Source organism: Vicia villosa, linkage group LG1 (assembly GCF_029867415.1).
Source record: "Vicia villosa cultivar HV-30 ecotype Madison, WI linkage group LG1, Vvil1.0, whole genome shotgun sequence".
Lineage (NCBI taxonomy): Eukaryota > Viridiplantae > Streptophyta > Magnoliopsida > Fabales > Fabaceae > Vicia > Vicia villosa.
Window position 1 is genome coordinate 19,244,165 of NC_081180.1, and position 144,179 is coordinate 19,388,343.

At 34.9% G+C, this 144,179-nt stretch overlaps 9 protein-coding genes and 1 long non-coding RNA gene across 13 annotated transcripts in view; 6 read left to right on the forward strand and 4 right to left on the reverse strand.

Moving 5' to 3' along the window:
• LOC131630333 (ABC transporter B family member 11-like) overlaps positions 1-1,568 on the forward strand; it is a 5,233-nt gene extending 3,665 nt beyond the window's left edge. Inside the window, exons 9-12 of the mRNA XM_058901126.1 lie at positions 1-139; positions 219-482; positions 588-881; positions 1,021-1,568. The exon at positions 1-139 is cut by the window's left edge and continues 128 nt beyond it. Coding sequence (XP_058757109.1) covers positions 1-139; positions 219-482; positions 588-881; positions 1,021-1,374 — 1,051 coding nt within the window. The 3' untranslated portion in view covers positions 1,375-1,568. The remainder of the gene's footprint in view (positions 140-218; positions 483-587; positions 882-1,020) is intronic.
• A 5,026-nt stretch (positions 1,569-6,594) lies between these two features.
• LOC131630343 (ABC transporter B family member 11-like) lies at positions 6,595-12,113 on the reverse strand. The gene is made up of 12 exons (XM_058901134.1): positions 11,640-12,113; positions 11,499-11,553; positions 11,224-11,399; positions 10,925-11,146; positions 10,592-10,830; positions 9,987-10,512; positions 9,570-9,843; positions 8,599-9,485; positions 8,239-8,505; positions 7,897-8,160; positions 7,503-7,796; positions 6,595-7,388 (listed from the first exon to the last, which is right to left on the reverse strand). The coding sequence occupies exons 1-12, from the start codon at positions 12,075-12,077 to the stop codon at positions 7,029-7,031; spliced, it is 4,002 nt and encodes a 1,333-aa protein (XP_058757117.1). The 5' UTR covers positions 12,078-12,113; the 3' UTR covers positions 6,595-7,028.
• Positions 12,114-17,027: 4,914 nt separating this feature from the next.
• Positions 17,028-22,776, reverse strand: LOC131630353 (ABC transporter B family member 11-like). Of its 4 annotated transcripts, none has more exons than XM_058901149.1 (13): positions 22,627-22,776; positions 22,016-22,373; positions 21,838-21,892; positions 21,581-21,756; positions 21,277-21,498; positions 20,957-21,195; positions 20,342-20,867; positions 19,989-20,262; positions 18,991-19,874; positions 18,634-18,900; positions 18,281-18,544; positions 17,889-18,182; positions 17,028-17,799 (listed from the first exon to the last, which is right to left on the reverse strand). In XM_058901149.1, exons 2-13 carry the CDS (start codon positions 22,307-22,309, stop codon positions 17,440-17,442), a joined length of 3,855 nt encoding a protein of 1,284 aa, XP_058757132.1. In that variant the 5' UTR covers positions 22,310-22,373; positions 22,627-22,776; the 3' UTR covers positions 17,028-17,439. The 4 variants fall into 4 exon arrangements, with proteins under 4 accessions (XP_058757132.1, XP_058757136.1, XP_058757142.1 ...); XM_058901153.1 differs by having other exon boundaries at positions 22,528-22,629; XM_058901159.1 differs by lacking the exon at positions 22,627-22,776 and adding an exon at positions 22,516-22,602.
• A 20,293-nt stretch (positions 22,777-43,069) lies between these two features.
• On the reverse strand, positions 43,070-54,185 carry LOC131630377 (uncharacterized). The gene is made up of 2 exons (XR_009292316.1): positions 53,418-54,185; positions 43,070-52,868 (listed from the first exon to the last, which is right to left on the reverse strand). It is a non-coding gene; the product is annotated as an uncharacterized LOC131630377 (long non-coding RNA).
• A 9,523-nt stretch (positions 54,186-63,708) lies between these two features.
• Positions 63,709-68,577, forward strand: LOC131630384 (uncharacterized). The gene is made up of 17 exons (XM_058901172.1): positions 63,709-64,187; positions 64,550-64,644; positions 64,826-64,945; positions 65,023-65,112; positions 65,214-65,329; positions 65,654-65,753; positions 65,851-65,922; positions 66,004-66,051; positions 66,147-66,224; positions 66,306-66,425; positions 66,573-66,678; positions 66,883-67,046; positions 67,255-67,389; positions 67,508-67,638; positions 67,747-67,809; positions 67,894-67,972; positions 68,078-68,577. Exons 1-17 carry the CDS (start codon positions 63,890-63,892, stop codon positions 68,138-68,140), a joined length of 1,878 nt encoding a protein of 625 aa, XP_058757155.1. The 5' UTR covers positions 63,709-63,889; the 3' UTR covers positions 68,141-68,577.
• A 4,727-nt stretch (positions 68,578-73,304) lies between these two features.
• On the reverse strand, positions 73,305-75,391 carry LOC131602104 (uncharacterized). Its single transcript, XM_058874112.1, has 6 exons — positions 75,273-75,391; positions 75,086-75,176; positions 74,608-74,747; positions 74,174-74,536; positions 74,001-74,063; positions 73,305-73,902 (listed from the first exon to the last, which is right to left on the reverse strand). Exons 1-6 carry the CDS (start codon positions 75,336-75,338, stop codon positions 73,663-73,665), a joined length of 963 nt encoding a protein of 320 aa, XP_058730095.1. The 5' UTR covers positions 75,339-75,391; the 3' UTR covers positions 73,305-73,662.
• Positions 75,392-81,760: 6,369 nt separating this feature from the next.
• On the forward strand, positions 81,761-83,382 carry LOC131658016 (L10-interacting MYB domain-containing protein-like). The gene is made up of 2 exons (XM_058927371.1): positions 81,761-82,084; positions 82,781-83,382. Exons 1-2 carry the CDS (start codon positions 81,761-81,763, stop codon positions 83,333-83,335), a joined length of 879 nt encoding a protein of 292 aa, XP_058783354.1. The 3' UTR covers positions 83,336-83,382.
• Positions 83,383-83,636: 254 nt separating this feature from the next.
• On the forward strand, positions 83,637-84,994 carry LOC131602111 (protein ALP1-like). The gene is made up of 3 exons (XM_058874122.1): positions 83,637-84,063; positions 84,166-84,397; positions 84,476-84,994. The coding sequence occupies exons 1-3, from the start codon at positions 83,641-83,643 to the stop codon at positions 84,961-84,963; spliced, it is 1,143 nt and encodes a 380-aa protein (XP_058730105.1). The 5' UTR covers positions 83,637-83,640; the 3' UTR covers positions 84,964-84,994.
• A 3,673-nt stretch (positions 84,995-88,667) lies between these two features.
• On the forward strand, positions 88,668-93,193 carry LOC131630393 (uncharacterized). The gene is made up of 4 exons (XM_058901178.1): positions 88,668-88,797; positions 89,076-89,431; positions 90,788-92,696; positions 92,884-93,193. The coding sequence occupies exons 2-3, from the start codon at positions 89,079-89,081 to the stop codon at positions 92,682-92,684; spliced, it is 2,250 nt and encodes a 749-aa protein (XP_058757161.1). The 5' UTR covers positions 88,668-88,797; positions 89,076-89,078; the 3' UTR covers positions 92,685-92,696; positions 92,884-93,193.
• An 826-nt stretch (positions 93,194-94,019) lies between these two features.
• Positions 94,020-95,681, forward strand: LOC131630403 (late embryogenesis abundant protein D-29-like). Its single transcript, XM_058901186.1, has one exon. The coding sequence runs from the start codon at positions 94,118-94,120 to the stop codon at positions 95,456-95,458; it is 1,341 nt and encodes a 446-aa protein (XP_058757169.1). The 5' UTR covers positions 94,020-94,117; the 3' UTR covers positions 95,459-95,681.
• The last annotated feature ends 48,498 nt before the right edge of the window (positions 95,682-144,179 follow it).

A 144,179-nucleotide genomic window follows, 5' to 3' on the forward strand; every position in this document is an offset into this window, starting at 1 on the left:
AGGCATAAGGCGGGGGATAGTAAGCGGATTTGGTTTCGGAGTATCATTCTTCGTGTTGTATGCAGTTTATGCAACCAGTTTTTATGCTGGAGCGCGTCTGGTTGAGGATGGAAAATCTTCATTCTCAGATGTTTTCCGAGTAAGTTACTCTCCTAAATTGATATTATAAGAACTAAATTTTTCTAGCATTGAATTATTTCATGCTTCATGATTTGCAGGTCTTTTTTGCTTTAAGCATGGCAGCTATAGGACTTTCTCAATCCGGGTCGTTGGTACCTGATTCAACTAAGGCCAAAAGTGCAGCTGCTTCCATATTCGCTATTCTTGATAGGAAATCACTCATAGATCCAAGTGATGAATCAGGAATGACATTGGAAGAAGTCAAGGGAGAAATTGAATTTAAGCATGTCAGTTTCAAGTATCCTACTAGACCCGATATTCAAATATTCAGAGATCTTTGCTTGAACATTCATAGTGGCAAGGTAATTTCCAATTTTTCCATATCCAATAGATTACTCTAAATTGTTCTCTCTAAAGGAGGAACAAACAAACAACTAACAAATTGACTATCTTGATGTAAAAAACAGACAGTTGCGCTGGTCGGAGAAAGTGGAAGCGGAAAATCAACAGTGATCTCATTGATACAAAGATTCTATGATCCAGATTCAGGTCACATTACACTTGATGGAAAAGAAATCCAAAATCTGCAAGTGAAATGGCTAAGACAACAAATGGGACTAGTTAGCCAAGAGCCTGTTTTGTTTAATGACACTATCAGAGCCAATATTGCATATGGAAAAGGCGGAGATGCATCCGAGGCAGAGATCATAGCTGCAGCAGAATCGGCAAATGCACACAACTTCATTAGTAGTTTGCAGAAGGTACAACGCATTTCCATTTTTTAAGAGCCAATTTATATAATCATATTGAAACATCACTAAATGTTATACGTAATGTATCAATGATCGCATGAGTACAGAATCTAGTACGTGGTAACTAAAAAACATATAATGCATGCAGGGTTATGACACGATAGTAGGCGAGAGAGGAATTCAGTTATCAGGGGGACAGAAGCAGCGTGTGGCAATAGCGAGAGCTATAGTGAAAAATCCAAAAATACTATTACTAGATGAAGCAACAAGTGCACTTGATGCTGAATCTGAGAAGGTGGTTCAAGATGCACTTGACCGCGTTATGGTGGAGCGAACGACAATAATAGTTGCTCACAGGTTATCGACAATTAAGGGTGCAGATTTAATAGCAGTAGTTAAGAATGGAGTGATAGCCGAGAAAGGAAAACATGAAACATTGCTACATAAGGGTGGTGACTATGCTTCTTTAGTAGCATTACACACAAGTGCTTCTACATCTTAAGACCATAATTTTGTTTTATCTAATATACATAGATGTTTGTGATTTAGTCCTTCTCCATGAATTGATTAGTTAAGTTTAAATACCAAGTTCTCTGATAATGGCTTTATTTATATGTAATTGTAATGATTTTACTTTTTCTTGAAATTGAATAAGTGATAAAGAAGGTTTTTCATGTCAAATTCTTTGTACATTGCTGATGGAAAATTAACACACCATAATAAACCAATACGCGGCCGATATAAATTTTTTTAAATTTGTAAGAATATATGAGGATAACAACAAATATATGACAACAAATAGAATAAATAAAGGCACTATAGAACACCGATATTTTAACGTGGAAAACTCTTAAAGTGAGAGTAAAAAACCATGGGTCGTCCAGATTAAATTTAGGGCTACAACTCTCATGAAGACACCAAAGACTAATTCGGCGTTTTCTGCCAATACGTGTATTGCAGCCCCATACGCGTATGACAGCCCCATATGCTGCCCCATACGCGTATGGACGTCCAAAATCACCCCAAAAAAAAAGCCCAAAATACGTGTTTAAATGGAAGAAATCTAATTTTCTTAATCTGTCTGGCATTGAGAAGGAAAAATATCATCTTGGAGCAAGACAAACATGCTAAGACCAACGAGAAGCACCAAATTCAACGGATTCCTCAATATAAGTTTCCTTCTTTGTGATAATTTTGTAATGTTTATCACTTTTATTATGTATTTTATTCTTATTACTATGAGTAGATAAACCCCCCAATGTTAGGGGGTGTCCCTGTTATTGAATTGGTTGGTTTTCTCTTAATTGAATCTTGTAATGACTTATATTTTATCATGTAATGATTTCATCTCATCATGCATTTTATCCAATCACTTTTGATTTTTATTACTTTACATGGCCTCTTGAAAATACTCTAGTTCACCCTCATCATTCAAGGTCACATACTGCTCAGAATTATACCTTGTAGAAGGTTGTGTCTACCTGTTAGACCTCGTAAGTTGAATTTGAGATCATTTCGGAGCTTCACCAATGATAGAGGATCGAATATTAGTCGTGTATTCTCATTGATATGGACCAAATTGAATGTATCCATAATAATCCTCAACAATTGTTTCCCTAATAATCATGTCAAAATTGAGTAATTATTTACAATAAACTATAATAATATCCTTTATGTACTTACATAAACTAATACATCTGCATATTGGAAATAGGAGGTGAACAAATGTTAAGACTATACCTAAAGTCGTCAAAAAGTTGTAGCGGAAGATTTTTCGAGAAGCTACACTACTACAAAAAAACACATAACACCTCGGACGCGAAATGCATTTAACCTCGGCTAAAGAAGCAAAGCAACGAAGAGTGTCATGAAAAGTTGCCACTTAACACCTCAGTGATTTAAAAACCGAGGGGTAAAGTTATAGGCACATGGGTTCGAACCCCAGCATCAATACTTTTATTATTTTCAAAACTAGCGTATCTTATCTCTCGGTTTATCTAGAAAACCAAGGGGTAAGATAATTGTTTTAAAAAACGAAAAATTGTTACATTGTTTATCTAGAATACTACATTGTTTACACAGAATATTAAAATTAAAATTAAATTCCCTAGAGATCTAGATAAAAATCAAATTTCATGAAGATCTATATTTTAGATATTCGAATTATTGAATCTTGAGGAAGATCAAATGTTGGGTTCAAGATTATTCCTTACGGATCTTGCATGCATTTGTTTCTGATGAAAAAAAAGTATGGTTAAATATGTTGTTGGTCCCTATAAATATCTCAACTGTGACTTTTTTAGTCCCTATAAAAAAATATTTACTTTTAGTTCCTATAAAATTACTTTTGCATCCAGTTTTAGTTCTTCTACAGGGACTAAAACTGCGTGCAAAAGTAATTTTATAGGGATTAAAAGTCATTGTGGATAATTTTATAGGGACTGAAAATATATTTAACCCAAAAAAATAAGATAATTAAAATTAATATTCAAATATATGATTTTTAGCTTAAATAAATATTTAAGAAAATAAATCTTGAACCTAGATAATCTGCTGCTCTTGCAATTCATTATAGAGAACTTTTCCAAGCGTCTTTAGGTTTCAAGCGTTTCATGTTTCATTTAGGTTAGAAATGTTAATATTCAACATGCTTTTATAATGGATGTCTCTTAGGTTTTACGCGAATAATTAATGATACAGTCTTGAGCATTGATAATCATTAAATGGACGATAAATATTTGATTAAGGCCGCTGAAAATCTTCAAAAAAAAAAAGCTTAACATATCCCTCGGTTCAAATCAAAAATCTGGGTGAATAAGCTTTTTTTTGTATTACACTGTTTACACCGAATATTAAAATACATTGTTTACAACAAATCTTCGGTGATATCCAAATTTTGTTGCATACCCTTTGTTCCCAAAAAAAAATCCATAACTTTCCAACTTCTGATAAGTTATTTGTTCCCACTATGAGAACTTTTATTTTATGCACTTGCAATCCATTCTAGAGACCTGTTTTCCAAGTTCTTGAGTGTTTCTAAATCAACCAATTTCATAGCAAATCCACCCAAAAAGATTTTTTAGTAGCAACACATGAAATGGACGGTGGTAAATATTTTCTCTCTTTGGGTCGGCTACATATAAGTTAGTATTATGGTAAAATCAGTTTATCGAGAGTTTTTATAGTAAAATCTAAATATTATACCCCTCAATTTTATAAGAAAACCGAGGTAAATTATCTTCTTATTTTAACTAGGGTTAAATATACAAAACCCCCTGTAATGTTAACGAGTTTTGATTTTATCTCTTGTAAAAGACTTTTTTAATCCCCCACTAACTTATCTAGATTCCCTTACTAAACCCCCCAAATGCCACTTGTTCATTCAGACTCACCATTTTTTTAATTTTTATGTCTACGTGGAATATAAGGGAATAACACATGTCATTTTGTTTGATTTATTTAATGTACCTTGTTCATTCAAATTAATTCATTTTATCTACCCCTTGTAAACATTAGGGTTACTTTTCACAATACCAACACTAATTGCGAAGGACAAGAAACTTGCGACGGAGGAGCAACGCAACTCAGGTAATCTCTGCTCAAGGAACGACGGGGGTTACATCATTTGTGGTGAAAGAAAACGAGTCCGGCGACATTGAAACATAGCATGTCTGAGGTAAGTCATCTATAACCTTCCTCTTCTTCGTCCTCCTTGGTTTATCTTTTTAGGTTTTTTATCTAAAATTTTATACACAAGAAATGCAACACTTTAACATTACTTTTTACCATAGGGTGGATTTATAAGGTTAAACCAAAATGAGATGATTTATAGAGGGGGAGTTGATTCGACTGTGTCTGAGTTACACATCGAGAACTAGACATTGGAGAGTGTTGATAAGTTAGTGAATAGGCAGGGGTATAAGAAAGGGAGTTGTAGGTTATGGACAGAGGTTTTAGAAATTGATGAGGGTTTTATTCAGATAAGAAAAGATGATGATGCGTACGATTTAGCATCATATTTTTGTGCAACGAGTACTAACTGCAAAGAAGAAGAAACTTGCGACGGAGGAATAACATAACATAGGAAACGAGCTCGACGACATTGAAACATAGGATGTTTGAGGTAAGTCATCTATAACTTTCCTCTTCTTCGTCATCCTTGGTTTTTATTTTTAGGTTTTTTTATCTAAAACTTTATACACAGGAAATGCAACACTATAACGTTACTTTTTACCATGGGGTGGATTTATAAGGTTAAACCAAAATGAGATAATTTATAGAGGGGAAGTTGATTCGACTATGTCTAGGTTACACATTGAGAACTGGATAATGGAGAGTGTTGATAAGTTAGTGAATAGGTGGGGTATAAGAAAGAGAGTTATAGGTTATGGACAGAAGTTTTGGAAATTGATGGAGCTTTTATTCAGATAAGAAAAGATGATGATGCATACGATTTAGCATCATATTTTTGTGCAACAAGTATTCATGGAGATATCTTTGTGGAACATGATGTTGAAAACATGGAACTTGGAGTAAGGGAACATAATGACTGATATGGAAGACTTAGCAGATGAGGTGGTTGAAAGTTTAGATGATAGTGAAGATGACAGAGTACTACTCTTTTAGATGGATTTGAGAGAATTGATGTAACATTTCCAATAAGGGAAGAAGGGGTAATTGTTGGACTTTTGGGTGGGCCTAATAAGAAATGTGATAAAGATGCTTATTATAGTGATGAATTGGACTCTACAGATCTAGATGATTCTTGTAATGAGAAATGGCTTAAATTTAATTCTCTTGTTGACTTTAGGGAGGCAATACATGAGTGGTCAGTTCTAAATGGAAGGGAAATTACATTTGTGAAAAATGAAAATTATAGGGTAAGGGTAGAGTGCAAGGCTAAATGTGGGTTTTTAGTGTTATGTTCTAAAGTGGACCACAGGCAAACTTTTTCTATAAAAACACTAGTAGATACCCACACTTGTGCAAGGGTTTTAACAAAAGATCTGCAAACTCAAAATGGATGGCTAAATCTGTGGTCAAGAGAATGCAAACATGTGAAACCGTTAGAATTAGGGATATTATGTAAGACATTATTGTTCTGTAGGTATTATTGTTGCAAGAGCATGGAAGACTAAATTTATAACAAAGAAGATAGTTGAAGGTGATGCTGATAAGCAGTATGCTGCTATATGGAGGTATGCAGCTGAGGATCTTTTTTAGATATTTGGGAGTTTTTAATTTTGAAAGTCTATTTTAAAACTAAAATATATTTGACTAAAATATAGTTAAATTAGTTTTGTGTTTAATTTTAAAACAATTTCTTACTATCTTTTTTTATAAAAAAATGTTTACATGTTTTAATTTTAACACAAAAATATCATTACAAAACTACTCATATTATTATCAGTTAGATAGATAAATAAATATTTTTGTTGGTAATAAAAGTGAAAATATTACACAAACAAAAAATTAAGTTATTAATATTTTTAAAATATATATATCCCATAAAAATTAATTGTTTAAAAAAATATAATTATATTAGGGGTCATTTAAGTTATTTTATTGTAAAAAGTTGATCCCTTAAATTTTTTTTTTTAACAATTTGATCATTTAAGGTAATAAATGTGTGCAAAGTTACCATTTTCTTACCTTTTTTTTTTCATTCTTTGATTAAACCAATCATCTAAAATACATAAAGTTGCAATAAAATACATATATTAACATTCAAATACATAAAGTAGCATTAAAAAAAATATAAAAGACAGATCCTAATTTAACACAAAAAAAAACTTAAAGGACCAAGTTATAAAAAAAAAACTTAAAATGACCAATTTATTACAATATAAAATAACTTAAAGAATCCCTAAAGTATTTATGCCTAAAATAAATAAATGATAAATATCTTATACTACAAATTCATAAATTAACGTAATGTGCCTGAACTTAAAATTTCTGACTCCGTCCTGACCTTGCTGCCATCACATGTACCAAGTTAGTTGGTATCTTCTTCCTCATTCAGGCTCTATAAATTCATAACACATACTTATAACTTAACTGATCATGTTCATTATCCTACACACAAAAGAAACCATTATAGGGACCAAAAAAGTCCAAACATCTTATTTTGCAACCCTTAACCGAGGCCAATGGGATCTAAGATGAAGAAGCACCTCTATGTGTGTGCAATGCCACTAATGAAGCATAGTCACCACCCTTATGTAGCAATGTTTCATGTTTTCCTTTCTCTGCTATCACACCATTCTTAACTACTGCTATTAAATCTGCACCCTTAATCGTCGATAACCTGTGAGCAACTATTATTGTCGTTCGCTCCACCATAACGCGGTCAAGTGCATCTTGAACCACCTTCTCAGACTCAGCATCAAGTGCACTTGTTGCTTCATCTAGTAATAGTATTTTTGGATTCTTCACTATAGCTCTCGCAATTGCCACACGCTGCTTCTGTCCCCCAGATAACTGAACTCCTCTCTCTCCTACTATCGTGTCGTAACCCTGCATGCATTATATGTTTTTAGTTACTATGTACTAGATTCCATACTCATGTGATCATTGATACATTGTGTATAATTTAAATATATGAATACAAGAAATACTAAAGCGTTGTACCTTCTGCAAACTACTAATGAAGTTGTGAGCATTTGCCGATTCTGCTGCAGCTATGATCTCTGCCTCGGATGCATCTCCGCCTTTTCCATATGCAATATTGGCTCTGATAGTGTCATTAAACAAAACAGGCTCTTGGCTTACTAGTCCCATTTGTTGTCTTAGCCATTTCACTTGCAGATTTTGGATTTCTTTTCCATCAAGTGTAATGTGACCTGAATCTGGATCATAAAATCTTTGTATCAATGAGATCACGGTTGATTTTCCACTTCCACTTTCTCCAACCAGCGCAACTGTCTGTTTTTTGTATCAATAAGATCATTCTATTAGTTGTTATTTCTATTATGAAAAACAATTTAGAGTAGTTTACTTGATAAGACGCGAAACTAGATACTACCTTGCCGCTATGAATGTTCAAGCAAAGATCTGTGAATATTTGAATATCGGGTCTAGTAGGATACTTGAAACTGACATGCTTAAACTCAATTTCTCCTTTGACTTCTTCCAATGTGATTCCTGATTCATCACTTGGATCTATGAGTGATTTCCTATCAAGAATAGCAAATATGGAAGCAGCTGCACTTTTGGCCTTAGTTGAATCAGGTACCAACGACCCAGATTGAGAAAGTCCAATAGCTGCCATGCTTAAAGCAAAAAAGACCTGCAAATCATGAAGCATGAAATAACTCAATGCTAGAAAAATTAATTCTAATAATGCCAATTTAGGAGAGTAACTTACGCGAAAAACATCTGAGAATGAAGATTTTCCATCCTCAACGAGACGCGCTCCAGCATAAAAACTGCATGCATATACTGCATACAACACCAAGAATGATACTCCGAAACCAAATCCGCTTACTATCCCTCGCCTTATGCCCGTCTTAATTGGTCCCTCACATTTTTGCTTATATAATTCCATCACCTTCTCTTCAGAACAGAAAGATGCAACTGTTCTTATGCTTCCTACTGCATCATTAGCCACTTGACTCGCTTCCTCGTACAATTTCTGTTCGTTGAAAACAATATCAGTATTCACAATTTAACAACATAAAGCTAAGTCAAAAATATTTCAAGAGATCATGCTTGTATTATAACAAACCTTCGCATCTGTGCTGAACCCTTTCAAGAACTTCACTTGCAAAAATCCATTTAGTCCTAGGAGAGGCACCAAAGCAAGGATTATAAGAGCAAGCTGCCAGCTAGCTACAAAAGCAATTACCAAGCCGGCAATAGCTGTAGCAATATTTTCAACCAGTAAACCAAGTGCATCGCCAACCAAAGCTCGAATCGAAGCTGCATCAGTAGAAAGCCTTGCTCCAATTGCTCCACTTGAATGCTCGGCTTTATCAAACCAACTTACTTCCATGTGAACTACCTTCTCAAAACACATTTTCCTGAGCCTTTTGATCAACTTACCTCCAGCAATGCCAAAAAAGTAGAATCGACATGGAAAAATGAATAACGACGCAACACCGAGCCCAACAAATATTAATGCCCAAACTTTTGAATCGTGACGAAGTTCGTCATGTGGCTCGTAGAAAATACTTATCATTTTGGAAAGTAAGAGGCCGAAAGTCGGTAATATTGCACCATGCAGAATTGCAGCTATAGTCCCCATAAGTAAGACAGGAATCTCGGGTTTGTTTAAATAGGCCAGGCGATAAAGTGGCACTTCCGGTGGTGAAGAAATCGTTGAAAGAGGAGCCTGAGGTCCACCTTCGGCAGTTTCTGGAAAGCCAACTATTGCGGTGGGCACACCAAATGACGCTGAGAATGAGTGACGACCGCTGTTACCATCTCCAGATGACAGTTGGCTTATAGATCTTGACAATAAAGATCTTTGACTCGGTCGTCTTTCAGATAGCACTATACTGTTTGACTTGCTTGTGTCATTTTCAACATTCTGTTCTGACCCTTTCATTTCTTGCAGCCTAATGAGCTGGCTATAGGCTCCATCAGGAACCCTTGTGAGCTGAGCATGTGAACCTGATCAATTGAAAAATAGAAAAATGCAGTAAGGTATATTTAGATTTATATATTACACCATAAAATGTATTCATATATGTATACCTCTTTCAATTATTTTTCCTTGATGAATAACAGCAATGGTATCAGCATTCTTTATGGTACTTAAGCGGTGAGCTACAATAACAGTTGTTCGGTTCACCATTATTCTGTCCAACGCCTCTTGTACAATTCTCTCAGATTCGGCATCAAGGGCACTTGTAGCTTCATCAAGAAGTAAGATTCTTGGATCTTTCAAAATTGCTCTCGCAATTGCAACTCTTTGCTTTTGACCACCCGAGAGCTGAGTTCCATGTTCACCAACCATTGTGTCTAGTCCCTAAGATCATTATCCATAGCCAAACTCAATGATTAAATAAAAAATAACGCGCACAATATGAAGGAGCAGAATATTTCAAACTGTCAAACAGAATTTACTATGCAGTTTCTACATTTAAATAAAGATTTGAGAATTCAGTTCACCTGAGGAAGTTTATCTATAAATTTGGCAGCATTAGCAAGTTCTGCGGCAGCTCTGATTTCTTCATCGGTGGCGCCATCCTTTCCATAGGCAATATTCTCTTTAATGCTACAAGTAAAGAGAACCGGTTCCTGGCTGACTAGGCCTATTTTCTGTCTGATCCATTTTAGTTGAAATTCTTTAAGGTTGATACCATCAATGAGAACTTCGCCAGCCTGTGGATCATAAAATCTCTCAACCAAACTGACAACTGTGGATTTTCCACTTCCACTTTGCCCTACCAAAGCTACAGTAGTCCCACTTGGTATTGTAAGAGAAAATCCATCGAATATCAGTTCATCCGGTCTTGTAGGATAACTAAAGCAAACCTCCCTAAGCTCAATGTCTCCCCGAATGTCATCAAGCTTTCTCCCGGTTGTGTCGTAAGCATCAATTTCCGGCTTCCTTTTAATCGTCTCAAACATCTTAAATGCTGCAGCTTGTCCTGAAGCAAATGCACTCAAGCTTGGTGATGCCTGCCCCAGAGACCTGGAATATATACTCCCTCAGTAACAAAATATAAACAAAAAATTTAAGCTGGAGTGAAGAAAAGGAACACAAAACTTACAGGGATCCGGTCAATACAGCAAAAATTACAGTCACAACCTCCCCTCCTGTATAACCTTTCTCTATTACCATTTTCCCTCCAAACCATACTGCCAAACCATAGCTGGCAATAAAAACAAAGTAGAGTGAACCAAATCCCAAACCAGAAGCTAGTGCCTCTTTTACTACACTTGTGTAAGCATCAAGTAAAGACTGATCATATTTAGCTATGGCTTGTTTCTCTCCGGTGAAAGACGCAACCTAAAATGGAAAAATGGAAGTCATTTACATAAGCTGAAATAAACAAAAATATAATAACTAAAGGTAAAGGAGTTGTTTCAAAAAGTCTGCATACAGTTCGAATAGAACCTATTGTCTGCTCTACTACAGTTGCTGCTTTGGAATAAGCTTCTTGTCCAGTTGATGATGCTTTCGCAATAACCATGCTCATCATAGCACCAGACAAAACAAGAAGTGGAATACAAGACATCATCACAAGAGTCAAAAGCCACCCCTTGATGAATGCTATCACAAAACCTCCAAAGAATGTAGCCATCAGCTGTAGAAACTGTCCCACCTGAAATCAAAAGGGGGAACAAAATGATGATGACGACGATGATGATTTATGACTTTTATATGGTGGTTGATTAGTACCTTCTCCCCCATGGCATCTTGAATTAGAACAGTATCACCCGACATTCTTCCGACAACCTCTCCAGTATTAGTTTCCTTATCAAAGAAACTCACATCTTGTCTCAAAATAGTTTGGAGGTATAAGCCTCTGATTCTTGCCGCCTGTCTCTCACCAGTGATCATCCAGCAAGTCAATTCTGAGATACATATCAAAAAGTGTTTTTTTTTTTTTGTCATAATGATCCAAACTAATTATAATAGATTCTAAGAACTGATGCATAAACTAACATACTTACGCAAAAAAGACGCAACGAACGTCCCCACGCCTAAGTATACGAATTTCAAGGACACCTGAGTACAGTTGTTTTCATAAGCTCTCTCAAACATGCTCGTGTTAGAAGGGATTATTACTAGTAAGGAGGGATGGTGATTGTTACCTTGGAAACTTGATCAACAACTTCTTTAGTGCTTGAAGATCCTCCAAATGCATTGATCATATTTCCAAATATCAATGTCATTAAAGGCATAGAGATTCCATTCCCAATAGCACCAACAGTCCCAACAAACATCAACAAATGATCCAAAGAATCAGCAAATGAGAAAAGCTTGTACAATGGAACTGTATTAGTGGTTTCATCTTTAGCTTTTCTCTTCTCTGAATCTTGCTTGCTTCCAGATTCCACTACTTGCTGATTACTTGCAACATCTGCATCCATTTCCTTGGAACTAAAAGGTGAAGATAGAAAAGTAGCCGTAGCAAGAATGAATGAATGAATGAATGAAGAAACAAAAACAATTGCTAGTTGAAAAATGGTTGTGAGTGGAGCATGTATTGTTGTTAGGATCTTATATAGTAGAGAATTTGGAAACTGCATATGAAATTTTCTTGAAGCTCAAGTTGAATTGTATTCTAGTCATAATAACTATTTGTTTACTTTTAGTTGTTTGGTCCAAATTACTTAGTTATGTTGTGTTTGAAATTATGATTATTTTTTTTAATAGGCTTGAAATTATGATTATTAAATTAATTTAATAAATAAAGCTATCCACTTCATTGAATTTTAACCTTTTTTCACTTATATTATTATTAGTCATAGATCAGTGTGGCATTCTAGAAACAAGGCCAGATTCGAGAATATTTTCATTCACTGGAAAAATTGCATTTCTTTAGTCTCTGCTAGAGCTAAAATGGTTGGAAACATGACTACAAAAAAGGCAAACAATGACATTAGTAGCTTTTCCTTGCTGAAGAAGTTTGACATCAATCTGCATCCATAAGAATGTTATTGAGGTTTTATGGAGTCCTCCCATAGGTGATTGGATCAAGTGTAATATCGATGGGGTGGCTGCCGGGTCTCCCATGCTCACGGCAAGTGGTGGTATTTTTCGCGACTCCCATGCTAACCATATTCTTAGTTTCAATGTGTTCAATGGTGATGGTTCCCCTGTGATGGCAGAATTCTTAGCTGCCATAATTGCCATTGAGAAATCTATCCAAATGAAGTGGTCTAAGCTTTGGTTGGAGACGGATTGTGTTCTCCTTGTCAAGGCTTTTCTAATTCTAACCTTGCCGTGGAAGATAAACGTGTAGGGCTTTTTCTTTGTCCATTGATTTTAGAATCACGCACCTTTTCCGTGAAGCCAATTTTTGTGCGGATCAATTAGCTAATATCGGCTTAAAGAGCAAAAGTTCTTCCTGGTTTAATTTTGATCACAATGACATTAATTTGGATTACTTATTAGACAAGGCGGGTACCCCTAAAATTAGGGTTGTTTCGTAAGAGGTTTTGGTTTGGTCCCCTCTTGTGTATCTTGTAATCCTTTTCTTTTTTGTTTATTTATATATTCTCCTTTTGGATTAAAAAAGTGTGGCATTCTAGATAAATTCTTATATTTTATTATAAAAAAATGTACTATTCATTTTAATTTAAAATATAATAATATCTATCTAAAATTTAAGAGAAATGTGCGTGATTTAGTAGATGAAAGCTTGGTTCCTATAACAATGTGCTCCTCTCAAACACGTTAGAGAGAATTTGATATATGGCTTGACTTACACTATTATTTTTAATTCTTACTCTTTTTCTTCTTTTTTATAAATATTAAATTGGATTATTGATAATTCCTTTAAAATAAGTATTAAAAATTAGAGCAAGTATATTCCACTTTCTATTTGCCTAATTGACTTAAATTGTGTAGCAAATTAAAAATTTATTAATTTTGATATATTTTAGCTTATACTTTGTTATTTTTAATTAAATTATATTGATTAAATAAAAAAATACTGATAGCACTTATTACATATCCACTAGATATATCTCTTGATGTCCAATTTTATAAGAACTAGAAAATGCTAACATAAGTTAATAAATTATTTATAAATGTGCATTTAATTTTTTGAAATTTTAATTATGACTTTATTATATTTAAATTTTTTAATTATAGTGTCTTTAACATATACTCTTAAAGCACATGTTAGTATGATCCTAAAATATTTTATTTAAAATAAAAATTATGAATTAAAATTAATTTAAACTTAATATAAATTAAAATTAAAAATAAAAATAATTATATAATCAACAATTTAAATTCAAAATAATCAATTATTAATAAAAAATAAATTAAAAAATATATATTTCAAATGAAAAATATTTAGAATATCCAAAAAAACAATTAAAATAAAAAAATAAAATAGAAAAAATTTTAAAAATAATATTTAAATATTAAGGTTGGAAGTTAGATTTTTAATTTGGAAAAACAATTACCTAAAATTACAAAAAATCTGAAACATGCACAATGAATATACTATGAACCTGAATAAAAAAATTGTATATATTACTAATAAATTAATGAAATTTTTTGTAAATTATCTATGTTCCTATATAAGATTTTTTTAATAAAAAAAAAATCTTTTTTTTAAGACCATTTTCAAGAGTTTATGAAAGCTGAAAAGTGGAGTGAATTGGTTACTTAGCAGTCACGTTGAAAAATAGGGATGGCCACCGAATACGAATATTACTATAGAGTAGATTATTCTTAATTGATTTGAAATCAATGAAGTAGAATCTAATGATAGATTGGTCCATTACATTTTGATTTTCATCTCTCATCTTTTTACCTATGTGATCAACTAATTTCCCGGAAACATCATATCCAGATTCATACATGCATCATACACAGTATTCTCAACCACCGACACATCACTTTTGACTTCTCAAACGACTTTCCTAACGCATTTCAAATTTATAGATAAAAAACAAAATAGATATTTCTTTTGCTTGGTTTGAAGAAAATTGGCAGAGAGAGATAAAAACGATTCAGACCCACAAGTTTTCTATTTCTCTTCTATCATGCGAAGAATGAAAGGAAAACTGTTTGGGAATGGTTATTTAATTTACTAGCGCATCTTCTAGAAAGTTTGATACTACTTTTAAAATTTAAAGATGTATCTCCAAACACATCTCAATCACATATGTCTCTGAATTAGACTTTAAGCCTATGTAAAAAAAATAACGAAAATGTATTTTCTTGTATATTGTGCAAATGCATTTGTTATTTAATCAAGAAGTATGTCAGACTCTTCTCCTTCCTCATTTAAAAAACAAACACTATATTGAAACCTCTTAAATTTCTCCAACTCTCTCAACTCACATAATTTCAAATCATTCAACCAACTTCAAAGCTTCTTCTATCAACATCAAGTCGATCAAAGAGCTCACTCAACACCGAACTAAACTCACAATTTTGTAAGTTTTTTATTTTTCTAAATTTTTTTATTTTCTATATACATTTGTAGAAATTGAACACTAAGTTATTTAATAGGTAGTTTATACATGTTATTTAATGAGAAACTTCTTTGATAGGTAATTTTAATTGTAATTTGGTTCCTAAGGAAACAGATGTTGGACACAATATTGTGACAACTGGTCCAACGTGATAAACCAGTATGACAATAATGAATAAAGTCTTAGCTTATACAAGATGATGAAGCGGAAAGGAAATAAAGAGGACGCATGAGATTGGTAACTCAGTTCGGCTCAAACAACACCTACGTTTGGAGGGCACTCTACTCAAGAAAGGAAATCCACTATTTCGAATTAGTACACTTAGTCTTCTATGAACAACAACCCCATGTTGCTCAATGCCTCTTTCTAGTCCTAGTGACTATCTATTTATGACTCCTTATAGAACTATTTCACTCCCAATAGCCAGAAGGACAAATAGACTTAATCGGAATTCTCCCAATTCAAGGCCACTTTCCTAATACTACCCGTGAAGTTTCGTTCTAATCTCCCCCTAAATATGAGAACTCCTCTCACCTTCTCTCAATCACTAACCCCCAGTGATCAGCTTCAATATTGAATGTTGAATATTATAATTCAACTAAGACAGACCAACAAATATGCCAAATTACTGAAACATAGAGTGGTGTACAACAAATTTCTACCCTAACCCTTATGATGACATTAGCGTGAAATACAAAAAAAACGTTATTCTCAAGCTTATAGACTTAGGATCTTAGAACAAAGTTTTACAACTCAACTATCAAACCTAACCACATGTCTTAAGATATGAAAGGAGGTGCTAGAGTGGTGCACAAAGATAACACAAACGAAAACTCTAAAGATAAACCTTACTACAAGGAATATGAGAAATCTACATGCCACCCCCTTTTTTATACTTGGTACCCCTCATATTTTTTTAATCCAATTTTATCCTTGTTGAAAAATGTTGAGATACAAAAAAATTTCTGTATGCACTATCAAATTTCCGGTACATCATATCGGAAATTTTAGTTATAAGGAAATTAAGGTACATCATATCGGAAATTTTAGTTAATTTGAAACTTCCAGTATACCGGAAATTTCAAATGTATGATATCACAATTTTATTTTTTTTGCAAAAAATACCGGAAATTTCGAAAAATTCGGTAATTTTTCAAAATTTCTGGTACGTCATACCGCAAATTTTAGTTAATTTGAAATTTCCGGTACGTACCATTTTTTTTTTTGCAAAAAATATCGGAAATTTCGAAAAATTCGGTAATTTTTTCAAAATTTTCGATTTTTTTTGTAATTTCCGGTCAAAACTCACAATTTTTTTTAAAAATCCGGTATTTTTTAGAAATTTCCGATAGAAACGTATATTTTCTGAAAATTAATAACTTTAGGCAAGGGTGTAATGGTAAAAGTATAGCTCTGGGGAGTGATATGCTTAATTTTAGGGGTGGCATGTAGATTTCTCAAGGAATACTCACAACTTGCACACCTCAAACGTGAGGTTTGAGACTTCTTATATAGCAATGTCTTTTGGAATTTTCTTCTTTGGATATCTGATTTGACTTAGTCTAGAAAATAGATGTTTTTGTTGAATGTGATCTTCTCCATAATTCTTTCCAACAATAAGATATGATTTGTTATATTTCAAATTCAAATTGTAGAGAGCATGTGGTATTATGATGCAATGGATATTAGTGAAATGGTTCTATTGAAAGATGATTTAGGAACCAATAGAATGAAAAATATTTGTGAATGGGCGTATAGATTTGTGAATGGACATTTATACTTTATCCATCCACAGTCACAACCTAAAATAATTGAAGAACCAATCCTTTGCGTTGAATAGAATGTTCTAAGTTCCAACTATTCCCTCCTCTTGTTTTTTCTAAGTACAAATTCAACTGTCTCAAAATTTTGGTTGTTTGACATTGAAGCACCGATGGAAATCCTTGACATTGAAGCACTATTTTGAAGAAGATGAATGTGGAACATTAGAAAACACAGAACAACACGATTTGCTTCTGAACGAAGATAATTATATGTTTATAAAACATTTGTTGATTCATTATTTTGACTTCTCTCATGTTGTCATGTCACATCATCACAACTTTACCTTTTTTCCCAACATTTAACAAAAAGAATTAATTTGACTAAGAAAATAGTTTTTAAGAGACTAATATGTAACGTTTATTAGATAAGAGACTAAAGTAAAACCTTAAATTAAATTAAAGAACTTCGTGACCGATTAAATCTTATATTTAAATCTTATATTTATCGTAGTTTGTAAGTAACCTAACTGGGATATACCTAGTTTAGTTGGTATCCACTTCTTCATTCACACACACTATAAATTCATGGCTCTTATACTCATAGCCACACACACAAATGAAACCATGATAGGGACAAAAAAAGTCCAAGCATCTTATTTTACAACAACCATTGATGCCAAAGGATGTATCTAAGATGAAGAAGCGCCTCTATGTGTGTATAATGCTACTAAAGAAGCATAGTCACCAGCCTTATGTAGCAATTTTTCATGTTTTCCTTTCTCTGCTATCACACCATTTTTAACTACTGCTATTAAATCTGCACCCTTAATCGTCGATAACCTGTGAGCAATTATTATTGTCGTTCGCTCCACCATAACGCAGTCAAGTGCATCTTGAACCACCTTCTCAGACTCAGCATCAAGTGCACTTGTTGCTTCATCTAGTAATAGTATTTTTGGATTCTTCACCATAGCTCTCGCAATTGCCACGCGCTGCTTCTGTCCCCCGGATAACTGAATTCCTCTCTCGCCTACTATCGTGTCATAACCCTGCATACATATATATCGTATCATGTTCAAGAACATCAATTGTATAGAACTTTAAAGATATTGGATTGAAAAGATAACATGCAATTTACCTTCTGCAAACTACTGATGAACTGGTGAGCATTTGCCAATTCTGCTGCAGCTACAATTTCTGCTTCCGTTGCATCTCCGCCTTTTCCGTATGCAATATTGGCTCGAACTGTGTCATTGAAAAGAACTGGCTCTTGGCTAACTAGTCCCATTTGTTGTCTTAACCATTTCACTTGCATCCTTTGAATTTCTACTCCATCGAGTGTAATATGGCCTGAGTCGGGGTCGTAAAACCTTTGTAGTAATGAGATCACTGTTGATTTTCCACTTCCACTTTCTCCAACCAGTGCAACTGTCTGTATATATCAATAAGATCAATATGTCAGTTTTTATTTCAATTAGGAAAAACAAGTTAGAGTACTCTACTTGATAAGATGCGAAATTAGAATACTACCTTGCCACTATGAATGTTCAAGCAAAGATCTGTGAATATTTGAACATCAGGTCTAGTAGGATACTTGAAACTGACATGGTTAAACTCAATTTCTCCCTTGGCATTTTCCAGTGTCATTCCAGATTCATCACTAGGGTCTATTTGTGACTTCTGGTCAAGAATAGCAAATATGGAAGCAACAGCACTTTTTGCATTAGATGAATCAGGGGCCAAGGTTCCAGATTGTGAGACTCCCATAGCTGTCATGCTGAGAGCAAAAAAGACCTAATAATCCGGAAACAAAAACATCAATGCTATCAAATAATTGTGAAAGTGATAGAATGGTGAACATGTAAGGAGTATGTATATCTTACAAGGAAAACATCTGAGAATTTAGATTTTCCATCCTCTACAAGTCGAGCTCCAGCGTAAAAACAGCATGCATAAACTGCATACAGCATGAAGAATGATAAACCAAAACCAAATCCACTTATTATCCCTCGCCGTATGCCTTTCTTAATTGGTCCCTCGCATTTTTCCTGATATAATTCCATCACTTTCTCTTCGGCACAAAAAGAAGCAACTGTTCTTATACTCCCTACAGCATCATTCGCCACTTGACTTGCTTCCTCATACAATTTCTGTTAGGCAAAAAGAGTATCAGTGTATTGACATAACATTTAGCTGAGTAAAAAATGCACTTAGAAAGTTGGTAGAAGTCACTAACAAACCTTGGCATCTGCACTGAATCCTTTCAAGACTTTTATTTGCACATATCCATTTAGTCCTAATAGAGGCGCCAAAGCGAGGACGACGAAAGCGAGCTGCCAGCTCGCTCCAAAAGCAATAACCAAGCCAGCTATTGCTGTAGCGATATTTTGAACCAGCAAACCAAGTGCATCCCCAACAAGAGCTCTAACTGATGCTGCATCAGTGGAGAGCCTTGCTCCAAGTGCTCCGCTTGAATGATCAGTCTCATCAAACCAACTTACTTCCATGTGAACAACTTTCTCAAAACACGTTTTTCGGATCCTTTGGATCAACTTACCTCCAGCAACACCAAAAAAGTAGAATCTACATGGAATAACGATTAATGATGCCACGGCAACTGCTACAAACACTATTGCCCAAAATTTTGAATCATGACGAAGTTCATCAGCTGGCTTGTAGAAAATACTAATCATTTTAGAAAGTAAGAGCCCAAAAACAGGCATTATAACTCCATGTAGCACTGCAGCTATAGTTCCCATTAACAAGACTGAAATCTCGGGTTTGTTAAAATATGCCAAGCGATAAAGTGGCACTTCGGGCGGTGAAGTTTTTTTTGAAGGAGAAGCTTGAGGTCCACCATCTGCATTTTCTAAGAAGCCATCTGTTATAGGTGCAACATATGATGTTGAGAAAGAGCGACGATCGCTGTTTCCAGGTGACCCTTGGCTTATTGATCTTATGGAAAAAGATCTTTGACTTGATAATCTTCCAGAATGCACAATACTGTTGGACTTGTTTGTGTCAGTTTCTTCATTTTGAATCTGTTCTGATCCCTTCATTTCTTGCAGCCTAATAAGCTGGCTATAGGCTCCATTAGGATCTTTGATGAGCTCAACATGTGAACCTAACCAAATGAAAAATTTAAGAATCCTATAAAGGATTAACATTCGGGCTTCATGCTTTATATGAATTTTGTGTCATGGAAAAAATTAGATTGCTGTCACTAAATAGTATCTACCTCTTTCAACAATTTTTCCTTCATGAATTACAGCAATGGTATCAACATTCCTTATAGTGCTTAAGCGGTGAGCTACAATGATAGTTGTCCGATTTATCATTATCCTGTCCAACGCCTCTTGTACAATTCTCTCAGATTCTGCATCAAGGGCACTTGTAGCTTCATCAAGAAGTAATATTCTTGGATCTTTCAAAATTGCTCTGGCAATTGCAACTCTTTGCTTTTGACCTCCAGAGAGCTGAGTTCCATGCTCACCAACCATCGTGTCAAGTCCCTGAGATCAAAAACCATAATTTTACAAAATTATCGAGGTAGAAGGATCGTGCCAAGTGAAGGAAGATTTGAGAATTCACCTGTGGAAGCTTATCAATAAATTTGGCGGCATTAGCAAGTTCTGCTACAGCTCTGATTTCTTCATCAGTAGCACCATCCTTTCCATAGGCGATATTCTCTTTAATGCTACAAGTGAAGAGAACCGGTTCCTGGCTAACTAGGCCTATTTTCTGTCTGATCCATTTTAGTTGAAACTCTTTGAGGTTAACACCATCGATAAGAATTTCACCACTTTGTGGATCATAAAATCTCTCTATCAAACTAACAACTGTGGATTTCCCACTCCCACTTTGCCCTACCAAAGCTACAGTAGTCCCACTTGGTATTGCAAGAGAAAATCCATTGAATATCAGTTCATCTGGTCTTGTAGGATAACTAAAGCAAACCTCCCTAAGCTCTATGTCTCCGCGAACTTCATCAAGCCTTCGCCCAGTAGTGTCGTAGGCATCAATTTCCGGATTCCTTTTAATCGTTTCAAACATCTTAAAGGCTGCAGCTTGTCCTGCAGCAAAAGCACTTAAGCTTGGAGATGTCTGCCCAAGACACCTGAGGTTGAAAACATAAATATAGTTAGGTAAAAAAAAGATTTTCATATCTTACGAATTCTCAGTAGCGACTTAAATATGAAATCTTACATTGAACCAGTTAATACAGCAAAAATTACAGTCATAACATCCCCTCCTGTATATCCTTTCTCGATGATCAATTTCCCACCAAACCATACAGCCAAACCATAACTGCAGATAAATACAAAAAAGAGTGATCCAAACCCGACACCCGATGCTAGTGCCTCTTGCACTGAAGTATTGTAGACCTTGATTAAGGACTGATTATATTTAGCTATAGCTTGTTTCTCCCCAGTGAATGATGCAACCTGCATTCGAAAAATGGGATTCACTTATATAATCTGTAATAACAAAACTTCGTTGTTATTTTTTCGTCCGTGTACGCTTACAGTTCGGATGGAACCTATTGTCTGCTCTACTACACCTGCTGATTTAGAATAAGCTGCTTGTCCAGCCGACGATGCTTTTGCAATTACCGTACCCGTCATAGCACCAGACAAGACAAGAAGAGGTATACTAGATAGCATAACAACAGTTAGAAGCCATCCTTTAGTGAATGCTATGACAAAACCTCCTATGAAAGTTGACACAAACTGTATGAACTGTCCCACCTGAAATTTTAAACTCGAAGTGTATATAGTCAAGAAAAACAAAACGGCGGTGATTCAAGATAGTATGATGATTCACTGATACCTTTTCTCCCATGGCATCTTTAATAAGAACAGTATCACCTGACATTCTTCCAACAACCTCTCCAGTATTAGTTTCTTTATCAAAGAAACTCACATCTTGCCTCAAAATTGTTTTAAGGTATAAGCCTCTAATTCTTGCAGCCTGTCTCTCCCCGGTGATCATCCAGCAAGCCAATTCTAGAACACATCAAAAAGGGTCTATTTGGCATCATAATACATTGGACTAATACGTTAGATTGTAAGAATTAACGTGCTTACGCAAAAATGATGCAACAAAGGTGCCTGCTCCCAAGTATACAAATTTCAAAGACACCTGATCACAGTAAGTCGTCGTTAGCCAGTTTTTAAATGTTTGTTTCAAAGTTTTAGTATGCCATGAAAGGTATACCAGAAGAAACAAGCATCGCCAATTACACGAGATTAGTGAGAAAAATACCTTGGAGACTTCATCAACAACTTTTGAGCTTGTGGAATCTCCAAATGCATTGATCAAATTTCCAAATATTAAAATCATCAAGGGTATAGAGATTCCATTCCCAATAGCACCGATAGTCCCCGCAAACATCAATAAACGATCCAAAGGATCAGCAAATGAGAAAAGCTTGTATAATGGTACTGTGTTGGTGGTTTCGTCTTTGGCCTTGCTCTTATCTGAATCTTTCTTGCTTTCATGATCTTCAACTGATTGAATACTCGCAATATCTCCTTCCAAACTGATATCCATTGCCATTTTCTTCGACGAAGACTTGTTCAGCTGACAAACACCTCTGCCAGTGACAGTAAGTTCAAAACAGCTGCAGAAAAAGCATTCCGAATTCAAGTTAGTAACGCAGCACAAGTTTGTTGTGCTGTTTGTAACTTTGGTTTTCAAAGAAGATGATAGCTTCTGTTGTTTTCATCAATCAGGTTCAGAAAGAAAAGAAAAAACAGAATTACTAGTAGTAGTACTTCAGAACAAATCATGAGTCAACTTTGTCAAATTTCCAACACAAGATAAAATGAAAACAAGTAAAACTGTCAGTTAGAAAGTGAAAATCAGTTGCTTACTTCTGTAATAAGTTGGTGTATGCAAGATTTCTAGTTCTTACTAATATATAGTTCAAATTTTTATGTGTTGGTCAAATAATTTGTATAGATTAATTGGAAATTATGTCTACATATTTCTTGAGCTGCAAGTTTACTATATCCTGATTGTTTTTTGGTCTTCAATTTTGATGTTTATTCCAAATGAATAAATTAATGTTGTGTTTGAAAGTTTGATTAAATAATGTAAAGAGTGAACGACATCCTAACTATGTGTTGGCTAAACTTCTTTCCATTGTTATTAATATTAAGCTCAATAAACGTTAGGTCTATCAATTGTGAGTATGAGTCCTACATCAGAGGTAAAAGTGAAAGTTGAACACTTTAAAAATGAGAAGATCCATTGACTCAATGCCTTAAAGTTTTGGATTAATATGTGGTGTCGCTTTTGTGGTTGCTTCTTTTTTTTTTTTTGGTATTAGGGAGGGCCTAAGCCCAAGAAAAAAGAACTACACAAACACACCCTTAGCAGGTGAAAACCCTATGGCATCCTCCTCGAAGAATTTAAGAACAGACTCAGGAATACACTCAAAGATACTTAAATCTGTTCGGGATTGCTTCTAAAAATACAAGGGTTAATGAACTTTTTGGTCCCTCTAAATATTACAGATTTCGTTTTTAATCCTTCTAAATATTTCTTTCAAAGAATGGTCCTTCTAAAAAATTTCATCCACAATTTTGGTCCATATTGCTAACATTTGTTAACAGAGTTGACGTGATAGTGCCACGTGGCAATGCCAGTGTGACAAAGATGCTGACATGGATGTCATGTGGCATTTGGTCCCCAGTTAATATTTTTATATAAATTTTATTTATAGCGACAGAGATTCCGTCGAAAAATCCTTCACTAACAAATTAGCTACGGATTCAGATTTAGTGTAGATTAGCTATAAATAGCTACAAATTCTAGGCTTTTATATGATTTTCATGTTAGCGACGTATTTTGCGACAGAATGTCTGTCACTATAAATAAAATTTATATAAAAATATAAAATGAGGACCAAATGTGGCATCCATGTCAGCATCTGTTAACGGGAGAGACCTAAATTGTGGATGAAAATTTTTAAAGAGATCATTCTTTAAAAAAAATATTTAAAGAGACTAAAAACGAAATCTGAAATATTTAGAAGACCAAAAAAATTCATTAACCCAAAATACAAAAGTGTTAGGGTTTTTAAACATAAAGTGATAAGAACTTGTCCATTAAAAAACTTGAGAGCAAAAGTTAAATTGTCAATGTAATAACTATATACTATTTTTTTCATTCAAATGAATATTTTTTAACTCCTTACCAATATTCTGTGGACATTTGTTATCCTTAAAAAATGGTTGCCTTGCACAACACTCTAAAAATGAAAATAGACGGCGTGTGTGGGTGTCATGTGTTTCAATTTTAATAGGTTTTTAGTGAACAGAAAGTGATGAGCATGAGACAAACTATACTAGTTACGCTTATAATGTCACTTGTCATTCATTCTGATTATTCTCATATATATATCATATCCATATAGCCTTTGACAAAATAATTTTGATGGAGCGGTTTTAGTTTCTTTTTATTTTATAGAAAATGAGAGTTGAATATGCAACTTTCTTGAGGAGAAAGTTAATGGTTTCGTCGTCACCTCTAGATATGACCAAATATTTTTGGAAATTTCTTTACCCACTTCCCTACCTTCTTGATCACCTCTGACGAAATTTTCAAAATATCCCCAATTTCGGAAATGCATTTTCGAAATCACTTATTTTATGAGAAAAATGTGATTTCGGAAATGTACTTCCGAAAACACGAAAAAAAAGGTGTTTTCGGAGATGCACTTCCGAAAACACCCTTGAGGGTGTCTTAGGAGATGCATATCCAAAATATTCCAATAACACTTCCGAAAAAATACACTAATTAATAAAAAATTAAAATCAAGGTGAATCAATATCATTAATAGGGTATAAAATCAAGATGAATCAATAAAATAAGGTGAATCAATAAAATCAAGCTGAATCAAAATTTCCTAAACAATTTTAAAGTTAAAAATTATTTTACTAACTTATATAAATTAAAAACATTCTAATTTCATAAGTAAATTTTAAATTATATAAAATTAAATATAAAATTTATTCATTAAATAAAATTTAGACAAAATCTTTTTTACATTTTTTTAAACTATATGAAAAATTATATTATTGGTATTTTGGTTAAATATTTTTAAATAAGGTAAAATCTTTTTTAATTTCGTTAACAAAATATTTTTAAACTAAATGAAAATCTTTTTTTCATTAAATAAATAAGGTAAAATTATTTTTAAATAACCAAATTTCTATTTCACGTATTTCTCTCATTCATATCATATGCGTATTTTCGATAATTATTTAATTTGTTACCAATAAAATAATAATATCTTATACTAAAATAAAATATCTCAAATCATTTTATTCATATTTATATGCACACATTAAATTAAATTCTTCTAATATAATATATTATTATATACCCCACATTAAAATATATTTCAAGCAAATTAAAAAGGAACATATCAATATCAATATATTATATAATCCCAAAAAATTTGTTTATAACAAAATATTTCTTAACTCCACAATCTTAACTCAAATAATTATATAGTAAATAATATTAGAATTTAGTTAATTGATATTAATATGAATCAATTGCAATAAATAGCATCATCTAACTTATACCAATATACAATTTAAGGATATAATAAAACAAAACTCTTTAATATTAAAAAGACATGTTTTCTTGCTTTTAGTACATGTCTTAGCCAATAATATATCATTAACGAATTTATATAAATTTAATATCAATTTAGCAAAACTAAATGATAAATTTTAAAATATGAATAAAAATAAAAATATATAATTATTATTATTCATAACTCCTAAATTATAGCAAAATATATAATTATTATTATTCATAACTCATAAATTATATTATATCAAATTTATGATATGTGAATTAATTAATATCCCAAAAATTTTAATTTTGGGAGGTTTTTTTGGAGATGCATCTCCGAATTAATCAAAATCCCAATTTTTGGGATTTTTTCGGAGATACATCTCCGAAGTCTGAAAAAATCTAAAAAAAGTGTTTTCGGAAGTGCATCTCCGAAAACACCCCCCATTTGGTATTTTTGGAAATGCACTTCCGAAGTCTGGGAAAATTTAGAAAAAAAAATACTTCGGAGATGCAACTCCGAAGCAGGGGTAAATTGGGGTTTTCGCTGGGAATGACTCCCATAGGGAGGTGGACAAAGAAATTTCCATATTCTTAATTATATTTGGGGATGTTCTTTCCCCTTTTAAAAATATCTTCACATATTTTTAAAAATTTAAAAATATCCTTCACATATTCTGAGATATATATTCGGACGCACAACCCGAAAGGGTTGGTCTAGTGGGAGGATGCCTGGGTCTCAAGGGTTTGCTCCCCTTGAGGTCTTGAGTTCGAAGGTGTCTAGGACCAACTTTCGGAGCCTACGTGAGACAGTAACCCTCTCGGGTGGATTAGTCGGTACGGAAGGAAGGAGACCACTCTATATATAATATATATATATATATATATATATATATATATATATATTTGGACGCACCTAAATTTTTTTAAAAAATATTATTCTAAAATCTATCCTATTTTAAATAAAATATAATTCGTAGATTCATCTCCGTAAAGTTTTAGGAAATTTTTGAAAATGCATCTTCAAAATACCCCCTGAATAACTTTAGAGCAGCATCATTGTCTTAAACATTGTAATTTTTTGTAGGTTAAATTATATTAAAGTAAACTCAAATTATATTAAAGTTAAATGAAAGTAAAAAGTCATACATTAATTAAAATAAATCCAAAAAGTTAAGACCATATATATAACATTTGTCCGAAAATACAAGAAAAAAAACAATAATACATCCAAACACAAACTATTGGGTCTATCTAATCCTCTACCTTCTCCTTCGCATGTATTGTACGATATTCTGTAACTCGGCAATTGTTAAGTGCCAAAATGTACTTATTTTGTATATATGTTTTGTGGCACTTATCGAGACTTGTGTTGATATTCGTTGAATAATTCCCCGTTTTGTGTATAAATACGTATACTTTGTGAATAATTGTATTTTCATATACTTTTATACCATTTGATAGTTTTTATGTCTTTTTGTAGGTATTCTTGCGTATTTGGAGCATGAGCAATAACGTGTCGAAGATACGGCTTCAAACGCACGATTTTGAGCAACGGAACCAACTCGTCAACGAATAAAGCTCAAAATCAAAGAATAATAAATCATCAATTTGGTTGATATTTTGTCATTTTTAGATAGGAAATTGAATAAGCTTTCCAACACTTCGAACCAAGCGCAAATCGGAGTTACGGTTATCAAGTTATGACATTTTTACTAAAGCTGTTTTTTTTCATGACAGCAGCTTTGGCGCGGCGCGCCCTCCTGCGTGCAACGCGCGCTGTGCGATTTTCAGAATTTTTAAATAGGGGCAAAAACACATTTTTTTTAGGTTATGATTTTAGGGTATTTGTTCCCAATCCATCAAACCTTCATTTTTTTGGTCTAGATAGCTTAGAAAACACTATTGGAGGTTGTAATCGGATCATCTGGAGTCGAAGCTTCTTTGCTCATGATTGACACCGCGAAAGATTTGGTTTTCTTCTCTTCCTATTCTCTTTGTAACCATTTTTATTGGTTTTGTTTGTAAGTTTACTCTAAACCTATGTATATTTGTTACTCTATTGTTGTATAAAGTTTTATTTACAAATTTTAATCGGTGTTTCCTTGATCTTTTTTCTTAAATGCTTTGGATTTGTGTTGTTGTAGAAATAGACATCACAAATCTTGATTAGGGGGATATTTGTTAACTTTTGATTCTAGATATAGGATTGGGGTTAACATCCACATATTATCTAAGTTTAATGTCTGTGTTGTTCGATCGGTTGAGACATCGTCGAAAGAGCAATATAGTTGAACTCTCGTCCGTGTTGCAGAAATGGACATTGATGTGAGGGATATATGGTGATTCTAATGAGTATTGTAGATTGAGTACGGCGGAGTGATAAATCTAAGTTTGTGAGGAGTAGTTTAGATTCAAACCAGATAAGTTATTCTCTATCAAGAATGAATTCTTTTTATGTTCATATGTTATATTTTCCTTGTTTAAAACCCATTTAACCCAAACTCAAGAACTAAGAATCCATCGAACGGTAATTCAATAGCACTGATCTCTGTGGACACGATAATTTCTCGGATAAATACTTCAAAAACTTTTGTTGCTTACCAATTTACCGCACCAACAACAATCATGTCCTTCACGAGGGCCAACTGAGGACTGTCATCCTCAAAGAGTCGTGCCTTTATGTCTGCTCTATCCATTTTCACAACACACCGACAATCTATCGACACGTCCTCGATAGGGTCATCCCTAATGTGAGATTTTGGATCGAACTCTAGTATGGCCGAAGGGTAGCTTCTTGGTTCGACAGGGTTAAGCATGAAGTCGAAGGTTGTTCACATGCTTGTGTCGAAGATACTAGGGTTGTTAGCATGTTAAATTAGGTTTTAGTGTTTAAACCCTAATTTGTTAAGTTAGCTTGTTTATTAAGTTGGCTTGTGTAATGGGCCTTGTGGAAAAAGCTCATTAGTTAGTATGTTAGGTTTTATTATAAATAGCATACTAGTCTCTCATCATTGCAAAGCTGCAAATCCTAATTTAGGGTGAGAGAGGTTATTTGTTATTCTTGTAAACTTGTAATCTTGTTTTAAGAGAAAGTGAAAGAATAGCAGTTATAACTAATTCTTGTGTTCTTCTTATCTTCCCTAATTCCCTATTATATTTTGTTCTTGACATCGTTTTTCACAACAAATTGGTGCGATGAGCGTGGAGAAGATGCCTTCAACAAAGTATGAGATTGAAAAGTTCACCGGAGTGAATGATTTCGGTCTGTGGCGCTTGAATATGAAAGCCCTACTGGTTCAGCAGGGTTGTTTGGAAGCGTTGAAGGGAGAGGCAGCCATGAATGCAGAATTGACGGCAGCGGAGAAGACGAATATGATCGAGAAAGCACACATCGCAATTTTGTTGAGCCTTGGTGATAAGGTTCTCCGGCAGGTATCAAAGGAGACGACGGCATCAGGGTTATGGGTGAAACTTGAAAGTTTGTATATGACCAAATCGCTGGTAAATCGACTCTACCTGAAGCAAGCTTTGTATTCATTCAAGATGATTGAAGACAAAGTATTGGCTGAGCAGTTGGATATGTTCAACAAGCTGATTCTTGATCTTGAAAATATTGATGTGAAGATCGATGATGAAGATCAAGCGCTGTTACTATTGTGTTCTTTGCCTCGATCACATGCTCACTTTAAAGAAACTCTCTTGTATGGAAGGGAGTCCCTGACGTTTGAAGAATTTCAATCAGCCTTGTACTCTAAGGACTTGAATGAACGAAAGGAGCATAAACCTTCGAATGTTGGCGAAGGTTTGGCCGTTAAAGGAAAACTCTTACGAAAGGATGGTAAGTTCGACAAGAAGAAAGGCAAAAGCCAGTCGAAGTCTTACAGTGGCGAAGCATCTGGCATTCGATGCTACCATTGTAAGAAGGAGGGTCACACAAGAAAGGTGTGCCCTGAACGCCTAAAATATCATGGAGGTAAGGATAATGGCAACGCTGCCATTGTTCGAGATGATTTCGAATCATCTGATGTTCTTGTGGTTTCAAGCAGTGACTCTAAGGAGTGGATTATGGATTCAGGTTGCACTTGGCACATGACTCCAAACAAGGCCTTATTCGAGGAATTATGTGATCAAGATGGTGGATCAGTATTGCTGGGAAACAACAAGGCTTGCAAGATTGCAGGTGTTGGATCTGTGAGATTCAAGCTCCATGATGAGTCAATAAGGTTGTTGACTGAAGTCAGGTATGTTCCTGATTTGAAGAGAAATCTGCTTTCTCTTGGTGAATTCGACAAGAAAGGATATGTTTTCCAAGGAGAGAAAAGTATCCTAAGAGTCATGAAGGGTTCGAAGGAAGTCTTGAGAGGCGTGAAGAAACAAGGCTTGTATACCCTTGAGGCTGAAGTTGTAAGTGGTTCGACAAATGTTGCATCCACGAAACCTTTGTCGAAAATAGAAATCTGGCACATGAGATTGGGCCATGTCAGTGAAAGGGGTCTGGTCAAATTAGGGAAACAAAATCTGCTTGGTGGAGACAAAGTCGAAAAGCTGAAGTTTTGTGAACCCTTTGTACTTGGAAAATCTTGCAGAGTGAAGTTCAACAAAGGCAAACAAAGAACACATGGATCCCTTGATTACACCCATGCTGATCTTTGGGGGCCTGCAAGGTGTTCATCACATTCAGGAGCAAGGTATTTTCTATCCATAGTAGATGATTATTCCAGAAAATTATGGTTATTCATCCAGAAGACTAAGGATGAAACTTTTGAGAATTTCAAAAGTTGGAAGACTCTAGTTGAAAATCAGACTGGCAGAAAGGTCAAGAGGTTGAGAACCGACAATGGCCTTGAATTTTGCAATGAGGCATTCGACAGTTTTTGTGCTGCCTCTAGTATTGCAAGGCATAGAACTACTGCAGGTACTCCACAGCAAAATGGTTTGGCTGAAAGGTTTAATCGAACTATTTTGGAGAGAGTCAGATGCATGTTGACTAGTGCGGGGCTAACGAAGGTGTTTTAGGCTGAGGCTGTTTCGACAGCAACATATCTGATAAACAGATGTCCTTCGACAGTGTTAGATATGAAGACACCTGAAGAAGTTTGGTCGGGACATCCACCAGATCTCGACAAACTGAGAGTATTTGGCTGCGTAGCCTATGCTCACATTAGGCAAGACAAGGTCGAACCTAGAGCTCTGAAATGCATGTTCATGGGATACCCAGAAGGAGTCAAAGCTTATAGGCTATGGTGCCTAGAGCCAGGTCACATGAGGTGTATCACCAGTCGAGATGTAGTTTTCAATGAAGCTGAAATGGCTTTTAGGAAAACTGATGATGTTGGTCGAAGTACAGAAACATCTGACGAAGAGCTGGAACAGGTAGAGATTCCTGTTGAGGTGGAGCATGTTGATGCTGAATTGCATATCCCTGATGAAGTCGAAGAAGAAGCAGAAGATGCTGAGGAAGTTAAGGAAACTGACGATGACTACCTATTGTCGAGAGATAGGTCGAGAAGAGTGATAAAGGCACCTTAGAGGCTTGGGTATGCAGATCTTATAGCTTATGCCTTAATCTCTGCAAGTGAGGTTCTAGACGAAGAACCTAGAGACTACAAGGAAGTTATGAGGAGTCGAAATAAGACTGAATGCCTGAAGGCCATGGATGATGAGATGAAATCTCTTCATGATAATCATACTTGGGAACTGATCAAGAAACCTGTTGGGGCAAGGTTAGTCAGCTGTAAATGGATTTTCAAAGTTAAGGAAGGAATTGAATGAGTGACGTCGAAAAGATACAAGGCAAGGTTAGTTGCAAGGGGTTTCACTCAGAAAGAAGGTTTCAACTTCAATGATGTGTTTTCTCCTGTTGTGAAGCATAGGTCCATTCGAATGTTACTTGCCATGGTAACACAGTTCGATCTTGAACTGGAACAGATGGATGTGAAGATTGCGTTCTTGTATGGTGATCTAGATGAAACGATCCTGATGAGGCAACCTGAAGGATATGTCGAAAAGGGGAAGGAAGATTATGTGTGCAAGTTAAAGAGATCTTTGTATGGGCTGAAACAATCTCCTCGACAGTGGAATAGGAGATTCGACAAGTTCATGGCACGCATAAGTTTCATTAGAAGTCAGTTCGACCACTGCGTTTACTTCAGATTTCGACCTGGTAATTCATTTGTTATTTTGTTGCTTTATGTGGATGATATTCTCATAGCAAGCAACAATGTTGAAGATGTGACGAGGGTGAAGGCTGAACTCAATAAGGAGTTCGATATGAAGGATCTGGGAGCTGCTTCCAGAATTCTTGGAATTGACATTCGAAGAGATAGAAAGAAGTCTAAGTTATGTTTATCTCAAGAGGCATACCTACGGAAGATTCTTGAAAAGTTTGGTATGTCGAATTCAAAGCCAGTTGTGACTCCAACAAACCCTCAATTCAAGCTGAGTAATGATCAGTGTCCTAGTACTGATGTCGAAAGAGCCTATATGAATAGCATCCCATATGCTAATATAGTTGGTTCTTTGATGTATGTTATGGTCTGTACTAGACCCGACATAGCATACGCAGTAAGTCTTGTAAGCAGGTACATGGCGAATCCTGGAAAGGCTCACTGGCAAGCATTGAAGTGGATTTTAAGGTACATAAATAGGTCTCTGAAAAGAGTCCTAATTTATGGTGGAGCCTTGGGTGAAGATGGTAAAGCAGCAATTGGAGGATATGTCGACTCTGATTATGCAGGTTGTATGGATTCTAGAAAATCTATTTCTGGATATGTTTTCTCTATGTTTGGCACAACAATTAGTTGGAAAGCAACACTTCAGAAGGTTGTTGCTCTATCAACCACTGAAGCGGAGTATATTGCATTAACTGAAGCTGTGAAAGAAGCATTGTGGCTTGAAGGTTTTGCGAAGGAGCTGAAACTTCAAGGTCGAGGTATCACTGTTAAATGTGATAGTCAAAGTGTAATACACCTGTCGAAGAATTCAGCCTATCATGAGCGAACTAAGCACATTGATGTGAGGCTGCATTTCGTTAGAGGAGTAATCGAGCGTGGAGAAGTCCAAGTGCTGAAGGTTTCGACTGAAGACAATGCTGCTGATATGATCACCAAGACATTACCGAGTTGCAAGTTTTTCCATTGTATGCAGTTGCTAAAGCTGCATGAAGAAAGCTAGTTTGTTCCCTTGATGTTGTAGAGTTAGATCCAATGTGGAGATTTGTGAGATATTGGATCGAACTCTAGTATGACCGAAGGGTAGCTTCTTGGTTCGACAGGGTTAAGCATGAAGTCGAAGGTTGTTCACATGCTTGTGTCGAAGATGCTAGGGTTGTTAGCATGTTAAATTAGGTTTTAGTGTTTAAACCCTAATTTGTTAAGTTAGCTTGTTTATTAAGTTGGCTTGTGTAATGGGCCTTGTGGAAAAAGCCCATTAGTTAGTATGTTAGGTTTTATTATAAATAGCATACTAGTCTCTCATCATTGCAAAGCTGCAAATCCTAATTTAGGGTGAGAGAAGTTATTTGTTATTCTTGTAAACTTGTAATCTTGTTTTAAGAGAAAGTGAAAGAATAGCAGTTATAACTAATTCTTGTGTTCTTCTTATCTTCCTTAATTCCCTATTATATTTTGTTCTTGACATCGTTTTTCACAACACCTAACATTAAGTACCTCCAGATTAGCTGGCCTAGGTGGTTTTCCAGGAGCGTTTGGTGTCATGATAGGGCGTGACACCCTGTGAAAAATTAAATTATTTTTGAAAAACAATTTAAACGATCCAATGTTTTTCGAATTTCATGCATATTGTAATTCATGATTTCCTCGTTAACCCATAAAATTTGATTCAGTCCCAAATTCTTCAAAGTAATGTTGGTGAATGGATGTCTTTTGAGTCTTTCACACAAAATTTGATTTCCTCTTCTTTTCTAGTTTATTTTTCAAATATCAAGATTTGTGTGAAAGACTCAGACTGACATCCACTTATCAATATCGTTTTGAAGAATTTGTGGCATTGAATCAAATTCTATAGGCTAAAGAGGAATTTATTATTTAAAAGATGGATGCAATTCGGAAGAAAAAAAATTGGATCGTCAAAGTTTTTTTTAAGAATAATTTAATTTTTCTGATTATTAACTCAGATATCTATTTAAATTATTGCACGATCAATGAGTGATTAGTGAAACAAGCAATAACATATGATATAACAAGCTCACTAACAAAAACATCAAATAATTAAGATAGATTGGGAGAACTTAATAATTAACCGTTCCTGTAAGCTATGAAGAGTTGAAAATATATGTTCTCTATGGAAATATTATATGAAAGACTCATATAATATTTTCGCAGTGAACACAAGTTCGCAACTATCTTAGATCCATGTTCATTAATAAGTATTTTCAACTGCTTCTCTGAAAAGTAAAGACCCATAATAACTTGCTAGTTGCACATGAAATATCATTTATTAACAAACAACATCAACAACATACAAATAAACACCTATGATTCCAAATAAAAATAGTTGTGAGTGAATAACCTTAGAAATTATAGCTTACAATCACTACTACGGAAAACCCCTTACACAATGGTTGAAAAAGGGGTACCATCACACGTGACATAGCGTTGTTGATTAAGGTGTGGTTGTAAGTTCGCTGTTTCCACCACGGTCTGGAAACCGTTATTGTAAGGCAGGGCACGCGCCACATATCACAACGGTTATTCTTATATATAAATTATTGTGATATATACACGTAGGTACTGGGTTCGAAACCCAACAACAGCAAATAATTTAAAACCTAAATTACTTTTGATCTCGGTTGCAATAGTTAACCGTTGTTGAAAGTATCCATAGTTTATTATAGAATATGTAGATTGCTTGTTTTTCCAAACACCTCATTACTACGGAAAACCCCTTACACAATGGTTGAAAAAGGGGTACCATCATGCGTGTCATAGCGTTGTTGATTAAGGTGTGGTTGTAAGTTCGTTGTTTCCACCACGGTTTGGAAATCGTTATTGTAAGGCAGGGCACGTGCCACATATCACAATGGTTATTCTTATAAATTGTTGTGATATATACACGTAGGTACTGGGTTCGAAACCCAACAACAACAATTAATTTAAAAAATAAATTACTTTTGATCTCGGTTTTAATAGTTAACCGTTGTTGAAAGTACCCATAGTTTATTATAGAATATGTAGATTGCTTGTTTTTCCAAACACCTCACTAAAGAAATACAAGCACTCAAATTGATGAAGAAGTCTATAATCTAAAAATTAACTATTCTTGAAACCCAACTTAAATAAACCATTTTTTTTATTGCATGCGTCTCATCGTTCATTTTATGCTCTTTTACATATAGACTGTGATTTATTGGTCTAACTCCTTCAATACATCATTATCTTCGATTATAGTTAAATTTCAATAACAACAAGGCATTGGATAATGTATCTCGTCATCATCATTTATCATTGTAATTTTTATGATGATAGATCATCATAAAAATTACGATTATAAGTGTTGATGACGAGACAGATTATCCAATTAATTGTTGTTATTAAAATTTTACTATAATCGAAGATAGCGATGCATTGAAGGAGCCAGGTCATTATACCATATTCTATATATAAAAGAGCATGAAATGAATGATAAGACGCAGGAATTTTGGAAAACATTGATTGATATAAGTTGGTTTTCAAATATAACTTAATTTGTAGATTATTAGTATCTATGTCAATTTAAATGAATGTATTTTAAGTGAGGGTTAGTGAAACAAACAATGTACATAAAATATAATAAACTCAACCTAATCTTCTTGCTCTGAGAAACTTAATCAACAAAAACAACATACAAAAGCATATATCAAAAAAACAACATCATACACCATAACCGTATATTATAAAATATTTCTAGGACGCACATTTTATTGAAACTAATCGTACATGGAACAGGAATTAATTATGAGGTTCATCTAGGTTGTGAAGTTATAAACAAGAAATATAAGGAGTAAGAAGTTTACACAACAGCTTCATAATTCTTATATTTCTTCTCATAATTTCTCAAACTAGATGAAGTTTGATGCTGCTGTTTCTTCATTTACTTTTCTTGTGACTTAACAATGTATTGTTCTTGTTTTGAGTCCTATATACACCATGAAAGTTATCAAGATGTGAAACTGCAAACTTAATTTTCAATAACAAATACATGCAACAAAATAAAAACACTAACAGCTTACATCATTAATGGATATACATGAAGTCTAGAAATTGTAACAAAGTATGAAGTTCTTATTATTTGTGAAGCTATGAAGAAGAAGTATAAGTTGGATGAATTTTTCAACATAGCTTCATATTTCTTGTACTCTATTAATGTTAAGGTCGTGAAGACAAATATAAAAAAAGAACATTAAAAAATATGCAACAAAAGAGATAATCAAGAACTATCTAACAAGAAGATGGAAGAACAATAATACCTTATGTATGAAGAACAAGAATCACGGCTAATGAGGAAGAAGAAGAAGAAGAAGAAGAAGAAGAAGAGACAAAATGGGTGCTAGGGTCTACCTGCGAAGGATACGGTGCTATTGTCAAAAAGTGAAAGTTAATTAGTGTATATATGGGTATACTATTTTACAACGGTTAAAACTATCAACCGTAGCGATATCCCTTTTATTATTTATTTAAAAATAATAAATAATCAATGAAGAATATAAAATACTTGTTATTATATGCTAACATTATGTAGTAGTGAGTAAATTATCACCACGATTAAACTATTAGCCGTTATTATATGCTAACATTATGTAGTAGTGAGTAAATTATCAATGAAGAATATAAAATACTTGTTATTTTTTCCATATTCCTTATTGATGTTCTTCATATGAAGTAGGCACAAGAATCTACATATAGAAGATAAAAAAAAGAGATAAGTGAGAATCTAGTAAAAACATAAATAAATGTTTGCAGAAATAGAAACAAAGAGAATCTAAGCATAGTCTTCAAGATGGTCAAAGTTAAATTCTTGATGCATAGTCTTCAAAACAGATTTCTTCTTATAAAAATGGGTAAACGTAAACATCCAGATCACATTACAGATAAAATGGGTAAATGTAAATCGTATAAGGCTGAAAAGAGGGATTTTAAAAAGGAGATTACCAAGCTTATGAAGAAACAAGCAAAGGAATAGAAGCAGAAGTCAAAGGAAGCTTCAAATATTCAAAAGTTTGAAGGAGTATGCACATTTGTTGGGGCCTCCAAAGCAGGGCCGGCCCAAGGGCCAAACTACCCAAGCTAGGGCTTTAGGCCTCAAAAGTTTGGGCTTAAAAAAGACCTCAAACTTTTTTATTTAGTTATAAAAATATATAACGACACTTGAGTTACATATATTATTATAGTTGAGTTGGTAAAATATAGGCCTACTTTCTTTTTGGTCTTGAGTTCAACTCTTAACAATCACAAAATTAATATTTTAAAAGATATTTTATAGGCCTCACTTTAAAATTTGCTTTAGGCCTCCAAACAGGTTGGGCCGACCCTGCTCCAAAGTGGAAGAAGAGAGGGATGAAGAATAAAATTATCTAGTGTAGGCACATTTGCTGAGGATCCAAAATGTAATGCCTTCTTAATAAATAAAATAATTTTTTCTCTTAGTGTCTATTGTCATTTAATTCCTTTAACAACACCAAAACCTAAAATATGTCAACAATCATATAATAAATTTGTAGCTACACAAAGTTATTGCCACAAAAATATGAATAAAACATGAACAATACACTTCACAATATCATTAAGTTAAAAAAGAAACCCTAACAAAGAACATAAACTTTCAGAAAGCAGTACCTTTACCTCAGCGAGAGAGAGAGAGAGAGAGAGAGAGAGAGAGAGAGAGAGAGAGAGAGCAAGAAATAAACAACAAACAAGGTGAAGACTTCAAAAATTTGATTCCAGAAAGAAATTTGTTTCCAGAAATGAATGAAGATGGTGAAGATTTTGATTTCGCCGTCGTCTTGTTTGCCATGGTACTCTTGTGTGTTATAAACGAAATAAATTGACTGTTATGTTTATATGAAGTGAAAAGAATTTCACAACGGTTGCAAGAAACAACCGTAATGAAATATGGAACACATAAATACGGTTGAATGAAACAACCGTGATTGTTATACTTTTAATTTTTAAATAACAAAAAATGTCAAGGGTCACATGCTTATTTTTATTGAAACAATGGAAAAATGTTGATGCTGGGATTTGAAGTTTGTCACCCAATTTCTATGACCACTGTTAAATTTAAAAACCGTGATGAAATGAATCTTCACAAAATAAAATAAAAAAACAAGTAAATTCTTCTCTACCCCTTGAAAAAGTGGGGGTAATTTACCCTAAATGATGTGGACCAATGAAATCATGCCACATAACAACAAGCTTTTAAAACCAATTATTTATTAAAAAATTTAAGCATATGTAACTTTTCATTAATGTAAAATTAATTAGATTTTAAGTTTTCTATTTTGATATATTTACATTTTGGGCCTATCTTTATTGGAAATATCATAATTCCTTTTATATTGTTATTATATACGTTTCTCATATTCTACATATTCTTTACATAATTTCTACCTTCGATGCTTTTTTCGTCTATATGAGATTCTTTGTTCAATCTATTTCTCACATCTTCCTTCTCCGTCCAGTTTTAACGTGTAGGTAAAATTCAATTTTTTTAGTTAATTTATATTCTCATATGTTTTTAATTGGAATGTATTTAAAAATTATTGTGTCTGATTAGATTTTTTGATGACTCTCTATTAAATTTTTCTTCGCCATTGTAATACCCCGTATTAAATTAAATGCTCTAATGTTATTAGCTGGCACTGAGGTTTTATTAATTGGTGTATTAGAGATACTTTTGGACATATGAGTTAGTAGTGCTAACTTAAGATATTTTCTTATATCCTTCACTTTGCTTTCTCCTTCATTATTCTTCTTCAAAGGCAAAGTTAGAGAGAAGAGTAGAGAGAAGGAAGAGCAAGAGGAGCAAAGAGGAGAAGCTTGGATCTTCACCATTTTCTCCGCCGAATCAACTCATCTTCATCATCAACGACTTGTAATCGAGGTGGGTTCTAGTTAGAAACTTATAACTTTTGATTTATGGATGAAATCATAGTTTTGGAATTTGGGGTTTTCTATAGAAAAACCTAGGTTTGTGAATTAAATCTTGGATATTCATGGATAGGAGTGGTAAGCTATAAGGATATTATAGTTATGTTGTTTCTATGCATTAGTGTGATCTGGAACAGGTTCAGATGTGAAAATGGTTGGATTAAACCATGGGAAAGGCAAGAAAAAATAGATCTGGAACTTCTGATTTCGCGCGCTTCGCGGCGCGAACGGTAGGTGGCGGCGCGAACCATGCAGAAAGATTATGGGGTTTGGTTCTGTTAGCAGTACGCGGCGCGTACAAGGCTTCGCGGCGCGAACACTGCGAGTTTTCTGTGAAGTTTGCCACTGCCTGAGGTTGGCGGCGCGAACAACAGTTAGCGGCGCGAACTGAAGCCTTTTCTTAGCAAATTTTAGTTGGATGAGAGAAAACTGTTTCGATCATAACTTTTGAACCATAACTCTGTTTTAATCACCGTTCGAAGTGGTAGGAAGTTAGAAGCGTGTACTTTCTAGTAGTGTAGGTTTTGGGATCGAAAGAAGAATTATTTAATCAGGAATCGGGAAAATAGTTGATTCCTCGAGTTGTTTTATCGTTCGGAATTATTTGGACGGTATACCTTTAGTATATTGATTAATTGCTATATAGTTGTGATAACTTGCCATTTGTTTACAGGGAAATGATGAAAATTGTTGGTTGCCTTTGGTGTAACCTAGTATATTGTATTTGTTTGGGGGAATCCTATTGCAGGAGGATTGGTATACTTCATCGTATACAGATATGTATCAAGAGGTTCGAATAACTTCATTGTATATGAATAACGGATAAGTGAGGAAAACTAGGATTGTTAGGTTATGTAGCTTAACAAAGAAACCTAGGATGAGACATTATATGGGACATACGCGTTGGAATCTTATGAGGAAAGGCTAACAGGCCTAGTGGTTTGCGGAAGCGATCACCATTGTTGATGTATTAATCGGAACCGTTGTATTTCTTTATTTCTTTATTTTTCCTTTGAATGCTAACAGGCATTCTTCGTGCAGAGAGGCACTGTGCAGAGAGGCACATAATCTTGGCAGGTTTAATTCCCGCTTTTGTGTACGAATGGAACCTACGGGTAGAGACTTGTGATGGTGTACGGGCCATGTGAAGTGACGATTCATGAGGAAAGGCTCATGAGTCCGAATCCATTTCGTATGTCAAGATTTTCCAAAGGATCCATGACTCGTGCCACCTCCTAGACGTAGAAGGGGACGGGAATATGGGGATGCCTTGGTATTGGTTTCCGATTAGTAATCTTGTGTTTGAGTTGCTGAACTCTAAGTATGTTTCCATATAATGTTAGTGTGTGAACTCAAGGTCTAGTTCCTTATCTTGATTTGAGAGTGATAGGCTAGAACCTTGTAAAGCCGAGAGGATCCATAGGATAGGGAACTCACTGAGATTTTGTATCTCACCCCATTATATATTGATTTCAGGTACTACAGGTTCCGCGAAGGGTAAGGAGAAAGCAGTTTGATTCCTTATTCCTTATGTTTCTTTTGGATATGGCGAAGCTTCCGTTGTGGAGTTCTTTTGAGATCATTGTTTGATCTAGTTCTTAGTATTTATTTTGAACATCTTGTATGTATTATGCCATTGTGTAGAACTTTTGTATTAGGGCATTAATATGTATAATGTGTTGACTAGGAACTTATTGGTATTTCAGTACCAAATACTTGGATTCATGTATATTTATATGATTTGATGCATGTAATTATATATGGGTGTTACAGCCATTGTTTGATTTTGAAAAACACATTTTAAGTTAATTATATTTTAATTTATCTGAATGTTAAAAATTTCATAAAAAGTGAAAAGAAATAGAAATAATAAATATTTTTAAGGAAAATATAAAAAATATATTTTTTAAGGAAAATCAATTATTATGATTTTGAATCAAAATTTCAATTTATAGATATGATTTATGATATTCTATTTTATTATATTTGATTATGAGATTGTTTGATTCATAAATATAATTCATATTCAATTTTGATGAAAGATTAAAAATAAGAATTTTGCAATCATATTTGAAATATTATATCTATAGAAATTACGATAAACCGTTTCATTTGACAAAATAGAAAATATGATGAGTGAATATGTGCAGGCAATTGTACATTTTAGGTCCTCATTTTTTAAATTATTCAACTGATTATGAATAAAGCTGACATTTTTTTCTTCTCTTTTTTCTTCCCTTTTTTCTTAATCTGATTTAATTTCTTTCTTTATCATGTCCTATGAATTTATTTACCTCATGTTCAAAATGGATAATTTTCATATATGTTCATGAGTTTTTATCAGATTCACATAAAGCTTAAGGGTCCGTTTGGTTGGGAGTAGATGGAGGAGAAGGAATGGAATATTTATAAATGTGTGTTTGGTTCATTTTTTATAAGGGGATGAGAGGGGAGGGGAGGGGAGCGAAATTCCTCCTAGACTCGATTTTTGCTCTCCTCCAAATTGGAGGGATTCGGAGGGGAGGGAACATTTATTAATCATAATTTTATTATTTTTCCTATTTTAACCTCAATTATTTTTTTAATTCTAAGATTGTCCTTATTGAGTTATTAAAGACTATATTTTTTTCTCTGTGTTATTTCACATTTATTTTTTTTCTATTGTGCGGTTGTTATTTGTCCGTTGTTGCTCTCAGATGAATTTTTTTCCTTTTTATTTTGTTGAATTTTTCTTTTTTATATTATGTTATTTTTTTTATAATAATAATATACTTATATCAGTTCTTATTTATAATATATAATTGTAATAAAACTTTTCTTATTATACTATTAATAATAATAATAGTAATAATATGCAAATATAATATATTTATGTTATAAATAAAGATTTTAACTTTAATATTATTTGTTCAATTTTTTTAAAATTCTAACATTATGTTATCTATTTTTAATTATAGAAATTATTTTATTGGGTTAGATGAATCATAAGATCAGACAATGGTTTGATCCGCGTTGAAGATATACAGTTCAACTAATGTGCGATGTTGTTTACTGTTATATTATGGTTTATGAATGCACAGGTTTTTATTTGGTGAAATTTACTCAATACTATTGTTTTTTAGAATTTTTTTACTAAGTACAAATAATAATATTTATAAAGATAAAAAGGTAAATTGATTTTAAAATTCCTCCCCTCCCCTTGTGAACCAAACATCCTTGTTGTTAAAAATTCATTCCCTCCCCTTCTTTGAACCAAACATATATTTATTTAAATTTCTCCCCTCCCTTCCCCTCCATTTCCCTCCCCTCTATTAAATTCCCTCATCTCTCCACCGTTGAACCAAACGGACCCTTAATTATATGCATGATCAGGGACGGATCTATTAATGTCATTAAGGGGACAAGTGCCTCACTAGCTTTTCATTAATTCCCAAAGAATAATAAATACGGTATAATTGTTAATTCACTAAAACTCTAATGTAAATGTTCTTCTACCTATATCAGTTTTTAATTTTTAAAACAAACCAACGTTACAAAATTGTACTCTATTTTATCTCTAACGTTATAAGTAAATTAATTGTTATGATATTTTTTAAAGTAGTACAATTGTATATAAGATTTCTTATTTATGTTACTTTATTATATTGGATATGCATACTATAATTTGTTTATATTTTATATATATCGTTTAATGTCACTTTATTTTATATTTTATATATCTCGTTTAATGTCACTTTATTATATTGTATATATACTATAATTTTTTTATATTTTATATATTATGTTATAATTTTGTTTTGTTTAGTTCATTAAGTACATTAAAATCTTTAAAATTTTATAAAATTTTTAAAATTAAATAATATTTAATGGTATCATCTTATTTTAAACTTATGTATATGTATTATATTATTTAAATTTATGTAAATATATATTATTAAAATATATTTTTATATAATTTTAAAATTTTGCATAAAAGATTATCATCGTAATGCAAGAAAAATCAAATATTAAATTAATTTAATTTGTTTTTCTCAAAGAATTGTTAAAAAAAAAGATGTGTTAAATTTATCTTTATGTCCTCATATTATAAAATTTCTGGGTCCGTCCCTGTGTATGATTATGATTTTTTGTCACTAAAGATTAACATGTTTAATTAAATACAAAAAATCATTGAATTTTATATGAATTATTGTCTCTTTTTCCAACATAGGTTATTAGAGGTTATCTAATGAGTATTTTGATACTAACAATATTTTTTTTAGGTTATATCTTGATAGCGATATGGAAGAGGTAGAATTTTACAATGGTGATGATGTTGACACGGATGAAGATAAAGAAGATATAGAGCTCAATAACGACAATGATGTTCCTATTGATAGCAACACTAAAGGCATAAACTTCAATAATGTTAATGGTGTTTATAGTCATCAAGTGGAAGAGACATCCAATGATTACAAATATATTAGTGATGTGACAGATGACGATATTAAAGGTATGGAATTCAACACAGAGAAAGAAGTTATATATTTTTATAAAATGCTTGCTGTAATACGGTGAACTGACTTTTTTATCGATCGGAATGTCGCGGTTAATCAAGAGTCGCCACCGACTTTTATTTTATCCAAACAAATTCAGAAAGGCTAAAAGAAACAGAAAAAAACCTTTTAAAGAAATCTAAGTTCGGGGGGTAATTTATGCAAAGGGAAGGTGTAAGGCACCCTTTGCATCCATGGTTTTCCATGGGCTCTTAATTGCTTTGCTTGCTCGTTTTCAGAAAATGTAGATGAAAGAGGAAAAAATGGACTTTAGCTCGTAAAATGAGCGTAGCCAGTTTTTTGAAGAATTTTGAGAAAGAATATAGAAAATAGAGCATGGCAAGGCAATTAAGGGCAATTATCTTAAACTCAGATGATAGGTCTCTTTTTAGCCTTTCAGAATGAAAGGGTCAGTCCTTGCCATAAGAGGGCAGGAAGCCTTTCGTTTGGAGGTAGAAGGGTCATCGAATTATCATTCGCTCAAAGACTGACCCATGCCATAGAGAGGCAGGTAGTCTAAGGGGAAGGATCAGAATAGCCTTTCGTAGGCAACCAGAAGATACCTCAGCCTTATTCGTGGGCAACTTTCGAGGGTCGAGGTCATGTTAGTGTATCGAAGGCAGCATCATTTTTAGGGTCTCATGACCTTTTATCGAGGCAACATGGCTAAGGTATCCTCATATTCGAGGGACTGGCTATTCTGCAAAAACACAAGGCAACAAGGCAACAGGCAACAAGGCAACAGAGAGGGTTACCCAAAAGCGTGCGTGTGTGCGCCAATCACGTGACTATATTCAATTATATTATCTTGTAAATTAGTGAGGCTAATTCAATTTAATGGTTGTCACTCCCTATTTTACTAACCACGCAGATAATATAAGACACGCAGATAATATAAGGCAAGAAACAGTAATATGGGGGAGGGGAAAATGAAACCAGCGGATCCCTTAATAGGGTTTGGCATAAGTAATAATAAAAGATAAAAATATCAGGGTTAGGGTTTAGGGTTACCAATACTCGTAGCTTTGGCAGTCGACAAACCCTGAAAATTAGAAAAGAAAGAAATAAACAAAAGGGGGTGAGTGCATTATCGGTTCAGAGTCAAACACAGTTAACCCAAAAAAACAAAAAGAAACTTAGCTTTGCATTTGATCTGATAGGGTTGGCAGTCGGAGGAAACCTCGGAAATAAACCTGAAAAGGGCAAAGGCAGAAACAAAAGAGTGAACGTATGCACAGTTCAAGAAATATAAGGGCAAACCCTAAAATCAAAATGAAAACAAAATAAAATAGGGTACTTAGCTTTGAGTCTTGACCGGGCGCGTAGTTGGAAGTCATTTGACAATTACCCGACTATTAAGCTTTGACGATTGGCTAACCCCGAATTAATTAAAAGTGCAAAGTATAAATGTCCATGTCCATGAAATGCGAGAGTCTCAATATCGAGTGGTACCTCGCAATCAAAACAAAATATTAGCACGGATATATAAAATGAGGATGAAAAATCATAACATATGCACAATTATTAGTAAAAACAAAACAATTAAATAAAGAATTCTAGAATAACCATGTTACGTTCTATAAAAAAATATTAAAACAAATATTATTTTTTTGGCATTTTTTATAACAAAAACATAAATAAAATAAAAAAAGCAAAGAAAATATATTTTTTTTCTTTTTATTTCACGTTAAGTTTTCTATAACTTTAATTAGGAACCTGATGCACCGATAATAGCTATTGTATTAGTTATGCAAAACAAACATAAAAACAATAGAAATCTAATCTACCTTAGTAATGTGTGGTCTCCATGTTAACACCACAGCGATTAGTAAACAGAGAGAGAAAAGAAATAAAATCTGTACACTCACCTCAAACTCAAAGCACCATTTTTAATTTGTTTCTTCTCAAACTCAAAGCAATCAATCAATAAGAAACTGAAGACTCAAAATAACAACGAGTATACGTGCTAAGATCAACAAAAATCCACGAAAGAAAAGTTACCGGGAGCGGAAGAAAAAAACCATGATGGTTGCGCGTACGGCAGTGCTCTATATGGATTTGTTTTTCTCGTCGGTGGAATCACGATTGGGCATGGTTCCGTATCTGGTGCGGTGGTGTTTGACCGGCGGTTGCAGTGGATCTGAGATCGGTGGATGCGGCGTTCTGTCGGAGGATGGCTGAGCGGTTGTGTGATCGAGAAGACGATGACCGTTGTTGATTTCATAGTGGATCCGCGGCGGCCGTGAAGCGGTGGTGCGAAGCGGAGCAGATCGGAGATGTCACGCGTGGTGGCGGCGGATCGATATTGGATCTGTAACACTGGTGTTTTCCATTTTGATTTATTCCTTGCACCTGTCCCAAATTTTCTGTTACCTGCCATAAACACAACAGAAAAGAGCAATTGTTGTTATTGAAATAAAAAAATGGGTTCTGTTTATCGTTGTTGTGTTGATGATGACGATGATGCTTCTGTTTGTTCTCCCGAACTGCTGTGCTCATTGTGATTTTGTGTTGTAAAGAGGTGAAGATCGGTGTTGACGGTGTAGGCTAATGCTATATGAAAATATTTTATGATGATGATGATAATTGGTGAATAGTTACTGGTTTTTGAGAGGTAAAAACACTACAGGCTGTGGAGTGACCGTGTAGTTTGTATGAGGATGGGGAAAATTTTTTAGTCTCTTTAAATCAGGGTTTTTGTTAGTAATTTATAAGAAAAAACTAGGCTTAAAAGGAAAATGGGCTTAGATTAATTTGAGCCCAATGGACCTCATCTTTATTTGAACCTTAAAAACAAAATGAAATAGAACAAATGCAAATAATAATATAGTAAAATAATTTACTAATTTTAATTAAAATTCAACTTAAATCTAAATTGAATTAAAATTAGAATTGTAAATCACAAAAGGATTAGTAAATCGAAAATATTGTTAAATCGTAAAAACGAACAAAGTGCGGAAAGATGAACATGTAATGCATATTTTTTTATTTTTTTTTAATTAATGCAAAATTAAGTTAATGTCCTAACGTCAATATGCGAATGATATGCAAAACCTACGCTAAAAAACAAAAAATCTCGAGGGCAAATTTTGGGGTATGACAGCTGCCCCTGTTCAATCTTCTTAAACCTGAAGATGTAGAGTGGTTTGTATGTCAGTCGGTATCTGAAGGTGGAAGATGATTGAACACTAGAATACCAAGAAATTTGCCCTAGCTGAAGTAGGGACCTTTGTCGGAGATGGGCTTGAAGATACCATCCAGGTGTTTGGAGAAGATGTGTGATGGAGATGGACTTGAAGATGTCATCCGACTTGATATACTTGAGAGTCAGAATGTGTCGTACGTTAGACTGTTTCTGAGGAATAGACTTAGGTTGAGTCGTACGTTAGACTGGGTCTAGTTTGCATCAGCAGATGTTTGGAAAACCGTGCGTTAGGCTTGAAGGATATGTCGTACGTTAGATCAGATCCAATTTGCATCCGTAGATGTCTGGAAAAACCGTGCGTTAGGTCGAAGAATAAGTCGTGCGTTAGACTAATCTCAATTGCATCCTCAGATGTCTGGAAAAACCGTGCGCTAGGTCGAGGAATGAGTCGTGCGTTAGACTAATCCGATTTGCATCCGTAGATGTCTGGAAAAACCGTGCGTTAGGTCGAAGAATAAGTCGTGCGTTAGACTAATCTCAATTGCATCCTCAGATGTCTGGAAAAACCGTGCGTTAGGTCGAAGAATAAGTCGTGCGTTAGACTAATCTTAATTGCATCCTCAGATGTCTGGAAAACCGTGCGCTAGGTCGAGGAATGAGTCGTGCGTTAGACTAATCCGATTTGCATCCGTAGATGTCTGGAGGGCCGTGCGTTAGGCTTTGCTTTGAATAAGATTCGAACCTTTGTAATGTACCTGTCAGATAATATTCACTTGGTAACAATGTCAGTTTTATGCACTGTGTATGATGTATGTAATGAATGAGATGGAGTTCTCAAAAATAAATGGGACGCTTTGTATGTTATGTATGAATTATAACCACATGCAATGCATGTGATGTATATGATGTATGGCTTTGATTTATGTTACTCGAAGCATCTTGATTGAGAAGATAAATCTCTATGTCATTGTGAGTTTGATGTTTTGATCTTTTCTTGGAGATGCTCAGCTGGGGATTTATGATTTCTGCTTGGGGATGAGTAGTAATTTGATGTACCCTGATTGGGGATTAGAGATATTAATGAACCATGTTTGGAGAAGAGAAGAAGGTCGGGGAACTGACGGTGTCGAAGATGTGAACTCTGTTGAGGAGCTATGTCTTTTGTTGGGCAAGAACATTTGAAGGTATCTTCTTAATGATTACTCTGTGGGGGATATGATCCTGTGTAGCCGGCTTTGTGGAAAGGCATGAATGCTTTGATTATTGCCCCCAATGATTTATATTGATTAGGACACACCACTGAGTATTGATCAAGATGTCAAACTGAACTTGCATAGATTTGCCCCTGCTAGCAGGGACTTTTGGAAAGATTTGCCTCGTGAGGACTTGATGAGATGTGCACTATGGGTGTCATGCCCCTCGTAATCATAGGCCCAAGACAATGTCCTATGTTGGTTGAGAAGTAGCTCCATATCTACTTGGCTGCATGCCCCTGATTGTTTTGGCATCCTTGAGATATTCTTGAAATCTTGTCTTGATTGCCCCAGATTGACCGGGGGAATAGTTTGAAATCCGCTTGGGATATATGCCTTTGACTTTTTGGCATTCAAGAGATTCTTCGTTTCTTGACTTGATTGCCCCATATTGATTGGGCAAACCATGTCATGCCCCTTGTATACGTAAGAGACATTGCTTCTTGGAGTAATATTGTCTGTCGGGATAACTTTCAGTCATTAGTTGTACCCTGCGCAAGTTCTTTCTGATGCTAACATTTGAAATTATGTAGCAGAATATGTTTAATAATGAATTCATGAGATGCAATGCATACGTTTGTCTTGAGTTTTTGAAAACCATTAGCATGAGATGTAAAAGCGTGATGTTTGTAAAAACATGATATTTGTAAAAACATGAGGTTTGTATCAACTTAGCATTTGTGATAAACCTTAAGGAGTCGGGATACCTTTTTTATGACAGTATGCTTTCGAACTAACCATGCTTCAGTTAGGACTTTCAAGGGTTGTAACGTGGCTTGGTTCACGGTTTAAGAAACAAAGGATAATGGCTCAAAATTTATTTATACCCATCCCCTTCTTCGTGATGTTCTTCAGTCCTAAACTCAGTTAATTCAACTTATGCATTCGGGTTCCAAGAGACTTTGGGATTTGCGCCTTTGATAATGTTGATGGTTCACAAACAAAGAGAACTTTTTGAGATGGAAGTCACTTCTTCCTTTTGGTAGTCACAACATTGTGTTGTTCAGGAATTTATTGACTTCTCTTCTTTCATCTTTTTGATATCCCTAACTTTTGCCTGAACTATCTCTTTTGAGCTTACAGTCAGCGGGACGCCTTGATTTTTGCCTAAGTCTTCTTTTTGATTTTTGACTTAGCAGGCTTTTCTTTGTATATATGTTTTTTCCATTTTTCTTTTTTGAAAGATATTGACTGCCTTGTTTGATGATTGATGAACCGTCATTATCTTTTGATTGACATCTCCAACACTTCTTTGATGTGTGCGGATGAACGCTTGTGATTGAAACCTTTGTTGAAAGGTGTACTGAATGATTCTCTTAAAATAGAATGCACAACCAAATTAACTGAGAACTACCTTGCCCCGGGTTATGATCAAGGGTTTTAATTAGCACAAGAAAGAAACTTCTACTTCTTAGGCTCAAAGGGGTTGACGAGGGATTAACATCCTTATATCTCCACTATTTAGGAATCGAAACAATGCCTGTACATCGTCAACATAGTCTGTTTAAAAGCATATTGTATGAGGTTGCGGTATCGTTTTCGTCATCCTCCCTTAAAAGGCATACAGCTTTAGCAGGAGTCGAGTATCACAAAACATATGCAAAGTAAAGATGCAGTTTAAATGAGTGATAGCGAAATAATTTATTCAAGACAAACATATGCAATGCACTGATGATGATTATTAAAACAGATAATGTCTATCATGAGTCAAATGTTTAAACAAACAGAAAAGAAAATTGCAAATGAAAGTAGATCTAATGATCCAAAAGTCCGTCCGTCTAGACGTCAATTAGTCTTGTTGTGATTAGGCATATGAGCGGTGATCACCACAGGAGTTTCAAGAGGGTTGAATTTGATTTCTCTGTCATTGATCAGATCTTGAATCTTATTCTTCAATGTCCAGCAATTGTTTGTGTAATGTCCAGGAATGTTGGGATGGTACGCGCACCTCGCATTGAGTTTATAGCCAGAGGTGTTAGAATTCTCAGGAGCATCCCTCAGAGTAATCAATCTGATCTTCAACAGATGTTGTAATGTTTGAGCCGATGACATATTAATTTTGGTGAATTGACTCTTAGGTGCATCTGGCTTGCGTCGTTGTTGTGGAACTGGTGTAGAGATTCAGAGTATCCGTGGTTCGAGCTTCCGGAGTGTGTATCTGATAAGGATGTTTCAGAATGTCCGGGGTTCGAGCTTCCAGAATGTATATCTGATTGGAATGTTTCAGAAGTCTGGGGGTCAAGCTTCCAGAATGTTCATCTGATTGGAACTTTCAGAATGTCCAGGGTTCGAGCTTCCGGAATGTATATCTGATTGGAATGTTTCAGAAGTCTGGGGGTCAAGCTTCCAGAATGTTCATCTGATTTGAACTTTCAGAAGTCTGGGGGTCAAGCTTCCAGAATGTTCATCTGATTAGGATTGTTTCAGAAGTCTGGGGGTCAAGCTTCCAGAATGTTCATCTGATTGGGATTATTTCAGAAGTCTGGGGGTCAAGCTTCCAGAATGTTCATCTGATTGGAACTTTCAGAAGTCTGGGGGTCACGCTTCCAGAATGTTCATCTAATTAGGATTGTTTCAGAAGTCTGGGGGTCAAGCTTCCAGAATGTTCATCTGATTGGAACTTTCAGAAGTCTGGGGGTCAAGCTTCCAGAATGTTCATCTGATTAGGATTGTTTCAGAAGTCTGGGGGTCAAGCTTCCAGAATGTTCATCTAATTGGAACTTTCAGAAGTCTGGGGGTCAAGCTTCCAGAATGTTCATCTGATTAGGATTGATTTGTTGATGATATTTTTCTGACCAGTTGGTCGACTTTGGTTGCATCTTTGTCTGAAGGATTCTGAATTTTGTCTTTGAACGTCTTCCTTTGAGAATCAAGCTCACCATATCGAGTGGGTCATCGCCTCTTGATTCGGGATACTTCTGAATTTGAAAGTACACGGCTAGAGGAAAATAAATCCTCTTGCCCCTTGATAGGTACTGAGTCTCTAAATTGGAAGGTATGTGGCCAGAGGAAAGTAAATTCTCTTGCCCCTTGATAGGAATTTTGTCTTTGATAAGAGCACCTGAAATTGCGCGCCCTAAATTCCTAAGATCCTTGAAAGGGTTAGTTAAATCATGTTATGCTTATGATGTCATGATGTCATGAATGTTATGCGGATGCAATCCATTAGACTTAGTGTGAGATAGTAAGGGCAAAAAGGTCCTTCAACAAAACCTGCAAGGAAACAAAGGTTAGTATGTTATAAGAATTCACCTCATTAGGCACATGATGGAATAGTGAGGGTAAACAAGTCTTTTAACAAAACCTGTAAGAAAACAAAGGTTAGTAGAAAACGCAAACAAGTCACACAAGTGCCCTTAGGTTTAGAGGCTTGCATGAAGTTCGTAGGTAAGTACCCTCCCCACTGAAGTTTAGTTGGTTCAACCTGTCCTATATAAAGATCGGGTTCTAAGGAGCTCATATCATTGACCTTTCTCAAAGGCGCTTATCTCAGTTCGGCAATCGAATCGCCAACCGAAAAGGTCCTGAAAGTCCAGTCCATATGAGTGTAGCTTCGAGTATCAACCAACTTCAGTCGGAACCAAAGCCAGCCATCTCGCTACTTTCTAATAGGCTAAAGTCAAGTCCGACTAAGGTTCTAAGGGCAAATTAGTGCTTAATGACACCACGCGGCAGCCAAGCATTTCCTCAGGTCGGGTCCCAAGGAACACCAGGACAAACCAATGTGTCACACTAACGATGGCCATCAGATCAACCACATCAGTATACGCTGTGCAGTCTCCTTGATCTCATGCCATATACTTAAGGTACTCAGATCCGGGTTAGGATCTTTCACACAGCAAAATACCCAAAACAGCCCTGCAAAATTAAAGCAAACAAAGCAAACAATAGAAAACATTTAAGGTGAATCCTAAACTTTTAAGGTAACCCCTATTTTATCGAAATTTTAATCCCCAGCAGAGTCGCCAGTTCTGTAATACGGTGAACTGACTTTTTTATCGATCGGAATGTCGCGGTTAAGCAAGAGTCGCCACCGACTTTTATTTTATCCAAACAAATTCAGAAAGGCTTAAAGAAACAGAAAAAAACCTTTTAAAGAAATCTAAGTTCGGGGGGTAATTTATGCAAAGGGAAGGTGTAAGGCACCCTTTGCATCCATGGTTTTCCATGGGCTCTTAATTGCTTTGCTTGCTCGTTTTCAGAAAATGTAGATGAAAGAGGAAAAAATGGACTTTAGCTCGTAAAATGAGCGTAGCCAGTTTTTTGAAGAATTTTGAGAAAGAATATAGAAAATAGAGCATGGCAAGGCAATTAAGGGCAATTATCTTAAACTCAGATGATAGGTCTCTTTTTAGCCTTTCAGAATGAAAGGGTCAGTCCTTGCCATAAGAGGGCAGGAAGCCTTTCGTTTGGAGGTAGAAGGGTCATCGAATTATCATTCGCTCAAAGACTGACCCATGCCATAGAGAGGCAGGTAGTCTAAGGGGAAGGATCAGAATAGCCTTTCGTAGGCAACCAGAAGATACCTCAGCCTTATTCGTGGGCAACTTTCGAGGGTCGAGGTCATGTTAGTGTATCGAAGGCAGCATCATTTTTAGGGTCTCATGACCTTTTATCGAGGCAACATGGCTAAGGTATCCTCATATTCGAGGGACTGGCTATTTTGCAAAAACACAAGGCAACAAGGCAACAGGCAACAAGGCAACAGAGAGGGTTACCCAAAAGCGTGCGTGTGTGCGCCAATCACGTGACTATATTCAATTATATTATCTTGTAAATTAGTGAGGCTAATTCAATTTAATGGTTGTCACTCCCTATTTTACTAACCACGCAGATAATATAAGACGCAGATAATATAAGGCAAGAAACAGTAATATGGGGGAGGGGAAAATGAAACCAGCGGATCCCTTAATAGGGTTTGGCATAAGTAATAATAAAAGATAAAAATATCAGGGTTAGGGTTTAGGGTTACCAATACTCGTAGCTTTGACAGTCGACAAACCCTGAAAATTAGAAAAGAAAGAAATAAACAAAAGGGGGTGAGTGCATTATCGGTTCAGAGTCAAACACAGTTAACCCAAAAAAACAAAAAGATAAAGAATTTAAATAAATAAATAAGAAGCAACTTAGCTTTGCATTTGATCTGATAGGGTTGGCAGTCGGAGGAAACCTCGGAAATAAACCTGAAAAGGGCAAAGGCAGAAACAAAAGAGTGAACGTATGCACAGTTCAAGAAATATAAGGGCAAACCCTAAAATCAAAATGAAAACAAAATAAAATAGGGTACTTAGCTTTGAGTCTTGACCGGGCGCGTAGTTGGAAGTCATTTGACAATTACCCGACTATTAAGCTTTGACGATTGGCTAACCCCGAATTAATTAAAAGTGCAAAGTATAAATGTCCATGTCCATGAAATGCGAGAGTCTCAATATCGAGTGGTACCTCGCAATCAAAACAAAATATTAGCACGGATATATAAAATGAGGATGAAAAATCATAACATATGCACAATTATTAGTAAAAACAAAACAATTAAATAAAGAATTCTAGAATAACCATGTTACGTTCTATAAAAAAATATTAAAACAAATATTATTTTTTTGGCATTTTTTATAACAAAAACATAAATAAAATAAAAAAAGCAAAGAAAATATATTTTTTTTCTTTTTATTTCACGTTAAGTTTTCTATAACTTTAATTAGGAACCTGATGCACCGATAATAGCTATTGTATTAGTTATGCAAAACAAACATAAAAACAATAGAAATCTAATCTACCTTAGTAATGTGTGGTCTCCATGTTAACACCACAGCGATTAGTAAACAGAGAGAGAAAAGAAATAAAATCTGTACACTCACCTCAAACTCAAAGCACCATTTTTAATTTGTTTCTTCTCAAACTCAAAGCAATCAATCAATAAGAAACTGAAGACTCAAAATAACAACGAGTATACGTGCTAAGATCAACAAAAATCCACGAAAGAAAAGTTACCGGGAGCGGAAGAAAAAAACCATGATGGTTGCGCGTACGGCAGTGCTCTATATGGATTTGTTTTTCTCGTCGGTGGAATCACGATTGGGCATGGTTCCGTATCTGGTGCGGTGGTGTTTGACCGGCGGTTGCAGTGGATCTGAGATCGGTGGATGCGGCGTTCTGTCGGAGGATGGCTGAGCGGTTGTGTGATCGAGAAGACGATGACCGTTGTTGATTTCATAGTGGATCCGCGGCGGCCGTGAAGCGGTGGTGCGAAGCGGAGCAGATCGGAGATGTCACGCGTGGTGGCGGCGGATCGATATTGGATCTGTAACACTGGTGTTTTCCATTTTGATTTATTCCTTGCACCTGTCCCAAATTTTCTGTTACCTGCCATAAACACAACAGAAAAGAGCAATTGTTGTTATTGAAATAAAAAAATGGGTTCTGTTTATCGTTGTTGTGTTGATGATGACGATGATGCTTCTGTTTGTTCTCCCGAACTGCTGTGCTCATTGTGATTTTGTGTTGTAAAGAGGTGAAGATCGGTGTTGACGGTGTAGGCTAATGCTATATGAAAATATTTTATGATGATGATAATTGGTGAATAGTTACTGGTTTTTGAGAGGTAAAAACACTACAGGCTGTGGAGTGACCGTGTAGTTTGTATGAGGATGGGGAAAATTTTTTAGTCTCTTTAAATTAGGGTTTTTGTTAGTAATTTATAAGAAAAAACTAGGCTTAAAAGGAAAATGGGCTTAGATTAATTTGAGCCCAATGGACCTCATCTTTATTTGAACCTTAAAAACAAAAAGAAATAGAACAAATGCAAATAATAATATAGTAAAATAATTTACTAATTTTAATTAAAATTCAACTTAAATCTAAATTGAATTAAAATTAGAATTGTAAATCACAAAAGGATTAGTAAATCGAAAATATTGTTAAATCGTAAAAACGAACAAAGTGCGGAAAGATGAACATGTAATGCATATTTTTTTATTTTTTTTTAATTAATGCAAAATTAAGTTAATGTCCTAACGTCAATATGCGAATGATATGCAAAACCTACGCTAAAAAACAAAAAATCTCGAGGGCAAATTTTGGGGTATGACACTTGCACATTCCACGGGTTTACTGTAAGGAAGATGAAGTAATATGTGATCGTGATAAAAACATTGTTATGCGTTAATTAGTCTGTAATAAAGAATGTATTAGTGATAAGAAAAATACAAAAATGAGGGTCGGTCAAGACCAACTATTCAAACTGATTGTCGTGCAAAACTTCGAGTAGCCTATGATGTTGTTCGTAAGAATTGAAAAGTTTTTGTTTTCAACCCCTCTCACAACCATGAATTAGCTCCTGCACGTTTTGTTCATTTGATTCCAAATTATCGTAAATTGAGTGAAGCGGATAAACAGGTGGCTAGTGACTTGCATTTCCAGGGTGTTAGAACTTGTCATATCTTGGGTTTTTTATGGGTCAAAAGGGTGCTCACGAAGATCTCGAGTTTACAAAAATAGACCTATATAACTATCCAGACCATCAAGCAAAAGTAAGAATAGAAAATGTACATTTGTTCTCCTTTTAATGTTTAACAAATATAGACTCTTGATTGAATCTAATGGTAATTTTTAGGTGTTCCATGAGTGAGGGGCTTAATTAAACCCTCACTTTAGACTTCACCAAAAAATTAAGTTAAAATAAATTTAAAATATATTTTAATAATAATAAATTTAGTAAAATTTTAAGATATAATTAAGCAATGTAACTTTATATATATATATATATATATATATATATATATATATATATATATATATATATATATATATATATATATATATATATATATATATATATATATATATATATATATATATATATATAGAAAAATAACAGCCACAGATAGTATTTTACAATATTTTATCATAGAAAATAAAAAACAGAAATGAATTAGTCGTGTAATAAATTTTTAATTATATAATTATAATGTCATTATTTAGATATAATGTCATTATTTAAAATAAAATTTGAAGAAATTGAAATAAAATAAAATTTAAAAGATCCCAAGCATGTAGGCTGATGAATAGGATATGAATCTCAAGCATTTGAAATCATTTTTTAGGTTTTTGTTTTACACTATAAAACTTTGAGAAGTGTAATCAACATATATTATTCACCTTTTCTTAATATTATTATTGATTTACAAACATAGTAAATATTGGAATATTAACTTGCAATTACAATTTTTAATAATAACGAATATAAGAAATTAGGGAATATGAAGTTACTAATCAAAATATTGAATATTAACAGGAACACGAAGTTACTGATCAACATATTGAATATTAACGGGAATATGAAGTTATTGATCAAAATTTTGAATATTAGCGGTAACACGAAATTATTGATCAAAATATTGAATATTAACGAAAACATGAAGTTATTGATCAAAATATTAAATATTAACGGAAATATAGAGATTGATTAAAATATTAAATATTAACAGGAACAAGAAGTTAATTATCAAATTATTTCATGCGACAATAACATATATTTCTTCCAATATAAAAAAACAATTGCAAGTTTTACATATATGGAATGGTTTGTTAATTTAACGTAAAAAATTCAATTAATTATTCATTCAGTTATTCCTTTAACTATTCATATAATTTCTATAACCTATTTTTCCATTAATTATGCATTCGAATAATTTTTTTTCCTATTTTTCACAATTGTTTTTTATAATGTATTTGATAGTTTTTCTTAACAATAGTTATTTTTAAATACTTATACAATTATCTTTCAGTCTATTTTTTATATTTTGATATTTTCTAATTTGTTTGAATTTCTATGACAAACTTGTAACACCCCATACATAACTGACTAGTATATTATGCATGAAACATTAAAATTGATATTAAGTACATACAAAAGCCAAAGATACAAGAAGATCCATCTTAAAATACAACATGAAATTGTACTAAGGATTATAAATCATGTGTCTTCAATGGATCTGCACAGCGAAAGATGAGATTTGACAATGTCTTCGAGCTATCACCACTTCTAAGTCTTCAATCCAAACTTGCTATCAATCAGACACTTCTAAACTACACTTGAAAAAGATAAGATGATTGAGGTGAGATTACTAAATCTCAGTGAGTCCTCCTATCCTATGGGTCCACTCGGTTCTATAGGGTACATGCATCACCAAAACCAAATCCACCATTGATCCGGGGTTTATCCTCACATGCAGTACAAGTACGGAGCAAACACATGAATCGTCCACCATAGGAGTCATCATACCACAAGTACACAAACAATGCAAACAAACACGTATGCAAACCCATACCCATGTACGGGGAATCCATGATTAGTAACAACCGGTCTACCTAGGCTGCACCACACACCCTCGATGAGTAACCAAGTGTCTGTCGTCAAAATACTCACACAAGAACATCGCTAGATGAAGCGGACGGATCCTACATGGAAATTAATCCGTCACGAATTACAGCGGTGGCATTGCCTACACGGCGTCACGACCCTGTTATCATCCATACGCAATATGGGTTCCGCAAGTGCGAAAACATCTAATTGACTGCACAAGCCCATCCGGATAGGAGCCTAGTGATGTAGCCTACATGGCACCACTAGAGGTGAGTTATCAAGGTGATATTGCCTAAATGACATCACTACTCCACCATACCAAGAACGCCAAGTGTATTCCGCAAGTGAGACACGCCATAAAGACTCTCACAAGTACACTTGCAATGATAGCTCATGTGTGTTTATCATACCAAGAACGCTGATGTATTCCGCAAGTGAGACACGCCCTATAGACTCTCACAAGTACATCCACAATGGTATCTTTGGAAACAAATCCATCGACAATGGCGCCTTACTATCTAGTAGTTTGGCCTACTTCGATTCTAGCATACCTCACACAATCCATACACAATAATACATACAACCGAACGTTCAACTGGAACGAACGGAGAAATCAAGTCAATGATCCTTCATAGTACATATATATACATTACACCATATGCATAAGACATTAGCCATGATCATACTTGTAAGTTATCCTCGTATCACATATTCTATGTCATATATACATCAACCAACATAGTTATGATAGTCATATACAATGGGTTCATATAATCATAATATCATGGTTATACGCATAAATGATTGTGAAACGATAGTTCGAAGTCGCACTTAGTGTTTAACCCTTCATACAATACTTGGGTAGCCTAAAATAGTCGGGGAGGAGTTTAGTTCCCACTACGGAACAAAACTGCACTCAAGGGAAATAAGTATAAAATTCTGCATAACAGGGCTTGCTTAGCGAGGTCCCAACAAGCTAATATAGGCACAAAACATAAAGTTGCCTTCTCGAAATCTCGCTTAGCGGGCTGAGCTCGCTTAGCGAACTCGCAATTTATGCATAAGGATAATAGAGTCTGCTTAGCGACCTAAGCTCGCTTAGCGAGATAGCAATTTATGCAGAAAATGCAAAAATCACCAGACCTGCTTTGGGGTGCTTCCACCCCTCTAATCCACCTACATACAATAATTAACAACATACATTAACAGTAGGTAACACAGCAACCAACAAATCAACACATAAACATGTTTATCATTAAGGATTCATGGGTTTTCTCACAACCCCTAAACCCCATTTATAAACCCTTGCATGTTAAACCCCAAGTCTCTATCTAAGGACTCACCTTGGTTAAATGGAGGTTAGAGTGAGGTTCATGCTGCCATTGGACTCCCATCTTTATCAAAACTTCACCTTCATCTTCATCAAACCCGTACTCCTCCTTCAACCAAATTCAGCATGAATCATCCATCTTTAAACTTGCTTTTCTCCCTTATTATGAACCTCTCTGACACAAATCAATATATCAAATCGAAGGAGATTTCGTGTAGAATCCAAAAATTTAAGAATTACCTGAATCGGAGCTACGAGCAGAAAGTTATGACATGCTATGTGAAAGGTTGTGTTTAGAGTACGAAAATGGAGTTGAAAATGGAGAATACGACTCTTCCTTCTCGCTATACTCTTTCAATACAAAAATCTGGTTTTGTGTTACCATTTTACCAAACATGTCCTCATGTCCACATGCACTTTGTGTTTAATGGCCAAATTGCCCTTCAACTAAATGATATTTACACTCTTGCCATTTAGTTGGTTTCCAACCAAATCCTTTGATTCTAACCATTCCATTATTTCCTATTAGAAACTCTTAGTATAAATACATTCTTGGTACTTAATAGGTATTAGGTTCCACTTATCCTTTATTCTCATACTTAGGGAAATAAGAATGTTACAAAATTGTTGACAATCCCGCAGTCCACACCAGTACTCGTGCGGACACACGGGTAAACACCAGTACTGTGTGAACGCACGGGTAACTAGTATTGAGAAATACATTTCATTTTTATCTATCTTGCATAATTGTTTTTTTTCTAAATTTGTGTTTAAATATTTTTCTTAACAATCATTGATTTAATTAACTTATATATTTTTCTTTGACTATTTTTTAATTTTTCCTTTTTTTAAATTAAGTTTAATTATTTTCTATTTGTTTTACTTTCAAAACCAAATTGGTGACAATTTCACAGTCCACACAAAAACCTGTGCGGACGCAAAGGTTTCCCACTAGTTTATATAGGGAAATGCTCTTTTCACCTTATACGTGCATACCACACGTTTAAAAATTCGAAAATTCCCTTCATGCATTTGAAGATGCATTTTCGGATGCACTTAAAATCACGTCAATTCTTTATTTTTAGAGTTCCACCTTAGTTTTATAAACAAATAGTCTGGAGATACATGTCTGTATAATATTTGGTTGTTTCCGGAGATGAATCTCCAAATTACCTCATGCATTCATTCATGGGATTTTGTTATTCACGCAACTGATTTAAATAACAAGTTAGTGATTTAAACATCACCTTGCATTATTTTCTTCTTCATGCTAAAGACAGACTCCATTGCAAAATCCTTAAAAAACTTTTTCTCCTTCTCAATAAACTATTTAACACAAAAATACCGTTGTTGTATTTATCACTTCAAAGGGAGCAAAATAAGTTAGAATTGCAGGTAAAGATCATTCATTTCATCCATCACTCCTTGCATTAATCATGTAATTAAGATGAAAACTGAACGTTGAGTCTGAATATGCATCTCAGGACGAAGTTTGGTGTGGTCCAGATGTGCATATTCGAAGGGGCATGTTAGTTTGAATTTTCCCATTATTTTTCTTTTGTTGGTGATATGGTGCACTCGAATATATTTCTCAAAGTTATTATGAGTGTGGATGTTAAATTGATCGAAGTGAAACATGATGTTAAACTGGATGATGTTAATGTTAAATCAGATGAAGAGAATGATAATGTTAAACTGGGTACTCTGGTTGTTGTCGAGGTATATTTTCGTGCACAATTTACAAACAAAGAAGTATTTATTGTTTATGAACATATGCTACGATGAGTTCGTAGGGAGGCCAGAAAATTGGGATTTATCTCTTCTCTTTCTACATCCTCTCCAACTTATCAAAATTCTACAGAAAAATTCTATATGCAAATCATATTCTTTTGACATTAACGTACTCATCAACTTTATCCTCTCAGTTTAGTGTTTGAAATGAAAAAAAATGGAATTTGTGATGTTAATTAGTGTGGATAACATTTACCACACCACGATGAGATCGAATGAAGACATTTGATTAAATTAAATTCTCAGAGCAATAGATTCCGAACTAGAATAGTGAATTTCTACTACACCACCCTTCGTGTTGTGTGGTTAATGTTACTTTACTCTTTTATTTTGTTATGATTAATGGTCTATTGTAATGTTAAATTAAAATTTAAAATAAAAGATAAGAGAGTATTTGTCAATTGGTTGCCTCCATTGAAAGCTTCATAAAGTTGCTTTCTTGTTACCATAGGTGAAGTTTATAGATACGGGGTTTAAAGAATTTTAAGGAACATTTAGAAGGAGCAATAGAATAAATTTGTATTTTTAATGACACACAACTATTGTTATAGAGACAAACTGCTACTATTTGCAGAGAGATAAGCAACGTAAGATTATTGTGTGTGGAAATGTGCACTTGTTCTCATTTATACTTTTAACAATATAGACTCTTGATTAAATCTAATGGTAGTTTTTATGTGCTCCGTGAGGGAGGAACTTAATTAAATCCCCACTATAAACTTCACCTAATTTTTTACAAGTTTTTTCACTAATTTAGATATTTATTTTATTATATTAAGTCTATATTTATACATATGAGTAAGTATCATGTTATGTCTCGTAGTGCAATGAACCTATAATATTAATTTATTAAGGGCTTAATTTTAAAATAGAACAGGGCCTCCAAATTGTTTGGGACGGCTCTCTCTCTCTCTCTCTCTCTCTCTCTATATATATATATATATATATATATATATATATATATATATATATATATATATATATATATATATATATATATATGAAAAAAATGTAAATATTCGACTGGTGAACAAAACATACAAAAAAAATTATTAGATTAAATAAATCAACAATAATATAACAACCAGAACAGAAACATGAAAATAGTGGAGAATAAAAAAGGGAAGAGAAAATTGTATATGAGACATCTATGTGTTGTTGTTTGTGTTCCTGGAAAAAAATTAAAAAATAAAACATGAAGAAATTTGTTCGTGGATATGGTTTTCATGGTAAGTTTTGCAATTTGAAATTTTAATTTAATTTTTGTTCTGAGATAACTTTTGTTGTTGGTTTGTCTGATTTCATGAATGTTTATTTAAATTTTCTTCTTCCAATATTTTTTGATCAAATTCTTTTTGGAATCTCCACCCTAACATGAAAAAACCTGTCATAAAGTGCAATCTCAATGAAAATCTAATGAGATACAAACACTAAAATATAAGATAAATCTCAAATCATTAAAATCTCAAATCTTTAAAACCTCATATTCTTCTCAAATCTAAAATCTCAAATCTCAAATTTATTTTGATAAAAACAACATAAGTTTCTTCTCAAATTAATTTCCTTATTCCCTTTCTTATTTTATCAATTTCTTTCTTTTCTTTTTATTATTATTCTTCGTCCTCCTTGATTTTCTCTTTAAATCTGAAATTAAAAACTCATTAAATTACAAGAATTTTCAAATTTTCTTCAAATCTTTAAAACCCCAGATTCTTCTCAGATTTCAAATCTAAAATCTAAAATCTAAAATTTCAAATTTGTTTGGATAAAAACAACATAAGTTTCTTCTCAAATTAATTTCCTTATTCCCTTTCTTATTTTATTAATTTCTTATTTTTTCTTTTTATTATTATTCTTCTTCCTCCTCGATTTTCTCTTTAAATCTAAAATCAAAAACCCATTAAATTACAAGAATTTCCAGATTTTATTGATTTTCCAGATTTTCATTAAATAAAAACATATATTCTTCTATCCTTCATAAAAAAACACAGTAGTAATTGGAATAAGAAATATCTTCATCATAACCACACTTTATTTATGATTATCAAAATTGAGATTTGAAAAGAGAATCAAGAGAATAAAAAAGGGAAATTCAAGTTTTAGGATTTCAAAATGTAAAACAAAGTTTAAGAGTCATACAACATGAAAGTTAAACCATAAAATTATCAAAATAGTTAAAGATGAAGGCGATATTTTGTGTTGGTCTACCAATAAGCTGAATAGTTAGAGAGAAACAAACATAAATACAAAGAAATTCAAAAGTAAAACGAATCTAACAAAGACAATAGAAACTCACATGTTTTTCTACCACAATCATCTCAAAATGCTCCTTTGCAGTTGAAGAAACCTTCCATTTGTGGTAAATTTTTACATCGATCTTCTATAGGTCTTTACGATCGTCGAATCTTGAAAGGTATTGCCATGTTGAAACAAAAGGAAAATCGCTTGAAGAAGCTGTATGTTCTTGAAAAGTATATGGCAGAGATGGAGTGAAGAAAGGGAAAGTTGGAAAAGAGGAAGCCTGTCTGCCCTCCTTGAAGAAACAAAATGTTGGAGTAAAAGGCAGAGGGATATGAGATGGAGTAGAAGGCAGATGGATGTGACATATTCGTTAGGGGTACGGGTAGATTGGGATAGGAATTCATCAAGAAGGTCCGGTTTCAATTGAAGTGGTTCAACATTTAGGATATTGTAAAAAAATATTCAATTTACCCTCAAAATAATGATTTGTCAAAAGTAGAGCAAAACTTAGAAAAGACTTTTCCAGAACCATTCTTTTTCTTATATGGTAGATATCTTTTATAAGAAAATATTTTTTTTGCCCTTTAAACCAAACACTCATCAAATCAAAAAAGAAAAAAAGAAAACAAGAATTTGTTTTTCTGTTTTGTTCCTCTCTTTCTATCCATAATTCACAATTCACGTTCGTTTTTCAACTCAAATACAAGATTAATGCAAAAAACGAAGGATGGAATGAATGATCTTTACCTGCAATTCCAGCTTATTTTGTTCCATTTGAAGTGATGAAATACAACAACGATGTTTTGGTGTTGAAAAGTTGATTGAAAATGAGATAAAGTTTTTAAAGGATTTTGCAATGGAGTATGCCTTTAGCATGAAGAAGAAAATCATGCAAGGTGGTGTTTTATCAACTTTTTCGTTGGGCGTTTCCGGAGATGCATCTATGGAAATATCACCGACTTGTTTTTTAAATCAGTTGCGTGAATAACAAAATCCCATGAATGAGTGTATGAGGATTCATCTCCGAAAACACCCAAACATTATACAGAGATGCACCTCCGGACCATTTTTTTTTTATAAAATTAGGATGAAACTCAGAAAAGAAAGGATTGACATGATTTTGAGTGCATCCAGAAATACATCTATAACGCATGAAGGTCATTTTTAAAATTTTTAAATGTGTGGTATACACGAATAAGGGGTGGCAAAATGAGCCCGGCCCGTTGGGCATGCCCGTTTTGTCCACACTTTTTCGCGGGGTGGTCCAAGGTTTTAGGCTCGCAACCTCAAATATGTCTTTTTTTTTGTGGACATGGATATTTACATAAAATTTTATATTTTTAAGTCTAAAAGATACAAGATCCGCGAGCATTCTCTGTCCAACCCTAATTATTTTGCAAGGCGGATCAAAATTTAAGGCTCACATTCTCAATTACAACTACTCTGCTGTGCTCTGTTTTTGCGCGGGCCACATTCTCAATCCCTGCGTATAAGGGTGAAAAAGCATTTTTCTAAGAATGCTTATCAAATCAAATAAATTTCTTTTATAAGAAAATATTTGTTGGGCCTTTAACCAAACCCTCATCAAATCAAAAAATAAAAATAAAAACAAGAATTTGTTTTTCTGTTTTGTTCCTCTCTTTCTATCCACAATTCACATTCACGCATTCACTCACTCTTTCACTTTCAGTGTTCCCCGACAAAGATTCTGTTTCCTCCTCAACCCCACGCCTACACATGAATGCCGCAAAGCTTCTCCCCATGTTCGCCGTTCACGGCGTTGATGCTTCCTTCCCACTGCCCTCCACCACAAACAACTCCTTCAAAAACACACCTTTCACCATACCCACTTCCCATAACACAACCAATATCAGGCTAGCCAAAGCCTTGACCCCATGTTGCTGCACTATAGACTCAAAGTCCATCGGAGGAGACGTTTTCTCGGTGACTCCGCCGAACAAGTGTGATGTGGATTACCTAGGAGAAAGCACAAAGGGTGATTTGAATGTTAAGTTGGAACAGCTTGAGGCTTTTGGTAAATTTTGAAACTTTAATAAATTCCCATTGTTTTTCTGCAACCCTTTATGGTGCCCATTTGGATTTTCACTATTTCACTACAGTTTCAAATTTTTTTGTTGGGTGTGTTTGGTAGATCGGGTCGTGGTTTGTATGTATTTTGTCTGTTTAGAAAATTGGGAATGGCATGTGATGTTTTCATTTAATATGTTTTTGTTATCCTAATAGTCACAAAAGTGTCTCCTTGCTTATTTTGTTGTTATTATCGGTTAAAGTCGAAAATGTTTCCTCAAACCAAACAGAATCCAAGGTGTTACTACATTGAATGTGGTTTTTGTTAATTAATGCTAACATGTGAAATATTGGTTTCTTAACTTGTAGGAATTGGTGATGCTGCATTTGAAGGTCCAATTGAGCAAGTGGCTAGATCCGAGGCTAGAGAGGCGGAAGATTTGCTGAGAGACTTGGGCATTCCGGTGCAGTGTTTTTTTGCTTACTTGTGTCTTTTTGAGTTTACTAATGTTCTTGGCTTGAATGATTCTGTGGTCTACTTCAATTTTTGTATTTTCAATCTTCTCTGTTAGGATTTTTGCTAGGGCGTTGTTTCATGTACAGGTATATGGTAAGTAAAACTCAGCGTTTTTGTTTCCTCTGTAGAGCCCCTCTTCATCCAGAAACTCACCTCGTGGAATATTCTGCACCCGTACGTTGAATCTGCGGTCAATTAGTGCCATTGGATATGATATGGACTACACCCTTATCCATTATAATGTGAAGGTATACACCTCTTTGTCATATATCATATTAGTTTGTATGAGAGAGGTTATTTATTGTTGTGTTACGTGAAACTGTAGGCTTGGGAAGGACGGGCTTATGACTACTGTATGGAAAACCTGAAGAATATGGGCTTCCCTGTTGACGGACTTGCATTTGATCCGGACCTGGTAACATGTTCTCTCTAACAAGCTGAAGGCATTTGTAAATCCAATCCGTATTATCTCTTGTTTGTTGGAGTGATCTTTGCAATTTTTTGTAAACTGTTCAGGTAATTAGAGGTCTTGTCATAGACAAAGAGAGAGGGAACTTGGTTAAAGCTGATCGATTTGGTTATGTAAAAAGAGTCATGCATGGCACCAAAATGTTATCTACTCGGGCTGTTAGGTAAGTGTCAGGCCTTGTAATTTTAATTTATGATAATGGAAATCCATGTAGTGTCTGTCTCTTGTTATATCATCACATTCTGCACTATTTAACTTATTAAGACATGCATCACTTTAGGATACCAAGAGAGTGCATTGAAGATAAATATGATGTTTTGAAAACCGTTGCTTAATTCAAATAACAAAATATTCACATTGACATGAGTATACACTATTACTCATCATGTGCCTATGCTCACACACATTAATAGCTTAGTAGATGTCATTTATAGAAAATTGGTGTAATAGTTTCTGTAGTGCTACTTAATTTTGTATGCAATGGAAGTGAGATGTACGGGAGAGAACTGGTGGACCTGCGAAAAGAGAGTCGATGGGAGTTTCTCAACACACTATTCTCCGTGTCTGAAGCAGTGGCCTACATGCAGGTATGTTGCAATTACTGTTGAAGCCATAGAACTTTCAGAATGGAAGTGATTATTATATTATAATGAGACCTTATTGATGATATATAATTTATTTCAGATGGTTGACAGATTGGATGATGGAACCATACCGGCAGAACTTGGACCCCTTGATTATAAAGGTCTTTATAAGGTAATGTGATGCAAAAAAATTGTAAATACTATTAAATTTGATGAGGGAGTTTTTTTTCTTTACTATTGGCACAACTTTCAGGCTGTTGGAAAAGCTCTTTTCTGGGCTCATGTTGAAGGGCGTCTTAAGGTCAACACATTCTTCTTGCTGTCTTGGCCGCTACAAAATTTCGATGTTGTTCTTTATTAACATTTCACATAAAATGACTTATGAAAATTTTGCAGAGCGAGATCATGTCTAAACCTGAACAGTTTGTGGAGCCTGATCCAGAATTACCTTTGGCCCTTTTGGATCAAAAGGAGGTATTGCCTCAAATGTTTTAATTTTTTTTGCATAGCAATTGATGCCCGAATACTGCTTACTCTGTTATCTTCATTAAACAGGCTGGGAAAAAGCTTGTGCTTATTACCAACTCGGACTTTCATTACACAGACAAAATGATGCGACATTCTTTTAATAGATTCCTTCCAAATGATATGGAATGGAGAGATCTTTTTGACATTGTAAGTTCGTTTAACTTAATTTTCAATAAAACTGATCTCTCTTGACATTGGAGGGATGATAAATGCTCTATATCCTCTTCGACACTTTGTTCATTATCAACCCTGTCGTATTGTGAGATAAGCTTTTCATAAATGGACAATGGATAGGTAATTGTGTCAGCGAGAAAACCAGAGTTTTTCCAAACGTCAAGCCCCATGTATGAAGTGGTGACAGGCGAGGGTCTAATGCGTCCATGCTTCAAGGCTCAACCTGGTAATTTGTACTCTTGAAGCAAATATATGCTAGAATTTTTGAATTGTTTCTATCATGGTAACATATATCAGAAATGCGAAATAGCTACATTTTCTTTAAAGTTTCTCTTTAATACAACTTAGACAACAATCATTCTAGTTTTGACTATGGATGATTGAACTGCTAAATTTACTAATGGTTATTGTGCTTTGCCGTATTCTGCAGGTGGCTTGTACTCGGGGGGAAGTGCACAAATGGTTGAAAATTCTCTAGGTATCCACGGAGATGAGATTTTGTATGTTGGTGACCATATTTACACTGATGTCAGTCAATCCAAACTCCATTTGAGATGGAGAACAGCGTTGATTTGTAGAGAACTTGAAGAAGAGGTTAGTATAATCAGTTCACAAAGGCCTCATTTCGTAGTAAAGAAATTTCTGAAACATTATTTTTTCGAATTTCAAAATAATAATACACCTTTTTTTGAGGAAAAATATTATATGATTGTTTGTTCAATTACGTATATAGGAAATATGGTGCATTTGTTTGATCCAAATATTAATTGTCCTTGCACTTTTGTAAATGTTAAAACGTCAGTACAATGCCTTGATTAATTGCCGAAGTGATAGAGAATCATTGATAGAGCTTATAAATCAAAAGGAAGTAGTGGGAGATCTCTTTAACCAACTTCGACTAGCTCTGCAAAGGCGAAGCAAAGACCGCCCTGCTCAAGTAAGTTTCGGTCCTATAATCTTATTGCATATGCTAGTTATTCTTTATTATTAGGTGCTTAAGTTTTGGTCCTATTGTTACTTTAACACCAATAGTAAGATTTTCAATGTACTTGAAGACCCTTGCAGCAACTAACATGGAAGATGAAGACCTCACTGAAAGCATGCAAAAGCTCCTTATTGTTATGCAACGACTAGATGATAAAATTGGCCCTATGCTGGAGGCGGACGGAGGGCTTTTCAACTCAAGGTAAGTTCAAAGAATAGACCTTTTTCATTTAAAAATTCTGTAATTGTACTCGGCGTTTTCTGTTACAAAAAGCGTTCGCGATTAACTTGGCTTAATTGTCTGTATTAGGTGGGGATTTCTATCTCGTGCTGGATTGTGGGATAAGAGCCATTTGATGAGACAAATTGAGAAGTAGGTTCTTTCCTATTGATGTCCATGATCTTGTTTTATCATTTCGCTCTTTTGATATTGAACTGTTTAAATTTATCATCGCAGGTATGCTGATATTTACACGTCTAGGGTGTCAAACTTTTTATATTATACGCCATTCATGTATTTTCGCTCTCAGGAACAGGTACTCAAACAACCTTTTTTGTTACCTTGTCATTTATAGCCATAAAACATTGGGTTATAATTTGAATTTTGAACCGACATTGATTTGTTTCCTTATGTTCTGCAGAACCTCGCACACGACTCTTACACGCACTATTGTTCACAAATCAATAATGAAGTTTCTTCCTAGAGACAATGGAAGAAAAACGAGGAGGATAAATATCACGAATAAAGAATCTGCATTTGACATTATAAGTAGATGTATCATTATAACAATATTTAAACATTGTGATGATGATGATGATACCGTGTATTTTTTAAGCTAATATCGAGCCCTCGAAGAACTGAAGAAGCACTTTTGCTTTGGCCTGGTTAGAGGAGAGTAGAGACCCAAGCAAAAAGGGAAATAAACAGTACTAGGGCTAGGGATTTTGTTTCCAAATGACTGAAATTGGTATCATCTGAATTATAACTCGTAATTTATGTTATATGATGTGATCACATCATAACTTGGCAAAACATTATTGGAATCTGCCAAGCAAATTTGTATCCTGTATTTGGTTCAGATGAATTACATTCCTACAATTATGATAGATGTTAATGTTATGCAATTCCTTATCTCAGTTATCTGTAATATCTTTTATTCCCCTTGGAAGCAGGAATAGCATAACCTAGGACATTCAGTGATTCCAGAACATTCAACGATAGCAGGATATAGATGTTCTGAATGATTTGTGTAAGAAGATTAACAAGAAACGAAAGTAAAAGATAATAAAAACGGCCAATCTTTATTAATGCAGTTTGATTAATAATGTCTCCCTTTGTGACTATAGAACAATTATAGTTCCTTGTATTTCTGTCTAATACTTCGGATTACCTTGCTAAATACAGTATATGTAAAACTACAACACAATTTACAATCATATTACTGAGCTGTATTGCGAGAGCTACTGGCCTACTGCCTATGTGCCCACAACAAACAGTTGAGTCTTAGCTGTATTGCGAGAGCTATTGGCCTACTGCCTCTGTGCCCACAACAAACAGTTGAGCCTAAGTTGAGTCTTAGCTGTATTGCGAGAGCTATTGGCCTACTGCCTCTGTGCCCACAACAAACAGTTGAGCCTAAGACTCGGTTGAAATTTTTAAATATGTTCTTCTTTGTCGTAATATGAGTCATCCTCAACAATTTCCATCTCGACTAATATTAAACCCTTATAAACACTTTCAGCATGACAGTCACATTCTAGCAACTAGGGAGGTGCACTTCCGGCTTAACATTGAGAAACATGTAACGAACTTCTACTTGTTATTGATGATTGACTTGATCAGCATATCTGTTGCATTATCTGAAGTATGAACTTTTTAAAGATGCAAGTAACTCTAATATTGTAAAATCTCGCATTAATATTGTTGTGAATTCAATGCCAAGAACAAAGTATAATGCAAGGGAAGAATAAAGAACAAGGAAGAAGAAGAACACAATAATTTGTTATAACTGCTATTCTTTCACTTTCTTTTAGAAAACAAGATTACAAGTTTACAAGAATAGCAAATAACATCTCTCACCCTAAATCAGGATTTGCAGCGTTGCAATGATGAGAGACTAGTATGCTATGTATAATAAAACCTAACATACTAACTAATGGGCTTTTACAAGGCCCATTATACAAGTCAACTTAATAAACAAGCTAACTTAACAAATTAATGTTTAAACACTAAAACCTAATTTAACATGCTAATAACCCTAGCATCTCCGACACCTGCATGCTCGACCCATCTTCGACTACATGCACACTTCGACACCGACATATGAGCAACCTTCGACTTCATGCTTTACCCTGTCGAACCGTCGAACCAAGAAGCTACCCTTCGACCATACTAGAGTTCGATCCAATATCTCACAAATATACTTGATTCTGACATGATACACATGATTGTTTGTCAAATAAAATACACTATAGCTGTCACAATGTAACTGAATTTCATCTCACCAATCTTGTAAGTCATAGGGTTTCTTTGACAACTTCACCTATTGTTATATACTCTTTTTCAGTTGTCGACGTGACCACTATGAATTGAACCAATGATTTCCAACAAATAGCTCTTCATGTTAAGTAAACACAAACCCTATTGTAGACCTTATATCATTCAAATCACCAACATAGCATGAATCAATATATCCTAAAATGGAAAGATTACCATGTTCACTGCTAAATATGATACCATGATTCGTTGTACCCTTGAAGTATTTGAAAATCTACTTGACTGCTTCGGAGTGACGCTTGTACGATTTGGACATAAACTTACAAACTTGACTAATAACTTGTGAAAAATTTGCTCTAGTGTAGACCATAGTATAAATTAAACAACCAACAACACTGACATAAGAAACTTTTGAAATATACTCACCTGCTGGATATGTCTTTCGAGACCGATCCAATGAGAGCATAAAGTGATTCGCCAATGTGTGAATACAAGATCACACTCACAAAGATGTTTTTGATTCATGGCAAACTCAACAAGCATACAAGCAACAAGGCACAAACAGAAGAACTCAAAGAAAAGCAAGCATTGGTCACTCATGACAGAGCAGGTCGACCTACTATGCATATAGGTCGACTCAATACAAGTAAAACAAGAGGAACTCAGAAAAACAGCAGTCAGGTCGACCTACTCCCAACCCAGGTCGACCTAAAATGGAGAAATTTACATATCATTCTGCTAGGTCGACCTACACAACAACTAGGTCGACCTAAACTGAGGAAAGGTCCCTAAAACGTATCTGAAGTGGATTCTGGTCGACCTACTTCTTTAACAGGTCGACCTAACTGGGAACAAATGTTATTCAAAGGATATGCAGCTCTGTTAGGTCGACCTAAGCACTACAAGAGGTCGACCTATTTGATCAAAAATGCCAAAATTTCTGGTTTTCTTTGCTCCAACTGATAAGCTCTCACATATATTGTCCAAGGTTCATTATTGCTTCTCAACACCAACAACTGAAAGATACACAAAGGCTTCTCATCTTCGTTCTTCATCATCTCCAACACAATTACACATAATCATTCTTGTGTTGAGGGTTAATGATCGAGTTCGATAACGTCCATGGAACGGAATTGAAGATTCCTAGTGGGTGAAGATTTGTGGGGTTTTTGGTGAATAAAATCTGAGGGTTTTGTCCTCCAAGATTGGTGAATTTTGGGGGTTTTAATCAAGAGGCTTCATCAAGGATCCAGCTGAGTGTTAAAATTGTAGAACAAGTGTTCAAGCAATTCAAGACACTGCAGAAAGGGATCAGAGTGAAGCTCTTGGAAGACCTTAATCTGGCTCAAGATTAAGGGGGAAGAAGATTCAAAGGATCAACAAATTTGGTTTATTGTTTATCGCTTTGTTATCTTCTTTGTATAAACTGCTTTCAACATTAATGGAAGATTTTCCAATTTCAATTTGGAATTGGGGGCAGACGTAGTCGTAGCAAGGACGATCGACGAACTGCCTAAACAAATATCGTGTTCTTGTCGCTTTTATCTTTTCATTTACGTTTTGTTCATATTTGGTTATAATTGCAAATTGATCAATGATTCGAGTGTTAAAATTGTGAATTAAGGACTTGCATAAACATCACAATTCATCACACATTGAATCACCATCAATTTGATCATTATCACCAAGTGTTTGTGTTTTTGCTTCTTTCACTATTACTGCATTGCAAACCAAAGTTTATCAATTTAGAAGTTAATCGATTTTCAACTGTGAAACGTATTGATTCGATAACATATCACCTCATCGTTAATCTCAATTATCTTGTGGTTTTGGCACATATACGACCCTTGCAATAACGGTCCGGAATAGACGCAAGTCGATTCAGAACCGCCTTCGCATTAGTTCGAAATAATTCCGAAAAACTCTGTGAGATCTATTCACCCCCCTCTAGATCCTTAGGCCAGCGTCTAACACAATGGAATAATCACAACCTTCAAATTACTCATGTCAAACTTGTCAAACACCTTTTCAACATAGCTTTTATGAGAGGACCATAATTTTCTGGCATTCTTATCTTTATGAATTTCCATATCAATAATTTTCTTAGCAGCACAGTCTTTCATGTCAAACTTCTTTCCCAACATGATTTTTCAATTCATTTACGTCATGTAAATAATTAGTAGCAATCAACATATCACCAACATACAATAATATGAAAATAAAAGAGTCATCATCAAAGCTTCTGACATAAACACAACAATTATATTCATACCTTCTGTAACCACTATGAAATATGTATGATTCAAAGCACTTGTACCATTGTCTTGGAGACTACTTTAAACCATACAAATTTTTTTTCAATTTATAAACTAGTCTATCGTGTTCAATGTCACTAAATCCCCCCGTCTACTCCATCTAAATTTGCTTATATAGGTTACTGTGATGAAATGATGTCTTCACATTTATCTGTTATAAATGCATGTCTCATCTGGCTACCAAGGCTAACATTTTCAAATAGAAGCATGTTTGAAGAATGGAGAAAAAAATCTCATCATAGTCAATTCACTTTTGCTGTGAGTAACCCTTTGCTACAAAATCTCATCATAGTCTTCATACTCATATCTTTAGGGAGGGAATCATTTGACACTGGTGTCAAACATTAACTTTGACATCAAATTCTACCTCTTTATTATTATTAATTCAATGACTAAGATAGATTTCCTTAAAAAACTCATGTGTTCATTTTTAAATAAATATATCTTAAACTTTAGATTAATAATAATAAATTGGTAGAATTTGATGTCATGACACTTTGGAAGACCCACTTATTTTTATGAAGGTTTATTTTAGCAAGCATTAATTAAAAAATGATTAAATGCACCTTAAGGTGCATGTTGATAAAACACACATTCATAAAAATAAGTGGGTGTATTTTAGCAAATCTATGTGTGGTTTGCTAAAATACACCCACTTATTTTTATGAAGATGTGTTTTAGCAAGTTTTAACTAAAAAATTATTAAATGCACCATAAAATGTATGTTGCTAAAATAGACCTTTATAAAATTAAGTGGATTCCCGCACTCTCCAATCACCTATCCACAAGAAACAATTGAGCCCAAGACCCGTTTCAAATTTTCATATATTGTGTTTTTCTTTGTCTTAATATGATTCATACTCAATCATTTATGTAGTCCGAAAATACACTTTGTATGGAGAGCCTTTCTTTTAAACGATAAAAAAAACTAGTTTTGAATTTTAAAGTCGATTAAAAACCATTTTTCTCAAAAGTAAATTGTAACCAGTTTTTGTTTTGCTAAAAAAGTATGACTAGCAATCCAACCCATTGTGAATTTGTGATACTAGTTATAATGTTTTAATGTTGTTTGTTTACTTTGCACAACCTGATTTGAGAACTTGAAAATGCTGAGAAAGCCACAATAGCATGAAACAGAACTAAGCCTAAGAAGCTCTTCATTGTACTTGTACTATGTGCACACTTTGCTAAAACCTTCTTCACCTGTCAATTAATTCAAAGTAGCTGCTTCACAAATGCAGACATCATTTAACTAAAATTTTGAATTTAAACAAATATAACATATCGAATACAGAACTTCCCAGTTACATCTCTGAAACATCCCTAAAGCTAAATCCCTATTTTAAGCTCCCCTACTCCAGCAACTTAATGACTATGAAGCATCAAGCAGAAACATCAAATGAATGTGAAAAAATCAGTCCAAAAACACAGCTTTGCATTTTCTTATGGTATGATGCATACCAAAACTTTTTGCAGGGGAATCTGGTGGAGGCAGCAAGTGACTTTCATTATAGTTGATAGAAACAAGACAAAGACCGTGTGGTGGAAGAAAAAACGAGTATTTTGCAAGCTCCGTGCGATCTCGACTTGCCATAATATGTGGAACAATGTCCGGAGGAATCGCTTCCTTACCTACTTGAAGCAATAAAGCCACCTAAAAATGCAAACAGATACATGTCATTAGTATTACCATTCAATATCATCAACTATACCGTAATTTTGCATTTGCAAAAGAACTTTTTTTATGAATACCATGTTTCGGACTTGTCTGTACAAGAAACCCGAGCCTTCGACTTCTAGCTGTAAAAGAGCTCCCTACACATAGATGTTGAAATGATCAACTTAATAGTATTCCTAGTTCCCGAAAAATAAACCAAGATGCCGCAAAAATGGAAAATTTAGTGCGAAATATTGATAATAAGTACCATTTCTTTCACGCCAAATCGGAAAATATGTTTCACTGGATCAGGTACGCGATCATTATGAGATGCATTTTCGAAAGCAGAGAAATCGTGCTTCCCAATAAAATATTGCGCAGCTTCTCTCATAGCAGCGCTATTGAGTTTATACATATTATGGTAAGCGAAATGGCGCTGGAACGGATCCATGACGGTATCACTGTAAATCTTGTAATGATAAATCTTACTTTTTACCGAAAACCGAGCATGGAATTCATCGGACGCAGGGCTGATCTCTCTAAGTCGGATATCAGAAGGAAGAAGACCATTTAAAGCCGCGTGAATTCTATCCAAGTTTTCGTAATTAAAGGGTGTAAGAAAATGTGCAACCTGCCGTCACAATAAGATATGAAACTCCAATTCAACGGTTGCTAGTTGAAAATTGAAAATGGCATATATACCTGACCCCAGGCATGGACTCCTGCATCAGTTCTGCTTGCACCAACCAACTGAAGATCCTTCCTTTGAAGCTTTGTTGTTTGAATTAAAGCTTTTTCGATTGCGCATTGTATAGTGGGGGGAGACTCCTGATATTGCCAACCTGAAAATATAAATTCGTCTGGTAAGGATTGTCTCTACTTATAAGCACGTGTTGAAACCAAACCATATATTGTTCGACGTGAAAATTTAATATAATATAATATGGAAAAAAGAGATATGCACTGACAGTGTAAAACTGTCAACCAATAACGATCATGAATCAGGATAAGTCAGACTGAAAATTTAAAAAAGCTTGTATGACATGGCAGAACGTTATATTCTAATTGCATATTTTTTACACTGTCGGTGTATAACCACTAAACTCTAATACTGGAACAAGACACAGTAACACAATGACCCATGTTAATGTTTTTTTGAGATAGGTAAAGAGGAACATGCCTGCATATCTGGTTCCATCATATGCCAAAACCAAGCGCCACTTATACCCATTTTGATTGGGTTTCACTTCCACAACATCACTAGAATTCAACTGCAAAATTCACCCAGAAGAAAACGTTGATTAATTATGATGAGAAAGATGGAAGAAGGAGGGAAGTGATAGAGAATTGATTGAAAGATAACATACCGAAAGAAGGGAAGTTGGAGATGGCAACGGAGCAACCAGTGGTGTTGCTGCGGCAGCACAATTCATCTCTCTCAAACATCAACTACAATGTGCCTGTTATTCTTCATTTTTAATTAATTATCTCTTTGCTTTTTGGAAGATAAAATTTCAAAAAAAAATATTCAAAAATATTATTTTATTTTTGAGTAATTTCTTACATAGATATTTCATTTATTGAATGTTAAATTTTCTCATTTAATTTATAATAAATCAATTTAAAAATATAATGTTTTTTAATTTTTTTACGATAAATGGAACGGACTTTTAAAATGTTTTATTTTTTTATCAAGTACTTCGACTAAAACATTCAGGACTTCGACATCAGCATGTGAACAGACTTCGACATCATGCTTAATCTATGTCGAACCAAGAAGTTACCATTGTCGGCACTAGAGTATGATCCAAAATCTCACAAATCTCTACCTTTGAACAAACTCTAAGACATCAAGGAAACAAACTAACTTTCTTCATGCAGTTTTATCAACTGCATACAATAGAAAAACTTGCAACTTGACAATGTCTTAGTGATCATATCAACAACATTATATTTTGTTGAAACCTTCAGTATTTGAACTTCTCCACGCTCGACTATCTCTTTGGAGAAATGCAGTCTCACATCGATGTGCTAAGTTAGCTCATGATAAGCTGAATTATTCCACAGGTGTATCACACTTTAGCTATCACATTTAACAATGATTGATTGACCTTGAAGTTTTACCTCCTTAGAGAAACCTTCAAGCCACAATGCTTCTTTCACAACTTCAGTGTGGGTAATATATTTCGCTTCAGTGGTTGAGAAGGCAACAACCTTCTGAAGTGTCGCTTTCCAACTGATTGATGTGCAAAACATAGTGAAAATATATCCAAAAATAGTTTTTTTGGAATCCATACAACATGTATAATCAGCGTCGACATATCCTTCAGTTTCTACTTAACTACAATCACCACGGGCTCCACCATAAATCAGGACTTTATTCAGAGACCCATTTATGTATCTTAGAATCCATATACCTACTTATAAGGATCGCTCCGTAGGATATGTTTGGCCTCATACAGACCATATCATACATCAAAGAACCTATTATACTAGCATATGGAATGATATTCATATAGTCTCTTTCAGCTTCAATACTCGGACTTTGAGTTGTACTCAACTTGAATTGAGGATTTGTTGGTGTCATAATAGGCTTTGAATTCGACATATCAAAATTGTCGAGAATCTTCTGTAGCTATGTCTATTAAGATAAGCATAATCTCGGCTGCTTTTATCTCTCTGGATATCAATCCCAAGAATTTTGGATGCAGCTCCCAGACCCTTCATGCCGAACTCCTTATTGAGTTTAACCTTCACCTTCATTACATCCTCGACATGGTTGCTTGCTATGATAATATCATCCACATAAAGCCAAAAAATTACAAGTGAACTTTTAGGTCCAATACTGAAGTAAACACAGTAGTCAAACTGGATCCTAGTGAAACTTATGTGTGCCATGAATTTGTCGAATCTCCTATTCCATTGACGAGGAGATTTTTTCAGGCTGTATACGACCTATCAGCTTGCACACATAATCATCCTTTCCCTTTTTTGCATACCCTTTAGGTTGCCTTATTGGAATTGTTTCATCTAGATCACCATACAAGAAAGCGGTTTTCACATCCCTCTGTTCAAGTTCTAGGTCGAACTTTGCCACCATGGATAACAACATTCTAATGGATATATGCTTCACAACAGGTTAGAACACATCTTTGAAGTCAACTCCTTATTTCTGAGTGAACCCCCTAGCAACCAACTTTGCACTGTATCTCTTCGACATCACTCCTTTGATTCCTTTATTAACCTTAAAAATACACTTACAATTGACTAACTTGGCCCCTAAAGGTTTCTCAATCAGCTCCCAAGTGCTATTATCATGAAGAGATTTCATAGAATCATCCATGGCTTTCATTCATTCAGTCTTATTTGGACTTTTCACAACTTTCTTGTAGTCTTAAGGTTTTTCATTAAGAACCTCATTTGTAGAGATTAAGGCAAATGCTATGAGATCTACATAACCAAGTCTCTGAGGTGGCTTAATGACTCTTCTCGACCTCTCTCTAGCCAGTAGGTAGTCATTATCAGTCTCCTCATCTTCATCAGCAACTTGGGCTTCTTCTTCAACTTCATATGGGTTATGCAATTCAACATAACTATATTCCACCTCAACATGAATCTCTTCCTATTCCAGTTCTTCTTCAGAGATTTTTGTGTTTCGACCAGCAAATTCAATTTTATTGAATGTCATTTTTGCTAATTGAAAACTACATATTGACTTATGATACACCTCTTGTGACCTAGCTATAGGAACCACAACTTATAAGCTTTGAATCCTTCAGGGTGGCCCAAGAACATGCATCTTAGAGCTTTAGGTTCGACCTTGTCTTGTCTAATTTGAGCATAGGCTACATAGCCAAATAGTCTAAGTTTTTCGAGATTAGATGGATGTCATAACCAAACTTCTTTAGGTGGCTTCATCCCTAAGGAGGTCGAGGGACAACTATTTATCAGATATGCTGTAGTCAGAACAATCTCAGCCTAAAACACCTTCTTCAATCCAACACTAACAAACATGCATCTAACTCTTTCCAAAATGATTCGATTAAACCTTTTAGCTAAACCATTTTGTTGGGGGATTACCTACAATAGTTTTGTGCCTTGCAATACGAGACATAACATAATAGCCGTCAAATTCCACCATTGTCTATTCTCAACCTCTTGACTTTCTTTCCAGTTTAATTTTCAACTAGAGTCTTCCAACTTTTGAAAATTTCAAAAGTTTCACCTTTAGCTTTCTAAATGAATACCCATAACTTTTTGAAATAATCATCTATGGATAGAAAATACCTTGCACATAAGTGTGAAGAAGGACACCTTAAATCCCCCCAAAGATTGGCATGAATTTAAGCGATCCATGTGTTCTTTGTTTACCTTTGTTAAACTTCACCCTACAGGATTTACCAAATACACAAGGTTCACAAAAATCTAGCTTTTCGACATTGTCTCCACATAGCAGACTTTGTTTTGACAATTTGACCATGCCTCTTTCAATGACATGGCCAAGTATCTTATGCCATATATCACTCTTTGACACATGTTTTGTGGACACCACATATGCTAAACCACTTACAATCTCAACCTCAAGGGTATACAGACCTTACCTTTTGATTCCTTTCAAGACTTCCATCGACCCCTTCATTACCCTTAGGATACCTTCCTCTCCTTTGAAAACATATCCTATCTTTTCGGTTTCACCAAGAGAAAACAAATTTCTTTTTAAATCAGGTACATACCTGACACCTATAAAAAGCTTTATTGACTCATCATGGAGCTTGAATCTTACAGATCCAATTCTTGGATTCATGAATCTTTTCCCAGCAACACTGATCCACAATCTCGATCACAAAATTCCTCAAACACAACTTTTTTTTGGATTCATGTGCCAATTTCAACCTCATTCAAAGAACTATTCCTTGCAAGAATTGCTTCTCGAAATTACAAGAACAACAGATGATTCCAAATCATCTTGCACAATAGCGGCATTACCATTATCCTTACCACCATGATTATTTTGTCGATCAGGGCACACTTTTCGTGTGTGACCCTCCTTCTTGCAGTGATAACATCTAATTGTAGAAGTATCACCACCATAAAATTTCTGCTGACCTTTACCCTTCTTCTTTTCAAACTTACCATCTTTCTTCAAAAATTTCCCCTTAACAGAGAAACCTTCACCAACAGAAGATGGTTTATGCTTCTTCCTCTTGTTCAAGTCCTTTGAGTACAAGGCGGGTTGAACTTCTTCAAAGGTCAAGAACAACAACAACATGAGAGCATGGTAAAGCATACAAAAACAACAACAACATTTAATCTTCATCATCGATCTTGACATCAATATTTTAAAGATCAAGAATCAGCTTGTTAAACATATCCAACTGCTCAGCCAAGACCTTGTCCTCACTCATCTTGAATGAATGCAGAGCTTGCTTCAGGTAGAGGCGATTGACCAACCATTTGGTAATGTATAAAATTTTGAGTTTCGTCCATACACTTGCCTCCATCTTCTCCTTTGAAACCTGTCGGAAAACCTTATCACCAAGGCTCAATACAATGCTGTTGTGGGCATTCTCTATCATCCTTATTTTTTTCTTCTCCGTTAGTGAAACATCCATGGTTGCGTCTCCTTTTAACACTTTTAGCAAATCCTATTGAACCAGTAGGGTTTGCATCTTCAAGTGCCACAAAATGAAATCATTCGCACCGGTGAATTTCTCAATCTCATACTTTGCCGACGACATCTTCTTATCCACTCTCACGCACTAGTTTGTTGTAACTGAGTATCGTCAAGAACAAACCAAAACTACGAGAAAGATTGAGTTTATTGAACAAACACAAGAAATCCTATTAGGTTTTCACGAAAGAGAAAGAAGAGGGAATAAGAAGAAAACCAAGATTGGTTATAACAATTTTACTATTCACTTGCTCAATAAGGATTAAAAGATTACAAGTGAATAACAACAACTGACCTCCCTCAACAACCTAAGAGAACTAGTGTATTTATAGACTACTAAGCTAACTTAAGCTACAAGCTAACTTAAACAATTGGGCTAAACAAACAGGTTCAATTCGGTATGCTAATAATTCTAACATTTCAACTATTACATACTTGAGCGTACTTCGACTACAACATGCATGACTTCGACATCAACATGTGAACAAACTTCGACATCATGCTTAATCTCTGTCGAACTAAGAAGTTACCCTTGTCGAGATTAGAGTTTGATGTAAAATTTTACACTAAGAAATAAAGAAAATAGTGTCATAAATTATTAATATGACAAGGAAAAAGGTATAAAAAGAAAATGATTTTTTGAATGAGTGTGGGAAAGTTGTGGTGTTCAAATATTACTATTGTAAAAATTATTGGCAATGAATTTAATGAAACTAGATCATGACCCGCGCGATACACGAATGTAGATTTGTTTTTATTTTTGAATTGAAAGTTTAAACTAAAATTTAAATATTTTTTGACAAATATAGTCAGTAATGGAACCCTAAGAAAGCAAACAAGAAAATCTTTGATTAGGAGGTGTTATGGGCAAGGTGTTATGTGAATTGCTTTCCATGTCGGTCTTCGTGGACCCTTTACAAATATACCAATATAATTACAACAAAAATTTAATCATAATCTATATTGATTTACTTATCCGAAGACACGTTTCCATCTCATCGACCTAGAGTTGTCGATGGGGTAGGGAGGAGCGAGGTAGGGGATGCATCCATCTCCCACCTTTAAATCTATTCTCCATCCTCGTACCAAATCTCCGCCACGAGCAAATTTAGTTCGCCATCGCTGCAGATTTAAGTGATTCTACCATACCCCCATAAAAATAATAAAATAAACAAGAAATATGTTGTTTTAAATTAAATTAATTAATAGTAAAAAATTAGAGAAAAGGGGATATGCACTGACAGTGTAAATTATTTTTACACTGTCAACCAATGACAACCATGTATCTTACCAAGTCATCCTTTAAACTTTAAATTACTGTAATGATTTGGCACTTTAAAATAATTTGATTGGATGTTTGTGTAATACTTCTTTACACTGACAGTGCACTACCATTAAACTCAAAAAATTAAAAAACAAACCAAAGAAATATAGAAACTAATCTTTTACCATAAATCAATTTTTTTACACTAATTTAAAATGTTTAAAATAATTATTTAGATTTATATTTTTTACCAACATTATATATATATATATATATATATATATATATATATATATATATATATATATATATATATATTATAAAATAAATTAATGATAAGACAAAAAAACATAAATTTTAAGTTATCTATTTTTTAAGATTTTATGCTAATCAACGTTGGACGAAAACTCCATGGGACGAGAGATATGTTCTTCTTCCCCAATGTTTCTTCAAGAGAACTTTGTTCTCCATTCTCATTTTTTCGGAAGAAAATTTTCAATCTTTAATATCCCAAATATAATAGTTCTTACAAGAATCACATTAATAATAAAAATTGACATCTCTACATTCACCTTTCATCAATCTCCGTCACTTACATGCTATGAATCTTTATTGTTAAATAAGGACATCAATATTAATAGTATAAAATTATTTTTCATTTATATCCAATTAAACCACATTAAAAATATTGTATTAATTCTTAAAATATCCTTATAAATATTTATACGAGAGAAATTTGAATTATTTCTTTTTATGAAAAGCGATATTTTCTTTATTATGAGGGAAATTAAAAAAAAACAAAGAAAAGACTATTCTAGAAAAGAAAAAAAACAAATAAAACATGCCTATGTCTTTTTATCTTGTTAATGACTGCGTGTGACTCTATTCTAGATTTCCTAAGTTGCTTGTTTTTATGATAGATGGCAACTAATGTTGACATTAGTGACTCAAAGCTTTGGCCTGATTTTGTAACTAAAGTTTTCATTGACATTATGGTTGATGAAGTTACAAAAGGAAATATGCCAAATGGTGTGTTTCATAATAGAACATGGACCTCAATGACTACTAGGTTGAGTTGTATAACTAGTCGATCATTCAAAGCTGGACAACTAAAGGCAAAAATGCATAGGCTGCGAGCTATGTATCGTGAGTTCTATTCCCTCTTGCAAAATACTGGATTTGGGTGGAATGCTGAAACCAACACAGTTACTGCTAGTGAAGAGGTCTGGAGAAATTATCTGAAGGTATATTGCTTATATTTTTGCTCATTTTAAGATTACTTCATGTGTAGTTTATGCATTTTTTCTGTTTGTCTTTTACTCTCCAATGTAGTAACTCTATGTTCAGTGAGGCATGTATGAACTTGGGTAGTTTATGTTATAGAACTTAGGTAGTTTGTGTAATAGAACTTGGGTGTTTTTTCTGTTTTTCCTTTACTCTCTAATGTAGTTGGTAGATGTAAGAAGCTGAAATGAGTTTCCTGAGTTTGATTCAGTTTGATTAGAATTTTGTCCTACCACACCCAACGAAGGTGTGAGAGTCGATTCGTCATTTCCTGCATCTGTTAGGTAGATTTTCCAGTTCATTATTTCAAACAATACTAAGAATAAAAATGAGTTCTGAATTTAGAAAGCATAGTATGAATTACTTGAAAGGTTGAGTTCATTTGAGTTAAAGGGTGTTTCTTGTTGTTGTCTTGTTTGTTCTTGTTTGGACTTGTTTTGCAAACTGTGTTGTATTGGGTTTGCAAGAGTTATCATAATTAGAATAGTCTGCTTTGAAATAATACTATATGTTGTGTTTTAAGATTGTTACATGGTATAATGAAACATTAATATAACTGAACATGTGTGTCAAATAGGGCTTAAACAGTACACAATATACCTTGCCTACAATATAATTGCTTCATAACTGTGGCTGAATTTCTTATATTATTTTAGGTACATGATAAAGCTTCTCAATTTCAAAAGAAAGGGTGTGATCATTATAAGTTGTTGGAGATGATATTCAACAAAAATAATGCAACTGGAGTACTTCATCACTCATCTACCCAAGATCCACCAAATACTGATGAAGAAAATGAGCTTGACAATCAATACCTTAACAATGGGAGTGCGAGTCATGTACGTGTTGATAATGATAGTTCAGATGATGATCTACATGAAGTGGAGCACATCACACGTAGTGGAAAGAAACAAGTTCAAGTACGATCCAGGAAAGAGTCTACATCACATATGATGGGAGAGGCACTTTCAGCATGGGCTAAAGCATCTTTGGCAAAAGCTGAGAGGTATAGGGATAGGAGTGTGGAGGCTACTTCACGTGTAACATCAGACTGCTCTCTTACTAAGTGTGTGGCTGTTCTAGATGAGATGGAAGACATTGCTCATGATGTATATGGAAAAGCTTTGGAAAAGTTTATGAATCCTGATTGGAGAGAAGTGTTCATCGCCATGTCTCTTGAGAGGAAACGTGGATGGGTACTTAGACTTTAAAGATAAAATCTTGCTTGAATTTGTGGTGGTAGTGATGAGACATACTTATCTTAGTACTTTGTTTATCGTTTTTATAGTTATGTACTTTGTTCTATTTGCTAACAATTGTTTGTGTTTTTTGGTATTGTTTTGAATTTTATAGTTATGTTATAAAACCTTTTGTTTCCTTTTAATTGAATATCTCATTATTAAAGTTTTGTTATTAAATTGTATGACAGGTTCTAACTAGAGTTGATATTGATAAAAGTGATGATTCTACTTCTGATGCAAGTGATGATGAATTTGCGGAATTTCTCTTTAATCGTATGATTTATGACTATCATCAGAAATACTTTAACAAAGCAAAGGTTTTGACATCTTTATTGTCTGGTCGTGAGTTTGTTGCTGAAGTATTAAGTGGATCTGGAACAAGTTGTTTTGAATTATTTCGTATGAAGAAAGAATGTTTTGTGAGTTTTTGTAATGAGTTAAGGGAGAAGAACTACTTAGGTGACTCAAGAGATGTGCTTGTTGAAGAGAAAGTTGCTACATTTTTATTCATAATTGGTCATAATGTTCGTCATAGAGTTGCATCAAACCGCTTTCAACATTCCACTGAAACAATCTCACGCAATTTCAAGGAGGTATTAAGGGCGGTGTGTCGATTCGGAAAGGAACTAATAAATCAAGAGTCGAAAGAGTTACCTGAAAGAATTAAAAATAATTCAAAATACTATCCTTGGTTTAAGGTATGCATATAATTCTTACTATTGCTATCGTAGTTGTATATTTATTTCAACATAATTTGATTATGGTTTACTTATTCATATTATTTGGGTTATATCTTAAAGAATTGCATAGGCGCAATTGATGGTACACATATAAGTGCATCGGTTCCCGCAGAAAAACAAATTTCATGTAGAGATAGAAAGGCAACTATCACACAAAATGTCATGTGTGCTTGTGATTTTAACATGATGTTTACGTATGTATATTCGGGATGGGAAGGAAGTGCACATGATTCAAAGATTCTTTTGGATGCCATTACAAATCAAAATGCGGGATTTCCTTGGCCACCAAGAGGTAAGTCATAATATAATCATAGAATTATGTTCGATGAAATTAACAAAGTTGAGCTAATATATATTTTATTTGATGTAGGTTCTTTTTATCTCGTTGATTCTGGGTATCCATGTATTGGAGGTTTTCTTCCCCCTTACAGGGGTGAAAGGTATCATGCACAAGAATATAGAGGTCAAGGTAGAAAACCCAAAAATCCAGAAGAGTTATTTAACTATAGACACTCGTCTCTAAGGATGACAATTGAGCGTTGTTTTGGAGTGCTAAAAAATAGATTTCCTATTTTAAAGTTGATGCCTCCTTATAAACCTTCTAGGCAACGACTTATAGTTATTGCATGTTGTGCTATTCATAATTACATACGCAAGTGGAATTTACCTGACGAGTTGTTTAGGATATGGGAAGAAATGGATCCTATCGAACTTGAGGGGATGCAAGAAGGTCCTATCATAGAAGGAACAAGTTCCAATGTCAACAATTTAACAAGGTTATCTAATGAAGGTGCTGCTGAAATGGCAATGGAGAGAAATCTTATTAGAGATGACATGTGGGTACACCGTAACAATTAAGCGAACTAATTATCTCTCTTTTAGATTTTCATACAAGTAATTTGGAGTTTTAGTGGTTATTTTATGAATTCCTATGTTGGTTTAATTTGATATGAATGTTGAAGATGTTGATATACGCTATAGTACTTTGATAATGAAATCTTGTGTGAACAAGTTATTAACTCGAATCTAAAAAAGAATTAAATTATATATTTAATCATAAGAAGTTTTTATCTCGATTTTATTTAATTATAAAATTGTACATTTGTATATTTAAATATAAGTTATTAAAAATTTGATTATTAACTAATAAAAGTATTTTTCAATTTATATTAGTTAAAAACCAATTTTTTAAAATCAGATTATCAAATAGATTTTTTATTTTTACATCTCTAAAACTGTTTTTAAAAATAGTTGACCAAATGAATTTTTTTATTTTCTCATTATAAAAACAGTTTTGAAAAGTCATGTTACCAAACAAATATTTTAATAGTTTTTTTTTTAAAACACTTTTCTAAAACAATTTTCTAAAACCTATTTTAAAAACTGAAAAGCAAAATTGATTCAAACACACCCTAAGTCATTCGTTGCCTATGATATATGCAAGAACGATATTTAATTGTGGGGGAAGAGCAATCCAAATATTGAAAGAGTCAATATTAATAGCACCAAATTTGACCAACCAATTAGCATATTCGTTCCGTTCTCTCAATGTATGAGCAAAGAAGACCACCGAAGGACCTGAAGTGAGCTTCTTAATGAGAGAAAATATTGTTTCATAGGGATGAAATTTTTTTTTTTTTTGAATAAGGTTAAATATATATATCAAAAGAAACGGTACAAAAAGGGGAACACGTTAGCCCCGGAGTTACGAAAACCTAAAGAAAGGTATACCTAACCTATTCTTTACAAAATCCTTCCTAATACCCAAAGGTATGGATTCGAAATAAGAGATGGAATCGGTACCGAGCGCGAAATTCGCCAAAAAATCGGCACAAGAATTGCCTTCCCTAAAAATGTGAGATATGTTAAGATGAGTAAAGTTAAGATGAAGGACGCAGTTGTGCCAACGGGACCTATAGGTAAACGGAACCAAAAGATGGTTGGTGAAAGCTTTGGCCACATGAGAAGAATCTGTTTCTAGCCAAAGCTTAGGCCAACCACGCTCAATCGCAATTTCCATGGCACGAATAGCCGCTCCAAATTCAGCATGAACAGAGGATTCACAATTGAGGTGCTCCGCAAAGGCAAGGATGAAATCTCCCTTGTAGTTCCTAAAGATACCACCCCCACCTGCGTTAGCATTATTGTGAATGAAAGCACCGTCGCAGTTGCCTTTAATCCAACCGATAGCAGGAGGACACCATAAAATTTCTCTAATCGAAGGGGCCTTTGGAGGGATTATGTTCACTTTGAAGGATTTAATGAACGAGAAATCCTGGATGCTGATATAAGATCCTTTAACCGACGCAGAACCGGCAAGCTGAACATGGAACATAAGCTGATCCATAACAGCTGAGATGGAGGGCCTGCGGCACTGGTGCTTAGCGGAGTTGCGGGACTGCCACAAGAGGTGAAGCAGATTCACAACAGCAGCGCAATGGAGCAAAACAACTTGCGGAGGTTTGGGTCGACCACAGTAGTCCAGCCACTCCTCAACAGAAGAAAAGAAAGAGGAGATTTGAAACTTGCCCATGAGCCACATCCAAAGACCTTTAGAAAATTTGCAATCAAAGATAATATGCTGGAAAGATTCACTTTGTTCACGACATAGAGGACAACGGGATGCCAAGGCGATACCTCTACGCATAATAAAATCATCCGTGGGGAGCTTCTTGTGAATCATCTTCCAGACTAAAATGGAACGGCTGGGAGGAATACCGGCATGCCAAATGGCCTTGCACCAAGGAACCTCCAAGTTGAGATTAGCTTTGAATTTGTAAGCGTCCTTCAAAGATAGCCCGCCGTAAACGTTATGCTTCCAGCCCCTAACATCAGGCGAATTTGGCTCCGGGGCAAAGACGGGATTAATGCGATGCAACAGGAACGGGAACCAGTCGATCCAATCAGAGGGAATGCACCACTGACCATGCGAGACCAAATCAGAGATTTTAATGTTAGGATTAATCCCTTTATGCAATAAGGCATCAAGGCCCGGGACATTTATCAGCGGCGAACCGGTCCAAGAATCTGACCAGAAGCGGATATTCTCACCAGAGCCCACAATCCAACAGGAGTTATGAATGACATTACAAGCTTCGGCTTTGATGCTGGTCCAAATGGAGGAGAAAATATGATAAAAAGAAAAGAATCAATTTTTCATTATGTTGAGTATTAGCAATCAGATCCAAAGTTGATTGAGACTTAAATTCCACAAGGATAAATTTATAACCAAGATCCAAAGCCAATTGAAGCCTCTCCAAATAGTTGAAAGTTTGACAACTAAATTTGAAGCTCTACCACATGATCCAGAAAAACCATGGATTCAACTACCTCTATTGTTTCTTAAAATGTCTATAAATAATGCATTACTAGAATTACCGAGAAAAGAGCCACCCATGTTGACTTTAATATATCCTTGATAAAGGGGTGCTAGCGAACTTGACGAATCACATGCTGCTTTTTTGGAGGACCAAGAACATGGATCATGGTGGAATGATACGATTATATATTGTTGACTCGAGCCTAATTATCTTTTTTCACATTTTGAAAAATCTCTTCGTTTCTATTTCGCCAAATCTCAAAGCAAGTAACTATAAACATAAAACTTGCCTCAGAAGTGGCATGGTGCTTGAATAAACTCTAACAATCTTGCATGTAAAATTCATTAAGAAACAATCTTGCATGTAAAATGCATTGGGATAAGTGGGATGAAAATACCTCTATATAAGCATTGCACTAAGACAGTCACGAAGAGTTTGCATATCACTTTTGTACATTCTCACCACACCTATGACATAAATTTTTGGTGGTAAGATGGCGTAAGCCTCTAAAAGCATTAGTAGGAAGACAACTATTCATCACTAGCCTACAAAAATGTCTTAGGTTTTCAGTAGTTGGTAACCGCCAAATCCAACTCCAAGAAGTATTAGGTGTATCATGTTGTGTGGAAACCCGATCCAACCACCTGTAACCATAATTGATCGAAGATACTATAAGGGGAGCTACTCCAAATGAGTTTATCATCCGTGTCGTGATCAATAGTAATGTTACGTGTATAATCTTGTAAAAAGAAGTATGATAAATATAGAGTTTGTTGAAGTTCCAATCCCCATTGTCTACCAGATCACATATACGAAGGCTAGTGTCACTAATGCCTGACATATGACACAACTTTGCAAAGATAAGCATTATTTATCCATTTATCGTAACAAACATATATATGACCTCTTCCAACTCTGCAAATAAAACCTGGACCTAAAATCTCCCCCATTGTCCATTCTCGCGGAAGAAAACTCTCAATCTTTAAAACCCCAAATAAAATAATTCTAACATGAACTCGCATTATAGATACAAATTGACATCTCTAACCCAGCCTTCACCTTTCGTCCATCTTTGTCACTAACTTTCCATTTGAAATACCATGCTCCCATGCTATGAATCTTTGTTGTTAAAGAAGAGCATCCAAATATTGATAGTATAAAATTAATTTTCATTTGTATCCAATTAAATCACATCATAATATATCTTTTTAACACAAACTTTTTATTTTACTTATTTTGTCTCAACAAATTGATAATTAACGAAAACCTAAAGAAAAAAAAAAAACAGAAAATACGTCGTCGTAGCGAGAAAACAACAGTTTCAGAGAATTAGACTCTGATTGGCGACGGTCTTCTCCATTCTGCTGTCAAGGTTTCTTTCCCCATTCTCTTTTTCTCTCCTCATTTTGCCTCATCAAAATCGCTTATTTCTCATATGGACAGTGTTTTTTTATGTTAAAAATTGAATTTTTATGAAAATTTTCAATCAAAGATTATATTTTTTTTTGTTCTATGAATTTCAATTTTATGATTTTTGATACTGAATGAAACTTTAGGAATTTGGGCATTTTGCAATTATGGGTTCTGAATGTCACTGAAAATTTGACTTCTGACAGTTACATTTTATCACTACTGGTCATTTTCTTATAGGCTATGGCTACAGTTACAAAGAAAGTGATAGCTATATGTCAATCAGGAGGTGAGTTTGTGAGCAATCAAGATGGATCAATGTCATACAGTGGAGGTGATGCTTATGCAATTGACATTGATCAGGGGACTGTTTTGTCTGATTTCAAGTCTGAAATTGCTGAAATGTTTAACTGTAATGTGGACACCATGAGCATTAAGTACTTCCTTCCTGGTAACAAGAGAACTCTCATTACGGTTTCGAAAGATAAGGATTTACAACGCATGATTAGTTTTCTTGGAGATGCTACCACTGTTGATGTGTTTGTTATTACTGAGGAAGGAGCGGCTCGAAACACTTCCAATATGCCTGCTAGCAGGTAGTTAGTTATTCATAAGTTCTTTTGTTTTATCATTCCTTATATGTTCATATTTATAGACTTTCTTTGCGTACGATATATATCATGCTGTTTAACTTGGTTCATAACGGTAGAAATCGCTGTATATGATGTTAGAGTTAAACATTTTTCTTTTAACTGCATTTTTACATCTTGATTATCAGTATCTGTCTGCGATTCATGTGAGTTGTATATCGATACAAAACTAAATTGAATTGATATGAATCTCTAGTGTATGAACATGAATCTCATTATGAAGAATTCCAATTCATTATGATGAGATTTATGATTCAGAAAGTAGGTCTTTAAATTCACGATTTGATAGCCATGTTTCATTTGTTTCTAGAAGAAAATGTGACCTGCATAGTTGGGAAGTTTGTGGTTAGTACCAATATGAATGACTATAGCATCATGGTTGTCAAAATCTCGATTTAAATCTTAAAATCTTAAGATTTTACGTTCTCACTCACCTCCAACGATCTTGATCTTTAGTAGAATCGTGTGTTGTAGCTAAATTGTGAAAAGAATCGTAAAATCATTGATTACGAGGGATCTTGATTGGCTGTTTTCTGGCCACCACCAAGATGCAGAGGCACAATAATTATGGTTTGGGGTGACAAATGCATGTCTTTTGAAATGATAAGTTTTTTACTTAGGGTTTAGAGAAGAAACATATCAGTTGTAGGATTTGTTTTAAATTAGATTTATGATAAACCAATTAATGGACCAAATATTTTCCAAATGTCTACCAAATTCTTGTGATGGTAATAAAGTAATTAAAACTTAATCATACACGTCTAGAGAATATGATAAAAGGTCATTTTTCCATGAATACACTTGCCTAACAAAATATCATTAGTGTCGTCGATGGCGGACAACCAAAATCCCGCCATACCGGCCGCTTTGCGGCGCCGTTATAGCGGATTATGACCGAAAAACCTGCCATATCGGCCGATATTTACCATTACGGCATTTCCAAAAACCGCAATGTATATCCGCCATAGCGGCCATGGCACCGCTTTTTGATAACACTGAATATCATGTAAAATACTTGAAATATCTAGTAGTATTTTTCATGTAAGTAGTATCTTATGATTTCTGTTACAATCTTATGTTTTATGATCTTGCCACCCCCTCTCGATCTTACCAAAATATTTGAGTAGAATCTTCCGATCTTAGTTACGATCTTATGTTTTAAGATCTTGTTATCCCCTCTCAATCTTATGCAAGATCCCGATCTTGACAATCTTGCATAGCATATATTATTAAACAATTTATATTCATATGCATTTACATGTGAATTGTTTTGAAAATCTTATAGAAGTTATGGTAATGCAGGTCGAGCAGGACAACTGTGTCAGAAGCTGTTGTTCCTGATGTTCTCCCTATTAATATAGCGGCCGTTGATGCCGCACAATCCATTGAACAAGTTGAGATAGATGTAGCTAACGAAGCCCCTGCTCAATCTCTTGGTTCTGGGGCCAATGATGATAAGCGTCATAGAGCAGCACAGCAGTGGGAAAATACCATCACTGGTGTCGATCAAAGGTTTACTAGTTTTAGCGAATTCCGAGAGGCATTGCATAAATACTCTATTGCACATGGTTTTGCTTACAGATATAAAAAAAATGATAGTCATCGTGTCACGGTCAAATGTAAATCTCAAGGCTGTCCCTGGAGAATATATGCATCGAAGTTGTCAACCACTCAGTTGATTTGCATCAAGAAAATGAACGGAAATCATACATGTGAAGGATCAGCTGTCAAAGCTGGGTATCGCGCAACTAGAGGTTGGGTGGGAAGTATTATAAAAGAGAAATTGAAAGCTTCACCCAATTACAGGCCAAAGGATATTGCAGATGACATAAAGCGCGAGTATGGGATACAGTTAAATTACTCTCAAGCATGGCGTGCAAAAGAAATTGCTAGAGAGCAACTCCAAGGCTCATATAAAGAGGCATATACTCAATTGCCATTCTTCTGCGAGAAGATAAAAGAGACAAATCCAGGTAGTTTTGCAACATTCACGACGAAAGAGGACTCGAGTTTCCATCGCCTTTTTGTATCATTCCATGCCTCATTAATTGGTTTCCAGCAAGCCTGCCGCCCTCTCATTTTCCTTGACAGAACTCCTTTAAACTCAAAGTATCAAGGAGAATTATTAGCTGCAGTTTCTGTCGATGGAAATGATGGCATTTTTCCTGTAGCGTTTGCTGTTGTAGATGCCGAAACTGAAGACAACTGGCATTGGTTTCTGCAGGAGCTGAAATCAGCTTTATCAACATCTGAACAGATTACATTTGTTTCAGATTTTCAGAATGGGCTAAAAAAGTCCTTGTCTGAGATATTTGAAAATTGCTACCATGGCTATTGTTTACGTCACCTTGCTGACAAACTCAACAGGGACTTGAAGGGGCAATTTTCTCATGAAGCCAGACGTTTCATGGTTAATGATTTTTACGCCGCTGCATATGCATCCAAACCCGAAATTTTCGAACGTAGTATTGAGAATATAAAAGGTATTTCTCCTGAAGCCTACAACTGGGTCATACAAAGTGAGCCAGAGCATTGGTCCAATGCATTCTTCAACGGAACTAGGTATAATCATATGACATCAAATTTCGGACAGCAATTTTACAGTTGGGTCTCGGAGGCACACGAGTTGCCAATTACTCAAATGATTGATGTATTACGAGGTAATATGATGGAAACAATTAGCGCGCGACGAGAGGAGTCTAATCAATGGATAACAAAACTGACACCTTCCAAGGAGGAAATGATCCAAAAGGAAGCGTCAGATGCTCGCGCGCTACAAGTGTTGCTGTCACAAGGCACCACATTTGAGGTCTGTGGAGAATCTGTTGAAATTGTAGATATTGATAATTGGGATTGTAGCTGCAGGGGATGGAAACTTAGTGGCCTTCCATGCTGCCATGCTATTGCTGTCTTTGATTGTGTTGGTAGGGACCTATATGATTACTGCTCCAGATACTTCACAGTTGAGAATTTCAGATTAACATATGCAGAACCAATTCACGCTCTTCCGGATATTGACAGACCAGTCCAGGTTGAAGCGGATATGGCAGTTACCATAGTAACTCCTCCACCAACTAAGCGGCCTCCTGGCCGGCCAAAATCAAAACAGGTTGAATCGATCGACATAATTAAACGTCAGCTTCAATGTGGCAAATGCAAAGGGCTCGGCCACAATCGGAAGACGTGCAAACTTCCTTAGTTTTGCAGCATAGTAAGTCTCTCTCAGAAGTTTTTTTCCTGCTATGTCTTCATATAAGACAGTGTGCCATGATGCATCCCAAATAATTTGAGTATGTTTTTGATGTTTGATACTATAACTGAATTTGTAGCTACTGTCTCATGTTTTATGATTATTTTTACCAGCAAGCAATAACAATGACTAAATTTCTGTGTCTCAGGGAATTTTGAATAAAGCAAGATGCAAATATTTTCAACCATGATAGAGAATGGCAATGGAGAGTGGTTATATGGATCTGGTTTGAGTCTCCAAATTCACGTGCTTCCTATCTAGAGATTAGTCAGTTTAATTTTCTTGTTTTACTCGGTCAATTGTTATCAGGGTGAGAACAAATTACTTCAATTTTGATAGAATCAAGACCATGTGTTTTTCTGTATGGACTTTGGTCATTGCCATTTTCTAATAATTCAAATTTATTGATTTGATGGAATAGTGTTCTCACTGAATATATGTGTTTGATTTCATCTTGACATCATGACTGGTGGAAGATATCTTGAGCTACAAGCAAGAGCTTTTTGAATATGTATTTAGAGATATTTCATGATAGTAGTTTAAGATTGATTCCTCCTTATTGGAGACAAATGTAGCTTTGTTTTTAGCCCAAAAAAGTATGTATCTTTACGTGCTTTTACTTATCAAGCATACCATGGTACCATTTTGTGAAAAGAAGTTTAAATGAAATAGTTTTTCTGCAGTTTGCAGAGATTAATCTCCGACTATCTCTCGAGTCGGAGAGGACTATAATAAACAGCAAAATTCTCTCTTAATAAAATCTAACAGTGTGTTCAGTATGTTCAAGGCTGAATTCGAACTTAGAATTTTTGAGTTTGTTAAAAGAGATCTCTTATCATCTCGTTTAACTATTTTTAGACAAATAATAGCCTGAATACTAAAAAATCACACTTCAATCTCATGAAATAATTTAAAAAAATATATAAATGTGATGGTGACAAGGATGGAACTGGAAGAAGCTAAATCAATCGAGAAAACGCATACATGAAAAGGCAAGAAAAAGAACTTGTTCTAATTTACTTTCGTTACTTTGGTTTTTTCATAAAAAAAAAAAAATCAAATGAATCAAACGGTGCATCTTTGTTGTTTATGACACGTACACGCCGACATGAAAACCGACATGAACAACAACCAAAAAAAAAACAGTAATAATCAAACATACTTTGTTTCTACAACTGACACGTAAAATCCCACATGTCTTTAACCAAGCCACGTTGCATGTTATTCTGCAACCATGCCCCTCAACTCCTCTTTTATAAACTTCCTCCATACTAACCTCTCTCATTCAATTCAACCACTTTCTATTCTCCTCTCAAATTCTACATTACAATTTGCACATCACAAAAACAAGTTTTTCATTTTTGTCACACAGATAAAACTACATGGTGATGGCTACAAGGGTTGTTTTGGTGACATTTGTGTTACTTGTGTTGTTTGCCATTAACTGTAAATCCTCTAGTGTTGGTCACACGCCCTCAAAAGAAGAGGAAGGTCGTGATTTTCAAGATGTGAAAGCCAAGACCATGGAAACTGCCAACAAAGCAGCAGAAACGGGAAAGGAAGGGAAAGAAGCCGCAGAAACATGGACTGGATGGGCCAAAGAGAAACTCACTGAAGGACTTGGCTTCAAAGATAAGGATAGCACCACTCACAAAGCATCTGACTCTGCTTCTGATGCTGCACAAAAAACCAAAGATTATGCAAGTGAAACTGCACAAAAGTCTAAGGAAACTGCTAAGAAAGCCTCTGATCAAGCCCAAGATGCTGCTGAGAAAACCAAAAACAATGCTTGGGATGCTTCTAAAAAGATAAGAGATTATGCCACTGATGCTGCTGAGAGGACCAAACATTGTACCGGTGATGCTACTGACAAAACTGGTTGTTATTATGAAGACGATGCTGCAGAGGATACCAGAGACTTTGCTGGTGAAACTTTGCATAAGGCTAAAGAATATGCTACGGATGCTGCAACAAAAGCTGCACAGAAGGCCAAAGAATATGTCACTGGTGCCGCGCACAAGACTCAAGAGTATGCAGGTGATGCAGCGGAGAAGACTAAAGAGTATGCCAGTGACGCCACAGAGAAAACCAAAGATGCAGCATATAAGACTAAAGATTATGCTGGTGATGCAGCATATAATACTGCAAAGAACACTAAAGACTATGCAGGCGATGCGGCGGGGAAGACAAAAGATGCAGCATACAAGACAACAGACTATACTGCAGAAAAGGCCAAAGAGTATGCAAGTGATTCTGCAGAGAAGACGAAAGATACTGCCCAGAAGACTAAAGAGTATGCTGGTGATGCTGCACAAAAGACTAAAGAGTATGCTGGTGATGCTGCACAGAAAACCAAAGAATATGCTGGTGATGCTGCACAGAAGACCAAAGATGCTGCATATAAGACCAAGGACTATGCTGGTGATGCTGCACAGAAGGCCAAAGATTATGCAGGTGATGCAGCATACAAGACAAAAGACTATGCCAATGATGCTGCAGAAAAGACCGAAGAGTATGCCAATGATGCTGCTCACAAGACCAAAGAGGCTTCATACAATACCAAAGACTACGTCAATGATGCTGCTGCTCAGAAGACCAAAGAGGCTTCTGAATCTGCAAAGGATGCTGCTCAGAGGACCAAAGAGGCTTCTGAATATGCAACTGATAGTGCTCAGAAGACCAAAAATAAATTGGGTGGAAGACGTGGAGATGATGAGCTTTGAGCTTTCTTATCACTTGTTTTGCCAACAATTCTGCTGTCATAAATGAGAAGATCCTATGTGTGTATATAACTTTGTAGTATGTGTCTTTGTTTTGATGTTTGCTAGTGCTGTGTTTGGTCTCTCATGTTAGCAACCACATAGCACAAGTAGGAACATTTTGTATGTCGTATATGCTTTTGTTTTTCTAAAACCTTAAGAAATAATAATAGTTGCAATTCTCACAGCATGTTCCACTTCTATGAATATAATTATTTTGATGTACCAAAAAATATATTTATTCAGAAGTATATTTTGGAGTTGTGATTTTTTTTTTTTTTTGGTATTAATCTTTTAGATTTTTGAGCAATATCCAAAAACGATTTGGGTAAAGAATGGAGTGTGTTTAAGATGCAGCCTAAGGAGTTCTAAGTGCAGTTCTAAGTGCAATGTAGAAGCTCAAGAATAAAAGATAATTCAACAAGACACCCCTCAAAGATAATTCAACAAGACACCCCTCAAATTCAACATGAGATAATTCAACAAGACACCCCTCAAATTCAACATGATAATAATAATAATCCTCAACTAATAATAATCCTCTTATAAGTTACATCTTCAAATTTTATAATTTTTTGAAAGAAATTATTCTCAAAAAGTTCAAAACAAAAAGTTGAAAAAATGTCTTAAATGAATGAAAATGAAATTGTTCTAGAAGATGTTACACAACTCTTTACTACTGATTTGGTTTGTTTTATTTATTTATTTTATCAAGATTTTTGAAAATTTTAATCTAAGTGGTAGATTTTATGAATAATTACTCTTTACTACTGATTTGGTTTGTTTTATTTATTTATTTTATCTGGATTTTTGAAAATTTTAATCTGAGTGATAGGTTTTATGAAATTTAGTTTATGTTACAGTTTTTTTTTTTTGGATAAAAGTGTTATCATATACTCGATATATTAGGAGCCATCACAATATTATGGATATTATTGGGTCTGATAGAACAAATGAACATGGGCATGAGTGAAGGGTTGGAAGCTTTTTGTAATAGAAGGGTTTCATGACTTTTTTGTTGAAATCTATGGGGATGTGATCGCGACTTTGCGTGTCTATTAGTCGGGATAACTGCAAGTGCACAGTCGTGTCGTGTAGTTTTAAAAGATATCGAATCCACAGGGACTATAAATCGACCTACCGTTATCTAAAGTTACTATGTAAAGCTAAGGCTAATGATTTTTGGGTTTTTTTATAAATGGGGAAACTAAAATCTTAAATCTAGGTAAAATATAATAACAAACGGATATCAATATGTATTTCATCTAACTTAGGTGATCCGAAGTTCCATTGGCCAGATTCTAATTAAATCAAAGATCTTTACTAACTATGTTATTTAAAAGTCCTCCTCTCAAACTCTCGCTCAATTGATTCAGACTACGATCCTAACTCTTAATGTACGCTTTCGCCATCCCACCAGATTTAGAAACGCTTTTTGAAAACAATATAGTTAATAAAATGCTTGTTTTATGAAGTCGTTATCTATTTAAATCTCCTAATCTCAAACTCTCGCTCTGTTGACTCGGAACATGCTAATATCCCTAACGTACGCTTTCGCCATCCCGCGCGGGTATAAAAACACTTTTTGAAAATAAATAAGTTCTAATTAGTTCTAATACGCTTTCGCCATCCTTAAAACTAATGTCCTATGTCTACTATCCAGTTAAGGATCTCAAACTTTCGCTCTATTGATTTTAACCTTTGACCGTCTTAACCCCTCAAACTTTCGCTCTATTGGTTTTAAGACTTACTAATTAAATTAGACATACAAACCAAAAGCAAGTGATATTTAATAAAACATAATTAAGCCAATTTATTTCGGATCCCTACGGTTAAATTACTCTACATACCGACATCTAAATAAATTAGCCAGACATACTTAAAGAAACAAACATGAAATTATAATGATTAAACATGAAATTATAATTACTAACCATATTATAATGATAATGATAATGATAAAACAATATTATAAGAACATAAAACTAAAATAATTGCAAATAAATAAACCTGGAAGTAAAGCAGACAAAATAAACTTGAATTAAATTGCGAACAAAACAAATCTTGAAACTTGAATGAAGCTTTGAAATAATGTCGGCAAGATTGTGATCCAAGAGTACATAAATTGTAGGCCTAAAATTAATGGTGTGGTAGTTCCTCAATGTGAGAAACTACCACTTTTACAAAGTGATAATTTATGCCTAGAACTATGAACAGCGCTTCCGCGCCTCAAACTTGGATACTCTCAAATGAATGCCCAGCCTCTATTTATAGGGAATGGAAATGGAAGTTCCTTTCAGCATCATGTGAGAAGTAGTGGAGATCATGCGTGGGAAGTTGAGAAAATATAGGAAGACTTGGAATTGCCCATTAATTAATGGAGAAAGTGGCGGGGTCCACGTACTTTTGGAGACGGGCGTCTCTTAGTGGGCTTGGAGCATGGGGACGTGGCAGTGGACTGGAGACGGGCGTCTCCACTTTTTGGGGAGAGCCTTTGAATGACTTGAGACGTGCGTCTCAAGTGGAGAAGATCTAGGAAGCAGCTGGAGACGTGCGTCTCCTTTTGGTGAGGTGGCATAGACACATTGGAGACGTGCGTCTCCACGTGCTGGAATGACTTGGGCCACGCGCAATTGGCTTCTTCGTGGGCTGGACTTGTAGTTTGCTCAATTGGGCCCTTTGCACCCCTTTATTGCTTCAGCACCCCTTTTCCATCTTTTAGGCACAAATAGTAGTGATTTTAGTTCCATTTCTTTCCTTTTCACAAATAGTCCTCAAAACGAACTTAAAACCTAAAACAATGAAAATACCAGCATAATACCAACATAAAGCAACATAATTAAGATAAAATAGGGAAATAATATATGTAAATCAAGCCAAATATGTGATACATTTTCGTGTTATCAAATACCCCCACACTTAAACCATTGCTTGTCCTCAAGCAATCAACCACACGGTAAAAGAAAATGATTAAGCAAGATTCGAAACAAGGGCATGACACGACTCCTAATTATATTTATGTTAGGCAAATGTTACATCGATAGGAAATAGATATCAACACCAAGGATACCGTAACGACACAATGTTCAAAAACTCCCTCCTTATATAGACCAGTTCGAATTATGTCATTATAACTCAACCTATATCTCTCGTTTTTCTTTCACTCTTTTCATTCAAGCGCAATCACATTAAGCCCGTTATCCGTACACGCACATAGTAGGGAAATCGGTTAGCGACTATGATCCTTTTCTTTTCTTTAGCACAGGGTTCTGGTTTTTTAAATGGCGAAGCCCCATCTTTCCCAACTGCGGTTGCGGGGGATCGGACTGTAGTCCTCCCTACCAAGCCCAGTACCAGTGACCTCTAGGCCAACCAACAGTGGGTGCTAATTATTAAATCATTATTGGCTTAACAACCGTTGGGCTAAATGACCGGGTGAGGGTCACCTAACTTAGAAGGCTATTCTTCAATTAAATCCTTTAAAAACAGGATCATTCACTTATATTCATCGACTCCCTACGTAGTTTGTGCTTAAGATGGTGCCGACTGCTAATATAAACTACTTAAGAGCTACTTTGAAAACTTGAGCCTAAGGTCTCGACATAATGGGCATCCAAATTGATATCACATAATGAGGGGGTTTAGGGTGTCAGGACGGTATCGATGTTATTGAAACATTCCCCAGTCTTTCTAACAAAGCCTAAAGAGTGACGACCTAAATACTTTCAGAGTGTGCGTGCCACGCATCAAAAAGAAAATAAATTGTTGGTGGTTAAAATTTTTCAAATTTTGGGGAAATTTGATAACAACAGAAAATCATATATAAAGACTTGACAACATAACTAGAAAACAATAAAGAACAAATGAAAGCGGTAAAGCTTCTCCCCCACACTTAAACCAAACATTGTCCTCAATGTTTCGATCCAAGGTGGAGAAGAAAAGACAAAACCTATATGGATGATACCGGCGGGCTATCACAACCAAATCTGCTCCGCGTCCGGAGGAAATATCTTCTCCTATCATGCTCATCAACGGTGTCACCACCAGCAGCAACACTCGTAGGAATGTGCGTGGAGACCCATTCATCTTTGAGATGATCGTCTATAGATTTTTCGCCTAGATATGGCCGAGACGTGACAAGCGATCCATATCTTTATTATCTGCAAGTTCAAATGATAAAAGGAAAACATTAAACTGAAAACTCGTGGGTTGCCTCCCACGCAGCGCTTTGTTTAACGTCGATAGCTCGATGGCTTAAGAGTGCAAGCACTCAAGGTGGTTCTCTCGAGAATGACTCCTCGGTTGAACTTTTAGCAAACCTCGTTTTCCATGGCCACTTATCAAGCCATCTCACATATCCCTCACCTTTTCTTTTCTTTCTTCTGTGGGGTGTTTCATTCTTTTGAAATCGTGGTGGCGGTTCTGGATCGATCCTAAGTATCAGCTTTTCAAGTTCGGGCTTAGTGATATTATCCACCACCTCAAAGGTTAACCTTACCCTCTTATCACTAATGATATCCTTAGTTTCATGGTCGTCTAAATTTCTCTTTTTATGCAATACTTCAAATAAGGGTGCATTAGTGTGGATATTTTCCAATATCTTCACATACATTATGGATTTGGAGTCTACCTTAGCTTCCACAAAACTTTGCGGGAAAGAAATCGGTGGGGTATAGGGAAGAGGAATAACAATAGGTGTTTCCCTCTCTACCTCTTCTACAACCTCCCTTTCAGATGGTGTTGGTGGATTTTTCTCAATCTTCACTCTTTTCTCACTAGAAATCTCTTCAACCACATTATCACTCTCCTCAGGAATTTCAATTTGTTCTTCACTAATGGTTATGTCAATATACTCCTCAAGTAAGTCTCCTAGTGGCTTTTGTTCAAGTTGGGCGATTTGAGTCTCTAATGCCATGTTGTGAGTCGCGAGGGACTCAACCATAATGGTCAGTTGCCTAAGGGTTTCATTGTTTTGAAGATTTTGTTTGATAAACTCTTGGTTTTGGACGGTTTGTGTCTCTACAAAGTGCTCCATCATGGCTTCTAATCTAGAGTGAGTTAGCGTCTCTTCGGAATCCTCCATTGATGTTTCAAAGTTAAAATTATGGGATTCTTGAGGTTCTTCAAAGGGAGCTAGCGTTGCATTTTTCGTTTCCTCAAAGTGCTTCGTCATCATAGATTCTAGCCTAGAGAGTTTGTGCTTCAATGAATTCCTCCATTAAGATTTCGAGGTTGGATTTATGATAATTTTGCGACTCCTCAAAATGTTGGGCGTGGTGATCGTAGAGGAAATTCGGTTGATGATAAGTTGGCGTTGCATTGAAATCCTCTATTAATGCTTCGGGGTTAGAATCATAGGATTCTTGTGGTTCCTCGAAGTATTGGTTGTGGTGATCGTAGAGGAAATTCGGTTGAGGATAGGTCTGGTTGGGATTGTAAACTTCTTGTGGTTCCTCAAAATGTTGGGATTGGTGATTGTAGAGGGAATTCGGTTGAGGATAAGCTAGTGTCGAATTGTAATCCCCAATTAATGTTTTGAGGTTTGGATTATAGGTTTCTTGTGGTTCCTCGAAATGTTGAGATTGGGAGTTGCAGAGGTAATTTGGGTGAGAATGAATTGGTGGCGCAGCATTGAAATTCTCCAATAGTATTTCGAGATCGGATTTATAGGATCCAGGTGATTCCTCGAAATACTGGGAGTGGGGGTTATAGAAAAAGTTTGGGTGATACATAGTAACTAACAAAAAAAAAATTCCTTAGTCTCTACGGTGTAACAGTGAATTACGATATCGACTTAAATAGTCCCCCGGCAACGGCGCCAAAAACTTGATCGCGACTTTGCGTGTCTATTAGTCGGGATAACTGCAAGTGCACAGTCGTGTCGTGTAGTTTTAAAAGATATCGAATCCACAGGGACTATAAATCGACCTACCGTTATCTAAAGTTACTATGTAAAGCTAAGGCTAATGATTTTTGGGTTTTTTTATAAATGGGGAAACTAAAATCTTAAATCTAGGTAAAATATAATAACAAACGGATATCAGTATGTATTTCATCTAACTTAGGTGATCCGAAGTTCCATTGGCCAGATTCTAATTAAATCAAAGATCTTTACTAACTATGTTATTTAAAAGTCCTCCTCTCAAACTCTCGCTCTATTGATTCAGACTACGATCCTAACTCTTAATGTACGCTTTCGCCATCCCACCAGATTTAGAAACGCTTTTTGAAAACAATATAGTTAATAAAATGCTTGTTTTATGAAGTCGTTATCTATTTAAATCTCCTAATCTCAAACTCTCGCTCTGTTGACTCGGAACATGCTAATATCCCTAACGTACGCTTTCGCCATCCCGTGCGGGTATAAAAACACTTTTTGAAAATAAATAAGTTCTAATTAGTTCTAATACGCTTTCGCCATCCTTAAAACTAATGTCTTATGTCTACTATCTAGTTAAGGATCTCAAACTTTCGCTCTATTGATTTTAACCTTTGACCGTCTTAACCCCTCAAACTTTCGCTCTATTGGTTTTAAGACTTACTAATTAAATTAGACATACAAACCAAAAGCAAGTGATATTTAATAAAATATAATTAAGCCAATTTATTTCGGATCCCTACGGTTAAATTACTCTACATACCGACATCTAAATAAATTAGCCAGACATACTTAAAGAAACAAACATGAAATTATAATTATTAAACATGAAATTATAATTACTAACCATATTATAATGATAATGATAATGATAAAACAATATTATAAGAACATAAAACTAAAATAATTGCAAATAAATAAACCTGGAAGTAAAGCAGACGAAATAAACTTGAATTAAATTGCGAACAAAACAAATCTTGAAACTTGAATGAAGCTTTGAAATAATGTCGGAAAGATTGTGATCCAAGAGTACATAAATTGTAGGCCTAAAACTAATGGTGTGGTAGTTCCTCAATGTGAGAAACTACCACTTTTACAAAGTGATAATTTATGCCTAGAACTATGAACAGCGCTTCCGCGCCTCAAACATGGATACTCTCAAATGAATGCTCAGCCTCTATTTATAGGGAATGGAAATGGAAGTTCCTTTCAGCATCATGTGAGAAGTAGTGGAGATCATGCGTGGGAAGTTGAGAAAATATAGGAAGACTTGGAATTGCCCACTAAATTAATGGAGAAAGTGGCGGGGTCCACGTACTTTTGGAGACGGGCGTCTCTTAGTGGGCTTGGAGCTTGGGGACGTGGCAGTGGACTGGAGACGGGCGTCTCCACTTTTTGGGGAGAGCCTTTGAATGACTTGAGACATGCGTCTCAAGTGGAGAAGATCTAGGAAGCAGCTGGAGACGTGCGTCTCCTTTTGGTGAGGTGGCATAGACACGTTGGAGACCTGCGTCTCCACGTGCTGGAATGACTTGGGCCACGCGCAATTGGCTTCTTCGTGGGCTGGACTTGTAGTTTGCTCAATTGGGCCCTTTGCACCCCTTTATTGCTTCAGCACCCCTTTTCCATCTTTTAGGCACAAATAGTAGTGATTTTAGCTCCATTTCTTTCCTTTTCACAAATAGTCCTCAAAACGAACATAAAACCTAAAATAATGAAAATACCAGCATAATACCAACATAAAGCAACATAATTAAGATAAAATAGGGAAATAATATATGTAAATCAAGCCAAATATGTGATACATTTTCGTGTTATCAGGATGTGGATTGTCTAGTTGAGGATTTAGACAATTCTGACATAATAAGTCGTCTAAGACATGAAGAATGACAATTTGTGAATGATATCATAGAGGTACATAATAAGTGGATTGAAAGATAGGAGTGTCGAGAATTTGACAATGTCCGACAATGGTATAGAGCAAGACAAACTTATCAGTCTACTAGTAAAATAAATGCAATATTTGTTGAGCTTAATTCCTAATGAGAAATATTTGTGTTGGATTAGAAGCATGCAGCTGATAAGACCAAAAAAACAGTTATTCGTCCAGAACTTGGAATTTTCTTCAACTGCTGATGTCGAAGTCTTAAATATATAACTTTGAGAAAAATACTAAGTCCCAACTTCAATTTCAGAGTAGTGACTTTGACCTCTTGGAATAGAATATCTATGTCGAATTATTCCTAACTTTGACATCTTGAGCTAGGACGTCCATGTCAAAATACTCCTAAAAAATATCCAAATTTCACTAAGTATTTCTCTAAACTTTTTTCTAACTTGTCGAGCTCAACAACGTCAAAATTTCAGGCTAACAAATTGCCCTCCAAAAATGTCAATTTCGACTAACTAGAGATAGAGGCATTTTTAATCTTCTCATCATTGTTTCAAGTAGTGCTCTTACGTCATCGTCATCGTCATAACAACTTTATCAAGACGTCACCTCAAAGCATGAAGTCTTCAAAAAATCATCATGGCTCCGACTTCCCATGACGATGTGGGCCACGAAGATCAACCTTTTGATTCTGCCTCTACGCAAAGACCACATGTCCTGAATTTGGCGTTATTTGTCCAAAAGGTAAACTGAAGAATTTCTCTTTTCCCACTATAAATACTCTTGTTCCTCAATTCTTCTTCTTCTTTCAACTTCTGATTTATTTCAAACAAAACCTCTTCTTCAAATTATTCTTCTCCAACCGTCACTTTTATCATATGTATCAATGACTTATGTCACAAAAGCAACGAGTTCAAATATTTCCAAAGAATTTGTGCCCCTTGCTTCCAAACTCAAGGTTCATATTCTCGCTAGGAGTTAAGAATATGTTCCAGAACTTCCGTTGTAGGAACAAAAAGCCCACATATGGAAATCCTAGGTACTTATCCATTTTTCAATTTTTGGTAAAATTCACGCACTTATGGGTCCACTCCTTGACCCTAACGCAAACACTGATAAACTGAAAGAATTTTTCCATTATTATCACCGAACCAAACACTATTGATTTCGATAATAACCGTGTTAGCTTTGGAAAATACATCACTGACCACCATGACACTACTACCGAGGAAGTGCCAGAGAAAGAGCACATTTCCTTCTTAGCAATGTGGCTATCACATTTCATTTTCTGTTTCAAATCTTTAAAGGTGGCCAAGAGATTCCTGACCCTAGCTAACCAATTGCATAAGGGTCGAAACATTTGTTTAAGCCAACTGATATTAGGCTCTCTCAATGAGTCATTAGGGTTGACTTCTAAATCCATGAAGAAACTTAAACCTCAGGAAAAAATGTTGCTTTCTAGCCCTTATTGGCTACTTCAACTTTGGATTAATTCCATGTTTGAACCTTTTCTACAAATCAACATAACCAATGATAAAGATGAGAAAATCAAGAACAAGCAGATTGAAGGTATTCGACTTGCCTTAACGACTCCAACTGATATAGAGCATACGACGCAAGAAGATTTCACCGAGTATCTCATGATGTTTGCCAAGCGTCATTCTTTTACTCCAACAATGGCTCTTTTTGAAAACCAAAGCCATGGGCTAGAATGGTTCAACCGAGAGTTTCCAACTCTTACTACTAAACATGAGGCCAAATTCATTGAGATATGGGAAGCTTTTCTCACCCCAAGACTCTTGTTGACAAGGCTTGGAAATAGTAAATATGCCATGAAAATAGTTGGTTATCAACCCAACTTGGTATTTCTGCCTAAATCTTATTTTGGTCGAAAAAGCGAGCTTTGTCTGTGCGCTGTCGAATTCACTAAAATGCAGTATGTTGATCGCTTGAATCGACAAGCTAAAATGGGTGTTGAATTCATACCATTCTTATTTCAACCATTTTTCTACTACACCAAAGAGTTTGACGCGTGGTGGAAATCATATCTTATACCAAAAACTTTATTGAAGTGTCAACGTTGATGCAATATCTAACTTAGGCTTTCTCTTCTCTACAGACGAAGTTTAAGAAAGGTATAGACAAGCACATTAAAGAAATTCAGTCTTTTCAATGCTACTTTGAAATTGTGTATAACCAGAATGACCTTAGTCGGACTATTCGTGAGGCAGCAATCCCCTTAAAGGAAAAATTTCTATAAAAAAAAATCCATATTTGAAAATTCCTTATTTTATGGAAGATAGGTATCAATTTGCTTTAAATTTTATCATTCCTAATTTCCCCCTTTGGCTTTTCGACCTATATTTCAACGGTGGTTCATTTGTGGGTCACATTTGAGAGTTCTTAAGAACGAATATTTGAAACCTGCCAAACGAGTAGTTTTGACTAAACGTAATATATATAGTTTCAAAGGTCACCTTCATGTCAACATAAATCACATTAAGGTTTTATCTACCATACATGAAGGTGAGGAAAGTAAAGGAATTTTGGGACCATTTATCGTATATTTCCTTTATGCTCTTCTTATATATATATATATATATATATATATATATATATATATATATATATATATATATATATATATATATATATATATATATATGATGTCGCATTCCTTGCAGTTATTTCTCATAAGAGGAATGCAAGAGAGGCTACCAGTTTAGCTGCATCAAAAAAGAAAGCTAGAGGAGATAAGGCTCCAGTTAAAGAAAAAAAGTACATGTTCACGTTTTATACTGAACATACTTTTATAACATATGAACCTTACTTAACTCTCTTATCCAGACTAACATTCTTGTCGATGTTCAAACTGAAGAGGAACCTTAATTCGTCTCTTGCTAGCATTTAAAAGGCGTAAAGATTACAAATTTTAAGGACGAAGATACTGTCAAGACTTCTTCCCTCGAAACTCTCAAGAAGAAGAAAAGGAAGCAAAAAACCCTTATGAATAGTCCCCAAAATGTCAATCATGGTCCAACTGTTCCCCTCGTTATTGAAGCAAAATGGGCGAAAAAGGCCCTTTCACAATCTGGAGAAAAAGATGCCAAGAAAGCAAAAAAGCTTGCCTCCTACGAACTTGAAAGTTCCAATTCAAGTCCTAATGTTGGTGCCATTAAGGCAAGTTTATTTCAACCACTATCTTTTCTTAGCTAATAGTCTCAAGATGCTAACAGACTAACTTATGTAGAAAAATCCTTCTACCAATGTTGTATCCAGTATTAAATACACAATTCCTCCTTCTACTAGTTCTCCCGCTGTCCATCTGAAGACGATAAAAACATTAAATGACAAAGTTGACCAACCCTTAAAGGCAGCCAAGAATAAACTGATTCATAGGCTAAGATTCAAAACTCTGATGAATCATCTTCAAAAATTGATATTGAAGAACTATATCATTAAAAAATGTACTATGTTCCCATGGAGGAACTTCTAGAACCAGAAGAGCATTACGATGTTTTTTTCTTGGAGACCACTGTAATACGGTGGGAGAGCTGACTTTTTGTTTTGTTATTTCGCAAAACATGTTGCGGTAAGCTAGAGTCGCCACCGACTTTTATTTTATCCAATTAGGAAAGGCAAAAAGAACAGGAAATACCTTTTTAAATATTTTAAGTTCAGGGGTAGGTTATACAAAGGGAAGGTATTAGCACCCTTTGTATCCATGGTTATCCATGGGTTCTTAATTGCTTAGCTCACTTGTTTTTGTTTGATTTGTTTGAAAGAGTGTAGTGTATGTTTAGAAAAACATTTTGTAAAAGAATTGAACCTTGTAATGATCCTTGTATGGATGTATACAAAGTGTTATCTCGAAAGATGCTTTGAAAAACGGGGTGTGAAAAGTATTTTTGAATGTTTTGAATTGAGAAAGCAATTAAGAGTTACCTACCCTAAGTTTGTAAGGTCTTTCCTATACTTTAAGACTTTCCTTGAATGATAGTTCTATCCATACCATTAGTGGGTAGGTAGTCCTATCTATTGGATGTAAAGGGACATCGAGGATCGTCATATGGTCATCGAAGGCAACATGGTAGGGATACCTTAGCATTCGAAGGGGCTATCATCATTTAATCGAGGGACGAGATCATTTAAATCATAGGCAACATCGAAGGGACCATGATCTTTAAATCGGAGGGACTATGATGATTTTTGAATCGCAGGCAACATTGCTAAAGGTACCCCCACGTTCGAGGGACTTGACCATGCATTCGAAAAGCGTCGAAGAGAGGTTACCCTAAAGGTGAGTGTGTGAACAAGTAAAAAAGTGTGTTGCATTCAGTTATTTTAATCTTGAAGTTAGTGATTTATGTTCAATTATTAGTCTTGCCATACAATCCTATTAGTCATACATCTAACAGTTATTAGCAGTTTATATGAGTGCGGAAAGTAAAAGCAAAAAATAGAGTCCTACGCTATTACAAGAGGGTAGGGATGGAAATGGGCAGGGTATGGGTAGGGTACTATAGTACTCGTCCCTATACCCGCGGTTTGAAAATATCCCCGTACCCGAGCCCATACCCTCATGGGCACCAACGTTTGCACCCGTACCCGTGCCCTATGGGTACCTAAGTACCCGTGCCCGTACTCGTTTACCTGCATTTCTAATAAAAATTATCGATCAATTATAATTTATCATTCTATTTCAAGTTTTTAACAATATTTAAAAAAATTCAAGAATGCTATTATTGAGTTAAAAAATAAACAAAGACTTTATTGAAATATATACAAATTTAATAAAAATATATTTAATAAAATTGATAAGCATACATGTGTATCTAATAATAATAATAATCAATATACATATAAATATATATTGCATGGGTATGAGGCGGGCTGGGTAATAAGGTACCCGTACCCATTTTGCGGGTTTTTACCCTACCCGTTGTGGGTGATTTTTTAGGGTACCTGCTGGGGATGGGTATAATTTCCATCCCTAGGGGAGGAGGATACATAACCAAAAATGAGGATGCGGAAAATAAAAACCTAGTCTAAAACTATTACAAGGCTTTTGCAGTTACATAATAATAGTATGCGGGAAAATAAAAATGCGGAAATTAAATACCTAATTACTATTACAACCTCAAAATAATTACATAATTATAAATAATGAAATCGGGAAATCGAGAGATGGACAATAGAAGAGAGAATATTGAAATTAGGGTTTAAAAAATAAAATTAGGGTTAGAGAACCTACTTTTTAACCTACTTACTAATTGATGAAACTAACCCTAATTATTTATTTAATTAAAATTAAATATGTACAAAATAAAAAAAAATTAATTGACTGAGTAAAATCTATGTCTAATTATTTTTAACCTAAAATTTAACATAAATCCTAATTACTAAATTAATTTAAATCTATGTTAAGTGATAAAAATAACATTAAAGGAAAAACAAATATTTTTGTGTTTTTTTAGTGAAAAGAACTTAACTAAAATCCTAACTCTTAACCAAATTAAAATTAATAAAAAAAAAAGTTAATTGATTTTTAAAGTCTAATTCTAAAAGTCATTGTTTAATGGTTGATTAAAAGTTAAAGTTAATTGAAAATAGAAAAAGAAGAAAATAAAATAAAAGGTGGAAAACATGAGGAAAAAAAACAGAGGAAAAAAATGTGGAAGCCTGGGTTCGAACCCAAGTCTCAACATTTGCAAGCCCCTCTCCAATGCCAGCTGCGCTGAAACTCTCGGTTGTTAGTAAGATAAACAGAAAACACTAAATATGTAAACTAGCGTTATATGGAAAAACTCAACCAGTCAAGGTGGGGCCCTGGGTACGCACGCGTCCAATCAGCAATGGAGAGAGGACGCTGAATTTTTGACCAACCAATCAAAACGTCACGCGCATGTTCAAAAGGTCACGGGTTCTATTCATCATCATCTTCCCAAATATTTGTTGCGGATTTGCTTTCAATTAGCTGCGGATTTTCTACGATTCCTCGTAGCTAATTCTCCGTTCTTGAAACCTGCGAAATATGATGGTAATGGAATAACAAACAGCCCGGGTCGTCTATTTACCTCCTTACGAATCCAATGGTCATGGTCTCGTGGCCTGAAATGGTCTTTAGCCAGGAAAACAAAATCTTGGTTCTTTCGAACCCAACAGTGCAACTCAGTGGGGTCAATTCTGGGATGTTTTGGGATCGAGTGAGTGCTTGGAATGACTCTTTAGAACCTCAGGGGAACGACTGAATACCTGAGATCAGTCAAAACTGGCTGGAAACCTGATTTACGATTTACCATAAACTTTGTATTTTTTTTGAAAGTTTTGGAGGCGTGTTTTTGGAGCAAGGGTTCGTCAGTTGTTACTGAGTGGTGTTGTGCTTATATAAAGAGTGATTTTTAGGGTTGAAAACTTGGGAAAGAAGTCATGTGATTGGTAAGAGAAAGATTGAAAAATATTTGATTGAATTTGTATAAAATCTTACTATTTTTGGCTCAATCTCCTTCCAATCTTTTCACATATTGTTTGGCTTGTCATTTGTGATTTGGATCTGAATAAAATAGGAATGATTCAAAGAATATTCTTTTATTCAATTATGATTTTATTTGATTTAACTTGAATTTAAATAAATAAAATCAAAGATAAATGAAATAATATAATAAAATAAATAAAATTTGGTTCATGGGCCTCCTATAAGTTTGGTATCACGTGGGAAATCCATTGGTTAAAGTCCATTACTTAAAAATGTGAATTTTGCCAACTATAGTTTTGAGCATTTCTCGAAAATAGCCCAACTTGCACCATGCATAACTTTCTCAATATTTATCATATGGAGATGATCCAATACTTTTTGAAAAGTCCAAGATTTCCTCTACATCCCACTTTGGAACCCTTTTGAATTTGAGGATTTTATCTTAATGATATTGGCCTTGACAAAAAATGGCTTTTTGTGGACTATCAAAAGGACCTGTAATGTTCTGGCTCATATCTTTCAAATGGTACATTTCTTGAACTTAGGCCCTACAGCAAAGTTGTAGAGGATTGAATTTCCTTGAGAATAGGATTTGATTGGACAATTTATGATGAACCATGTGAGAGTTATGGCTGGTCAAAGTTCAGTTGACTTTCTCCTAAAAACCCTAATTTAGAAATTTTGAGTTTTGTCCATTTCTGAGCTTTCCTTGATGAATCATGATCAACCCTTGATCAAATGATGAATGTGACCTCATATCCTTGATGTTGACCAAAAACCTTGACTTTTGGCTGCATTTTGACCACAGTTGACTTTTAGGTCAAACTAGTAGACTATTGATCACTTGAGCTTGAAGAGATTGTTTGAACCATAATGGCTTGAAATATGGAGGAAAAATTTTGGGGTATGACAGCCACAATCATGGCGACAACATCTACAAGGAGCAAGAAATATTTGACTCTTCTGGAGAAAAAGGACCTGAAGATGAACTACTAGGTGGTGATAAATCCTTGAAGATTGGGCCACAGGCTAACAAGTCTCTTGAGACAACTTCGAGTATCAAATCAAATATTAAGCTGAATACTCTTCTATCTCAAGGAGAACTAGAAGAAATGAAAAGAACAAAACCTTTAGTGTAGGTGAAGCTGGTGATGAACATTCGAGGTAGTTCTAAGAAGTGTTCCAAATCTTCAACGGTCTCTGGCGGAAATTCTTCAGTCGAGCCTATTGAATAAGTGCTTTGTCAATTGAAAGCTAAACTTCTAAACACATAAGTGTTTAAAGCAATTAAATAGGACTTCATACTTTCTTATGTGATCAAAGGTTTGTTGAACAAACTTGACCTTATTAGTGTCCCCGGCTATCATTAGCTTTGTGGTAGAATTTGGACCTTTACTCGAGCAAATAACTGTTGATATCCAGATAAAGAGCGAAGCGCTAGTCAAGTTGCGACCAAAAAAGGTTGCTCGACCAAAAAAGTGGAATTTGGCCACTGAAACCAGGAGGCGAGTTGAAAGAAACCTTCACAAAGGAATATGAATAAATTAATGCTTGTGACGCTAACATCCTCAAGTGGAAGCGAAAAAATAGAGGAATTGCAGTCAAAAGTGAAGATGGCTGAACTCCAGAGCATCAGTCGACAACAACTAGATGATGAAGCTTTTATTGGAGTCAAAAAATTAACAATGTTAATTCTTTAGATGTAGAGATTGGAGGAGTTACTTCCACCATTTCATTGACTGAGCTTCAACTAGAGGCAACAAAAGTTCAATATGAAAGACTCAAAGCTTCTCTTACCTTTTGAAACTTGTATTCTTGCTTTTAGTTATGAATTTTATCTTTCAATCAATACTATTCGTTTGGTAATGTTAAATATGCTACTTGTGGAATTTTGACATTTGGGCTAAAAATCCTTAAGTTTTTTTATATTGAAGCATGATTTTCTATTTTTATTAATGAAATTTTTGAGCCAAAGAGATATTCTCAAGGCATAAATTCTCAAGATCACCTTGAGCAGTTGAAAGATATGCCTTTGTCACTTCTCTCACTAGTAACTTTAACTGATCAACTAAAGAGACAAGGAAGTTGAAAGCGCTCAAGGCGTCACCCATCTTGGTAAAAAAATATAAGTATTCTTTACTTCCTGAAGCTACGTATCATGATGAAGTGTCAAACCACGGACGTTGTCCTACAACATATGTCTCTCCTTATGATGTCGATTATCTAAAAGAACATCCATACAAATGGCTCCATTAATGGCCACAACTACAAAAGCTTGTAAAGTGTAGTATTCCAGGTTTGAGAGTTCCTCCCCCAGAGTCCCGTTAGTCATAATGGTGAGGTAAGAGAAATCTTCTTCGAAACTAGTCTCTCAGTGCTCCCTTAGAGTACGAGGGACCGGTAGAGTCAACAAGACCTGAAATACTCAAAGTTGAACGTAAAATGCTCAAAATGCGAGACACGTTTCACTTATCCCCAAGAATCTTAACATCAAGGTCACACATTGGGGTAGTTTCTCCTCTTATCTGCGGTAAAACCAACAGAGAATGCCAGGTCCATTTCTTCATAACTTCAACCAGAGCAGATATGATGGTTGATGTTGGAATGATCAAAGGGTCAATAATCGCCGAGACAGCTCGAGCTTCCCTCTTCAATTATTGGATCACTTCCTCACGATTCATCGAGCGAGTCTACATATGATAATTGTCAAAATATCAGGAAACATTATAGATAAGGATAACAAACATTGAAGGATAAAGATACTTGAAGCTTATAAAAAAATGACATTCCTCTCCTCTTTGATATTAGCATCCATCAACACGTGATTCTCGATGAACAGCTGCAAATGCTTCCTTAAGGCCTCATCCTGGGGGAGGACACCCCCAACATAACCCAATTATTTGGAAAAAGTGATTAACCTTTTCTTTAGGTAAAGCTCATTCTGGGACAGGTCGGTTACCTTTATAGATGTATGACTCATTCCCCGTTAAAAAGTGACATTGTCTCCAAAACTTACGAAATAAACTCGTACGTCAGTATTCCACTTTAGCCTCTATGGAACAAACCTTAGCATGGGCCTCTTTATTGAGAGGAGTAACTAAAAAGAACTGATCCTTGAAATGTTTCACGTCGTCAGAATACATTTTAAACTAACAGGTAACCCGCGTCAATGTAATTAATCATCGGTCTTGTGCACAATTCGACGCACTCTGTTGTCACACTAATATTGGAAGACTCTAGTGAAGGCCTAACTCACCAGATTCAGTTTCGAGGGGACAATCATCAGATGGTCCTGAACTTCAACTCCGAAATCATTTAAAGGCAACCAAAGACCTACAATCATAAAGGTACAACCAAAGAAAGGTTTAACAGTCCTGTTATATTCACTGCAAATCTTTTTTACCTTCCTTAAGGATCAGTACACCATAGTAAGGCGAAGGAACCACTTCAAGAAAAGCCCTTTCATGACTACCTTCACGAGCAAAGATAGAAATGGCTGGAAAAAATTTAGGGTCTACCCAAGCAATATAAGGTTCTCCCTTCTCTTTTTTGATGCATGCATGGTGGGTACCACTTCCATTATTCAAGAAGATTGGTATGTTGCAAAGAACATAAGTAACGAAAGAAAGAAATAGACATCATCAGTGGTTCAGATTTCCCTTAGAAAAATACCAAAGTATTATAATTCCCAAAGGTCATCACGATAAAGCATACAGAAAGACATATAGAGTATGAGGTACATTCAAGGCGTGAATTCCCCATGACAATAACACCGCTTCGTGAATTTTCGTTAAAACTGGGAAACGATCGGTAGAAGGGGACATATGTGGCAAAGGCCTCGCCCTATAGAGCAGAGGCAATGTGTAATACGGTGAACTGACTTTTTATCGATCGAAATGTCGCGGTTAAGCATGAGTCGCCACCGACTTTTATTTTATCCAAACAATATTCGGAAAGGCAAAAAGAAACAGAAAAAAAACCTTTTAAAGAAAATCTGAGTTCGGGGGGTAATTTATGCAAAGGGAAGGTGTAAGGCACCCTTTGCATCCATGGTTTTCCATGGGCTCTTAATTGCTTTGCTTGCTCGTTTATTTAGAAAATGTAGATGAAAGAGATAGGGACTTTAGCTTGTGAATAAGCGTTGCCCTTTTGAAAAATTATGAGAAAGAATATAATAAAAAGGTTTGAGCATTGCAAGGCAATTAGGGGCAATTACCTTAAACTCAGATGATAGGTCTCTTTTTTGCCTTTCAGAATGAAAGGGTCTATCCTTGCCATAAAGAGGGCAGGAAGCCTTTCGTTTGGAGGTTGAAGGGTCATCGAAGCATCCTTTGCCATAAGACTATCCCATGCCATAGAAGGGCAGGTAGTCTAAGGCAAGGATCGGAATAAGCCATTTTCGTAGGCAGCCAGAAGATACCTCAGCCTTTTCGTAGGCAACATCCGAGGGTCTAGGTCATTTGTGTATCGAAGGCAGCATCATTAGGGTCGTGACCTTTTTATCGAGGCAACATGGCTGAGGTATCCTCGAATTCGAGGGACGTGGCTTATTCTGCAAAACACAAAGGCAACAGGCAACAAGGCAACAGGCAACAAGGCAACAGAGAGGGTTACCCAAAAGCGTGCGTGTGTGCACCAATCACGTGATTATGTTCAGTTATGTTATCTTATAAAATTACGTGATGCTAATTCAATTAATAAGTTGCACTCCCTATAATTACTAACCACACAATAATATAACAATAATAATGGGGAAGGGAAATTGTAACCAGCGGAGGAGAGGGGAATTGAAACCAGCGGGATATAAAAATAAAAGGCAAAAGGTTTAACACAAGTAATAATTTGTGAATAGGGTTTAGGGTTACCAATACTCGTAGCTTTGGCAGTTGACAAACCCTGAAAATTGGAAAAGAAAGAATAAACAGAGGGGTGAGTGCATTATCGGTTCGGAGGCAAACGTCACTAATCCTAAAAATAACGAATAAAGAAATTTAAAATAAACAAAGTAAATAGATACTTAGCTTCGAATTTGATCTGATATGGTTGGTTGGGCGCCTTTAGGGTTGACCCTGAAAAGGCAAGGCAGAAAGAGATGAATGCAAAACAAACCCTAATATCAAAATAATCTAGATATAATTTAAATTAAATTAAAATTAAATTACTTAACTTCGAGGTTTGTTGAAGGCGCGCCCTTGGGACGAATCATGTCACTAACCCTGATAAAACACAGAAAGGAAAACAAATCAGTGTATCACCAATCCTGGTTGAGATTCAAATAGAGTATAATGATGAATTGATTTAATTAATTATTGGTCTCGCGACCTAATTAATTAAATCAGGTTCAGAAAATTAAATCGAGCGTAAAATTGTATCTACGAAATTTTTTGGAATTTAAATGAAATAATTATGATTTTTGAATAGTTTTAACATGGTTAATTAAATAAATATGATTTATAATAAAAATATAAATAAAATAGAATATTAAAGGAAAATAAAAATGATTATTAGATAACAAAAAAAAGTCTTAAGAAAAAAATATAGAAGTTTTTTATATTATATATATATATAAGATAATATGGATTAAAAGAAAGAAAAGAAAAAATAAAATAAGTATATATATATATATATATTAACGTGGCTGTGTAATTATAAATAAAAAAAATTAAAAAAAACTTAACTTTTAATCAGATGCAGCAGGCGAGGAGGGTGTATGATGCGCTTGCGTGGTCGTGTGCGTTGGATTGAGAGGAGAGGAGATCGTACGGCTGCTGGATCGAAGGAACACCATAACGCGTATGTCTTAACGCGTGTGATCCCTGGAATTTGAAATCCCTCCGCGCGCTCTTTCTGGCCACTGGGGAGAAGACACGTGGTCGTCTTCTTCCTTGAGAAACATCCATCACGCTTTTACAGCGTTCTGCACACATGCGCTATAAAAAACCTGAACCTACTACACCTGTCGATTGCTAAAACAGCCAAACACGCATGATAATTTACAGGAAAACCATGGTTCAACTCGGTTCATCCTTGCGAACTCAACCATGGCTTCAATTTGGTCCAATTTTGGTTAGTTTAAAAAAACCCGATTCGGAGTATCAAACCCTAATAATGGCATATCGTTCATAACAACACATTAACGCACTAAATTCTCCAGAAACGATAAAAACACCGAGATAAACAATAATATGCAATTTATTTTAAGTATGGATGCTTATTTGATGCAAATCGAAGAAGATTAAAATCGGACAAAGAACGACTTACAGTGCTTTGTTCTTGATGTTTCAATGCTTGGAAGCGATTGGGATTCACTCAATGATGATCCAGGAAGGTGTTTTGATCGATCTAAGGCCTTGAATTGTCCTCTAATGCAAAATTCAAGTTTTGAGATTTTGAAGAATTTTGAAGCTCGGGTTTGGCTTCTTTGGCTGCAGAAAATTGTTACCCTAGCATTTGGCTCTGCTCAGTACTTATAAGAGACTAATTTAGGTCAATAAAACCAAAAGAAATCTTGTTGAATCTTTGATTTGCAATTTTGGAAAATATGATTGAAATATGTTTCTAAATATGATTCAAATCCCATCTTTTTCTACCAATTAACCCTTGCACGAATTTTGTATGATTATTGGATATTATTGGTGATTGAATTGATTGAAAAATATAATTGAACCAAATATTTTCAAATTTCTTTGATTTATTTGATTTAAATCATATTTTAATAAATAAAAAACCAATAAAAAATCAAATAATCATCAAAATTTCGTGGCATAGGTTTTGGATCCTCTAGATGACTTGGGAAGCAAGATTGAATCAAAAGATTTTGGGCCCACTTGCAAAAAATCCAAATTCTTCCACATTTTTCCCTCCAAAATAGCCCAACTTTGACAAAGCCTATCTCTCTCATTTTTTGAGGTATGGAAGTGTTATAAGACTTTTTAGAAACCTTAGAGAGTCCTCTAACCATTGTCTTTGGTCTCACATCAAAATCTTTTTCCATTCTTATTTTATGTCCTTTTGAAAAACATGTCTTTTTGTTGACCTTTGAAAAGGACCTATAATGTATGAAGCCACATCTCTTAAACCATTGACCCATGGGCTTTGATTCTTGGACCATTAGATAGAGGAATGAATTCCCTTCAAAATGAGCTTTGGTGGGAATTTTTCTGATGAAGTATGAATATTTGGTGAATTTTCAAAGTTTGGTTGACTTTTTCAGTTCATGTCTAAAATAGTAACTTTTGACTTTTGACTTTTCTGATCTTTCTTTGCATCATCATGATCAACCCTTGATCAAATGATGATTTTAGGGTTATGAGGATGTTATTGACCAAATATCTTGAACTTTGACTGTATTTTTGGCTTGAAATGACTGTTTTGCCCTTGAGAGTCGACTGTTGACCTAATCATGATTTGAGGGACTAAGTTTTCTCTGTTTGTCTTGAAACTTTATATGGATATACTTTGGGATGTTGGTGAACCTATGGAACCACCTTGAGCCATTGATTCAATGATTTTCCATTGAATTAATCAAACCCTAGTTCAGAGCTTTTGTATAGGAGAGTGTGTTTTGGAGCTTTGTCTTCTGATTTGGTTTTATGTATGAAAAATAGCATGGGCAAATTTTGGGGTATGACAGCTGCCCCTGTTCAATTATCTTAAACCTGAAGATGTAGAGTGGTCTGCGCGCCAGTCGGTATCTGAAGGTGGAAGATGATTGAACATAAGAATACCAAGAAATTTGCCCTATTTGAAGTAGGGACTTTTGTCAGAGATGGGCTTGTGGATGCCATCTGGTAGTTGAATTTTGAGAAGATGTTGTTTGCGCGTTGACCGTGTCATTACCGTTCGTGGTAGATGAATTAGATCCTTGGGAATTGATCGTGTCAGTATCGTTCGTGATACTTGAATTAGATCTTGGAAAGATGATCGTGTCTTCATCGTTCGTGATGATAGAATTAGATCTGAGGAGATAATCGTGTCTTCATCGTTCGTGATGATAGAATTAGATTCTCTTGTCGTGTCAGCACCGTTCGTAGTGACTGAATTAGACTGGGAAGGCCAGTGATCGTGTCCACACCGTTCGTGATGATAGACTTAGACCTCTGAAATTTGATCGTGTCAGTACCGTTCGTAGTATCTGAATTAGATCTTCTGTCGTGTCAGTACCGTTCGTAGTAGCTGAATTAGACTGAGAAGGTCAGTGACCGTGTCTACACCGTTCGTGATGATAGAATTAGATCTCTGAGAGTTGACCGTGTCAGTACCGTTCGTAGTAACCGAATTAGATCTTTTGTCGTGTCAGTACTGTTCGTAGTAGCTGAATTAGACTTTGAAAGTGATCGTGTCATTACCGTTCGTGGTAAATGAATTAGATCTTTGAGCGTTGATCGTGTCAGTACCATTCGTAGTAGCTGAATTAGATCTTGGAAAGTTGGAGATTTCGTTCATTTGTCGGTACCTGTATTCTGAAAAAGGTAAGGTTAATCTTTATGCAATGTCATGATGCATGGGTTATGTAATGAATCCCTCAAAATAAATGAGAGCTTTTGCATGTTATGTATGAGTTCATTACGAGGTAATGTATGCAGTGTATGAACATGTTTATGACATATGATAGGTGAATATGATTTATGTTGTCTTTGATTAAGAAAGTAGATCTTTATGTCCTTGTAATTGTACTGTCTGATCTTGTCTTGAAGATGCTCAGCTGGGAATTTATGATTTCTGCTTGGAGATGATCAGTGACTTGATGTTCCCTGATTGGTGATAAAGATATTGATAAATCATGTTGGAGGAGAGCGACAGTGTTGAAGATGTAAACTCTGTTGGGCAGTCATGTCTCTATCGGGAGCGTTTGAAGATATCTTCTTAATGATTACTCTGTGGGGATATGATCTTGTGAACCCGGCTTTGTGGGGAGACATGGGTGAAAGTTGCCCCCAGTATTATAGTAACTACTACTTGATTTAGGACACGTCACTTAAAATGTCAAACTGGACTTGTATAGATTTGCCCCCAGTTAGCAGGAACTTTGGAAAGATTCGCCTTGCGAGGCCTTTATAAGATGTGCACTTTAGGAGACATGCCCCTAGTAATCATATGCCCAATATGATGTCCTATGTTGGTTGAGAAGTAGCTTCAGATTTTCTTGGATGCGTGCCCCTGATTATTTTGGCATCATTGAGAGGTTCTCGGAATCTTGACTTGATTGCCCCAGATTGTTTGGGCAAATAGTTTGAAACCCACCTGAGGTGTATGCTTTTGATTGTTTGGCTTTTGAGAGATTCTTATAATCTTGACTGGATTGCCCCAGATTGATTGGGCAAAGCATGCCATGCCCCTTGTATACGTAGGATACATTGCTTCTTGGCGTAATCTTGTCTGTCGGGATAACTTTCAGTCATTAGTTGTACCCTGTGCAAGTTCTTTCTGATGCTAACATTCGAAATTATGTAGCAGAATATGTCTAATAATGAATTCATGAGATGCAATGCATACGTTTGTCTTGAATTTTTGAAAAACCTTTAAAACATGAGATGCAAAAACACGACACTTGTAAAAAAATGATATTTGTAATAATGTTTGTAAGAATGAAATACCGACTCCTCGTTTTTGGTAAACCTCAAGGAGTCAGGATACCCTTTTTTTTTTTGGTGACAGTATGCTTTCGAACTAACCATGCTTCAATTAGGACTTTCAAGGGTTGTAACGTGGCTTGGTTCACGGTTTAAGAAACAAAGGATAATGGCTCAAAATTTGATTGTACCCACCCCTCTTCGTGATGAACTTCAGTCCTAAGCTCAGTCAACTCAACTTATGCATTCAGGTTCCAAGAGACTTTTGGATTTGCGTTTTTGATAACGATGATGGTTCATAAGCAGAGAGAACTTTTGAGATGGCAGTCACTTCTTCCTTGTGGTAGTCGCAACTTTGAGTTGTTCAAGAATTTATTGACTTCTTTTTTTCATCTCTTTGATATCCCTAACTTTTGCCTGAACTGTCTCTTTGGAGCTTACAGTCAGCGGGACGCCTTGATTTTTGCCTAAGTCTTCTTTTTGATTTTTGACTTAGCAGGCTTTTCTTTGTATATATGTTTTTTCCATTTTTTTTTTTTGAAAGATATTGACTGCCTTGTTTGATGATTGATGAACCGTCATTGTCTTTTGATTGACATTTCCGACACTTCTTTGATGTGTGCGGCTGAGCGTTTGTGATTGAAACCTTTGTTGAAAGGTGTACTGAATGATTCTCTTAAAATAGAATGCACAGCCAAATTAACTGAGAACTACCCTGCCCCAGGTTATGATCAAGGGTTTTAATTAGTACAAGAAAGAAACTTCTACTTCTTAGGCTCAAAGGGGTTGACGAGGGATTATCCTCCTTATATCTCCACTGTTTAGGAACTGAAACAATGCCTGTACATCATCAGCATAGTCCGCTCAAAAGCATACTGTATGAGGTTGCGGTATCATTTTCGTCATCCTCCCTCAAAAGGTATACAACTTTAGCAGGAGTTGAGTATCACAAAAACATATGCAGAATAAAGACATAATTTAAAATGAGTGATAACGAAATAATCTATTCAAGACAAATATATGCAATGCACTGATGATGATTATTAAAACAAATAATGTCTATCATAATTTGAATGTTTAAACAAACAGAATAGAAATTGCAAATGAAAGTAAATTTAATGATCTAAAGTTCATCCACTATGACATTAATCATTCTTGTCGTGATTGTGCCTGGGAGCAGGGATCACTATAGGAGTCTAGGGATGAGGGAATTCAATTTCACCAGCATCGATCATGTCTTGAATCTTGTTCTTCAATGGCCAACAATCATTTGTATCATGTCCAGGGCTATTGGAGTGGTATGCGCACCTCGCATTGGGCTTATAGCTGGGAGCGGAAGTGTTGGGCTTTACAGGAGGACCCCTCACAGTGATCAAGTTTGCTTTCACCAAATGTTGTAATGCCTGAGCCAGTGACATGTTGATCTTCGTGAACTGACGCCTAGGTGCTCCTGACTTGCATCTTTGTTGTGGAACTGGTGTAGAGATCAGAATTGTCCCTACAGATTGGTTGGGTTCATTGTGACCTTTCTGATTGTTCCCAGCATTAGCCACATGAGATTCCTCGGGTGAATTGAAATCAATCATCTTATCATCAATGAGGTCTTGGATTTTATTCTTCAGTAGCCAACAATCGGTAGTGTCATGTCCGATGCTGTCGGAGTGGTAAGCACATCTTGCATTAGGATTATACTGATGAGACGAAATGTTAGGATTCCGAGGAGGATCCCTCAAAGTCATTAGCCCTTTCCTCAGCATCTGTTGCAACGCTTCAGCCAAAGTCATGTTGATCTTTGTGAATTGTCTTTTAGGCGCGTTATGCTTATGTTGTGGTTGTGATGCTGATGTGGAGATTAGAGCTTCCCCAACTTGTTGTTTACACAGGGTATTAGCCATGTAAGGTCCCCCAGTTGAATTGAAGTCAATGATCTTGTTGTCAATTAAGTCTTGGATCTTATGCTTCAATGGTCCACAATCCTCTGTGTCATGGCCAGGGCTATTCGAATGATAAGCACATCTCGCATGGTACTTATACCCAGGAGCAGGATTTGTAGGGATTGAATATGAAGGTAATAAGGTTATCAAGTTCTGGTTGAGCAGTTGTTGCAGAACTTGAGACATCGGCATGTGCAACGGAGTGAATGATCGCTTAGGTTTGGATTTCCATTTATCTTGCACACCTTGCTCCCTTTGTTGGTCCTTCTCCTTCTCGGATAGAAGTGCCTTTAATTCTTCTTGCCCCTTGGCTAAGTGAAAGATTATTTTCTGGAACTGGTTATTCTGAGCCTGAAGATTTTTGACAGATTGTTCGAGATTCATCTTTCTTACTGAAATAAACAGCAACAAAGATGAGGCATTTGATTTTATGAAACCTGTGATGCGATGTTTATGAATGATATGATTATGCATATGCAATGTTTTCAAGGACCTTAAAATTTAAATTCACTTTAAACAAGAAAGAAAGAACAAGCTTTGTTAATAATAATAATAATAATTAGATTGTACTTTAGTTTATGGTTCTTTGCCATTTTGGCTTACAAAAGTAAATGTGTAAACAACTAGGAATAATAATAACAATAAACTAGAATTTCTTCAAGCTTCCCATGGACGCTTCCTCTTTGATCCGATAAAGTTATTGACGTTCTGTTCTGCTTGAAGTAGCCTTGTGAGTTCTAACACTTGTTTCTCTTTGGCGCGGAATTGAGCCTCAAAAGTATCCCTTTCTTCTTTCAATTGAACCCATGACTTCTGTAATTCTTCTAGATCAGTGGGCATGTCTGGATGGAGAACAACCAAAGGAACCTTTTCTTCACATTCAGGTTCAACAATCACAGGTCTAACATAAGGATATGGCATGACAAAACGTTGAGCGCGAGTGCGTACCCATCTAAGATAAGGTTCCGAGGGAAGGGAGTTCTCTTGCCCCCAACTTTTGCTATCCACCCTGTATACCTTGTTCCAAGCGCGTATGAACTCTTGGCGTTGATTATGAACATCTTCTTCATAGTTGAAAACAACCCCTTCAATGAGCAAGTGATGAGGACCATCCTTCGAGCATAACCAAATTGTCGTAGGGCTAATGAAGGATTGTAGGTGATTCCTCCTCTAATGCCAAGGAGAGGCACGTTAGGGAATTTCCCACAATGATCGATGATAGTGACGTACTCTTGAGACATAACATGCCAACGGATATCTGAGTGAGAAAGTGACATGATTCTTCGAGACCATTGCATCTTTTGATCGTTTCTGACTACTGAGCGTGGAAGGTGCGAAATAAACCACCTAGCCAGCAAGGGTGTGCAACACATAAGAGTCCCTCGCTTCTTCATGACACGAGAGTGAAGGGAATGTAGAATATCTCCAAGTAGCGTAGGCACGGGGTTGTGAGTCAGAAAAATCTTGATTGCGTGCACATCAATGAATTGATCAGGATTAGGAAACAAAACCAAACTATATATTAATAAAGCCAAAACATCTTCAAAAGCATGGTAGCTCATGGCCTTCAGAAATTGTCGAGCTTTTCCAAATAAGAATTTGGCTGAGAGACCTTCTACTCCATTCTTGGTGTCCCAGTTGGAGGCGATGTCTGACCTCCTTAGGTGAAGTGCAGCAACAATAGTCTCGAGTTTCGGAGTGCTTTCCAATCCAGTAAAGGGCAGATGCTTAGATATAGGTACACCAAGTAAGTTTGAGAACTCCTCCAAAGTAGGTACCAACTGATAATCCGGAAAAGTGAAGCAATGATGTTCGGGATCAAAGAATTGGCATAAGACTCTCATCATATCTTCTTCAAATTGAGAGGTGACTAGTCGAAGAAGATAACCATGTCTTTCAGCAAACTTAGAGTCTCCAGGGACTTCCAAGGCGAGCTCCTTAAGCTCGGAAGGTATCCCTACAAAGTTGAGTCGTACATAATCTCTGGTAGAAAAAGCCATGTCCTACAAAACAGTGTAAATATAAATTTCTCGGTCCTTGAAATTTGTTAGTGGTTATGATATGTCATGATGTTATGATGTTATGATGTTATGATGCCAAGTAGATAACAAACACAAACAAGTCACACAATTGCCTTAAGGGTAGGCTTGCATGAAGTTCATAGGTATATACCCTTCTTCCTTTCGTTTAGTTGGTTCATCCTGTCCTACAAAGTAACCAGGTTCTATGGTGCTCATATCCCTGATCTTTCTCGTGGGCATTGTCTCAACATAGCACTCAATCGGCCAGCCAAAAGCATCCCTTGAGTCCAATCTCAATGAGTGTAGCATCGAGTATCAACCGGCTTCAGTCAGGAATCCGAAGCCAGCCATCTCGCTACTTCTTATAAGCCAAAGTCAAGTTCAACTAAGGTTCTAAAGGCGAATTAGTGCTCATGACACCACGCGGTAGCCAAATGTCTCCTCGATCAAATTCAAGGGCCATCAGGACAAACCAAAGCGTCGCACTAACGGTGGCCACCAGTTCAACCATAACGATACATGTCGTACAGTCTCCCTGATCTCATGCCACATACCTAAGGTACTCAGATCCGGGTTAGGATCTTTCACACAACAGAATACCCAAAACAGCCCTGCAAAATTAAATCAAACAAAGCAAACAATAGAAGACATTTAAGTGAATCCTAAACTTTTAAGGTAACCCCTCTTTTATCGAAATTTGTCCCCAGCAGAGTCGCCAGTTCTGTAATACGGTGAACTGACTTTTTATCGATCGAAATGTCGCGGTTAAGCATGAGTCGCCACCGACTTTTATTTTATCCAAACAATATTCGGAAAGGCAAAAAGAAACAGAAAAAAAACCTTTTAAAGAAAATCTGAGTTCGGGGGGTAATTTATGCAAAGGGAAGGTGTAAGGCACCCTTTGCATCCATGGTTTTCCATGGGCTCTTAATTGCTTTGCTTGCTCGTTTATTTAGAAAATGTAGATGAAAGAGATAGGGACTTTAGCTTGTGAATAAGCGTTGCCCTTTTGAAAAATTATGAGAAAGAATATAATAAAAAGGTTTGAGCATTGCAAGGCAATTAGGGGCTATTACCTTAAACTCAGATGATAGGTCTCTTTTTTGCCTTTCAGAATGAAAGGGTCTATCCTTGCCATAAAGAGGGCAGGAAGCCTTTCGTTTGGAGGTTGAAGGGTCATCGAAGCATCCTTTGCCATAAGACTATCCCATGCCATAGAAGGGCAGGTAGTCTAAGGCAAGGATCGGAATAAGCCATTTTCGTAGGCAGCCAGAAGATACCTCAGCCTTTTCGTAGGCAACATCCGAGGGTCTAGGTCATTTGTGTATCGAAGGCAGCATCATTAGGGTCGTGACCTTTTTATCGAGGCAACATGGCTGAGGTATCCTCGAATTCGAGGGACGTGGCTTATTCTGCAAAACACAAAGGCAACAGGCAACAAGGCAACAGGCAACAAGGCAACAGAGAGGGTTACCCAAAAGCGTGCGTGTGTGCACCAATCACGTGATTATGTTCAGTTATGTTATCTTATAAAATTACGTGATGCTAATTCAATTAATAAGTTGCACTCCCTATAATTACTAACCACACAATAATATAACAATAATAATGGGGAAGGGAAATTGTAACCAGCGGAGGAGAGGGGAATTGAAACCAGCGGGATATAAAAATAAAAGGGAAAAGGTTTAACACAAGTAATAATTTGTGAATAGGGTTTAGGGTTACCAATACTCGTAGCTTTGGCAGTTGACAAACCCTGAAAATTGGAAAAGAAAGAATAAACAGAGGGGTGAGTGCATTATCGGTTCGGAGGCAAACGTCACTAATCCTAAAAATAACGAATAAAGAAATTTAAAATAAACAAAGTAAATAGATACTTAGCTTCGAATTTGATCTGATATGGTTGGTTGGGCGCCTTTAGGGTTGACCCTGAAAAGGCAAGGCAGAAAGAGATGAATGCAAAACAAACCCTAATATCAAAATAATCTAGATATAATTTAAATTAAATTAAAATTAAATTACTTAACTTCGAGGTTTGTTGAAGGCGCGCCCTTGGGACGAATCATGTCACTAACCCTGATAAAACACAGAAAGGAAAACAAATCAGTGTATCACCAATCCTGGTTGAGATTCAAATAGAGTATAATGATGAATTGATTTAATTAATTATTGGTCTCGCGACCTAATTAATTAAATCAGGTTCAGAAAATTAAATCGAGCGTAAAATTGTATCTACGAAATTTTTTGGAATTTAAATGAAATAATTATGATTTTTGAATAGTTTTAACATGGTTAATTAAATAAATATGATTTATAATAAAAATATAAATAAAATAGAATATTAAAGGAAAATAAAAATGATTATTAGATAACAAAAAAAAGTCTTAAGAAAAAAATATAGAAGTTTTTTATATTATATATATATAAGATAATATGGATTAAAAGAAAGAAAAGAAAAAATAAAATAAGTATATATATATATATATATATATTAACGTGGCTGTGTAATTATAAATAAAAAAAATTAAAAAAAACTTAACTTTTAATCAGATGCAGCAGGCGAGGAGGGTGTATGATGCGCTTGCGTGGTCGTGTGCGTTGGATTGAGAGGAGAGGAGATCGTACGGCTGCTGGATCGAAGGAACACCATAACGCATATGTCTTAACGCGTGTGATCCCTGGAATTTGAAATCCCTCCGCGCGCTCTTTCTGGCCACTGGGGAGAAGACACGTGGTCGTCTTCTTCCTTGAGAAACATCCATCACGCTTTTACAGCGTTCTGCACACATGCGCTATAAAAAACCTGAACCTACTACACCTGTCGATTGCTAAAACAGCCAAACACGCATGATAATTTACAGGAAAACCATGGTTCAACTCGGTTCATCCTTGCGAACTCAACCATGGCTTCAATTTGGTCCAATTTTGGTTAGTTTAAAAAAACCCGATTCGGAGTATCAAACCCTAATAATGGCATATCGTTCATAACAACACATTAACGCACTAAATTCTCCAGAAACGATAAAAACACCGAGATAAACAATAATATGCAATTTATTTTAAGTATGGATGCTTATTTGATGCAAATCGAAGAAGATTAAAATCGGACAAAGAACGACTTACAGTGCTTTGTTCTTGATGTTTCAATGCTTGGAAGCGATTGGGATTCACTCAATGATGATCCAGGAAGGTGTTTTGATCGATCTAAGGCCTTGAATTGTCCTCTAATGCAAAATTCAAGTTTTGAGATTTTGAAGAATTTTGAAGCTCGGGTTTGGCTTCTTTGGCTGCAGAAAATTGTTACCCTAGCATTTGGCTCTGCTCAGTACTTATAAGAGACTAATTTAGGTCAATAAAACCAAAAGAAATCTTGTTGAATCTTTGATTTGCAATTTTGGAAAATATGATTGAAATATGTTTCTAAATATGATTCAAATCCCATCTTTTTCTACCAATTAACCCTTGCACGAATTTTGTATGATTATTGGATATTATTGGTGATTGAATTGATTGAAAAATATAATTGAACCAAATCTTTTCAAATTTCTTTGATTTATTTGATTTAAATCATATTTTAATAAATAAAAAACCAATAAAAAATCAAATAATCATCAAAATTTCGTGGCATAGGTTTTGGATCCTCTAGATGACTTGGGAAGCAAGATTGAATCAAAAGATTTTGGGCCCACTTGCAAAAAATCCAAATTCTTCCACATTTTTCCCTCCAAAATAGCCCAACTTTGACAAAGCCTATCTCTCTCATTTTTTGAGGTATGGAAGTGTTATAAGACTTTTTAGAAACCTTAGAGAGTCCTCTAACCATTGTCTTTGGTCTCACATCAAAATCTTTTTCCATTCTTATTTTATGTCCTTTTGAAAAACATGTCTTTTTGTTGACCTTTAAAAAGGACCTATAATGTATGAAGCCACATCTCTTAAACCATTGACCTATGGGCTTTGATTCTTGGACCATTAGATAGAGGAATGAATTCCCTTCAAAATGAGCTTTGGTGGGAATTTTTCTGATGAAGTATGAATATTTGGTGAATTTTCAAAGTTTGGTTGACTTTTTCAGTTCATGTCTAAAATAGTAACTTTTGACTTTTGACTTTTCTGATCTTTCTTTGCATCATCATGATCAACCCTTGATCAAATGATGATTTTAGGGTTATGAGGATGTTATTGACCAAATATCTTGAACTTTGACTGTATTTTTGGCTTGAAATGACTGTTTTGCCCTTGAGAGTCGACTGTTGACCTAATCATGATTTGAGGGACTAAGTTTTCTCTGTTTGTCTTGAAACTTTATATGGATATACTTTGGGATGTTGGTGAACCTATGGAACCACCTTGAGCCATTGATTCAATGATTTTCCATTGAATTAATCAAACCCTAGTTCAGAGCTTTTGTATAGGAGAGTGTGTTTTGGAGCTTTGTCTTCTGATTTGGTTTTATGTATGAAAAATAGCATGGGCAAATTTTGGGGTATGACACAATGGCTTGGGGGCAACTGTTCTGGACCAAGACAGTAGGTCCTACAATTACGGTGAGAGAGTAGAACGATCCATTGCGTCAGTGACGCAACATGTATGCTATCATAGTCAGGAATGCATGTGATCTCAATCAAAGATACATCAAACAAATCTTCCTGTTTCGTGATTATAGACCAACAAGCTCTTATAATTTCGTTCCTATATAAGACACATCATTTCTCAGCTACTTTTGAATTCAAATTTCATTCACTCATATTACACTCATATTGACTTGAGTGTTGTGGTGTTAACCTTGTATGTCAGCCATTCTTTCATCGCATTAGATGCTTAAGTCCATCGTTGTAGGTGTAAGTTTGAAAGACTTACACCAAAACTCAATTGTTTATAGCATTCGATCAAATGGTCTTATAAATAGCATATTTTTTAGGAGAAAGAATATGCAATATATATTTTTTAATTTCATTTAATATGATCATTTGATCAATTCTTTTAACATATCTTTGTGTGTGTGTGTGTGTGTGTGATTTACCGCATATCCGTATAACAAGATCCATCGTTGAATCAAAAGATATTATCATATAGATCATGTTTATAAAATTTAACATCAATAAAAAATATTTGTGTGTGTGATTTACCGCATATCCGTATAACAAGATCCATCGTTGAATTGAAAGATATTATCATATAGATCATGTTTATAAAATTTAACATCAATAAAAAATATTTGATATTTAAAGAGAATGATCAAAATTAATAATTTTCATCAAAATTAATATTTAAAGAGAATTGAAAATTTTCATTGATATGTCAAATAATTTTTGATTGATGTTAAATTTTATAAAATTGATATATATGATAATATTATCGAGCTGTCATAATATATAAATATTTTTAAATAAATGGTAGAGATTATGTGTCAATTTTTTTTTCTCTCTCCTCCGTTATTAAAATAAATGATGGAGTAGAGAGAAAAAACAATGACACATAATCTCCACAATTTATTTTAAAGTCTAATGGTTCAGATTCATTCTCACATTATATATATAGGGAACGACTCAAGTGAGAACACTTTGGAGTGAAATATAATTGATTTAAAGTATAACCGAATATTTCGTAGGGACATCTACGGAACACTCCTTTTCAAACCTTAAGTTTTACTATGTTTTAACGCTTCAGTAGAGGCTATGGAAAAAACCAAATTTCTTTTTTAAAAAAATATAATTGAAATTGCGTTAGGTGGCTAAAAGATTCCATGGATACATTGAAAAATCCTCAAAAATTAATTAAAAATCCTCAACAAAATCAAAATTTAATGATCATGATTCATTGTTCTCATTTCTCATAATAACCGAGTATTCTCACTTGAGTCGTCCTATATATATATATATATATATATATATATATATATATATATATATATATATATATATATATATATATATATATATATATATATATATATATATATATATATATATATATATATATATATATATATGGAGCGTATCCGGTGAGAACTGATATCTTTTATGAGAAACGAGAACTATTAATATCAACCATCAGATTTAATTAACGCTTAAGATTTAATAATTTGACATTGGGAGCACTTTATTGAATCTTTTCTATTATGTTTAATATTTTCATAAAAATATAATCTTACCAAAAATATTTTTCAATATGCTTTTTGATTTTACCATTAATATATAAAATTTTATTTTTCCATGATATCTCGTACAATTTTTTTAACTCTCTTGATCCTTTATATCTATTGCAAAATAAAATCATATTTTTTTGGGGAGAACTTCTCTACCCATCGCAAAAAGATAGGTAGTGTACCTTCCACCAATCAGATGACACCATTTAATTTTTATGTATTTAATTATTTATTATATAGAATAATTGTTTGATGTTTTCAATGCATTTTATACTAAAGGTAACCTTACCCAACTTTTTGAGTTGGGTAAATAAGAATTCACCTATTTTTTTTATTATGGAATTTTAATATTATTTATTTTACTAAAATATACATGTATGAAATATAATTTTTTTTAATATTATTATTTATTGTATTGTTAGAGAGTTCCAGATATTATTATTTATAACAAAAATCATATTTTATATTTTTGTATTGTTAAAGATTTTTTTGGATATTTTAATTCGGTTGATTTATTTAGTTTCAATTTTTTTTTTAACTTTACAAATTTTACCATGGTGACTATTTTAAATAAGTTTTACTATTATTATAATATTTTAATAATTGTGAACATATTGGCAAACTAGAAATTTTAATCTTATTATTTATTTAATTTTTTCGGATATGAAGTTATCATTCTTGCAAGTAGCATATTGAAAAATATTTTCATTCTTGCAAGAAGGATAATTTTATATTGAAAATAAATAAATAAATAATAAGATCAAAGTTTATAATTTGCCAATAATTAAGAGGGGACATGATTATTAAAATATTATAACAATAGTATAAATTATTAAAATAATCACAATGATAAAATTTGTAAAAATAAAAATTTCCAAACACGCAAATAAATAAATCATCCAAATTAAAATACTAATAATACTTACATTTTTTTAATATTTTTAATGAAACACAACGAATAAATTAAATGAAAATTTTTTTTTCGTATAATAGAAATATTTTTAATCAAATAAAAATATAGATGATAAATCAATAATGTTTTTTTTTTTAGTAGAACTTGCTAAAATAATAATTTTCTAACTAGTAAATAAATCATCCAAAGTAAAATATAGGTTATAATTTCAAATTCCTCAACATTTTTAATAAATGAATATATAGGTGAGAGATAAATAAAACTCTGAGTCAACAAAAATTAAATAAAGTTCTACACCTTAAACATGTTTATTTTACAGTAATGGCTATTTTAATAAAATAAATAATATCAAAACTCCCTAACAATAAAAAAATATAGAAGATGATTTTTTTAAAACAAATTTAAAGAATCAAGAGAGTTTGGAAATAAAATGTACTATTAAATTAAATAGCATATAGAATAATATTTTTGGTAAGATTCAATTTTTATGAAAATTTTAAATATTAACAATAATAAAAAAAATTCTATAAAGAACAAAGTGCTCTTTATATGAAATTTTTAAATCTTGAGCATTTATCAAATCAAATGGTTGATATCGATAGTTCTTCTTTCTCACAAAAGATATCAGTTCTCATTGGATAAGCATATATATATATATATATATATATATATATATATATATATATATATATATATATATATATATATATATATATATATATATATATATATATATATATATATATATAAAGGAATATATCTATTTTTTTTATTACGTGCCAGCCAGTGGAAGAATACATGTTTTATTTTTTTATTATTATAATGATATTTTAGTGACATATTTGTCTCGTGATTTTAAGAAGAAGAAAAAGAATCGTGGTTCTATATAATATATTGATAAACTATAACAAGGAAAGGATGAGCATAACTATTTTCTTAATTTTTTTATTATGTGTCAACCAATAGAAGTAGTCTAGCTAGTAGACATGTTTGATATTTTTTTACTATAATAATATTTTAGTGACACACTGTATTTGTCTCTGTATGATTTTAAAACAAAGAAAAGAACTGTAGTGCCAACATATATATTCATTATTAAATCAATTCAAATGTAACATATATTACTTCGATGTAACAAAAGGTATATTTATTCTTAAATTAATTTGTATTGAAATATAGTTGTATTGTAAAATAAAACTTAAGAAATACTAACATGTCAATATTTGGGACAACGACTCAAAAGGATGTTTTAATTATATTTAGTTGTAATTAATTTTCTAAAGTCTACATGAGACTTTAATTGAATATTATTTACAATTTGAGTCAAATCACTTGATTAGTAATAATTTAAGCTATTTATTAAAAATGTTTGTAATTAGCCTTTGAAAGGTGCGATGAACACGTGATGGTATTGAAGTTTGAAGTTTAGGTTCAACAACTAATATAGTTGGTAACAAAAACAAGACAACGCAACAAACAACCAAACATATGGAACAGGATGAATAGGACTTAGGAAGGGAATGGGATTGAGACAAAGGAAAATGAATGTTTGAACCTTCACTTCACTGCTTGCATGATACAAAAACTTATCTTGGATAAGTTTATGTGGCCACAATTTGTTTGCATGGAATGGATTGATATTTCTCAATAATGCAAAAACTGGAACTATTTTTAAGTCGGCAGTGTACTAAGCCTAAATTTGATTCTATTATTGGAGCTTTTATAATTGATTTTAAGAGTATAAACTTGATTTTAATATATTTTTAGTCGAATTGAAGTTAAGGTTTATAGTTTGGGAAACGGCCCTAGTTTTTTCTTTTATGTTGGAGTTTTGACATTATGTTCTTTATTTTCTTTATGTTTGATTTTTCAACAATAAAAAGTAAACAAATAGGCAAATGAGACGAGGGAGACAGATTTATCTATGGAATAGAAAGTGGCAAAAACAAGAGGCAGCAGCAATGTTCCTTAAGCTGTTTAATTTTTATTGTAGTTTGCAATGGCAAAAATTTAGAGTAAGGTGGTTGAGAGAAGGAGATACGAATCCCAAATATTTTCACGGAGTCGTGAAGCGTAGAGCGAAACACAATGAGATCTTATGTCTTACAGTAAATGGAGAGAAAGTAACCGAAGTCGATTTTGGACCATTTCAAAGCTCAATTTCATAATAAGGGAAGTAAACCTGAACTTGAAAATGGTATGTTTACACATACTAGTGAGCAGCAAAATGAGAGTCTGATAAAAGATTTTCAGGAGAAGAGGTGAAAAAGGCAGTATAGGAATGCGACAATGGTAAAAGTCCAGGCCCCTATGGGGTGAGCATGGGCTTTGTGAAAGATTTTTGGGAAGAACTTAAGGTTGACTTTGTGAATTTGATGAGGGAATTCCATGTTAATGGCAAGCTGGCTAAAGGAACTAACAACTCGTTTATCGTCTTAATCCCAAAAAAGGAGAATCTTATCGAGTCGAATGACTTTTGTCCCATCTCTCTTATATGATGTATCTATAAAGTGGTGGCAAAGGTGTTGCCTAATAGAATAAAACAGGTGACTGATATTGTGATTTCTGAGAATCAATCTGCTTTTGTTGCTGGGGAGGCAGATCTTAGATGTTATTTTGGTTGCTAATGAAATTGTCAACGAGGCCCATCGAAAACAAAGATAAAATATCCTCTTCAAAGTTGATTTCCAAAAGGATTACGATTCAATTGATTGAGGTTACTTAAATTTTGTAATGAAAAAAATGGGTTTCCATGAAAAATGGAAGGGTTGGATAAACACGTGTTTGAGATCTGCAAGTGTATCAATTCTTGGGAATGGCTGCCCGACTAAAGAGTTCAAGATGTCTAGAGGTCTTAGATAGGGAGACCCAATTTCCCCTTTTTTTATTCCTAATAGCAGCTGAGGGATTCAATATCATAATGCAGAAAGTAGTGGAGATGGCTAGATTCAAAGGATTCAAATTCGAAGGAAGTGACAATCAAGTGACGCATCTTCAGTTTATCGATGACACCTTGATTATAGGTGATAGAAGTTGGGAAAATCACTACGCCGTACAAGGGCTACGACATCGCTTATTTTGGTCATTTAGAGCGCTTAAAAGCGTTGCCAAAGCCAGCGCTGCCGTAGGTAACGACAGCGCTTTTGAAACGCCAAAAGCGCTCTCGTAGCCTCCCCTATAGCAGCGCTTTTATCCAGAAAAGCGCTCTCGTAGCATCCTCTATAACAGCGCTTTTTCTAGAAAGCGCTTTCGTAGGTTACACTTTTTTTATCTTTTATGTTTTTTTTATCTTAGGCAGCGCTTTTAGTTATAAAGCGCTTTCGTAGATAGGCCTTTAAGAGCGCTTTTGAAAGCGCTATCGTTGCTAATCGCCGTATTTTAAAGTGCAACCTGTAATTTAAGCCTCCCAGTTCAACCTGTAATTTATATTTATTTTCAACCTGTAATATTTTCGACCTGTAATATATTTTCAACCTGTAATATTTTCAACCTATATTTATTTTTGACCTGCAATATATTTTCAACTTGTAATATTTTCAACCATATGTAGGACATTATATACCAATATAATACCAATATAATATCAATATAATACCATTATAATCCAAAATAATATATATATATATATATATATATATATATATATATATATATATATATATATATATATATATATATACCATTATAGTTCAATTCACATGTAACTAACTCATCTCAAACAAACTAAATCAGATACATATAACTAACTCATCTCTAACAATAACTAAATGAGAACATAACTCACCTGCAATATATTTTCAACTTGTAATATTTTCAACCATATGTAGGACATTATATACCAATATAATACCAATATAATATCAATATAATACCATTATAATCCAAAATTATATATATATATATATATATATATATATATATATATATATATATATATATACACCATTATAGTTCAATTCACATGTAACTAACTCATCTCAAACAAACTAAATCAGATACATATAACTAACTCATCTCTAACAATAACTAAATCAGAACATAAGCCCGAAATGTAAAAAATCCGACGAGCGCACGGTCCTGGTCCTGCAAAGTATGAACAGAACAACACGGTCAATTAAACTAACTTTGCTCAAACACAATTAAAGGCTCCAACATTTATACTTCAAATTTTCCAAGAAAACAAATTGTCATTCAGTAACATCAACAATATTATTAGCAACAATTTCATGTGATTTGCAACTCAATCCGCCAATGTAATAATGTGTCATCAATCCAGTCTCAAATCAAACTATATCAGCACCACTTAACAACAACAAAAATAAACTTGATTCATATAACAACGTCATCATCGTCAAGTAATATTAAGCAAAATGAACCAACATCCACCAAAGAAACTCAAACACAAAGTCATTATCAAAATCCGTCACACAGTAATGTATTCATAAAACTTTTCACACAATAATGTATTCATACCTATATGAATAGTTGCTGAATATAAAATTGACACAATTCCTCTTTGATTTCTTCCAACTTAAGTCTCGTGTAAGAAGCAGCATAGAAGTCATCAAAGTACTACATAACAAAAACATAATATGAATGATTTAGTTAAATGTAATAAATTATAAGAAACCTCAAAACAAAGTATCCGCAATCATAACTGTTTCGCTGTTGCGGACACTACATAGAAAAAAAAAGATTTTATAGTTGTCTTATTTTATCACGTAGCATAACTATTATAAGCAAAATTGTGAAAATTAATGTACCTGCACTTTGATCCAAGTAATGTTGTTTGATTTAGTCCGGGATACCTGTGCGTCTCTTTGACTTCGAAACACTTGTATTGATCTAAAAAAAAATATAAAAGCATATATTTAGATCAATCTCACAAATAATTAAATATATAAATATACATGATTATTTAGAACGATCTCACTTACGTATCAATCATTGACTTCATAGCCGGATAATTGGTCCACTCACCATCTACCGAATTCAGAAAATATACCACTTCTTTTATAGGGTTGATAGCAAGCAACAACCAGTGTGCTCTATAAATTAAAACAAAAGTTTATATGAAAATTTTGCTACGCAAAAGAAACAAAGATTAGATGAACCAAGAATGAGAAACTAACCCTACTGGTCGGGTATTATACGCCCAAAGAAACAGGCTTCCTGTATTGCCGGTGGTCAGGAATCTATCAACTAAGTGATGTCTAACTGATTCCGGTTCTGTAGCAATTGTCTGTCCGCTGCAATGGGCGGAAGACACGAAATGGAATCTGTTTGACAATTCAGTTCCGCGCAACACTTTGTCATACAACAACCTTAAATAAAAACATAAAAAACATTAGATTATTTTTATTGAAATGTGTAAATAAATTATTCAACTAATTAAATAATATATTCATCGGATTACCGGATGTATGAGTGAATATTACCGACGCCTAATTGGTCATGCGTAAAAATCTCATGCATGTCATCTAGTGCAACATTTTCGAGGAATTCAATACCAAAGACAGTTTCATCCATATTAATTTCACGGAAAGCACCTGTCGTCATATCTGACATATCAACAAGTGTTTCGAGCATCTGCCGGTATCGAGGCACAAAAGCACCTCTTTTTGCCCCTGGCTTCGGAGGACCCTTTTCCTTGGGTGGTACGCTACGAACTTGTTGCGTCACTTGTTGTGACCCCCGAGCAGATACCTAAAAATCATATAACTTAGGTAAATTATAAAATCATGCAGTTTTAGATTCAGATCATATATTAACACTTTAAATGTACCTCTTTTAGTGATGCAAGAGACTCGTCCTCCTTCAAAATTCCTTTACCCTTAATTGCGGGTTTTGTAGGAGCAGTCTAAAATTATCATGTAAAAAATAATTAATGTAACGGTTCAGAATTGACATTCGAAAACTAAATGATTCATAATGGTTTTCAAACTGAGTGCTCACATCTTTCAGCTTTTCAAAAATTTGATCATCTGTCAAAAAAGGCGGGGTTGTACGTTGTTCGGCATTTTCATTGAATGCTTTTCTCCACCAACGGTAGTGATGATTAGAATTTAAGAATCTACGATGACCGAGAAAGACATTCTTCTGACAAAGATCCAATTGTGTCGTATCAGTTTCATCTTCACAAACAGGACACGCTTTTTGACCTTTATTGTTGTACCCTGAAAGATTTCCGTATGCTGGAAAATCATTAATTGTTCCAAACAACATCGCCCTCAAGTTGAAACTTTCTTTCCTATACCCATCGTAAACCTCCACACCGTTCTCCCACAAAAACTTTAAATCTTCGATTAAGTGTGCCAAGTATACGTCTATGTCATTCCCTGGTTGTTTAGGCCCAGAAATTAACATAGATAACATCATGTACTTACGCTTCATCATAGCCACGGTGGTAGGTTATAAATCATAAGAATCACAGGCCATGTGCTATGCGAGATACTTTGAATACCATGCGGGTTCATTCCATCAGTAGACAATGACAAGCGAAGGTTTCTTGCTTCTTTTCCAAATTCAGGATAATCATTATCAACTTTCATCCACTGTGGTGAGTCTGCCGGATGTCGCAACTTTCCATCAATAATTCTTTCATCTGCATGCCAAGTCAAGTGTCTTGAATCGGTTTCACTACGATACATGCGTCTAAATCTCGAAATTATAGGAAAATACCATAAGACTTTTGCCGGAGATAACTTTTCCTTATATCGAGGGACACCGCATTTAGGACACTCATTTAACGGTGCATACTCGTTTCGAAACAAAACACAATCGTTTGGACAGGCATGTATCTTATCATAGCTCATGCCAATAGAGGACAACATCTTTTTGGCCTCATACGTTCGATTGGGAAGAACATTATCCTCTGGTAGCATATCTTTCATAAGGGCTAATAACTCTGTGAAACTTTTATCCGACCATCCATTGTCCGCCTTTAAGTTGTACAACTTTAACACCACAGACAATCTTGTGAATTTTGTACAACCATCATACAACGGTTTCTCTGCATCGCTTACCAACCTCTCGAACATTTTGGGACAATCCTCAAGATCTTCTTCAAGCGCTTCTGCAATCTCTTCGACTCGATCATAATCGTATGTGTCTGTGCAATCGTCGTTTGAAGCATACGTCATATTAAACCTCGATTCAACATTCCCATTACTTTTCTCACCATGCAAGTTCCAACATGTATAACTTCTATCAATTCCAAACCGTAGTAAATGCGATGCCAACTGATCCCCGTCAACCTGACCCCTATAACAGCAACCCAAGCAAGGACATGTCATTCGAATCGGGTCTTCGGCGTGCGCAACCGCAAACTTAACGAATTCCCATACCCCTTTCTCGTACTCTTTCGACAATCGGTTTGAAAACATCCATGTCTTATCCATGTCTTAATTAAGCTAAACAAAAACAACTAATTATTAAGGCACAAAACGGTATAATACGTTTTTGTTAAAACGCAAAGTATACACGGAATGAATCCGAAGCAATAAAACGCAACATATTACTTTGGCGAGAGAGAACAATTAATTACCTGTATAGAAGTAAGCAACTTCTAGATCCACACAATGTAAGATTCTTGAAAACGATCAAACTTTCACTCTTCACAAGTAACCCCTATCTAGCAAAGATATTCCTGAAAAATATAAAATAAAAAACTTAATTGAAGAGTATAAAATGACATGGGTAGACAAGCATTTTTACATGTGTATTTATTACTGATTGCAAAAAAAAAAAAGGGGAGACCATGCTTTTATACACATGCTTTTCATCCATGTCTTAATTAATCTAAACAAAAACAACTAATTAAGGCACAACACAATATATACAGAACGAATCCGGAGCAATAAAATGCAACATATATATTCACGCAATATCAGACAAATTCATCACAATACCAGTAATTTGAGAAAGAAATTTACCTCGGATTTTACCGAACTCAAGAAAACGTAGAGATTGAGCGTTGTACGTCGAACTAGGCCGGGAAACACTGCTAATTCAAAGGAAAGAAAACTTCTATTATAAAAAATTTCATACAATAAAAACCGACTCAACCACTAATTAGTTTATATACAAATGATGCTGGAACTATCTGTAATAGCATAAGTAGTGCATTAATGTGAGTATACATAAAAATGAGGCCATACTCCATAGCTTAAAAACCAACAAGTTCATGGTATATTCCAATTAAGTTCAAAAGTGGGCAAAACAAGAATTAACTCATGGTCTTATCATGCTATTAGTATCCGGGCAGCCACAACAACAATAGTAAATCATGGTTTTATTGTTAAGTAAGCTAAACAAAAATACTAATTATTCACGTAACTAATTGAACAAGAAGAGGCTATTGAATCTTATCTTAACACATATTGAAATTATATAAGAATATTATAATAATAATTCAATTTGAATTGAAACTAATTAGACATGACATATTAGACACAATTTGTAACAATTTATAACAACTACTAAGCTATGTCAAGAAGTTTAATAAGTTCTCAAAGATTAGAAAAGTGTTGTTGCCGCGTATGAATTTTACAATTCCTAATCAAAACATTTCATTTATCAAAATTACTAGATTACTTATAACAACTGTAACCTTTTAATGGAGGATGCACATGAAATCATAAGAAGCACACTTTAGATGAAAACATTGAACATTCATAAACCTTAGAACATGTATACACATTTTCTAGATCAACACACCAGGGGATTAATATATCAGACAACTAAGATAGAGATTAATGGGAGGAACCAACTAAAGGCAAATGAGATTACATAGAAAACTGAGATATCAGAGACCGAACTTTCATTGACAAATAAAGGGAAAGATTCACCTCAAGAAACTAATAACAGGCAGTTACTAATTCAACAAATTCCATAGATAGTTTATCAACCCAACAATTATAAGCATCAGGTGAACCGAATCTAAGGAAAGAAAAATCTTTTATAGCTATGTATCAAAGATAAAAACAGAATTTCAACTATAGAAAACATATGAATAAACACTAAAATCATGTTCATATATATAATTTTCCTAAGCAGGAGAGTGTATCAAAGTATTTTCACAACATATCGATTGTCGGCAGCATAACGACATAGTAATCTCTCAGCATCAAACCAGAAATCAAACATATTATACTCTCAGATTATATTTTCAACCACAACATTGTTATTCAATTGAAATGAATAAATCTAATTTCAGTGTTATGGAATTTACCAGGAGTTGGAGAATGGCGTTTGTGAGGGGAAACTTGAAAAGAAGAAGCAGAGACAGCCGGAGTAGCAACAGACGGAGTTGCAGAGACGAAAAGAGAGAGGGTCAGAGCGAGGCGACGACGGCAACAATAGGGTTTTAGTATCTGATGGAAGAACGGCGACAGCGATAATAGGGTTTTAGTATCTGAGCAATAGAACGGCGACGGCGACAAAGGACGGAGGCTAGGGCTCTGAGTTCGTTGGAGAAGAAAGCACTGTTCGTGAAAATAGAGTTCTGAGAGAGGCAAAGAACGCGTACAGTTTTTGTTATTTTATTTAAAAAAATTAATTTTAAAAGGGCTACGCCAGCGCTTTTAATAAAGCGCTCTCACACCCCCTCTATAGCAGCGCTTTTGCTAAAGCGCTTTCATATCCCCCCTTTACCAGCGCTTTTACTAAAGCGCTTTCATACCCCCCTATATCAGCGCTTTCTAAAAGCGCTTTCATACCCCCCCCCCCTTTACCAGCGCTTTTTCCTCTTCTTTTTTAATTTTGTTTTTACCAAGCCCTATATCAGCGCTTTTGTAGATGCGCTGCTAAAAGACAAAATTGGCGTAGTGAATGTAAGAGCCATCAAATTTGTCCTAAAACTGTTTGAACTAATTTCTGGCCTAAAAGTGAATTTCCACAAAAGTCTCCTAGTAGGGGTGAACGTTAAATCTGAGTGGATTCATGAGGCAGCAAATAGCTTGAATTGCAATGTGGGCAATACGTCTTTCTATCACTTGGGATTACCAATTGGTGCTAGTCGTAGATTGTTATCTTCGTGGAACTCAGTGATAGATATAGTGCACAGAAGGTTGTCAAGGTGGGCTAATAAAAGTTAATCTATTGGCGGGAGGGTTGTTCTTATAAAACCAGTCTTGTCCGCTCTTCCAGTCTACTTTATTTCCTTCTTCAAAGCTCCATCAGGTATCATCTCTAAAATTGAATCTATTTTAAAACAATTTCTTTGGGATGGGAGTGAGGTAGATAAAAAGATTAATTGGGTCAGTTGGGATAAGATATGTAGAGAGGTTAGTGTCGAGGGACTCGAGATTAAGAATATGTGAAAGTTTAACATGGCCTTAGTTGGAAAATGGTTGTGGAGAATTAAAACTGATAATAACGGGTTATGGTTCAAAGTTTTATCCTACAAATATGGCAACTCATTAGAGTTCAATAATGTTAATGTTAAAAGAGGTTCTATTTGGTGGAGGGACTTGTCTTCCCTTGATAGAGAGGGGTGGGGTAGTAGAAAAAATTGGTTCAAAGATAAATTGGAGCATGTAGGAGACTCAGGATGGTCTTAGGGTGGATCTAAAGGGTATGTTGTGAGAGATGCTTACAAGGTTTTACTTGATGGTGATGTTGTTTCTAACTTTCTTCTTAGTAAATTGATATGGAACAAAACTATCCCAACAAATATCTCGGTGTTTTTGTGGCGGCTGGTTCAAAACAAGTTGCCGACTAGAGATAACCTCAGAAAAATTGGTTTGGTAAGTGAAGATGGAGATAAATATCTATTTGGGTGTGATGAGAGAGAATCTATTCCTCACCTTTTTATAACTTCTCCTTTTTGAAGTTTGTTGGGCTTGAGATATTCAAATGGTTGGAAGTCCCTTTTAATTTTACTCTTGAGGCAACACCGAACTTAGAAAATGTTGCAGGTTTGCATGGAAGAGGAGGAAAATCAAGGTCTTATTTGGCCTGCATATGGACTGCTACAGTTTTGGCTATATGGAAAGCTAGGAATAATAAATATTTTAAGGATAATATTTTAGAAGAAGAGAGAATCTTAGATGAGGCGAAGATTATGTCTTGGAGATGCATCATCTACTGAGTGTTTGGCGTGTGTTTATTGAGGTTGGGGAGCGGCTCCTCCGTATGTCCGTGTTCTGTGGTTGCCTTGGTTTGGTTTTGTGGAGGTTCTGGTTCGTCGTCTGTGTGTGGATTGGAGGGGGTGATTCCTGCTGTAGAATGAGGTTGGCGTTGTAGTTTTGTTCTTCAGGGTGCTTGTTGGTTGCGGTTTCTTTTCCACTCAGGCTCGACAATTGTGTTGCAGGAGTGCGCGAGGTTCAAGTCTTTGTCAGTGATCCAAATCTCAGTTGCTCAGTTCCAGGTGTAGAGTTGTGCTTGTTTCTGGTTTGTGGGTGACTGTCTCTGTTGCTGCTGTGTTATAGTTCAAAGTTGATGTGCGATAGGTGGTAGTAGCATTTTGGACTTTAGTTTTTTGTTTCCTCTCGCAGATTGTTTTTGGATTTTCTTGATCTTTTTTGGTACTAAGTGTGGGTGGTCTTTTATCTTTGTGGTGCCATTTATTGTTCTTTGTAGTTTTGTCTAGTGTCGTATTTGTCTAGCGGTTGGTTTTTTTTTTGGGAGTTTTTTTTTTTGTGTATGCTTGTTGTTTATTTGCAGAACATATTGTATCTTATAGTGGCATTCCTTATGCCCTTCTTATGTTAGTTATAACATCTTTTGCCTTTTAAAAAAACAATATAAGAATACTTTTTAACTTATAGTTTCAATAAAATGAAAAAATATGAGAGGTTAAGATTTCCAATAGAGTATAAATATTAAATACAAGAAAATATTAAACTACTCTTACTAAGATACAATAAAACTATATAATAGTATTAACATTATTATCTAACATATTATCCCAAACTCACGATGCATTAATAGGAAGCAATGCAAATTTATCAATTAAAAATCGAAAAAAATATTTAATGGAATGTCTCGTTGTGAATAAATCAATAATCTGCAAGGAGGAGGATAGAAATGATAAAATAATTGTTCTATGATGAAAGGGATGAAGAGTGAAGTGACAATCAATCTTCATGTGTTGGGTACGTTCATTAAAGACTGAGTTGTGGGAATTTTGAATAACACTTTTATTATAACAATACATGAGAGTTGGTTTGAAACAAGATACTCTCATGTTAGAAATTAACCAACACAATCAAACTCTTTTAGCAATGTAGGATGCCATAAAACGACACTCGACCTCTATAGAAGAATGAGAGCTAATATCTTGTTTATTACTTTTCCAAGAAATAATAGAGTCTTTAAGAAAGATGCGAAGCCATGTGGTCGACTTACGATATGTGAGGTCATTAGTCCAATCAATGTAACAATAAACATGTAACTCCAATGAGGATGATGAGGAAAATAGGAGGCTCTGAATTTGGGTTCCCCAAAGATCCCTTAGAATTCAAAGAACACTTGCCCAATGTATTCTAGCGAGAGAGTCAACAAACTGACTAACAACGTGAACAACATAAGAAGTATAAAGTCTAGTACCAAAGTAGGATATGATAGAGGAAAACCATCACATGGAGCATACTTCATATTCAACTCAAGATGAATATTTATTAGTCTATATCAACAAGATGAGCTTGTTCAAGAATATTGAAAATGTACTTGAACTGAGAGACTACTTTGCATTCAACTCGAGAGGAATATCTGCTTGTCTACTCTAGTATCACAATAATCATATAAGTCCTTCAACTTACACACTTCCCAGTGATTATTAGAAACTCCTGGTGGAGATATCATATAAAATTCCTCTTGAAGGACGCTATTTAGAAAAACATTTTTATCATATATTTGGAAGATATACCACTGACGAACAGATGCAACTGCAATAAAAGTATGATGGTAGTCATTTTGGACACTAGAGAAAAATTTCTTCATAGTTCATGTCATATTGTTGAAATAATCTCTTAGCAACAAGAAGTGATTTATCATGCTCAGCTGACATAGATTTGATTTTGTATATCCAACGAGGTCCAATAACATATTTTATAGGATAAAGAGGTACTAATTCCCAAGTATTTATTGTGCAAAGTAAAAAGTTTTTCTATCATAACATGCTTCCAAAAAGGATCAAGAATCACATATTCATAGGAATATGGTTCAAATGGAGTATGAATGGAGGTTATAACAAAAATAAAATAAGAAAAAAAGTGGAATATAAAAAATCAAACAAATGAGTAGATTTACAGTCACAAAAGCGATAACAAAAATGAGAGTATTATGTATAAGGATGAGGATTGACAATCACATAAAGTTGTTGGGAATAAGTGGGGACAAAAAGAGTGTCACTATCTAGAGTAGCAATAGTATGTGTCGTGCAATTGTCATAATTACAATCACTAAAAACATTATTGTTAATACTAAAATGATCAGTATGAGTGGGATTAGTACTTTTTGTAAAATGAGAATCATAGGAAAGAGAGTAAAAAGGAATGTGTTCAAGAAAAACAATATGGTGAGTCACATAAATTTTTCTTGCATGAACTAGGGATGAAAAATGGATATGCCCGCCCCATTTAGGCCATCCCCTCCAGAGCCCGCAAAAAATTAGGGAGGGCGCGAGCCTAAACCCTTGGTCCACCCCACACTAAAGTGCATGCAAAACTGGCATGCCTAACGGGTCAGGCTCATTTTGCCACCGTAATTATGAACATCATTATAACGATAACCTTTTGACCATCCCCATAACTAAGGAAAACACATATTGCAGAACAATAAGACAACTTACTATATTCTACCTGTGGACGAAAATCAAAGTAAGTAGAACCAAAAACTTTCAAGGAAGA

What these genes read in the sequence shown, in the direction of transcription:
- LOC131630343 (XM_058901134.1), bottom strand. Translation starts at nt 12,077, where the DNA reads ATGCAGTTTCCAAATTCTCTACTATATAAGATCCTAACAACAATACAT. An exon ending in GTTCGTTGCGTCTTTTTTGC is followed by an intron (nt 11,400 to 11,498) that starts GTAAGTATGTTA and finishes TATGTATCTCAG; the next exon opens with AATTGACTTGCTGGATGATC. An exon ending in TCATTAGTAGTTTGCAGAAG is followed by an intron (nt 7,389 to 7,502) that starts GTACAACGCTTT and finishes TAATGCATGCAG; the next exon opens with GGTTACGACACGATAGTAGG.
- LOC131658016 (XM_058927371.1), top strand. Translation starts at nt 81,761, where the DNA reads ATGGCAACTAATGTTGACATTAGTGACTCAAAGCTTTGGCCTGATTTT. An exon ending in TCTGGAGAAATTATCTGAAG is followed by an intron (nt 82,085 to 82,780) that starts GTATATTGCTTA and finishes ATATTATTTTAG; the next exon opens with GTACATGATAAAGCTTCTCA.
- LOC131602104 (XM_058874112.1), bottom strand. Translation starts at nt 75,338, where the DNA reads ATGAATTGTGCTGCCGCAGCAACACCACTGGTTGCTCCGTTGCCATCT. An exon ending in TGATGGAACCAGATATGCAG is followed by an intron (nt 74,748 to 75,085) that starts GCATGTTCCTCT and finishes TTATATTTTCAG; the next exon opens with GTTGGCAATATCAGGAGTCT. An exon ending in GAGTCCATGCCTGGGGTCAG is followed by an intron (nt 74,537 to 74,607) that starts GTATATATGCCA and finishes TTGTGACGGCAG; the next exon opens with GTTGCACATTTTCTTACACC.
- LOC131602111 (XM_058874122.1), top strand. Translation starts at nt 83,641, where the DNA reads ATGATTTATGACTATCATCAGAAATACTTTAACAAAGCAAAGGTTTTG. An exon ending in AATACTATCCTTGGTTTAAG is followed by an intron (nt 84,064 to 84,165) that starts GTATGCATATAA and finishes TATATCTTAAAG; the next exon opens with AATTGCATAGGCGCAATTGA. An exon ending in ATTTCCTTGGCCACCAAGAG is followed by an intron (nt 84,398 to 84,475) that starts GTAAGTCATAAT and finishes TATTTGATGTAG; the next exon opens with GTTCTTTTTATCTCGTTGAT.
- LOC131630353 (XM_058901149.1), bottom strand. Translation starts at nt 22,309, where the DNA reads ATGGCAATGGATATCAGTTTGGAAGGAGATATTGCGAGTATTCAATCA. An exon ending in CAATAGGTTCCATCCGAACT is followed by an intron (nt 21,196 to 21,276) that starts GTAAGCGTACAC and finishes TTTCGAATGCAG; the next exon opens with GTTGCATCATTCACTGGGGA. An exon ending in AATTCTCAGATGTTTTCCTT is followed by an intron (nt 18,545 to 18,633) that starts GTAAGATATACA and finishes CCGGATTATTAG; the next exon opens with GTCTTTTTTGCTCTCAGCAT.
- LOC131630384 (XM_058901172.1), top strand. Translation starts at nt 63,890, where the DNA reads ATGAATGCCGCAAAGCTTCTCCCCATGTTCGCCGTTCACGGCGTTGAT. An exon ending in TGAGAGACTTGGGCATTCCG is followed by an intron (nt 64,645 to 64,825) that starts GTGCAGTGTTTT and finishes TTTCCTCTGTAG; the next exon opens with AGCCCCTCTTCATCCAGAAA. An exon ending in GCAAAGACCGCCCTGCTCAA is followed by an intron (nt 67,390 to 67,507) that starts GTAAGTTTCGGT and finishes ATGTACTTGAAG; the next exon opens with ACCCTTGCAGCAACTAACAT.
- LOC131630393 (XM_058901178.1), top strand. Translation starts at nt 89,079, where the DNA reads ATGGCTACAGTTACAAAGAAAGTGATAGCTATATGTCAATCAGGAGGT. An exon ending in TCCAATATGCCTGCTAGCAG is followed by an intron (nt 89,432 to 90,787) that starts GTAGTTAGTTAT and finishes ATGGTAATGCAG; the next exon opens with GTCGAGCAGGACAACTGTGT.
- LOC131630403 (XM_058901186.1), top strand. Translation starts at nt 94,118, where the DNA reads ATGGTGATGGCTACAAGGGTTGTTTTGGTGACATTTGTGTTACTTGTG.